The sequence below is a fragment of the Nyctibius grandis genome, chromosome 4, assembly GCF_013368605.1.
Source record: "Nyctibius grandis isolate bNycGra1 chromosome 4, bNycGra1.pri, whole genome shotgun sequence".
NCBI lineage: Eukaryota > Metazoa > Chordata > Aves > Nyctibiiformes > Nyctibiidae > Nyctibius > Nyctibius grandis.
Genome location: NC_090661.1, coordinates 25,218,043 through 25,362,221, shown reverse-complemented (window position 1 = coordinate 25,362,221; position 144,179 = coordinate 25,218,043). Strand labels below are relative to the sequence as shown.

General features: G+C 43.3%; 2 protein-coding genes across 2 annotated transcripts; both read right to left on the bottom strand.

Annotated features, from left to right (window-relative positions):
• Positions 1-48,016: 48,016 nt before the first annotated feature.
• Positions 48,017-112,406, bottom strand: TTC17 (tetratricopeptide repeat domain 17). The gene is given in 27 exon segments (XM_068398215.1): positions 48,017-49,045; positions 52,488-52,631; positions 54,808-54,927; positions 56,611-56,694; positions 57,178-57,337; positions 57,675-57,795; positions 59,831-59,996; positions 61,004-61,254; positions 61,923-62,093; positions 79,463-79,649; positions 81,879-81,904; positions 81,907-82,057; positions 82,059-82,100; positions 84,328-84,405; positions 84,963-85,137; positions 86,265-86,380; positions 86,818-86,958; positions 88,548-88,660; positions 88,959-89,119; positions 89,363-89,502; positions 89,891-90,035; positions 90,318-90,427; positions 91,113-91,244; positions 92,389-92,500; positions 93,513-93,682; positions 95,845-95,934; positions 112,188-112,406. Coding segments are annotated over 27 exon segments (3,654 nt in total). The 5' UTR covers positions 112,404-112,406; the 3' UTR covers positions 48,017-48,913.
• A 2,623-nt stretch (positions 112,407-115,029) lies between these two features.
• API5 (apoptosis inhibitor 5) lies at positions 115,030-130,614 on the bottom strand. Its single transcript, XM_068399563.1, has 14 exons — positions 130,438-130,614; positions 126,799-126,960; positions 125,766-125,859; positions 124,611-124,676; positions 124,089-124,240; positions 122,524-122,730; positions 121,875-121,979; positions 121,095-121,184; positions 120,345-120,526; positions 120,038-120,131; positions 119,470-119,526; positions 118,507-118,583; positions 118,017-118,153; positions 115,030-115,896 (listed from the first exon to the last, which is right to left on the bottom strand). The coding sequence occupies exons 1-14, from the start codon at positions 130,504-130,506 to the stop codon at positions 115,817-115,819; spliced, it is 1,572 nt and encodes a 523-aa protein (XP_068255664.1). The 5' UTR covers positions 130,507-130,614; the 3' UTR covers positions 115,030-115,816.
• Between the last annotated feature and the right edge of the window lie 13,565 nt (positions 130,615-144,179).

Here is a 144,179-nt window from a genome sequence, read left to right as displayed (position 1 = left end):
GGGACGGAGAACTTTTAGGAACTTTTTTTCTATTTTTATTTTTCCATTAATGAAATAAAAACCACCATACAGTTATCCGAATAAACGTGTGATCTGCTCCATTAGGCAAAAGTCGATTAAAAAGTTAGGCTAGTAAGCGACGGTAAATATTTGAACGTCTGGGGGACCCAGAGGAGTAGGGAAGGGGGAAACGGGTGTTTATTTCTCTCACTACATATATATCTAAAGAGACATATATACACTCACAGCATGGGGGGGGCCGGGGTAGGGGGGGGCTGGACGGGAGAAAGGGGAAGGTGCCAGGAATTAATAATAGAAGCCACAGAGTCTGGATAAGTCCAAGGCTCGGCGATCGCAGCTGCTGCTCCTTCGGCGAATGCGCCCTCCGCGAATGCTTTTTGGGGTAAGGGCTTCCCGGGTAGGTAGTTATGTACAGCAAGCCCAGACCGCAAAAAGATTCGCGAAGGACAAAGTCTCCCGCGGCTTCCTACATCCATCCATCCGGCTGCCACCACAACATCCACAGGACCCACGGGCGATGGGCTCCGCCATCCCCCGCCACGCCGGGTCCCCAACCCCCATCCCCACCAAGTCCCGCTCCGAAAACCCGGGACCCCGCCAGGGAGAGGCGTTGGTGAAAGCGGGGGGGGGAGGTCCTGCCGCCGCCCTCCCCCCCCCCCAGCGGTGCCGGGGCCGGCGGTGCGGGGCCGCGGGAGCGTGGCGAACCGCGGCGTGTCGGCGGCCCCGCGGAGGCTCCGGCGCTGGGCACGGGCGCTGCGTAAAGAGAAAACTCTCCCCCCTGAGCGCTAAATAAATAGAGGGCAGGCGGGCAGCTCATTGGTGCAGGCTAAAATCGTCACCCACCAATCAGGAGGCGCCTCACGCTGCCGAGTTCGGCCTTTTTTTTTTTTTTTTTTTTACCCCGAAAGGGGGAGAGGAGGGGCGAAGGGAGGGGAGGGGAGCGGGAGGGAAAGAGAGGAGAGGAGAGAAGGAGGGAAGGAACGAAGGAAGGAACGAAGGAAGGAACGAAGGAAGGAAGGAAGGAAGGAACGAAGGAAGGAAGGAAGGAAAAAGGAAAAAAAAAGAAAAAAAAAAAAAGCCCTGTCCATGTCTAATTAGTCACCAAATACGCGACAAGAGCACGTCCGAGAGCGCGGCCGGGCCAGCCCGGACCCCCCCTCCCCCCTCCCCAAGCCCCTTTCCGGGAAGCCGCTGCTAAAAGGGCCCGTTAGGCCAAGGATCAGCCCCACGGCCGGTGGGGCCCCGGGTGCGGAGCCGCTGCTCCCCCCGGCGGGGGCGCCCCGGGCCGCCCGCCACCTCCCGGCGGGCAGCTGAGGACATGGGGGACCCGCCGATGCCTCCCCCCGGCAGCGCAGGGAGCCGGCCAGCCCCGAGGGGTGACCCTCCCAGGGCGGCGGGGGACGCGGGACGCCCCCTCCCCTCCTCTCCTTAGCGCCGTGACACCGTCCTGGGTGCTGAGCCGCCCGGCCACCGCCGTCGGCGGGGACCCTGCTTGGTAAAAGTTTCCAGGACGTGTCACTGAACTCCAGAGGTCTTCCACGGAAAGCCCGCGGGGAACCAGCGGCCCCGCCAGCGCCCGGCGGCAGCAGGAGCAAGGCAAACACGCGTCCGCGTCCACATCGCGTCCCGCCCGCCGGGCCCCCGCACGAGCTGGGGCAGAGACCCACGGGGGACTGGGGGGCACTCGCACCTCGGCCCAAACTCCAGAACTTTCAAGTCCACCGGTGCGGTGCCCCGCGGCGGCACCCACGCGAGAAACCTCCGCGCGCGTCCCACCCCGCACCACCGCGACTCCCTCCCCTCGCTCGCACCGGCGCCCCTGTCCGCCGAGCGGCACGACACCCCGCGCCTCCCCGGCGAGTCCAGCGGCAGCGGCGGAGCGGAGCGCAGGCAGGGAGAGCAAGACGGGCAGGGCGGCCGGGGCAGTGCAGGCAGCAGAAGTTTGAAAACCCCCAGCACTTACCTGGCGGGGTGCGTCCCTGGCCGCTCTGGGGAGTCCCGCGCGGGGTGCAACCATCAGCAACAGTGTTGTGGATTTTTTTTTTTTTAAAAAGCCCAAAAGCAAAGCGTCCCTTCCTCCAGGTATGTATATAAGTTACTGTAACGTGTGGGAGGGTCACGATCTCACTAGGTGCAGAAGATTCCCCAGGATTAACCCCTCCTCTCCCTTCCCCTTCTGCAACTTGTTGAGGATTTTATACACACGCGCGCAGGCACACACACACGGGCGCGCGCACACACACACACACACACACACACACACACACACACGGACGGACGGACGGACGGGAGAGCAAGCAGAAAGCGAGATCCGCGGAGTCCGGCTGCCCCCCGACGCCGTTGTGATTGGATGGTCTTTTCATGGAGAGGGGACGTCTCAAGTCGAAGTCACGATTTCTCCTCAGTTTGGAACCATCTGTGACTGGAGCCATGACGCAGCCAGAGCACATTACTCACTTTTACAGTCACGACTTGGAAATCCGTGCAGTTTCCAACCAAAATTACACCGCCACCATTGAATTATTTAATAGGATCCAGTTAAGGGTATATCTTAGCATTGTGCCAAGAGAGGCAACGATCTAGGAGGGGAGGGCTGGAAGGCGAGGGAGGGGGAGAGGAAGGAGGGCATTCTTGTTCTAATGACTGTTTTATAGAGTATATTACGAGTTGCAATGATTGCTACACGTGTCGTAAGGGATTTTTTTTCTTTAAAAAAAACAACAAAACAAAACTAGGACATCGTGTCCGCTTGTAAATACGACCACACAAGCTCGGGGAAGGGGACGGTTTAGACATTAAGGGCAGCCGTGGGTGGAGTACCGTGCTGTGAATTCAGGCGCTGGTGTTTGATTAATTGCAAGAAATGATGTCTTTTATATGCCTAGATTAGAGCCATTGCATGCGGTCTTGGCCAGGAGGTGCTCTAACCCCCAACCCAATGTGCTGTGCTATACTGATGTTCATGGCTGCATCGTGCCATTGTCTGCAGGATCCGCAATTGTTGCTGGGCTTTGTGTGGTAGGTGCACCATTTTCTAAGCTTGCTTTGTGCGTGTGAGGTTATGGTTAAACGTGCTTAGGGGAAAGCTGCTTCCTTGCCTATTGTCTGCCTTGTGCATTTTCCACCCTTGCAGGTCTGAGTCTGCGGCTAAGCCCCCTCCACGGCAGTTTCGAGGGATACCGTTGTGCGGGGTAAACGGGGTGGTGCCATGTGAGTGCCGGACGGTGTTTCCGTTCTCTTAATGCAATCTGATGACATGTCTTTGCTAGCCGAATGCCTGTGAACCTGCATGCTCATAGCCTAGCGAGAACTTCCCCGGCTCCCAGAAGCGGTGAGGGGATGACGGGTGTTTTCAGCATCGAGGTAACCCTACATATCTACTCCGTACACACCACAACAATCCCCTACTACTTCGCCTCTAATTCAGTCATTCCACCAACTCATCTGTTGAGGATATGACTAAAGACGGGCAATAATAAAAACAGACACTCGCGCACACACGATCTGCAGAAGGTGTGAGCACTTCGAGGGGAAAAATGAGATGGGAGGAGAAGGGGTGAGTCCAAATAAAGCAACCTATAGCCTCTTATTTTGCGGAGCACCATCATCAGGTACAGGCTCTTTCAAACGCACGGGCGGGAAGGGCAGGCGGCGCCGGGGAAGCCTCCGCGGGAGAGGTGCTGCGCGGCCCCCGCCCGGGCGGGCAGCGGGGCCGGAGCCGGGGCCGACCCCCGCCCGCGGCGGCGGCAGCAGCGCGAGCGGCGGCGGGTTCAGCACCGGGGCGCGGACAGCTCCCGGCGGCCGCCCGGCGGGGAGCGCCCGGCCCTCGGCCCCCGGCCCCGCCGCCGCCCGGCCCTGACTCGCCCCCCCTCAGAAGGCGAAAATAGAGAGGGGGGCGGGTAAGGAGAGGGGCTCAATAGCGCCGACAGAGAGAGAGTGAGAGTTGCAGCTCGCTATTGATTCAGAGATTTACCGACAGGGTGATTCCCCTTTCTGCAAGAATTCCCTGTCTCTGGGCTCCGTGCATGCACCAAATCCGTCATGCGGACGAGTATACCCCTCTCGCTTTAGAAGAAAAGTAGAAAGGAAGGACAAAAATTAAGCCAGGCATGCATAAAATAAAGACAAGACTCACAGTCACTCTCTGCACCATGCACAGGAAAGATCACTACTTACCCAAACGGGAACTCCTCGGTTAGGGGAGGGAGGGGGGAGAGGGGGGGACGAGGAAAGGGGAGGTGGGGGAATCCAACAATTAATTTCCAGACAGGAGTTGGAAAAAAATACTGCGGTGATGTCCAGGTTTTCTTCCACCCGCGCTCGCTTTTTATACAAGTGCAACCCTCTGTCTATTTCTGGAACGCGATCAAAACCCTGATGCTATTTTTAGCAGGTACTGGGGAAAAAAATCCACACACAAAGGCATTTTGCTGGAACGCTAGGTCCAAAACATTAAATGTGCATTAAGTCTGCCCCCTACAACACAACCACCCCCAACCACGCACCCCCCTACCCCAGCTTCTTTCTGCACCACCATCCACAGTTGCTTTAGGTGCATCATTGCAGAGAATTTAAAAAAAAAAAACAACCAAAACCAACCCAAACTGACCGCCTTCCATGCTGTCCTATTGCACGAACCCCTAATCCACAGTTGTATTGAGTCTGTCTCTGTGCCTTTCTGCCTGTTGCCTTGCAAGCATTATTGTGTCTGTCTTCTTGCAGTGTCTTTATAAAGTGGGCTTTGGAAAAACACAACCACCACCATGCACCAGTTTGCCATCATGCACAAATGTGCATTTCAGGCAGGGATGCTTGCTTTGCTGAGAGACAGAGATGGTTTCATGTAGTGTATTGCACCCAGCACAAAGAAGGGTTGTTTTTTTTAAAAAATTCTCTCCTCCCCACCCAGTGCCTTTCCCCCCTTAAAAAATCTTTTGTTTGGAGAATAAAGGTTCTATAAATAGATATATGGGAAAAAAAAAAGGGGTGTGTGTGTTTGCGTTCTAGTAATTCACTACGAGGGGGGACTGGGGAAAAAATAGAATCATTAGGGCTTGCAGGCTGCAAGGAGCCAGCCTGAGACTCCTTTGCAAGGCTGCGTCAGTTATCAGCTATTGACGTCACGTTCAGATTCTCCTCTTCAGAGGCTCTAGTTCATCATAAAAGATGTCTGTGCTTGGAGCTTTGTGCTTGCAGTAAGGCACTTCAATTCGAGGAAAAGAGTTAATTAGCAAGCCCCATATATTGTGTTGTGCAGCTCTCTGTACAGTTGCACAAAAATCCTGAGGGGTGTGCATATGTGTGTTGGGGGGGGCGGGGGGGGGGGGGAGAATATGCACTGGGGATAGGGAGGTATTTCTTAAAAACCACACACATATCCTATGCAGAAACACAGACAGGGAGAGCAATCTGCATAGCCAGACCTTACAAGAACATCTCCTCCCTGCCCGCCCCCCCCCCCCATCTCCTTCTCGTGGTTAGCAATCTTAACCAAAAGCAATTTGGATAAAAATCTCAGGTTTTTGAATATTTGTAAGGCAAACAGCATGGGGGTAGCTGAATATATTTTAGCATCCTTTCTTTCTCTCTCCCCCTCTCACCCCCCCTGCTCCCCTCCCAATCCAACCAACAGCAGCAGCAGCAGCAGCTAGTCCCCCTACCACCTTACACTTGTATTTGGCTACTGTAGCAAAAGACAGATATTGATAAAACCAGGATTAATTCTGTATATTTGTCAGGCAAACAGCCCCGTCTCCTAGAATGACGCAAATAACATTCTATGGCTCTGGCTTTCTATATTCTGCACCCACGCACTCTGCTTGGTCTCCCACGGAATCAGCTACAGAGAGCAATGATCCAGATTATACAGAGAGAGGGGTGGGGGAAAGGGAGAGAATAACAAATGAAATTGCAATTAAAAATTATAATGCTGCTATAGTCTGTGCGCAAATAGCTAAACCTGAGCTTGCACAATGGCACACACAGACACACACCCGACCCCCCTGCCCCAAACCCAGGCATCAACAGCAACCAGACAAAAGAGAATTGTCTTGCTGACAAATGCGTGGTTTATCTGGCCAAGAGAGGTATTTCCCTTAGGCACCACACCTTTCCTAGCTCCCATTAAACAAAACACATCTCTGAAACAACCTCGCTTGCCACTAAGGCTGTGAAGAGGGGACAATTAACATATTCAGCCGGGGTGGGGAAGGGGGCCACCAGGAGCCCTTCCACCATCCCAGAGCAGCTAATGAGGACCTTGAAGAGCAGGTCGTCTTCCCCGCCTCCCAGACAAAGGGATGCAGCTCGCTCTTAAAATGCCTAAAAAAAAGGCAAGCGCAAAGGGCTGTTGCTATTTTTAAACACATCTCTCATTTGTTGGAAAATGGCTCTAAAAGCATTAAACAACCTCCCCGCCCCCGGGGACAGGCTCAGACACACATGCCAGCACCCGAGGGAAAGCCAAGATTTACAGGAACTGTCCCTTCTCCAGGTGAGTATCAAGAATCCCCTACTACACACTGCCTACCACCAGCCCACTTCACACCTTGTATGAAGAGGGAAGCAAAATGACGGGGCAATCAAGAAGCCTGTAAGTTATTTACTGTCTAATCTGTACACACACATTCCTTATTTATTAACTCACTTAATTATTACCAACTTCTTTTGCAGACAATGAATTTCCTAATGTCAATAAACCGCAATCAATGAGGTAAGGCTGTTTCTTCCCTCTCTCTCTTTTAGCCAGCCAATGCCATTGCCAGCTACTGCTACTGATACAGCAGGACCCGGGGAGGGGGGGATCACACAACTATATGAGATCACAGCATAGGCACTCTCAGGCTCAGGGAGACAGATTAGGCATTTAAAATGATTACATGCACGCTCTGGTAGAAGCGAGCAGACATGTTGCCATTCACACATCTCCGCACACGCCAGCCATGAGCCCATCTTCCCAGGACTGGGAGAGATGTTGCACTTCAGATCTGGAAGAAAAACCCAGCTTAAACCGTGTTTTCACCATATACACCTGTAAAGACGGCCTTTACAGCAGTAGTAGCCCAGAAGCCGGAAGGACATGAAGAAATACCACAGTAAGGAAAGACCCTATACCAAGGACAGGTATTGTCACCTCAAGACCCCAGACAAAGAGCCAGCCACAAAACATACCTTCTCCAAGGAGCTGCAAAGAAGCTCATCCTGGATGAATAAAAACGTTAGGCCACACAGGAGTTTAAGGATGGAGGTGTGGACACCTAAACAATCTTCTGCCCCTCAGACCCAAGAGCATTCAGACAACCCACGGCCTACCATAGAGGGAGGGGATGGTCATCTTCTCTCTTCCCTCCTGCACATACCCTAAGAGCTTTGCATTTCTCTGTAGTGTTCACCTCTGTTCATGTGAACAGAGGAAAGCTGCTTAGCGTTAGCTTTCCTCTATTGTAAAAAAAAAAAAAAAAAAGGTATCAACATGGATGTGTACAAAGGATGATCTCAGTGGCAGGTCAGGAGTGGGCACGCTGGCAAGCCCTGCAGCTCCTGGACCTCACGCCTTCCCCAGTAGGGCTTGGGAATTCCCTCCCTGCCTCCCATCCTGAGCAGCTCTTTGCAGTCACATGCATGGGTTTTTTTCCTAACCTCTCCAATCTTAGTGAAAGAATTAAATCTTTCTGCAAAAGGGTTTGACATGTTCTTCTGGAAGCTGTAGTACCATCTTTCAGCCTCAGTTTCACAAAAGCAGCCTGCCTTCTCCTTTGCTCTCCTCTGCTTCTCCACCCAAATGTGTCATCTCCATCTCAGCAGAACCATCTCCTGTCTTGCCTGTCTGCTGCTAAAGCCTTGGTCGAACCAAAGTCCAGTGCCCAGGGAATCTCTGGCTTAAAAAAAAGAAATGGAAACCATCCAAACTGGAAAAGAATGTTTGGCAGGCAATCGTGTACCAAACAGCAGTTCCTACTTCTCCTGATCATTAGAAGCACTAAAAGGAAAATTTATCTTCTATCTTGATATTTTAGTTATCAGCAACCTCCTTGTTTCCAAACAATTAAGCCTCCCTACCAATGAAGTCTTAATGAAAGTAATGGATTCTGTATTCTTTCATCCACTGAAAAGTAATATTGCTGATACTGGCTGAAGCAGAGGAGGCTGATCAGCTGCAGGTATGTGGCCTTTCACTTAGAGCTACTGGAGATGCCAAAGGGGGCAGCCCCGTCTCTAACACATATGATCTGCATATTGGACTGTCCTCACCCTTGGAACTTTCCCTTCCAAACTCTGCCCTAATGGACAACGGCACACAGTGGGAATCTACTATTATTACTAGCAGTAAAATATTAGCCTGCACAAAATTGCTGCTCAAAACAGATATGATCTGTCACTTACAAAGTAGTTTAATTTGCAAGTAAAGCTGTTTTAGTGGTATTCATTACACGTTTGGGTTTTTGATCTAGCAAGTTCGAGGCTCCACCTCTTTCTCATTTCGGCCTGGAAGATGGTTTTCACCTTCTCTGTTCAAGACAAGGATCAGCCAGAGGGAGCACTGCAAAATGAGGGGAAAATAGCCTAATGTTTTGCTGTAGTTTGAGAGTTACCCCCTCAGAGCCTTGGAGTCCTGCTGACCTGTGAGCCATTCATTAATATAATTGCTATAAAATATTCTCCTAACCCAGTCTTACTCCCACAAACAGTTAGAGTCTGCTATTGGCCTAGTTCACTTGGGCAGCTGAATGGCTCGTAATATGTTCCAAACATAAAGAGAGCAGAAGAAGACCAGAAACAGAGTGCAGTGCCACCAAGATACACCAGGAACTCGGAAAAAAACTCAGCTTTTTGAATGCAATTCACCTTGTATCAGGGCAATCAATAACTTATACTAGTTAACTTTTGTTACAGGAAAATATAGCACCCAGAGGAAAGAGCAATCACATTGAAATGAAAATAAATTAGAGTAACATCTATTCAATATTATAGGTGGCAAAATATAAGCTAGTGAAAGGACCTGAAGAAGAGTAATTGCTAGTTAAAGCAGGGGATTAGGATCTAGATATTCCTCTTCTAATCACAAATTTGCTGCAACAGGTGCTGATCTGAAATTTCTCATGGAAGGGCTTTTTCCTTGAGTATTTTTGAGGTTCTCAAATTTCAGATGAAGTGTCCATTGCTTTATGCTTGGTTTATCCACTCATGGAATTAAGTTAAGACAATACCTACTTACCTAACCAGGATTTTCTTGAAGATATCTATAGCACTGAGATAATCAATAAAAGTCATCAATAAGAAGACAGCAATATCATAAATAATCAGAGATATCAGAGCATACAAGGAAACACAGGGAGGAAAAGAGTGCTTTTCCTCCAACATCAGAATGAGAGGCTGTGCAGTATGTTACTAAAGAAAATCTCACCTGTGTCAGAAGATCAAGGACTTATTAAGACTTCAATTTAGGGAATTTTTGGATAATCTGGATGCATAGACGGGGAACCAACAAAACAGACAACTCACATGCTGATATCATTTCACACAGCTTGTGTTAATAAACACTGAACAGTTTTGGGTTGAAATGTCAATATACTTGGGTCACTTTGTCATCTTTAGCTTTTGCTTACATTATAGAGATATATCATGGCTATAACATGTAAAAGGATAGAAACTGGATCTTCCTCCAATGGCTGCAAAATCAGACCCTAGAGACATACTTCTGTGTAACAGGGATGAAAAGAAGAAAACCATTAGCATAATGAAGCTGGTGGAAAAGAGTACTAAGGTCTCGATATTGAGGATGATATCAAAAGAAAATCATACCACTTTTATTAAAAACTTGAACCTATGGAAGAAATACAGGGAATAGGCATCATACTTCAGATACAAGGAGCATAACCTTTGAGGAATCCTGCCATGAATTTGATGAGCCTTTACACTAAGATTTGGTTTTCATTAGCCTTTAAAATGGAACTTTTCATGAATAAGACCCATGACCTTTAACATAATGTGCACACATATCTGGCAACCACCTTAAAGAAAGAGTTATAAACAAGAACAAAAGGATAAGACAACACTTTGAGGTGCATTATACAGGATCTTGTACTGGTAGAAAAAAGAGAAGGCAGTGATGAAGAAATGCCAAGAATCTGTGGCAGTCTTTACCTCAAGTTAGCCAGTATCATAGCCAGTGGAAGAGAATGGGATATGGAGTGGGGTGATATTAAAGTGATTTAGGAAGAATTTATTTACTGAAATAATAGAACATGAAGCCAAAGGATCCAATCACAGAAAAAAAAATCAAGTTCTCTCAAGAAAGAAGACAGTGGGGTGGAAAAAGAAAATACATCCATTTAGCTGCTTTTCATAGATGGTGAGGTGGAAGACAAGGTGAGACGCCTAGGGTTATGAGGACACAGCCTTGTGAGCTCTTATCCTGACCTATGATGCTCCTGTAACACTGATCTTTCCCAATTTGTTACCTCTGATTTGTTATTCCTTATAATGTAGTTCAATCTGGCTATCAAAAATTACAACATAAAGTTGCTACTCAGCCACAAAATCCAATGCATATTCAAACCAGGACAGGATGGCAATTTTATCAACCGCTCATCTACTTACCTTTTGGGGTAAGAAAAATCTCAAATTCATACCATTCAGTGGTTCTGGCGTTCCTATCTAGCTAGAGCCCAAAATTCCAGAAATCCACATTCAGTAAGGCAGAAACATCTGGCAAAGTGTTTTCCAATAACATGAGGGAAAATTAAAACATGAATGGAGCATAAGAACTAGATCACATATGACTTTTTGTCTGAACATCTATTTTTATCACCAGTTAGCATTTATGCCCTGCGTGCTAATAGCAAGTTCAACCCTATGAACAGCACCAAGATCCAAGCTGTTTCTGCTTGGATCCAAGCTATCATTGCTATGCAGTTTACAAATTTAGCCACTGGTTCCTTGACTGTGACTGGCAAACCACCAGTGTGTACAGAACTTGTGGAAGTCCCAGGAGGACCAGCTAGCCAAGCAGCAATGGCTTCTATTTTCCCAGCTGCTGAATCTTCTCTATAGAAACTTACAATACTTCACGTCCTTTTACTTTGCCATATAAATTACTATGGCTATTGGTACATAGCATTACTTGATCATGAATCGGCGGGTGGTAATTCATGTGACTGTGCATGGGAGTGGAAACATCTACAAGTTTTTACTATTAAGACATGCTTCAGTTCCCCTAGGGAAAACTGTGACAGCTACAGGACTAACAGCTATCACTGCAAAGACAGGAGTTGCCATGAAATGAACAGGAAGAAGGACACACTTCAATACTCTGAAGAGTATAGGCCCTTAAGATAGTCTTCAGAAACACCACTGCATTGCTTGCACCAGGTCACACCACTACCATTTGCCAACAGATGGTCAAATGCGTGTAGTGGAACCATAGCGATTTTCTCCGTGTTGTCCCCTTGTCAGTGGACCCACTGAAGCAAAGGATGGGTAGCAGCAGTGTCTCTGTTCCTTGCTGCAGCTACATTTACATTCTTTTAACGTCAGAAGATGTGTATTAATACTTACCCAGCTCATCACGTGAACTGGATTGGGAAGTGAGTATCATACATAACTTACTGAGTATTAGTAGAATATCTGGAGATTCATGGATGAGCAACACAGAAGTGCAGGCTATTATCATATTGCTATAAATGCCTGCTGTAGAACCAGCTGATGAAACACATATACTTCTGTAAATCCCTCACAGATCATCATTTTGGTGCTGCTTTTGCAGTAATTGCAATTACTGTAGGACTATATGAACAGAGATACAAAGTCTGAATTATATTCCATGTAAAGATTTTCTGATTAGTTCAAGGTTTGCATGTAAAAGCTGTCCTGAGTTGTTGTTCAAGCCTGACAATGAATACTTAGCTAAATTTAGAAATGTGTTAATTTTTTTTACTTTAATATTGTATCAGTTGATTGCTCCTTACATTAGCAACACATGTCACTAGTTAAACTTTCGAACATGAGACTTATTGTACATTGGAAATCACAGATTAAGCTCCCATTGGATGCTGTGCAAACACAGAATTAAAAAGTAATCATGTGGGACATTCTAGCTGGGAGCCAACACCTGAAAACAGAGGTTGGGGCATTGAAATAAAACTGATACTTATTCAGGGGGGAGGAAAAGAAAAATAATGACAGATTATGTCATTGTTACTTAACCACCCACGGTGTGGTGGGTACTGTAAAAAAATAATGAACAAATCACAGTACCTGCCCCATGAGGTTACAATCCAAATGGAAGGGCACAGAACAAAGACAGAATCCCACAAAGAACAGAGGAAAATTACTTGTGTCCCAGCATGGTTTTGCATTTTGGAAGAGACACGGAAAAATTAAATCGGGTATTTGCAGAAAGATATTCCAGCTGTGCAGGTCGTTTTGGTAAGATCACAGTAAGAGACAGACACAAGTTGATAGGAAGGAGATCTTGGGTAGAACAAAGAGGAGTGGAAAGTCACAAGTGGCAAAAGCAAGATGAACGGCCTCACAGTTGATCTCACTGTGGAAGTCAATGGGGAGCCGGCGACTAAACTTGAGAAGTGGAAGAAACTGCATCTTCTATACACCAAGAATTTGCAAGAATGCATTGCAATAAAGCAAATATCAGGGGTGAGACAATCTTACAATCTCATCTGTGATCCTGGTGTTTCAAGGAGAAAAATGTTGTGGAGTATCGAAAATACTCCATGGAGTATGTGGATGAGTGGAGCCACTCATCTTGGCTTGATACTAGTTTTTCAAATGAGAAAGTAGAGGTGAACTAACCTGGCAGTGAGACTGCACATGGGTGTCAATGAAGTTTGGAGTATCTTTCAGAGAGGTCAGCAACAAAATTGGGAGAGGGCAATACTTCTGCCAGACAGTTTGTGGACTTGTGCCCTCTTCTTCATTTTTCTATAAACTAAAGGTGAGTCCAAGCGATAAACTGTTTTGTTCTTCCATTTATCCACTCATAAAGTATAATATTTAGCACAATTGAAGCCTGCTTGATCAATGGTCATAAAATAGCATAAGATGTCTGGTGAAAGAACAAAATATAGTTCTACTTCACCAGCACTGAGTTTTTGTCCAGTCCTTCTACTATATACATAGTTGAGTAGAAGAGAGAGTTTTGCTTCTTATTCTTAGAGTATATAAGGTAGGGTAGGGTTGCTTTTCTGAAGGTTTTTAACAAGAAAGTGCAAGTTTAGCTGCTCATTTACTATGAAGAAGATTGTATCTAGATCTCTAATAGTACTATGCAACTATTGTTAAGACAATCGGGAGAGATACTGTGAGAAGAAATGCAGGATTTTCACCTATATGGCTGTCCACCTGACACTCTTAATACGCTGCATGGTGGCATATGCTACCACCACCTTGAATGAAAACCTAATTTTCGAATTAGTTTATTCAGCCTCCTTGAGTTAAGTGGCATCACAGGACATAGTTTGACATGAGAAAATAAAGAGTAGCAGAACATACAAAGCAGGAGGAGCCTTAATAAGGCTCCTTCAGCACAAGCATATAAACCTAGACAAGCGCTTTCAGAGGAAGATCCTTTGTTGATGTAGTCCCATTCGTTGCTGGACTAGGAGGACATGGAAGTAGAGAGAAAGGACAGGGCAGAAAAAGAGGTGGTGGTTAGCTGTTTCAACACAGAGAATCCTCTAAACCTGACACGAAAAGACACAGCATCTGGAATGCTGCAGGAAGGTAGATGAGCTGTGTGCAAGCTGGAGAATTCCCTCTATTGCACAAGTTATGCAAATGTAATTGTAGGCTAGAAAGTGCAGTGACTCATAGCTGAAGTGGATGTGAGAATATCTGGGTTAAAGAGCGTTTGTACTGAGAAGACAATGTGTAGGACCTCAGAAGTTCCCAGAGAAGGGGAAGTGAAAGGAGTTAATGAAAACTCATTACAAAGAGTCATCCTGTCACAGACTGTTTCCTTGAAGCAGCAAGCAAGGAGCTCCTGAAGCTGTTTAAACCTGGTGGCATTTTGAAAAACTCAAGATATCCAGATCAGTCAGAGATTTGGGGGTGGGGGTGAGGAGCAGAGAAAAGAAAACAGATTATGAACCCTCAGAAAATGAGGGTTGGAAATAACTTGCTCTTTTGGCAGGAGATGATACAGGTCATTGAACCAGAAATCAGAGGCACTAATGCATATTATGAGGGCATAGGTTGGACCTAAAACAGCATCCCCAGGTGATGGACTCCAGCTGTTGTAAAGCTATGCAGAGGAAAGAAGAAGAGTGGCACTGCCCCATGGTGTTTGATCTCCTGCGGTTCTCACTAATCAGATGACCCCGATGACATACGCATCAAGATTCACAGCAATAAACCACAGGATTTCCACCTTTTCTCAGCTGGATAGGCAAATGACAGATGAGGGGTGAACAGATGGCAGTAGAGGTGATTCAAGGCCAAGCTAACTTAAGATCTTCATATTTCTGCAGGGGGGGTGGACCGATGGTGCAATAGGCAGGAGAATTAAGAGATGAGGCCTCTGTAACCCCTGGCCCATTTCTGACAGATCTGTACTTCATGATAATGGGTGAAAATAGCGCATGAGCAAGCAAGAAGGGAAAATGCTGCCTCCAAGCCACCTCACTTTTGACTTTCTGCACCACCTGCCATGGCTTTGACTTTCAGCACCAGCTCACACTTTTGAGGCATTTGGCCATCACCCTGCAGCTGCATGTTGGGTCCCCTCTGAGGTCAGGCTGCTTCATCGCTCCACTGAGTGCCCTTAAGTTCCTTAAAGAAAAAGCACTGCACGAGGTGTGGCACGTGACTCACATGGTGCCCTGTGTCAGTTATCACACGGTGTTAGTTATTACTCTTTTGGTTACATGAAGTTGAGCCAGGTACTCTGAGAGGAAAAGGCTTTCCATTGGTTAGAGCAGTTGGTCCTCACCTCAGCTACTTTGGAAACCTTCCCCTCAGACAGTGAAGACCATCCAACTTCTCCCGATTAGGAAGCCCGCTTGAAATTAGCAATAAATCAAACCCACTCTTCTCAGGCAAGACATCTGTTGACAACCACGTCGAGTGCAGCAGCATTAAAGAAAACCAGGGCATGCACCACAGATGGCTGCAGCCAAGGTGGAGACTAAGACTCAGTAGCTGCTAAACCCTAGTTTCTCCTGAGTTAACAGGCTCTGCAGTTTGCGAGTGCCCGAGAATTGACCAAGTGGCTTGGATCTTGGCTTGCACATTGCAGAGCAGCAAAGTTTGGAACATGTAATTTGCTTAGTTTCTCTATAGATCAGCTATCAGAAATTACTATGTATAAAGATTTCCCTCTACAGGTGGCTAGAGCTTTTAACAGCCTCTCACTTTCTTCCATCACTTTAATAAGTATTTTGTCCCATCATTTACTTTCTTATTATTTTGCCTAACACCCCCCCTCCTCCCCCCGGGCTTTCAGTCTGTTCTCAGTGGTAGCAAATTCTCTATGCAAGAAATGTCAACTCCCTTCCATCCTCCTTAAGCTTTAACGCTGCTGACTTTGATGCTTTTTGCAATTAAAATTTAATTTGCAAGCTCGTTACCCGAGTGAGTCGATGCCTTCCTTCTTCCCCCACCCCAAAACGTGACAAAGTGAAAGTTGCAACCTCTGCAAAAAGTGTGTGTGTGGGTCTTAAATACATAGTTCCCTGGCTGCAGTTTGAGCTCGCACGCTAGCATGCTTTCCTGCAGGAACATCAAATACACAGGACACGACAGCCTAGAGATGTCTTTGCAAGGAGGGAGAATGCAATGTTGTCCAGTCTTTTCAAAGGCAGGCAGCAGAACAAATCAGAAAAGTCTACTTCTTGTAAAAGCATCTAACAACTGAAATCAGAAAACTTTGCAAAAAGCAAAAGCAAAACAGCTGCACACACACACGCATACACACGCACACACACACACACACACACACACACAGAGAAACCTACCTTGCAAAATCTTCTTCACTTATTTTTGTATGCAAAGAAAAAAAACAAAACCAAAAAAAACCCAAACCAGAACAATCCCCAAACAAAACAAAAATAAATAATTCCCTCCCCTCCAAAACTGCTTTCTCCTCTTCCCCACGCCTTAGCTGGATTTCTAGGGAACTTGGGGACGGGTGGGAAGAGCCGAGGGTGGAGGGGCTATATAAATAAACTAGAGCGTTTCAAGCTGTGTATCGCGAAAGGCTGTGGGTTTCGCATAATGTGTGCCTTCACTCTTCCAGGAGAAAAGCAAAAAAAAAAAAAAAGGCAAAAAAAAAAAAAAAAGGAGGCAAAAAAAAAAAGCGCGCCAGTTCGTGTTCAGAGTCTGACTTGCAGACAGGGAGAAGCAGCCCCCTCCCCCCTCCCTCCCTCCCTCCCTCTCCTCCCCCGCCCCGCCGCCCACGCACCACCCCCGCACCGCCGAGCCCGGCACCTCCTGAGTGACTGCGCGGGGCGGAATCGCTCAGCCCCCCCCGCCGCTATTTATAGCCCAGCGGCTCCCGGCCTGGGCGGGCACACGCGTGTCCCTGCTTGCCTCCCTCCCTCCCTCCGTGTGCGTGTACCGCCACGCTAACGCTGCCTTTGATAGGTAGCGAGGGTTTTTTTTTTTCTTTCCACTGCACTGCGTCTTATCACAGAATTTTTTTAGGGTGGTTTTTTTTTTGGGGGGGGGGGGTGGTGCTTGCTAACAGCCCACGGAGGGGGGGCGGCGGGGGTGGGTGTGCGGAAGCCGAGGTGTTGGAGCAGGCTCCCAGCCCTTGGCTCCCGGTAGCACAGTCAGTTCCTCCAGTGTGTGCTATTGACCTGCATTGACGTCATTGCGTCATTAGGTCTCCCTTAGAAACACTGACTTTCAAAAATAGTATCAAATTAATTCAACTGGCAGAGAGAAGCCACTAGCTGGAATGAGCCATAAAACTCCAGAATTTTCAGCCCAGCTTTGCTGTGCCGGCCCCCCCCCGGCACCCTCACCCCCCCTCCTCCCCCCCTCCCCGGCCGAGCAGGCAGAAATCAGATTGTATGGAAAATACCACCGATGGAATAAAAAAAGAGAGAAAGGAGGGAAGTGGGGGGAGGCCGAGACCAAATTAGATTGCAAACCCTAGACCAGCCTCTCTCCCTCTCTCCTTTCTTCCCCCCCCCCTTCCCTTTTCTGATCTAAAAATATCCCCTGCTTGAGCTGACTGCGGTATCTTTTGTGTTGCATCTTTCTGTTTTTAGCCTTTGCATGAGCCATTGAAGGGTGGCCTGCAAGAGATCAGAAGCACAAGATATTGATCTATCGATACCCTCTGGGGCCAAGAATTAATTTTAAATGAAAGAGCTGCACCTTGATTTTGGCAGAGGGTGGGTGGGTGGGCACATGACAGGGGTTATTTTAGGATACCATTCACAGTCTATGAAGCCCCAGCTTCCACTTTCTCCCTCTAGATACATTTTAAAAATATCCTTCTTCCCTCACCCCACCTCTCTCACGTGGACCTGTGGGCAAGCACATGTCACCCCCATTCATACAAACACAACGCAATGGAGCAGCGGTAATTTGCAGAGATGTACATTCACAAACAGCAACCCAGTCCCTTTAACGCAGGTTGATTTCACAGAAAGGACACTGCAGCCCAGAGGAATTTGATTAGACTGGTGATTTAAATTTGCAAGCTGCTTATTTGGTTCCTTATTGTCTTCACCCTAACTTAGCAAAACTGATTTAATCTCTCTTTCTTTGAAAAGAAATAGGAGAAAAATTCCATTTATACTAGAGCTGGAAGACCTAAATCTTAGAACCAGTGGTAAAGGAGAGTAAAAAACATTGACAGTGATCAGGTTCCGAGTGCTTTGCATCAGAACCTTAAGCAGGCACACACCCATGGCAAGATATAGCTGTATCTATCCGTGACCTATGGTATGCAGAGCCATGCACATGTACTGTACAGCAGATCTAATCCTGCAACGTTCACAATTCAGGGGAGTGTTTGAGGCTTTTTTTTTTTTTCATTGGTGAAACTATTCAGGAACAGAGGCACTGTGCTAGACAGTAATAATTTGCAAGATCAGGCCATAAATAGGGCTCTTACCCTGCAAACATTTATTCACGTGCCAAGTGAAGACTGTGACTAATCTAATTTGAAATCAAGGGGATTACTCATAGTAGTAACATTAAACTCATGCATGTTTGCAGGATTAGGGCCTAAATGATTAATCGCCAATGCAGCTAGGCACTATTGGGTACACCATTTATTACTTACAATACTTCAGCACTGTATATGCTCTAATCCATCCCAGAGAGTGTGCATTGCTCTGCTGTAGTGAAGAATGAGCATCATATTTTGCTTAATGAGGAAGTATGCAACACACCTTGATAGTTGTATGCTCGATCTGATTTTTACAATGCTGACGAGGCTTCCAGAGGCCCTGTCTAATACCACTTGGGGCAAACTTGGAGTCATCTGAGCAAGAAGTTGCGGATGCACAGCCTGTCTCAGATGGGCATCTCATGTGTCACTTTTCTTCATGTAATGGCTACACAAGTACTACAGCTGCAACTGTATCTGCAGACTGCTGATTACTCGAAGTTTAACATCAGTGTGCACAGAGGCTCCACCCTTAGTTCTGAGGGGAAAATCGGGGAAGAATGAAAGCATGGACATTATATGAATCATTCATTCATTCATTCATTCATTCATTCATCTTTGTGTTACTGGTGATATTATTATTACTATTTTGCAAAAGATGGTTTGGTCCTGTTCGGACTGGTCTGTTCTTTGGTATTCATTTCTGCTGGTGCTCAGCACCCAGTGATGACACTCTACTGCAACATGACTGATCTTTGAGCTCGAGTCCCCATGTCAGCTTGTGCCAAACTATCAAGTCAAAGAAAGTGAGGTGCACATGGGCAGTAAGACATGTGCTGAAGCAAGAAGGTGGAATTTCCAGGCAGCTTGCTGGTAAAACAACTAGGTGATTCCAGGTGATACGGGGTGTTGGCTGAACCTGAGCTGCACCCGTGCATTGCACAGGTGACTTCTCTTGACAGCTTTTGAGAATGGAGTGATGTACATGATTCTCGCATTTTACAAGGTCCAAATCCCACTATCTCTGGCTTAAAAACAACATTTGTGAGTTCTCTAAAATAAACAGTCCAATGTTGTTTTAGAAACATAAGTAGTCAGGAAAAATCAGTAATGACTGAGGGAAGATAGGAGACAGTTAAAAAAAACAGGATAAGGTTACCTGGAGAAAGGAAAGTGAATGCAGTCAAAGAAAAACAAGCAACTTGGTCATCTGCCCCAATAAGTCACTGATAAAAAAGCCCTTTAACACAAACTGTTATTGAGTTTCTAAATTTTTTACATTTTGGGTGGTGGTAGTGGTAAACAGAGGGAAGGCTTTGGGGCATGTGCACTGCCTGAGTAGGGGCGGAATGGGTTGGTTGGATGCAGAAAGAAGGGTCTGGAGGAGAGGCTAGGGCTCTGGAGAGGCAAAAGGGATGAGAGCAAGGGGGTTAAAAGGTGGTGGGAAACAAAGGAAAGGGAGTAAAGCTGGGGCCCTGGCCCAGAAATGTCGTGGGAGGCCTGGTGGAGAATGAAGGACAGGTAGGCAGTGAAGAGAGTGAGTTAGAAACTCACTCCCTTCCCGCTGTGTAAGCAGAATATGTTAGTCAGGGGGGAATCTGCATCTGTCTCGCTGCCTTTATGCTGAGCACTGAGCCTGTCTCCGGCCAGAGCCACTTGGAGCTGTGCAGTGTTTTCCTTCATGTGCCATTTTCATTCAACCAAGAATGAATCTCTTGAATTTCCAGGGCTGCCAACCCCCTTCCCAATGCACCAGGAGCAGCCTGGGGCTGGACCTTGGCTCTCGTTCCCTGTCCTGCCACCCTGCACCTGGTACAATCATGCCTCGCAGTACTGCCATGCTCCTACTTGCCCACTGGTCTCTCAAATTACCTCCGAGTGTGGGGTGGGAAGGAGAGGGTAAAGTTGAGATGGACGCATGGGAGGAAAAGAGGGAGGAAGGCTGCAAACAGTGCATGCATGGAGAGGAAGACGAGGGCATTAAAAGACATGGGGGTACAAAGTATGGGTGTAATGGAGGGGATTTCAGAGGAGCTGGAGCACCATAGGGGAGCAAAAAGAGCCAGAAGGAATATGGTGGATGCAAGCAGTGAAGGGGCATGGGAGAAGCTGAGCAGCTGGGCTTCACAAGTTTCACAACCAATGTACAAACAGCACAGGGCTTTGGAGTGCTTTGTTTCAGGTCTCCTGCTCATCGCACATGCTCCCTTCGCATTTGTCCTCTCCACCTTTCAAGGTGTGCTCAGTGGCTCCAGGCTACTCCCCAGTCCTTCCCCAGCTCCTCTCCAGGGCTGCATGCTGGTACCTTCAAACATAGAAGGATAAAGTAGAGGGAAGCAGTGTGCAACACAGTGAACCAAATGCAGTGTGGGGAGCTGAGCTCTGGACATGGAAAGGTTGCTTTTTTTTGCAGGGGGTAGGTGGGGTGGGGGGGCGGGTTTGAACTGAAGAAGATTGGATTTTCCAAAACTTAGCTTAGAGGGAGTTAAATTTCCCTAATTTCCTTTCAGGAAGTAGAGAATCAGAGAATGGCTGAAAGCAAGCACGGAAACTCCAGAGATACAGAATTGTGTTGCACGTGCTGTGTACAATGTGACTTCAACTCTGCCCTCAGGGTGCTGTGCCACAGCAGGGCCCTCGCCCGCACACTGGCACCCTCTCTCACCCACCATTGCAAACACTGGAAACGAGCATGGAGGACTGCTGGACAAAGTCTAACATCTCCCTTGCTGTTGCAAAAGGCAAGGGAAGGTCACGCACAGCAAACAGGCACAAGCCAGGCTTGGCCTACGTTCAAGTGCTGAGTCTACACACATTACACTAAAAGTTATCTTGACTTTTCCCTTTCTAAACAGATTCTTTCTGTGAGATGGCCTTGCTCACCTCTCCCAACGACCAGGAGATGGCACTGCTGTACACCACCAGGCTGTGGACAATTCCTGCAGCAAGAGATTACTATGGGCACATGGGCCCAACCTCTGTTGGCAAACCAAATAACCTACACTACATCTCTCAACACAGACCTTGCACTGTATCATGATATCAGCTTTTCCAAGTTACTCCAACAGATAATCAATACAGCTACAGTTAACACAGTTAATACCCTCAGAATAGATGCGGATAAATGCTGGATTTCCAATTTGTTGTCTGTGATTCTAATAATAGCATACCCAAAGACAGTGTCTCAGGTCTATTTATTAGGCACCTTACTTTTTGCCATGCCATTCCCACGAGCTAATGCCAGCAGGACACAGTTAAGATTGTGTTGGGGAGGGATGTTTCTTTTAGCGTTTCGTTGCTGACTCTCAGACACTGCAGTCCTGTGAATACAGGAGTTTTCTAGAAAAGAGCATGGAGACACCACACTAACTGTGCAACAACAAATGTTCTGAGCACTAAATAATAGTGAAAGAAGGCAGTTCAGTGCACACAGTGCTTTATGTTCAAGTATAGGAGAGCATCCTGTACACAAGGAGATTAGAGTCTAAATGATGAGCTATACAAAGAAGAATGATTAGAAAAGGGGAGGGAGGATGGACCAGGTAAATTATCAGATTTAACTGTAGGTGGGACAGACACATCTTGCTGTTTTCAGCTTTTTAATCAAATTGGCATCTGGTGTTTAAAGACTACTAGGAATTACTGCAGAAGGTTCAATCCTGGAAGAAGAGCCAGATTTTCAGTCTGGATAGGCTGCGTGGCACATGGGTTTAGGGGTATTAGAGGCCATAGGCTACACAGGCATCAGAGCAAACGAGCAAGTGGCTGTGTCTAGCCCCAGGTCAAAGGAAGATGTCTTTTTTCCCACGTGAGGGAGGGCTAGCCTTGCGACTTGAAGTCCAAAGGGAAATTTCTGGTCTGCACAGAGTGCAAGGAGTTTGAGGGATGGGAGATTTATCTGGAATGTAACGAAAGCAAACTCATGATCAGCTATGGCATTACAGAATCACAGAATCACAGAATCACAGAATGTTAGGGATTGGAAGGGACCTCGAAAGATCATCTAGTCCAATCCCCCTGCTGGAGCAGGATTACCTAGACCATATCACACAGGAACGCGTCCAGGCGGGTTTTGAATGTCTCCAGAGAAGGAGACTCCACAACCTCTCTGGGCAGCCTGTTCCAGTGTTCGGTCACCCTCACCGTAAAGAAGTTTTTCCTCATATTTATGCGGAACCTCCTGTGTTCCAGCTTGCACTCATTGCCCCTTGTCCTGTCAAGGGATGTCACTGAGAAGAGCCTGGCTCCATCCTCATGACACTTGCCCTTTACAAAAGGGCAAAGCCCTGGCAAACTGGTGACACAGTGAAAGGCATTTGCCCTGCATCCTACCTAATCAAACATACCCCAAGGGTGAACTGGACTTCCCAAAGCTTTGCCCATGCCACGCATAAAATGCTGAAGGACATGGTGTTGCTATCAGCATCATGAAACAGTCACACAGTTTCTGATAGGAGACCCCTGTGCAGCAGCCTTGGACATGATGCCCCAGGCTGTAGCATACTTCAGGCTGGGTTTGTTTCTGCTGATCTCCCCAACAATTATCATACACGCACATCACTCTTGCGTCAGAGCGTCATTCAGGATAGAAAGCCTTTCGCAGGTTTATTTCTACCTCCACTGCGTTGTAGCTCAAAGTCTCAGAGAGGCCATTTTGGGCAAACTCATTCAAGAACTAAATCTGTTTCACACCACAGATAAATCCAGCCTGCTTCCCCTCTTTTTTTGTATAAACCCTTGCAGCACTGACGTCCTGCTCATACCTGTGCAGGGGGAGAGATGGAGACAGAGGGCAAAGTTACCTTCCGACCTGCATGACAGGGGCTTTCTGCCTTTTATAAGTGAGATGAAGGGGCTTGAAGGATGAATCGTTGAAGCTGAATAATGGTGGCTATAGGCCTGGTCCTCCCCTGTGTGGTTACTGGAGGAGGTGCTCCCTGTGACGCACCAGCTTGTCACTATGGAGCAATCCAGTATCTGCCTTCCATGTGCTGTAGGGACAGGACTGGTACTTTTTCTTTCTGCCTGGCTTTTTCCCTCTCCCTCACCATCAAAGAGAGGAAAGAGAGGCAGGAAATAGTTCGGAGAGCGGGGTCAGACTTGCCCTCCGCAACCCTGCCCCTTATTGCAGTGCAGTCTGTAACGACTGGAGGAAGGGCCCTTGACTGCGTACGCCGCCTGGTCCCAGCCCGCGGTGGGTGCTGACCGCATTGCCCTGACACTTGGAGGGGATGGGTTACGGCAAACGGACACAGGCTCGCAGGGCAGGCAGAAGTAAGGGTTGCCTACCTGATACCGCTTATGACGATCCTGACCACTCCTCTTTGCCAAATTCGTCCTTGGCTGAACTCCACTGCGGTCATTGGAATTACAGGCGGTGAGCTCCACATTTTGACTCGTATCTTGTGAAGTTATAAACTGAGTCCCAGCACATCTGGCTCCATTTTGGATTGAGAAGATAGGACTCTAAAAAGCCAATAAAACAACTATTTACTGTGAGACACCCAGCCAGAAAAGATTCTGCTCATCTCATATTTTCTTTTATCCATAGCATTGGGAAATCTGTTTGAAAGTAAGACTTTGCAGTGGTCATTAGCAGTTCTTAGTCCTTTAATTCATCAGAGCACTCGCAGACACCTGATGAGACCATAGCAGAGATGGGTTAAAGCATCACCAGGGGTCCAGCCTCCCTGTTCAGTGCTCAGCCCCCCTCTCTTCCCTCCACTCTGGTTGCCCTTTGGTACAACCCCCAAACCCTAACACAGTGCTGTAGGGCAGGAAGAAGCAGCAGAAGCTGGGGCACTTACCACAGTGAGGATGGGTTCAGTCACACCAGGCTAGGAGATGGAGGTGGACATCGAGTTTGCTTAGAAATAAATATTCTGTGTGTAAATATTCTCCTTAGCCATTAGTCTCCTCTCCCATCTTGCCTAGCGGAAGAATTAAAAACATTTGGCAGCTGAGCACATTTGCTACAAAACCTTAAAAAAAAACCAAAAAACCATCCCCAAAGCCAGCTAAGGCTCGAGCCTGTGACTAGCACCAACATCTTCCCGGCTTTGGCATTGCCACTGTCATTACTTACAGTGGAGTTTGGGAGCAGAATTAGGTTCTCTGCCTCTCTCCTCCCCAGAGCTCCCTGCTTCAGCAGGAGTGAGCTGCAGAGAGGCCACAAGTGCATTTTAGGCCCCCACTGCTCCCCACATCTCTCTGTTGCCCTGTAGACGAGCCCCATGGCCAAGCTCCCCCGTCAATCCCTGAGTGTTCTCCAGCAGCATTAACTTATGCACACACCATTCACCAATTGTTCAGCATTTTTGTCAATGAAGGCACATTTTATGAATTAGAAGAGCACATGCCCCCTTGTGGCTTCACTCCGCTCCCTGCTCCACGCTGCCAGCCCCCTCACACTCCGCACCCCGGTGGGGACACTCGGCCAAGGAGAGGCTTCGCTAAAACCTGCACATGGGTTAAAAATAGCCCACGGCACCCGAAGAGATGGCCGGAGTATATGAATGATGAGCTGAAAGGACAGCATGCAAGAAACAAAAAAAGCAGTTGCTTGCAGAGTAAAGGGATATTTATTTCTACAGGTTTTTAAGAAGGCTTTAGCTAGTTGAATTGAACTGAGAGGCAAGGCGGCTGACACACATGGAGTATGCAGCCCGTGTTTGTCCATGGAGCAGGTACAGCACAGCAAATGGCTTCTGCCTGAACCTATATGTCTCAGACACTCGCTAGAGAGCACAAGTGGAGCTGATTTTTCGCAGGCTTTTCTCTCCTCACCCCTTCCAGTCCCTAACATGGGATTTTCTGGAGTCGGCTACAGTAGCAGTTTAATTATGAGAACCGGTTTTTACTGAGAACCAATATGAACCCCATGACCTAATCCACAGAGGGACCCCCGAGAGGACCTGGGTACAACACTTTTTGATTGGGGAAATACACTACCAAAGCACATGCACCAGAGGAGAAGAGGCCAGACCGACAGTGCAGAACCCACCCACGGACCTCATTTGCAATTAGGGTCACATCCTGTGGCCATTATTCACGGCAAAACCCAAGGAGACAGAAGCCAGAACAAACCTCCCAAAGCCAGTGAGAGCCCCAGCATTGAAAGTTGTGGGAGTGCTGTCTCTGGGACTGTGGCTGGGGTTAGGAACTGGGAATGCTGGGCCTCCAATCCCAGCTACCGCATCACTCCTTTCTTAGGCAAGTCTCTGTAAAATGAGTAGCTAGTTCTCCACCTCCTGGGGGCTACGTGGCTGAATTATTGATGGTGGAAGGTGAAAAGCAATAAACAAGAAATCAGCCAAATTGCTAGCATGCGGGAAGAACAGATATTAATATAATTACAAAAAAATAAAATCTTTGTTCCTGCAGATGTGGGAAGGAGTGCAGCCTCATGGTTACCAGCGACAGGGAGAGGCAGGGCTCCTGGGCTGCAGTGCCAGCATGTGCGTGGCAGCTTGTTAGGCTCAGGCTAAATGCTCAGATCGTTTTGGTATTTACTTGCAGGTGCATGTTCTTTGGTCAGGGATTTCCTTGGTACTTTTGGGGGAGTGTCTAGCCCTGTGGGGCCCACAGGCAATATTGTGAAGAGATATGATACTAGACATAAAATACATACACACACTCATGGTTTTCTATATTTGCGACCCTTTCCTGCAAAACTGTTTGTGTACATCATTAAAAGTGTTTTGGGGTGGGCACCTTACCGGTATGTCTGTACACACAAGGACCTTGATCATGATTAGGGCCTCTGAGAACGGACATAGTAAGAGTTTAAAAATACATATGGTAGTGGGTATTGTGAGTGACCTTTGTTTCTTCTGCCTTAGACAGAAGGCCTTTTTTTTCAGTAATCCTTATACGGTCTTATATAGCTTGTGAGATTTTTTTACTTCATGTGGCTGTCAGTTTAAAATACTTGGGTAGAATATTTAACTTGAATGCTTTCCGCCTTCTCCTCTCGTTCTTTGCATGAACTGGCACAGGTTTCTTCTCCTGAGTGAGCAGAGTGTCTCTAATAAAAACGATGGCAGCTAAATCAGGGATTGCTGTGTATTCTCCTTCACAGGTCCTGGTTCAAAATATTCAGTCTTGCAGAGAAAGTCCCTTCACACACAGGGAGACCTAGAGCAGCCAGTAAACTAGATCATATCTCTTTCCTCCTCAGGAATGCAGCAGAAGAAAGCAGCTTGCTAAGATGTCTTTGTAGGGGCCAGGGTCCAACTCCCCTGGCCCCTAAAAGGAGAAGTGGAGTCAGCACTTGGAGAAAGAATTGTAACCGCCACCTGTTCACATGAGAAAATTACCAGGAGTGCAACCTAATTTTTTCCTCTATGCTTTTCAAAGGTACAACACACAAGATGCTGTCCAGGAGAAGGCAAAGGTGATTTTGCCCTGCTGGATTTGGAGCTCCTGTTAGAGATGTCTGGAGGGTTACTCTAGTTAGCAAAAGCATCCAAAGGATCCAATATAGGCCAAAATATCCTTGGTGCTCTGTGCAACAGGGAGATCAGCTCCGCTAACTCCCTTGTCTCATGCCCACTAAATTAATGAGGAAATTAACACAAAGATGTCTCTGCTGAGATACAATTCTTCCCTGATGTTGCTGGTATCTCTCCCTGCCTTGTTTGCCAACAGAAATGGGGGTGTAGGAGAGAGGTCTAGGGATTTTCCCCTCTGTTTTCCAGAGTGCAATAACCTGCCTCTTTGAAGGAAAGAGCATCTTTTCACCTGGATTTCCTACTGTCCAGGCCTGAGCCCCCATCAGATTGACCTGCTGCAATGGGAGCTGGGAGACCTCAAGGCTAACCCTGAAGGGCACTGGAAGCCCCCGTCAGCGCTGGTTGCTGCTCGGAGAGGTCTAGCCCTGCCACTGCTGGCCACCACCACTACCAAGTGCAGCTCAAAGGGTCGCTTGTTCTTGCTCACCACATTTGCTTTGGTGTGGACATTGCGCACCGGGGACCCAGTTCCCTCTTTGTGCCGTTCACCCAGGATGGCTGAGATGAGAGTCCTTGCCCACTCATGCTGGGGCAAAGGTGCTCCTGAAGAGGTACTCTGCTTTCCCCTGCCCATGTCCCTGGCACACCTGGTAGCTCCTGAGGGGTGATGCTCTCCAGATCTTGGCACTGATGCAGCCTTATCAAGGGGTGGGAGGAAGCTGGCTGATGATGGGCTGCAGAGCTCTTTGTAGTGACATTATTTCTGCATGATAGAAATGATGAATCCAGGTGGTTCATTCATTTTGGACCCAGCGTTAGAAGAGTGCATGCTAAGAAAGCACTGCATAAACTGGCCAAAAGTGCAAGGACAGAGGATAAAACTGTGCTATCCTTCACCCTGGTGTAAACCCTAGTGGGGTCGGAGCAGTCATATTGCCACAGCTACACCAGCCCACCGACAGCCAGAGCTGTATTTCGGATTTTTCCTCCCCTGCTTTTCAGCTCCTTGTCACAGTGGGGATGTGACTGTCACAGTCAGGTAAGGCAGGTGGCCTGTTGTGGCTTGGGAATGGAGGAAGACAGGGGCACCAAGCACTGGGGCTGGCGGTGGGGAGGTGGGCTGCAGTGAGGTGGGGCTGTAGCAGAGAGAATTCCCTACCTCGCTGCTGGATAACATTTACCTTGGGGATCTCTGGGGTTTGTAACGGGGTTGTTTGGAGCTTATTTGCCCCCCAGCACGTAGGGCTTATGTGCCTGTGTTTAAATATAGGCTCAAGCTCGCCGAGTCCCCAGTTTTAGCGATGCGGGAAGAGGCTGTGGCTGGGCAGAGCGCAGCTCTCTCCGCCCCAGCCTGCATGGTGCGGCAGGGACGTGGAGGGGAGCGAGCTGCTGATGTAACCCCATGTCCTGGGGAAGGGTGGGATGTACGCTGGCACCGTGCTGGTTTTGTGCGCGGGGGTCACGTGCAACCGCTCTGCAAGGTGGTGGTGTGGGGGTGTGAGGAGGCGGGGGGGCTGCTGGTGAGACCTCCCCCGGGCCACCCGGGCTCTGGCTGCCCGGAGGGAGCATGGCGTGGGGGTACAGCTAAGCTGCGCTGAATCCCCTTTAAAAATCTGCAGTTTGGAGTCTTACTGGGTTTTATTTCTCTCTCCTGTTCCTCTCTCGCCCTGGAGTTCTGTAGTAGCCCTGAATTAGCATGTCACGTGTATGTCATGTCGAAATGAATCAGGGGCATGTGAGGAGGAGGAGGACGACTGTGTCTGTGTTTGCATCCAAGGATCTCCTCTCACTCTGTGTTTGCGTAGGTGTCTAGCTCCCTTCTCCCCCCTCCCATCCCTGCCTCTCTCTCCCTGCCTCTCTCTCATCCCTCCATCTGGCCAGCCCAGCTCTCCCTGCCAGCTCAAGCAATACTTCAAGCAGAAACTGCAGCTTTTTCCCTGCACCCCATTAGGAAAATAGGGTGGCCCTAGACTTTGGACACGTACTCAGGGGAGAGCATGCACACGTGCTCCCAAATGCGGGCTCCCTTTCTTGCTCCCCCTCTTCCCTGGATTTTTGCTCCTTAGTCAGCACCTCAAGCCCTGCAGTCTGCACCAAGGGCAAGCTTATTAACACTAACAACAAAATACAGCTGCCAACTGAGCCCCAGAGCCTGCCTCTGTTATTGGGGTGAGTTGCCCTCACCCCCTTTTAGGGACCTGCCACCAGCACACCTCTGCACATAAAGCCAGGCATGAATCAAACCCGCCCATAGGCATGGAGGGGAAACGTCCCTGGTGGGGCGCGGGAAGCCGGCGAGACCCCCGGGGAGAGGGGCCAGGCACGGCGGGGGGAGCAAAGGCTCAGCTCAGCGAGAGCTGAGGGGTCTGGGGAGGAGGCGCCGAGACCCTCTTGGGGGGTTGCCGCACACGTGCCATGACTCTGCACCTCTGCTCCAGCCAAGGTCAGAGCCCAGCACCCCAAAATAGGGATGATGCTGGGGCCGGGGGTGGGAAGCACACCCTGCACCCAGTCCCCTGTGGCAACAGGCTGCACAAGCCCAGAGTCCCCCAGTCCCAGTTACGACTCTCACTGGACCAAGTTGCCCCCTCTCCATGGAACAAACTCCAGTACTGCTCTTATTTAAACTCTCCCTCTGTACTGGGCAAGATGGGATGTTTCTGCATCCCCCAAACCCACTTCCTAAGAGGCAAGTCTAATTCTGACCAGCTCCCAAGCACTCCCAGATCCCAGGCAAGGGTTGCCCCAAGACGGTTTCATTCAAAGTCCTCACCCTAACCAGAGAATAGCTGCCGCCCATCTCCCTCCTTGAATCTCTCCCCAAACAATTTTTGATGCTTCCAGCTTCTGTCCCCTGCCAAGCCTCTGAGACAACTCCCGTTGTCTGCCTGCCCTCTGCTCCTCTCCACCTTGCATGCCATGTCCCCCTGCTCCTCTCCCTGCCCCTCCCTGCCTTCCAGCTTTCCCCTGCCTTCCTCTTCTTGCCCGAGGGCCCTGTGCCCTGCCCTGCCCCATGGCCTGCCCTGTCCCATCCTCCCCGGGGGCGGCTGCTGCTGCTGCTGCTGGCAAGGTGCAGCCTAGTGTGGCGAGAGGCTATAAATAGCTCCATAAGCTCCGCTCTCATTGACACCATTTGGACAGAGGATGGAAAAATAAACAAAGGAAGCTCCGAGCAGGGCTCCAAGCGGCAGACACATTCCTCATGCTAAATAATAACAGATCTTTCCATCAAGGTGTGTGGTTAATATACAGATTGACATAGGAGGGAGGGAAAGAGAGAGAGAACAGGAATCAAAAAAATTATACACACCCAGTGCATGTCAATATTTTGGACCCTCTCATTCTGCCCTGTAGTAGTTAAGCACACACAGATTGCCTATATTTAGAGAAGGGTATATTTTTAAATACTCCAAGATGGAGATTGTTTCCATTAATAATGGTGGAGCACATTGGAGGAGGCAGACCTGGAGAGAAGCTGTCGAATGTTGCTTTAGTGACATACAGAGGCCTGAGACATAAAGGACAGGGCAGGAGCAGAACAAATATTTTGAAATCAAGCAGTGATTACCTTGAAGTTTGCAGTTGTGTTGCTATTTTTACACAGGGGGCTGTTTGCACTGGGAGATTATTCACAGCTCGCTGGTGCAGAGACTCAGGCAGTGGGAGAAGAATTATATTATCGGCGGTTTATTTTATTTTGTGTTTTTTCCTTTTTTTTAATTGAGGACAGAACATACACTGCAGCAGAAAGGTTTAGCTCAGAATGGCTGAAAGCAGGGATGGACACACAAAAAAGTAGCATTTATTACCCATTTCTGGGATGCTAACTCAGCCTGGCTTAAGAAGGGCAGTGACTGCATTTTCACAAAATCATTTTTTTCCCCCTCCATCCTGTCCTTCCCAAAATAAGCTCTCCCAATCTCAGTATTCCTACAGGGTTTTTAATAGTGAATTTTCATTTATGTTATGGGAGGAGGTAAACAACCAAGGAAGATCTGCACCATGGGAGCTATACATGCCCAGTATTAAGAGGCTGCCCAAGAAGCTTAATATGTGAAAAGAAGAGAAAGAGAAGAAAAAGAAAATAATAAAGACAAAAGGCAAAAATGTTTCACACTTATGTTACCGCTGGGTAGACGAAAGCTGGGTGATTCACCCAAGGCTATAGAGGGAGTCTGTGGCATCACCAGGACGCAAAGCCAGCTTTTCCATCTTAGCGCAACACCCTCCATGTGATCAAGAAAATGCTTCAATTTTTTTCTCCTAGATGTTTCTGCTTAGCTATTTCACAGGCAGGATGGTTTACAGAAGCAGAAATCCCAGTAATTTTCCTATTACTCTCTCATGGAGGAACACGTACCAGTCGGAGCCGCCCTCCCCAGCCAAGGCCGGGCATGGTGGGGGAGGACATCCCAAGCAGCCTTCAAGGCCCCTCCAAGTTACAGTCTCTCCTGTGCTCAGTCTGGCTGTGCGGCTCTAGCACGCCAACGAGTGGGCAGGGCACCCAGGACTGCAGGCAGCAGATGCCTGCGGTCATGTCGGTACCACCCGGCCCTGGTGCTGGTGGGGCTGCCTGGTGGGGTGTCCCCCCTCCCAGCCCCTGCCAAGCTGAGTCAACCCTAGCCCAAAGGTCTCTCATCCCTAGGGAGGTGAGGGCAGAGGAGGCTCCAGCCTCGCTGCTCAGACACCTAGTATGGAGGGCTTTAACTCTTCTCCCAGAGGGCTGTCCTAGTGACATGGGGGAAATTCACTCCTAAAGGACCACGGCCTGTCCCCCATGCCCACCTCCTGGTCAGGGCTCAGCTCTGTTCCCCAGCCACACCAGGCAGGGATGGTCATCTTCCTCTGTGACCTCCTAGGAGGGAGCTAGCCTTCATGAGCTATGGCAGTTACTGAATTACCATATCTGCACATGCAAATACACCCTTATCTCCTGGCAAAAATTCAGGCACCAAGTTTTCCCCACACTCGTGTGCAGAGAGAACAGACATGGCCTGACAGGTATGAAAGTGCTGGAAGCAGATGCTCCTCAGGCTTTCTCTTGCTTCTGCCATGGTCTGACCTGGGTAAGTTGTGCTACCTTACTCAGCAGGATAGAGCAGGAGTAGATGGGGAAGCCGTGGGGTGAGATTAATCAATGCCTTGTGAACTAGTGAGTAAATGAAAGTTAGGTGACGGAAGATGCTGAAAAGTTTGGGAACATGGAGAAGCTCCCAACTAGAGTCTTTCTTAACCTGTCTTGCACACACACGCGCCACATCACCAGGAAAGGACAAAGCCGTTCCCCTTCCTCAACTGGTCTCCACCAACATCAGGGTGAACCTCAAGCTGTCAGCTCACTTGTGAGGATCTTGGTAGTTTTCTTGGGTTTGTTATTTTTTATCTTGGAGTGCTGAGCCCACATATTTGAGCTTTTCCCTCACACCTTTCTTACAAACAGATATAATGAGAGGCAACAGAACTGAGCTGCATCCTTTCCCCAGAGGGAGAGGGGTGGATAGAGGTGGGCATTTCAGGCTAAGCCTGCTACACTTGCTGAAAAAAATTCCCTTTAAATATGCGTGTGGAGTTCAAATCTATCTTCAGCTAAACCTTTGAATGAAAAATAAGTTGACAGCCTCATTCCACCCGTCTGATGCACAGGCGGCACACCCCACATGCACGAGCTAGGGATTTGGGGGAGAAGCAGAGGAGGGATTCCCATTAAGGAAACCCAACTCACTGTCTGCTTGGGTAAGACGCGGGGGAGGGCTCCTCTCCTTCCCAGTGCTACAAACATGAGATCAGTTGCCTCACGGTTCCATAATTCCCTCACTCATTTAGGAATTCATGCGTTATTCCCATTTAGAGCCATTAAGAAGAGACCCCATCTTTTGGGGATTAGGGGATGAGGAGTATGGCTCGAGTGATGTAATTAGGCTTGTGTTCCCATTGTCCATCTGGCACCTCACGCAAACTTTCCTTCCCAAGGGAAACAGCTACTTCACTGGGGGCTGGAGGTGGAGGTAAGTTAGCATGTGTGCTGTGTGAGCCCCTCTGGAACTGGAGCCACAAAACGGGAACTGAATGGATTTGACCTTTTAGCACAACACGGCTGTGATATCAGCGTGCTGGTAAAGAATGGCATGGAGTAGAAGACCAGCTATTTCTGGAAAACTAACCTTGCCGTTGCAACCTCCCTCTAGTCTGCTCCTTGGCAACAGAGGGTGGGATGAGATGGACCCTGGTCTCAATTATGGCAGGGTACCAACTTTTGCATTTGTGCTATATCTGTATCTACACAATCAGAGGTTTGGAAGTACACTAATTTACTACAAGCTCTCTTCCCAAACTGAAAAAGGCTCTTGTCTCCTCTCTACATTTTGGTTGTGATGGCTCATCAAGCTAATGGTGGTGGAAACTGCTCTAAGGGGGTTGTCACAGAGCAGCAGAATTGGAGGACACCTGTATTGCTTATCTAATCTATCCCACTGGCTGGAGCAGAGTCAACCGTAACCAACATAATTCCTGACAGATGTCAGTTCAACCTTTTTAAAGACTTCACCAATATCCATTACGCCACAATCTCCATTTCACAGAGGATCTCTCTGTGCTGCAGAGAGCAAGTGCAATGGTTCAGCATTGGCCACATTCATGTCCCCAAATGGAAAACCGGGGTGGGCCTGGCCAAGGTCTGTGGTCACATCATGTAAAAGGGACTTCATGGCCATGCATTGGATTGTTAATCGTGAGTGGCAGCAACCAGCTTCCATGTTAGCCCAGAAACATTAAGGCAAGTGTAGGTTGAACCTGCACTGCAGAGCAGTTAGAGTTGTGGGCAATATAACTACGAGAGGAAGAGACCCAGGTACCTACTATTACTTCTTTTGAAAACTCTCTTGGGATCATGAAAATCAAATGGGGGTGTAAAGGCAATGAAGGCAAATAGAGCTATGGAAGACAGCTCTGAGGAAGACTTGCAATAGAAGGCTGAGGTGTAGGATGACTCTTACCCAGGCACCAGGACTAAGATTTCTATTGGCCTTGATGACAACAAGCTTCTAGCTGACAATGCTGGCTGCTGTTATGCTCTGATATATCTACAGGGACAGTGGCACCATGCCAGCTGGGTGTTTTATTCATACTTTGCTACTCTTATAAAGATAGGCTCAAGTGACTCATATGTCACTGGCCACCATACATTTAAACTCATTGTCATGGATTTCATTTCTGGGGGTTATGTTGTCGTCGTTTTCTTTCTTATTTAAAAAAAATATTAATTCCTTTCCCTCTGCTCTCCTCAATTTAATTATGGCTGTGTAATCTGGAGATCTGTAAGGCTCTAGCATGAGGTCTCTGGCTATCAAGTTTCCATGTTCACAATTAGCAAATGGAGACAAGAAGAGCAGCACTGGAAGAAAAGGGTTTTAACTTAAGACCCTTAAGAGGATCTGTGATGCTGTGGTCTTATCACTAACAGGAGGGCCATGGATGAGGAAGGTTTTTAGGTTTCAAGCCCAAGTTTTGGGACACTTAGACCAATATGAAAACCAGTCTTTGTTGGACTTTCTAGAGGTAGATAAATGTTAAGCATTAGGAGCACTAAAGGGTTTTTAAGCCTTCCTCTGTAGTGTTCAAGAAACACTGAACCGCACCCCACTGATGTCTGCTTGATCTTAGCTGAGAAGTTCTCATTTCTTGTCAAATGCCACTGAATGGTAGCTTTTGAGCAACACAAGCCTGAAATGAATGTTTTTTTAACATTCTGATTGTCAGCTGCTGCTTTCTCCCTCGCTTCTCCCCCATATCATGTCACAATACCACCAGAGACTTCTCTCTCAAACTTTGCATTTGCTCCTAGACAGATCCTCATGGAGAGCAAGGGCCTTAGGCACAGACAAGAGGAAGGCAAGAGTCTCAGAAAAGTCCAGGATGTCACCTATGGCGCTTCCCCCAACACTTCTACACTGCACTGATGTGTGGAGAGCACAAACACATGAAACACAAGGCACGCTGAGTAGCAAGATCAGCCAGAAACTTGCTGTCATGCTTTTGAATTCAATATTGGTCCACCATGCTTTTCATACCATGTAACACCTGAATGTCTCATACTACCTACATTCCTGCAATGCTAACTAGGCATCTTCAATCTGGTGTTATCTCATTTTAGGATGGACTCAAAGTATAGATTCAGAATGGTACCATCCCAGAATTAAGAAAAGTAGAGGTGGTGTTTTGGGAAAAGATTTCAATTAATTGATGGGATACAGGTTGTGAACATTTTCCATTTCTAGAACAGATGTGCAGACAAGAGGAATTCCCTACCATAAATCCCTTCTTCCCAATAAGCCATTTTCCCCCTTTCTTTTGAGGGAGAAATTTCAATTTCTTCTTTGCAATTTTCTTTAAGTGCAGTAGAGTGAAAACTAGTAAATATTTTACACTTGGCTTTCTCAGGGAAAACATTGTACTTGTTAAGACCTACCTGTCTCCAAGGATCTTCCCTCTGTCACAGGAGTTTCACTGCCGTCTCAGATGCTATGGAGCCTCTTCCTCAGGTGCTTTGCTGTACTGTGGTAACTGGTTATCAGGGAAAGAGAGAGCTGATGTCTGCACACCTCCCATGCAGTTACCAGTCAGGTACCCCAAGACGCTAGTCGTGTCCAGTCAAACCTGAAAGTAAAAAAAAGAGAGAACTCAGAATTTGCTGATTATGGTGACGACAAGCTCATTTAGGCAATTTAGGCCTTAATTCTCATGGCAATGGAAAAATTCTACGCTGTTCCCAGTTTTTCTTGCTGCAGCCACAGCTGAGACCTGCTACGGGCTGTATCCCTGAACATGTGGTCCCGTGGTGAGAATTTGAATTGCCCACAGATGCAGGGGAAAAAAAAATGAAATAGGAGTATGTAGTAGATCGGGAAAAACATCAGACCTTCTCACTGTGCTTAAACATGGGGCAGATGCAGTGACACAGTACCTGAAGCAAGTAATTTCTGTGTAATTCCCTTCTCAGCGATGATGCTCCATTATAGAAATGAAGGATAATGCAGATAGCCAAAAGCGTGAATCCCTTAGTTCAGCTTTCTAAATGGCAGTCTTCTAGAAAGGCAGGTGAGGGTCTGGAGGCTTGCAGGCTACACATCCCTCCACCTCAACGTGGTACCAAAGATGGGAAGAAGATGGAGGATGCTGTTGCATGTTTGACACTGCAGTGGTCTGGCACTGCAGGTTTGGGAAAAGGAGGAAAACCTGACTTGAAGGTTAAAGTCAAAACTGAAAATCCCATCTCCTAATTTCTTTTCCAGGTACTGCCTGTAAGGTGGCTTTACACAAGTCCCCCTGTGGCTCACTGCCTCTCTTTGCATAAGGGGGTTAGTAACATCAGCTGTCTCCTACATGGGGGTACCTGAGACTGAAAGAAGCAGTAGCTGCAAAGAGCTTTAGGAACCTCAGTTAAGGGGTGAGGGTAGCAAAATATTAACTGGTTAGTAGTAGACATGCAATAACCTCCCTTCTGCATGTTTACTATAGGAAAGCAAAGGGGGAAATGACTCCAAGAGCTTCTCCTTTTCGTTTTGCTTTAGACTTCTGCTGCCTATGTCTTGTCTCTGCTTCACAAGGGAAATTTCTTTGGATCTGTCATATAGGCAGATTCTGGACCAGGGTTGTGGGCTTTTTTTTGGGTGGAGGCAACTGCAGATAGATACTAAGCCTGTACCTTTTAACCTCCCTACCTGGCTAAATTAAACACATTTATAGCCCACAAAATGTGCTGCAAAGTAGAAACTAGAAGGCTGGCTTTGCTGGGCAGGAGAGAGTTAATCCCTATGGGGTGCTCATGTACGTCAGAGCAGGTTCCTGCCTGTGCAGTGCTCAGCGAGGATTGAGAGCCTTTGTTCCTTGTTGTTTTTCATGATTTCTTTGCATTTAATAGTGTTTGGATTTAAAAAAAAAAACCACCACGTTTTACAGAGCATTTCAAGCTGGCAAATGGGGGGCAGACTGAGAACCCTGTAGACTGCAGTCCCGTATGTATCCTAAGATATTAAAGAACATCATAGACACAGGCAGGACAAGTCCCCACCATGGCCATGGCTTGTGTACCAGCCTTTAGTGCCTGTGCCACACCCTGCAGGGGCAAAATCCCGGTTCATCTCCCATCATCTTCCAGTGGCCTGAGCAGGGACTAATAAATGGTGGTGGGATTTGAGGTGGGGATGCTTGCACCATCTCTCTGTCTCTGCCCCTCTAGGTCTCCAAACAGGCAGCTGTTGCCTGTCTCAGCGGGACTGGTGACCAACAGATGGGAAGCCCCAATGTTTCACCCCCAGGTCCTGAGCCAAGCCCAGCCCTGAGCGTGACTCTTCTGTTTAATTTTTGACTGAATTTAAATCAGTTTGGAAGAAAGTGATGTCATTGTTCTCCGAATATGAATCCAGCCCAAAAGGTTTGAAGCTGACAGAGCCTGAGGTGGCTTCTGGCTGGAATTACAGACATTTCAGGACAGATGCAGTGCTGGATAATGCCTCTGCCTCCTCCAGAGGCAGGAAAGGTGAGCAGGGAACTCCCTGCAAATAGTCTATCCCCTGAGAGCTGGGGAGGGAGGGAGGCTGGTGTGAGAAGCTGGAGGGCACGCAGAGGTGAGGGACTGATCTGGTAAAGGAGCTGAGGAGGGTCAACTTCAAAGAAAAGATCGTGAAATTCGTGAAATATCTATAGATTAGCCCAGCTGTGACTAAGGTTTGGGCCAAAATAACAGCCCACAGTGAAAGGCGAGGGAATTGCACAACGCATCTCGAAGGGCGGATCGGCGTGAGGCTGCACAAAGGAGCATTTCAGTGGGCTGTGAGGATCGCCAGGACCAATCTCCTGACGAGCAGACCTTTCCCTTGCAGAATCTAGAGCTGAAGTGGGTAAACCCCTCAGAAATACAGTGCTGGACACCACCTGTCCCCCCCCGGATCCCCGTAACACCGCACCGCCTCCGTGTTTCCACCCCGGGTCCCGCATTCCCCGCCTTTAAAGAGCCCCGGTTTTCAGACGGTGTGGGCGGGAGGGAAGGTCCCCCTCAGCCCCCCGGGACCCTGCGGTGCCCGCGGGGGAGCCACGACCGCCCCCGGGGCCGCCACGACCGCCCCCGGGGCCGTTCGCCGGGCGGGGAGGCGGGAGCGAGGCAGGAGGTTTCCCCGCAGCCAGAGCTGGCACCGGAGCCGGGGGTTTCCAGCCTGGCTGCCGGGCCGCCGCCCGCCCCTCCGCGCTCCTCGCCTGTCCCGTCCCGGCGGCGGGGAGCGCCGGCAGCCCCCTGCGCTGCCCGAGGGGAGCGGCGCGCCCCAGCCAGGGAGGCCGCGGGAGTTTGCACCCCGAGTAGCTCACAGGGGAAGCCCGGGTCTGAGGGAGCAGCTAATGCTGCTCAGCCTGACACACAGCTACTCGTGGAGGGGGGCGAAATGCAGGAGGTGTGCAGCCCCACGCAGGGCGGGTCTCAGAAACACCACAGCAAAGCCTGGTTTTCCCACAGCGGTGGCACGGGGTGTTCCGTCGCCAAAAGAGCCGACAACGCACCGGACCCCCCCAACCCCGAAATGCAAGGGGGCGAACCTGGGCAGAGGTGGGCACCCGACGGACGGCCGCACCTCTGTCGCGGAGGGGAGCGGGGGGCCGCCCCCCGCGGCCGCCCGGCGCTGGTCTCCGAGGGCAGCCCTCTCTCGGCTCCGTTTTGGGCCGGGGGGCAGCCGGCTGGCCGCAGCGGTGAGCAGCGGCGGGCCGGTGGGGCGAGGTGATGGCGGGGCCCGTACTCCCGTCTCCCACGCGTGGCGCGGATCGTGCTGTGGTGACCCAGCCTGCCACCGACCGCGCAGGCTGCTGAGACTTCGGACCCTGTATGGACCCATGAGCCAGATTTCGGGGAAGCGCTCCGTGCAGGGGGCCGAGCACGGCAGAAGGGCACACCGACGGGAGCTGGGGGCCGGCAGCGGCGGCAGCGCGGAGGCGGGCACCTCTCCGCTGGCAGCCCGGAGGGATGGAGGTCCCGCCGCCCGGGGGGCGCAGCCGGGCCCGGCAGCGGGGCCGCGACGGGGCGCCAGGGCCGTGCCGTGCCGTGCCGCCCTGCCCAGCTGCGAGGCGCTGCCCCGCCCGGCCCGGCGTCCCCGCCGCCGCCGCAAGCTGGGCTCCGGGTGCCACCTGCAGGCCGCGCCGGGGAAGGCGCCTCCCCGCCGCCCCCACCTTGCCCCGGGCTGCCCCCGCCGCCGGGCTGCGGCGGGAGCGGCTTTTGCCTCTGCCGGCGGGAGGTGCCGGTGACTCCCCCCGCCCAGGCTGGGGGAAGACTGGGGCATTAGCCATACGACACCCCCCTTCTTCCCCCAGCATGAAAGGCTCCTGCCCAGGATGTGAGTTTACCCCGAAGCTGGCTGGGGGTACTGGGGAGTCATCGTGACCGTCATCCTGTTGCCCCGGTGGCCATTGCCATCATTGGCCCAGTGGCCATCACCAACATTGCCCCAGTGGCAAACGTCCCACGGGCAAAGCCCGGCCAAGACAGAAATACAGAGGAAAGACAGCTGCCATGAGTCAGCAGCTAGGGGCTCAGCTCGGGGACACCCTGGATGGGCAGGGAGGGGGTTGTGTGGGTATCTAGGAGGCTCCAGTGCTGCAGGTGTGTAGGCACCAAACTGCACTACCGGGGAGTCAGAGGGCAAAAGCTGGCATGCAAAGACAGGCAGGGCAGAAACTGGGACCTGAGAAACAGAAGTCAGTGGAGACCAAGACTGGGGGGGGGACAGGGAGCAGGACTGCAACTCAGGAAACCTGATGCTCCCAGACCAGCACAGAGCTGCGAGGCCCTCGCATCACATGGATTCCCCCGGATGATACCGGGACAGTCTGTGGGATAGTCAGGTGCACTGGGATGAGACAATTCTTACCTGCTCCTAGTAGGATGGACCATCAATGCAAGTCCAAATGTGTCCAGAGAGGAGGCAATAATAATTTTGTCCTTAGCCACTTCTCATCCTTGCTTCTGCTGCCCATTCATTAACTTAGAAGTACAGGGAATAAAGCAATGACAGTGCTGGAGTGGTTCAGTATCAGTAATGGCTCTTTTCCTGGCATGGAGAAAGGCAGAAACACCATAAGGGTGAGGGAGGTGGGGGGATTGCCCCACAAGCCGCTGCTCACACCGCTACCTGCTTCTCAGGTAGGTGTGAGCAAGGTGGGTGACAAGAGCATGGCTGGAGGGGGCTGCGAAAGGGACCAGATCTCGAGACTGGCTCTCAGCCCCCAGGTGCTCTTCCCTCTTCTTCCTCCCACCTTCTTCCAGCTGCTGGTGCTGCTCTTTCCTCCCACACAGCAACTCTACCCACACAGCAACTCTAAGAGGCTGGAGGAGACAGTAAGGAACAGGGGAAGCACTTAGAGGCTGACAGTTGCCGCTGCCTGGTTTCTTTCCAGAGCCCCATCTTCCTTCGACCTTCACTGTCTCCCGCATTTGCTCAGAGCTGGCAGCAGTGCTCGCAGAGGTGGCCAGGGCTGCGCAATGGGGAGGAAGTGGGGCGCAGAGAAATGTGGGTGCCTGGGAGCTAAAGCTGGTCACCACAGCCCTGAGAAGCCACTTCGCTGTGAGTAAGGGAGGATGCTAGGAAGATTAAAAAAAAAAAAAAAAAAAGAGTAAAACTCATTGCTAGTCCCCTCAAAATCAAGCTGTGCCAGCCAGGATCCATTTTGATGGAGACCTCGAGAGTGGTGTGCAAGCAAGGGTATGAGATGGGTTGCTGGTGGCACTTTGAAGCGAAAGAGTCACAGGGGTGAATTAATTTCCATCTTATCTGCTGTGCCCTTGTTGTTCATTCTACTAAATACCAACTTTTAAACTAATATTATGAATTCATCCACACTTCTCATTCCTCTCTCAAACTTCCTAGTGCCACACTGACAATATTAGAAAGTCTTGTTCTCCTTTTTCACTAACTTGAAGGGTTGCATGTTGAACAGACAAATCACAGCAACCTGATATGCTAGGACATGCTATCCAGACTGAAAGAACTACAACTGCCACTCAGTCACTCAAAAAAAAAAAAAAGGAAAAAAAAAAAAAAGCAGCTCAAGACGAAGCCAATAAATAAAAAGACGGAAATAAAATAAAAGCCCTGTCCCTGGATTCACATAGCCAACAGGCAGGCTCTACTCCTCCAACACTGAGGAAGGTTGAAACTACAGTCAGCACAGAAGGGGTTTTTCCTGGCTTCTCTTCTGAAGAGCTTCTAAGGAAACTCCCACCCAGGTTTTGTTTTTTTTTTTTCCTTTTTGTTCCTCTCTTGCAGGTCGTCCAGTTGAAGGAAAAAAGCCTTGCCTACACTAAAATATGCACAATTGTTTGTTCCTCTGGTCAAAATGTCTTTGAAACCTTTTAGGGGAAAGTGGTTCATAAGAAACATTCTGGATTTCTAAAAGCACAAAATATGCTATTTATGAAAGAGGACACAAGGCTCTTTGTCAGGATACGAGCAGTGGTGCTACACTGATCTGATCTGCTCCTGAAGAAATGCTATCCTTCCTGCCTCAGCTGGAGAGGACTTCAGTCAGGTTGTAGCCACCCAATTGTTTAAGAGCTTTTAGCAATGCTCCTGCTAAGGGTGGCTATTGTATATGGGTGCAAGGGGGGTGTCACTATAGAAATGTAACGGAAGGCTCACGTAAACCTACAGTGATGAGAATAAGAACCCTTGCAGAGCTCTTGCAACCTGATGTGCTGATCAAGCTGCTCCAAATAAGATTGCCCTATGGTGACAGTCAGGAATTAATTAATTAGGGCTTGGAAGATCATTCAATTCACCTCTCTCAGTTCACTGAAGAAGACCGTAAGGCACTACTGTAATCACCAGACAATGCACAGATTACAAAGGTTTGAATTCCAATTTTTGTTGTGGCAGTCTAATAGTTAATAGAACCAGCTCAGTGAATGAGTCAGTGATTTCTTTTATACCTCATGGTCACAATTAACCACAGGGTTGTTTATTGTAGTGGTACGCATTCGTATGCTGGTATGCAAAGACATTGGTGTGGTAGGGCAGACAATGCCATCTAGTACAAAGTCTTTCAAAAAGCATTTGTTGTGACCCCACTGAGCTTGTATGGCAGACGCACGATCAGCAAACAGGCGTCCTATTTCTGTAACCTGATAAGCTAAGGGCATGTGTCATGCACTTTTTGTTAGGCGAATGTGTGCATCCATCCATGCTTAGGGACATACACACGTGCCATCATGCCATCCGCTTGTGTAGAAAACTTCCTCAGATGACCCTACATGCAGGCGTGTCCCTGTGCCACACGGCAAGACATAGACCTCACTGCACCTGCAGGGCCCCAAGAAAGAGGGCGAGAGCGAGTGGGTCAGAAGATGCATCTGGTGTGTGAGCTGTAGATTGGCCACCTTGGTGTTAACACCTCAGCTACCTGAATCATGTCCTGGCCTTTCTTTTCCAGCAGTATTTGCAATCCAGGTGGAGAAGTAGGAAAAAAAGCAGATTGCAGATTCTGTACAATCTCATTATAAAAAAAAATTACTTGCGGGTGAGTGTTTTACCTTCCCAAACAAGTCAGTAGACTAAAAGCCAAGACAAGTCTAGTCAGGCCTTAGTTTACTCAAAAACACATGTCTTAGATAAGCATGCAATGGACCAGGTCAGGAAGAACAACCGTTCATGGTCTTTTCTAATACAAAATGTAGGAAGCATCACATGAAACTAGCAGGTTCAAAACAAACTCAAACTTCTTGATCGGAAACTAAACTGAACTCTGGAACTCCCAGCCATAGGTGATGATGGACGCTAAAATGTCTGTAATTTAGAAAATGGACTGACAAAGTCATGGGACAAAACTCTGCAGCGTTACACAACCGTGTTCAACGGGAGGAATGTCAGCGTACCAAGGGGCTGGTGTGGTAGGGCAGAGCAGATCACTCTCAGGCACATCGTCCCACGCTCAGGAACCTCCCTCAGCACTGGGAGGGTGCTCTGGGAGCTATCATCCCATTGTCAGGGGATGTTTCAGTGCTTATGCTCGTCCCCCGCCACCAGTACTTGCGCTGGCTGGGAAGGCTGAGCAGCTCTTGTCCTCCAAACACTATGAGGACCTACGGCCCATCTGAACATGCAGAGGACTACATGTCAATGACAGGTACACCCCCACCATCTGCAATGGTTTTGCAGCATTGACTCATGGCTTCTCAGATATCCTTCTCCTTCTTTGACTTCTCCAGACAACTAGAAGAAACCATCCACTCAGGCCACCTCTTTGACTTTTTTACCTTGTCTGGTCCTGCAGTCAGAAACAGTGTCTGATGGTACAAAAGCAGGACCCTTGGCTTTCTCGCTCCTACCTGGAGCTCTCTCTCCCTCCTCTGAGAGTCTCACCACTAAGGCCTAGTTTCTTTTCCCCATTCCTGGAGAACATGGTTTCCTACCTGAGCTCCTAGAATGGCAGATGGATAAAACTGGCTTCGTCTGGGCTTCCTCCATCCATTTATTTTGTTTGGATTTCATCTGCCCACAAGTCAGTGTCTCTTAATGACTTCTAAATATTACTTCTTTGCTCCTCAGCACATGGGTCACAAGACAGGGTACAGCAAGAGGCACTTATAAGACATACTGGTAACTCATGCTATCATACTGTAATCTCTAACACCTGCAGCTCAGGGAAATAATTTATTTAAAAAAAAACCAACAGTAGAATTAGACAATTATAGAGAGAAGACAAGATTTGATTTCGATCAAAAAGCAAAACAGTCAAAAATTCACCTTGACAGTTTTCCATGAAATTGTAGTAGAACAATGACCGCTTGATCCTCACTACAAGACAGGCCTTGAAGTGCTGGAGTGAATCCAAAGAAGGGCAACAAAGCTGGTGAAGGCTCTAGAGCACAAATCTTATGAGGAGCGGCTGAGGGCACTGGGGTTGTTTAGTCTGGAGAAAAGGAGGCTGAAGGGAGACCTTATCACTCTCTACAACTACCTGAAAGGAGGCTGTAGCAAGGTGGGTGTTGGTCTCTTCTCTGAAGTAACAAGTGATAGGACAAGAGGAAATGCCTCAAGTTGCACCAGAGGGGGTTTAGATTGGATATTAGGAAAAATTTCTTTACTGAAAGGGTTGTCAAGCATTGGAACAGGCTGCCCAGGGAAGGGGTATTTAAAAGGAGGTATTTAAAAGACGTGTAGATGGGGCACTTAGGGACATGTTTTAGTGGTGGTCTTGGCAGTGTTAAGTTGATGGTTGGACTTGAATGATCTTAAAGGTCCTTTCTAACCAAAATGATTCTATGATTTGGCAGAGTACTTTCTTCTCAGAGAAATGGGGATTGCTTGGATTTAAAACCAGCAGTGGTGTTACTGTGCAAGGACTGCAGCCAGAAGGTTTAACTGAACAGCTGTCTGAACCCTGGCGACAGAATGAGCTCCACAGTCTGTAACCATTGAAAGTCTACTGTGGGCCAATGTTTGGATCTGTACATCCTTCAGAGCAAAGACTGGCTCTTCTATGAAACACTTGGCATGCCATGGGGACAAATAAATATAAATAGCAAAATTCTGTTAAGACTAGTAATAACCCCATTCTGACGGGCTGAACATGGAAGGAGCAGCCTGAAACTAGATTAAAGAAAAAAACTCAACAAATCGAAACATCTGCTTTAAGACAATCCCCCTAGATTATAAATATCACAAAAGTAACTCACACTCACCTGTATTTGAAACTGTTCCTTCTGTGGCACTGTCATTGCACCTCCCTGGGACTACTGAACTCAGTTGTTATTATTTTTCCTCTAGAACCCAGAAGCAGATCATTAGTTTTAAAAGGTTAAAAAAAATAAACTCATTGCTAAAGTTCAAGGGGCTGCTTTTTAAGCAGTCAGCCTTATCAAAACACTGTTCCTTATCAATCCTGAGCTTTTCAATACTTAAAAATGAGAAAAGCTTAAAATACGAGAACTTTCTCACTTAATTCAGACTTTCACTTTCTTAACATTATATGTATGGAATATAGGTTATATCACTCGTGCAGATTCCCTGAAAATAACAATAAAAATAGATAAATAGATTCCCTTAAGCTCACTGCCTGTCCTTTCCCGGTAGTCATTTGCAGGACAGCCTTCTGTTGGCTCTCACAGACGACCAGCCATCAGACTCCAGCAAGATGACCACAAATTGATAGGAAATCTTCATAAGCCCCAGTGTTCATAGACCCATTTGCTTTGTTTGAATCAGTACTGGCACACTTGAGTACATTCAGCAAATCAAGAGAAAAAAAAATCAACAAAAGCAACGCCACAAGTGACAAACCTTACTCTTTGTGGACTTTTCTTTCAAGAGAGTCTTGTTGACCCAGACATGGCCAGCTGGTCCTCTAAGAAATCAAGGCAACCTGCAGCACTCCAGAAGGACACCTCTAAGTGATGCTTGAGATGGGAGGACCACCCTGAACCTGCCACGCAACATCCAGTAGCTCTGGAGAAGAGAAGCAGCTTGCATTTTTCTAAATGCCAAGGAAAGTTCTTCTAAAACATTTTTTCTCTTTCAGTGATGATACAGAGACTATTAAACTCTTCCTATTCCCTGCTTCATAGGTCTCCACACAGTTGTTTTTGTGTTGCTACTATTTGTATTCTCTGGCACTACAACTGTTTCTCATACAAAGATGTAAACAGCAATGATTCCAGCTCCAAAACCCCCATAGGTTCTAAAAAGACATCAGACAACACGTGGAAGAGAGGTACAGCGAGGAGGGGATATGCCTTGCTTAAAGTCATACAGGAGGACAGCGACAAGTGTAGGAATATTACTATTCATGAAGCGGGTCTAAACCCAGGAGGTCCTAAATTGCTAGCCAGACAAGTTCATGGCAGCTACTGAAAATTAGAGGAAGCAAAAGCATCACAATACTGCAATAGAGCTAATATAGCATCTTTGGCTATATCATACAATTGTTAGGAAGAGGTTATGGGTTTTTTGTTTGTTTTTAATCTTTTTCCTGTAAGAGAGAAGGAGGGAGGGTTAGAGAGTGAGGAAAGAGGGTTGTAAGGCCCATCAGAAAACTCTTCTGATTAATATTTTCAGTCTGTTACAAAAAATGGCCATCATAGGTGATGCCAGGTGTCCACAAGTGATGGAAATTAAGATCCCACCCTCCATTGCATTGTAAAATCTGTTGTTTGAATGTGATGCTATGGTCACATTAGGTGCCAACATGGTATTTTGGGGTTTTCTTTTTTGTATGGCAACAGTGCAGACCTGACCAGTACAACTGTGCCACCAACGGTGAATCAAAACCACCACTCCATAGGTAGAAGTATCTGATTCTCTTCCTGTTAGGTTTTGCCCTCAAAAGCCCCTGGATGTCAGGAGCATGATGCTATCTGCAAACAAATTGAGACTTTTTTTCCCCATCTATACTTTTTCCCCATCTATACGTTTCTGGGTATCCTCTGAAAACAACTGAGAAAAAAAAAATTTGGAGAAGAGAGGATTTTGCCATTTACCTTTGGTTATGTCATCCCTAAATTAGACTACATTGGTGATACATATAGCAGAGCCAGTCAATATGAAATGAGTTACTAAGTCTCATTATTAGAAATCATATTGAAGGTCAGTTGGTCAAAGGTACCTCAACAGTCAAGTAAAAGGAACAGGCAACTTGTCACATTCTACAAGACGAAGGGTGGATCACCCTCTCAAGATAATAATATTTTCCATTTACTGTAGAGCCTAAACAACTACCTTAGCTTATTTTAAAATAGCTTAAATGGAAAGACATGAATGTCATTCTTAAACAGCTAGCTCGCCCTGCAGAGAGTGGCACTTTTGGTCTAAAATTCACTGGCTCCCTTTCAACATGCTGCCCAATGTGTCATCTGTTCATAAGATCAGTATAGTAAGTTTTTCTTTAACTAACATTTGAACACAGCCAAACCACTCAAAACGACTATTCTTTGCATTTATACAGGAGGGTTGAAGACATGGAGATGAAAGTCTTCCATTCGCCTTCTCCAGCAGATTCATCAATGGGCGAAATCTTTAAGACACACCCCCTATTGCTGGCGTTAGGTCAAGTTTATGCTCTCAGGTAGATCTTTTTGCTTCCCTGCTTCAGTTTTATGTACTGCTTATGCAATACACTTAGAGGAATTGCCTAAATTTCTGAAAATACAGTTAAGAGGGAAGCATGGCCTATTTTAAAACTAGTTGTATGGCAGATACAGCATACAGTAGCTGAGTAGCAAACAAACAGCTGTACATACAAATTTTATCAGAGTAAGGCAGTACACATTCCCTTAAAGTACTTAACCAAGATTCAGAAAAAATTACATGAAGACAAGACTACTGCAGTTTTCAAGAACCATTTATAAGGTGCAAGTTCTCTGGAAATGCAAACAGAGCAAGAAGAGCAAAAGCCTGCTATCTCCTTGGTGGTATTATCAATTTATAGTATGGTCATGCACACAGAACTTAGTGTTCCTGCCTTTTGGATTATGTCGGTATACAGTGCACCTTGCTGCATTTCTTAATAAAAAATAAATACTGCAGTAAGCAAGATGTAAACAGAAGTGAGTACTAATGGCTAGTTTTAAGTGCCCATCAGTGCTGTCTATGAGCATAATCCTCAGTGATCCAGAAAAGGTCTATTTTAATTCCATCTTTTGTCAAAGCCAAGGATGACCATCTGTGCTCCACATATTGCTGCTTTACGTTCTTATGGACCAGCCTTGCTCTTTACTTAAATCCTGGCATGTCTCATCATCAGTGAGACAGATGCAGTAGAAAAGAGTCCAGCATGTGGCAATCACTTGATTTGACCATATGACACATTAGGAAACCAAGTAGTAAGGTGGATCCTCTCTACCAAAAGAAGTTTTTGCATACTACATTTTAAAACTGCCACATGAAATGAAAGATTTACCAAATATATTTAAGTGACTCCCAAGTATTTATCAACCACTATAAAAGTAAAGCAGATCAGTTAACAAAACTGAATAGAAGACGACTCTCAGCACATTGTCTTAGTTCAAGGAACAGCCTTTGCTTCAACTTTTTCTAGCTCAAATGGAAATTCTTTCTGTTTACTTGCACCTGCCTTACTCATTTCCACTCCCACACCTCTATGTGAGAAATCTCTGTAATTCATTATCCCAGTCCATGATTCTAAAAGCTGGAGGGTAGGTTACATGACAGACAGCTGATTTAGTTAACTTCCCTTATTCCCTTCTGCAATGGAAAAGTCATCAGGCACAGAGGCTCAGGAAATTTTCCATGGATATGCAGAAAATCATTTTCTAATCAGGAGTGTTAAGGGCTTTCCTGTCTCCCACTTCTGTCTGCTCCTGAGGAAAGGCTGTGGCTCCCCAAGCCTAGACTCTTGCAAATGGCGTGTGACACAAAGATTAGAGGAGAAGCTGTGTTTTGTTCATAAACAATTTATTTTATTTCAAATATGTGCTCTTGTTGATTCAACAATGATGTCTGGAGAATCATGTCCTCCACCAACCAAAGAGAGAACTGATTTGGAAATCTTCCACCTGACTTATTTGCTAATGATACCTTGACACTGCCTCCCGCCTCCTCCTCGGCAGCTGAAAGTATGGCTCAGAGCGAGCATAAACTTGCACCGTGTTCTGAAATGGCTAAAAATACAGTGAACAAAGAATTAGCAGATCAACCATTCAGGGAGGCAGAGGGCTATAGATAAATAGACAAATACAAAACATCCTTTTGGGATTTTTAGTGAATTTTTTTTTCTGCAAGTAACATTAAAAACCACTTTGACTTTAGTGTCCTGCTGCTCCCTCCTCATTCCCCAACATAAATAAACAAATCAAAAAATGCTTGACGTCCCTAATGTTTTTTATAAGCATTTAAAATCTTATCCCTCTCCTTCCAAATAAGCAGGTAATGTGGTATGGAGTGAACAAGACTGGACAAAGCACAAGTTTCACATGGATGAATTGCTGATGATCTCTTCTTCCTATTTGGTATGGGTGTGTGCTTTGCATTTCCATTGACTTAGATCACAAGATATGAAGCAAGTTATTTTGGATACTGATGCCAATCTGAGCATTAGAAAAACTAACAGTGCCTGGGTCCTGGTACAAGTGGTCACGGACTCATGGAAGTTTCTTGGTTTATTTACATGGATGTTTTAAAATTATGGTCTGTGAAATATATTTTCCAAAGATGCTCCTATATTTGAGGGGAAAAAAAAAAAGAACCCTTGATCCAAAACCCATCTCTTTTAAAAAAGTCTTGTTAAAAATTTTGATTCATCAATTTATCTTAGCACACTTAGAAGCAGAATAGAGAATAATGACATTTTTTAAAAAAGAGAAAAATGCTGATCTCTAAGGAAACCGCTGTTCTTTTTTCATAAGTAAATGACACTGAATGGTGCGGATTCGATTCTTTGCTGGGGCAAACTCCGGCTGAAGTTTTAGTGTTGATTCATACCATTTCATCGCCTTTTCAAACTCTTCCTGTAAAGAAAGAAAGAACATTGCAAAGAGTCCGATTCTAAAAAACAGTAAACTCTTTCATTTTCTATGCCTTTCCTGTCCTGCATAGTTGAGTGGCATGGTACGCACAAAAGTAACTGCACCAATCCTCGTGGTTTAGGATTTCCACCCCCCTCTCCCCCCCCCCACCAAATAACTCTGATATTTTCTTGGGCTAATGACCCAATTCTGCACACTCCACAGAAGGGAGTCAAATCACTGCTGAGTATTATTGACCAATGTTCTCACCTTTTCCTTCTAATAGTAGATCTTAGCATTCTTGCTCTAAAAGTAACTTTTAAAAACAGATTTCACACAGGATTTACATAGATCAAAGCTATAAAATCTTGGACAACGCAAGAACGTCAAATTTGCTGAAAAGCCAACATTTTTAGAAGAACTTGAAATTATTTTTACAAGATTACTCAAAGTAAAAAAACAGCAACTAAACAAAACTTTAAGAGCATACAGTAGCCAGACAATTTCAATTGATAAGCTAGACTCCAGAATGGTAGTAAGAAGCATTCATGCTGAAATAACATCTATTTTTATACAGCTGAAACCTAATTACCTGTGTCACTCTGCTTTTTTATTAACTAGGAATTCATGCCAACATCCAACAGTGTATTAGAAGAAAAACGAGAGCAGAAAAGACCGAAAACATTGTGTTTTTCAGTCACTTTCAACACTGTTTTTGTTGATTAAGTTCCTTTTCGCAGTAACTTTATTGGTCCAGTAGAGATAATATTAATTTCTAGCCACATTATAAACACTAACTAGATCAATGTGAATTGTAAAGTCTTGACTTTTTAAAAAAAGTGTATTTTAATACAGTTTCAACAGGAATTACATAGAAAATCCTGTATTAGTTTGTGGGAGCACTGACAAACAGCAATGAAAAAAGAATCAGATTTTTCCATTTTTAGATGTAATAATTTACATTTGATGTCATTTTGATGTTCCTTTAGATTCCCACATCAGTAGTTTCTATAGCATCCATCCAAAGTTCTCAGTCCTTAACAGGGCCAACGTTTTCCCCTTTGTAACGTAACTTACTGAAAAGTTTTGCAAATAAAGGAACCTTGGCCTCTATAATGCTATACTATTAATGAGCATGATATCTTCTACCACTTGTTGGTCAGAGTCAGCTCTCAAATACAGCAGGTTAAGTATGATGTAAATAAACTAAATTGTCTTTATGTTAGTATAATTTGATCCAGAAGATAAATTTTGTCCTGTTGCTGCAGTCTTCAAAAAGGGCAAGAAGGAGGACCTGGGTAACTATAGACCAGTCAGCCTCACCTCCATCCCTGGAAAGGTAATGGAACAACTTGTCCTTGGTGCTGTCTCTAGGCATATCAAGGATAAGAGGATCATTAGGGGCAGTCAACATGGCTTCACCAAGGGGAAGTCATGCTTAACCAACTTGATAGCCTTTTATGAGGACATAACCCAGTGGATAGATGATGGTAAAGCAGTGGATGTGGTCTATCTTGATTTCAGTAAAGCGTTTGACACAGTCTCTCACAGCATCCTCACAGCTAAACTGAGGAGGTGTGGTCTGGATGATCGGGTAGTGAGGTGGATTGTGAACTGGCTGAAGGAAAGAAGCCAGAGAGTGGTGGTCAATGGGACAGAGTCTAGTTGGAGGCCTGTATCTAGTGGAGTCCCTCAAGGGTCGGTACTGGGACCAGTACTATTCAATATATTCATTAATGACTTGGATGAGGGAATAGAGTGCACTGTCAGCAAGTTCGCTGATGACACAAAACTGGGAGGAGTGGCTGACACACCGGAAGGCTGTTCTGCCATTCAGAGAGACCTAGACAGGCTGAAGAGGTGGGCGGGGAGAAATTTAATGAAATATAACAAGGGCAAGTGTAGAGTCCTGCACCTGGGCAAGAACAACCCCATGTACCAGTACAAGTTGGGGACAGACCTGTTGGAGACCAGCGTAGGGGAAAGGGACCCGGGGGTCCTAGTGGACAGCAGGATGACCATGAGCCAGCAATGTGCCCTTGTGGCCAAGAAGGCCAGTGGCATCCTGGGGTGTATTAGAAGGGGTGTGGTTAGTAGGTCAAAGAGAGGTTCTCCTCCCCCTCTACTCTGCCCTGGTGAGGCCGCATCTGGAATATTGTGTCCAGTTCTGGGCCCCTCAGTTCAAGAAGGACAGGGAACTGCTAGAGAGAGTCCAGCGCAGAGCCACGAAGATGATTAAGGGAGTGGAACATCTCCCTTATGAGGAGAGGCTGAGGGAGCTGGGTCTCTTTAGCTTGGAGAAGAGGAGACTGAGGGGTGACCTCATTAATGTTTATAAATATGTAAAGGGCAAGTGTCATGAGGATGGAGCCAGGCTCTTCTCAGTGACATCCCTTGACAGGACAAGGGGCAATGAGTGCAAGCTGGAACACAGGAGGTTCCGCATAAATATGAGGAAAAACTTCTTCACAGTGAGGGTGACCGAACACTGGAACAGGCTGCCCAGAGAGGTTGTGGAGTCTCCTCTGGAGACATTCAAAACCCGCCTGGACGCGTTCCTGTGTGATATGGTCTAGGCAATCCTGCTCCGGCAGGGGGATTGGACTAGATGATCTTTCGAGGTCCCTTCCAATCCCTAACATTCTGTGATTCTGTGATTCTGTAATTGAAAATACTTTTGACACAGACACATATATCAACTACGTCTCAGTTTAATGGTGCCTCTTTTATCCTTCAATTATACTGGCCATGTTAAAGATAAGGATGAAACACACAAGAACCAGTACAGCATCAGTAAGATAAAAAGAACAAACATTCTGTGTTCAGAATAAGCACTGAAAACTAAACTGCAGATTAGAATATATAGACAGTATGAAGAAATTTGAGTTCAATCTGTGAATTATTTTGGGTGTTCATAATCCAGATACTGAAATTAAACGTGCCTTGTGTTTGTTCATTGCCAACTGTGAACTGGGTTTGACTTACTATGCTAAGCTCAGCTCTTCAGGATAGAGACTCAATTCATCATTAATTTTCTAGTATTATAAAAATATTCTGTGTTTAGATGGGCAGCCAACCAGAATTATCAATTGTTTGCTACTGTCTTAACAAAGCTTTGCAGACAGCATTATGAAGCCAGCTTATAAAAATGTTGGCCTTCAAGTACTACATGAGTAATGAGTAAAATGAGTAATAAGAGTTTTGGCATTCAAAAAAAAAAAAAAAATACTCTTTCTTGTTGATCCTACACCGTAATCTTGTTGATCCTACCCCCATTTCTTGAATGCTGCTCTTCCAAAATTAATTCCGAGAACAAGACTTTTTTATATATATAAAATACATATGGGGGTCGGAACTAGATGTTCTTTAAGGTCCCTTCCAACCCAAACCATTCTATGATATAGAGTACCAAAGACAAGACTTAACTGGGTGACAGCACACTCACCATTGCTACGTAGATATTTGCCAGTGTGAAATGATTAACCACAAAGTGTGGTGCTATTTCCACTGCCATGGTAGCCACAATGATGGCATCATTCCAGAGTTTTGCATTGTGGAAGATGTTTGCTAGGCTTATTAGTGGTACATCCTGGAAGAGAAAAGCAAGTGACAGTGAGACTCTTTCCATTGAAACTGTCTCAGGATCAGCAAGACAAACAGAAGACTCCACCACCTGGCCACTCTCACCTGGTTACTGCCCACTCCACTATCTGGTGACTTTGAAAGTGATAAGTCAGATATATTTTACTATAAAAGGGCGTTTGGACCTGAGTTATGAACAAAAAACCTCACATACACACATCTGCTCATAATAGTAACAAACACTACTGTTGCATAGACAAACAACTAAAAAATTAACTCACTTAAGCGTCCTAGTATGTACCTTTGTTTTTTCAGATGCTCTTACATTAGTTTTCTGCCCAAAAAATGAGATGCATTCTCACAGACAACAAAAGCCGTTTGTTTGACCAGCCTACTTCAGCTCTTGCTTAAAAGGGGAATGAACATGAATAAAAGGGGATGGCAGGGAAGTGAAAAAAGGATCTAAACATTAGTGCAACTGACACACTGTTTTTTATCCTGCCTCTGACACAGAATTCCTATATGATGCTGGATAACAGCTATAAATTAAATGTTCTCAGCTAGTCACTGATGGTATGTTTTTTATTTCCTGGATTTCCAGACTGTGACCTTGTCTGACTGACAAAACTGTTGAGCCCCGACAGTCATAACAGACTCTCTGGGAGCTGGGCTTCACACCTTCAAAGGACAAAATACTGCTTAGTAGCAAGTCTTAGATGCCCTCAACAGGACAATAAAAAATGTTGGATGTATTTGATCCCTGCCTCCTTGACCTCTACAAAGCAAGGAGTACCTTCGGTGTCAGTCATGTTTGCAAAACAGATATGGAAGTCAGAATCACAGAAGCAGCCCACAGGAAAATTGATTACCTTTTATTTACATGAGAAAAGGCAAGAGAAGGTGAGAGTGCATAAAACCAAAGAGAAGGATAAACCAAAATATTAAACAGCTGTTCATTCAGTGCTAACTCTCACTGAGTTCAAGTTGCAGCTCTACCTTTACAAACAAGACCCACAGTTTTCTCTGGAGGCAGCCTCAGTATGGAGGATAAAAACAAGGCACAAATTCAGAGAGACAGCCAGTCCCAAGCAACATTATATCACATATCTAGAAAACAGCACTACTACACCATAATCTTGCCAAATTGTAGTTTTCAATCCATACTCTGGCCCTTACAAGTCACACAGTTAAGGGCGCCATTTCTGAGGAACCATTCCCAGTTACATACAAAGACAGGAAAACAAGCAAGGGCTTGCTGCGTTAGATCTTGGTTACAACCTTGTTTTAAAAGGACAAGAGCAAAGAGACAGAATTATAGGGAACACAGCTACATAGGTTGTGCATTTCTGAGTTGAGGCATTTCTATTGCTAATGGCTAAACCCTCCTAATAATATCCCGAGAGTATAAGCTACTTGGTTTTAAATCCTTCTCTGAAAATCGAGAGACAAAGATTCAAAAAGGAGTACACATTTTGCAGTGCTGCACAATTTGTTGCTCAGATCCCAAAATGAAATCTGCAATGTTGAGTGAGGAGCCTATATTGCATTTATTAGTTTGCAAGGGGGATCTTGGTGTATAAGAATAGATATTGTAATGCTCAGCATACCATGTGACAAGCAGAAGGGTACAAAGCACTTTGGTCAACTGAAACACTAAACAGAAGATTATGTCCAAAGTACTGCCTTTTTTGGAGTAAAGCACAGAACTGCTGCACAAAGTCAGGCACTAGCGTCCAGCTGAGATTCACAGCCCAAACACTTAAGATTCAAGCATTTAAGTTCTTCATTTAGATATCAACTCCTCTCCTCTTTAAAAGCACAACCAGAAAATATACTTCCCACATCTCAGGTTAGAAGACTCGTCCATGCAAAGGCTGATGAAGATTCAAAGTCCTACATAACGGGGAAGTTCAAGCCCACATTGTCCAGAGAGGTGTCAAACCCACTGAACTGCAGGAAATTCCACTGAACCTCTTTTGCAGTTGCCTTTTTTTAAATTATTTTTTTAAAAGAGTCCACACTAAACAGGTGGTGAAAGTCTTGAGGTTTCACCACAACTAGCTAATATCTAATACATTATAGACACTTGATACACAGTGTTGGCCTTAACAATAGTCTGTGAAAGCTCTATTGTGACAAGCAAAACATTATTTCATCTGAGTAGTGGGCACATGTGTACACACCTTCATGTGATGAGGTGCATAGTGCAATGCTTGCCGTAAGCAATCAATTGCCTTCTTTCCTTGGCCTTTTACCCTCCAGTAAAGAGCTGCCATGCTAGAGAGGACCCATGAAGTCTGATTCTGGCAAAAGAAGGACAAAAAAAACCAGTCATATAAACATCTGTAGTGAACAGTCTTCCTGTCTTTCACTCTTCCAATTTATTTGGTTTATTGAGTTAGAGGGTGTTACACTTAAAAATAGCATTAAACTATTTCAAAGCAGCAAAAAGTTCTTATCTAACAACATATATGCAATAGCCAGGTAAATGAGATTGCCAAGTGAAACACAAATTCCAAATGCAACATCATTTTCTTAAGAAAGGAACAGCAGCTAAATAGCTTTAAACAGCAACAACAGTTTTGGCAGCCACAACAGCTTCTCACCACCTGTCTGATGCTGAGCATCTAGATGTGTATACATATTACCCAAGACAAAGGAAAAAATTTAACTAAGTTAGCTGATTGGACTCATAGGCTCTCTGTAGTCACTGGAAAGAGAAAGGACGCTCTGGGATGCAGCTCAGAGCAGAAGCCTGACAAGCCTAGCTGATTAAGTTCGATGCCTCTAGCTGGCTGACTCCCATGTCACATGTTAGAAAGGGAAATACTACGTGCTTGAATTCTGTGGTCTCAGATACAGTAAATGAAAGTTTATGCTCACATAAGCAATTAGATAAGTAGCCATCTTGATTTGTTTGAGTAGCTCTTGTGAATACTGAATAAGACTGGTAGACAGAAGAACTGCATTTTATTTCCAACACAGCTAGCCTTACTGAGAATTCTGTTTCTGGTCTCAGCACTAAATTTTCAGCTTATTTGGATAAAGCTTGCTGTCTGTAGGAAGAACTATAGCATGTAAGAGAAGAAGTTAGTATACATCCAAAGTGAAAAGAAACTGTCTTGTAACGTGAGCATAAGAGTAACATCTTTACTTTCTGGGAATGACAAAGCTATATTGGCTTTAGTTTCAAAGTACAGTAAATTCCTCAGATGGCTTTTGGTAGAATAGGCTAGGGGTACCAAACTGTTTTGGCTCAGCCTGCTTTTCTATAGTAGTTTGGGATATTTCCCCCATTAGCTGTAAACAACAATCCCTGCAACCTTATCTACCTCGTAGATCCTAGGAAAATTATGTTCCTAATCATCTCCTCCCCAAGTAACTTGGCTGAGGACCTTAGCAGCCTTAATCTAGCTAGGAAGCTTAGCTTTCTCTGGGGAGAACAAGTGCAGCCTTGCACATGGTGCCATACCTCTGCCTGAACACATCTGACACTTCAGCCCAACACTGCATAAAGTAAAAGGAAGTAGGCAGAGAAGAGAGGAAGTCTCTGCCTGTCAGTTGTCTGACCGCTGCATGCCAGGAGCGTGACTGGAAAGTTGAGCTGTGGCTTAACTCAGCTTTCCATAAGCTCCAAGTCAGTGTAGCACAAAAAGAAAGAGAAGGGTTGAGAAGTATTGAAATAGTTTAATATATATCAACAACCAGCAACACTGCTCACTACAGGGTTGGAAACATTGGGAAATTTTACACGCTTAGGTTTTAGTAGAGAGATATGCAAGACACTTGACAGTGTAAGCACAGGATACAGCTCAACAAAATACCTGTGAAGGCATTACAGATGCTGAATAGACATAAATCCCCAGTCCAAGTACTAATATGTTCCTTGACTGGGATTTCCAACAAATGGTTCGAGACTGGATTAACCACTATGTCAGTCATGAGCAGTAAAAGCCAGACTTCTCATTTTCCTCATTTACACATACCTTTTCCAAAGCTTTGGCTATTCGAGTACCAACTTGTTCTAACGACTGTGGTGAGTACTGGTCTTTGCCAAGATTCTGTAGCACCTGTGGACGAGGAAGAACAAGAGCTTAGATACTGGAACCTGGTAAGAGACATCCCTCACTTGTTGGTTGCTTTCTTCCCCAGCCTTTTACAAATGCTGTAACCTGTTCCAACCTAAACATTCCTGTATCTTGAGTTAATGCTATCTATATCATCACACAGTGTTATAACTCCATAGCACTGAATACTAAGAATGGTACAAGTTTATATATGCTCAGTTGGACTTTTCTTTCACTAATTAATCCATCAAAAAGCTATAAATACAGAGACACTAATGGTGTTCTAGGATTTCCCTCAGGCCAGATCGTAGATGGCTTGGAAAACATTCTGGTGAAATATCGCTTTCAGCCTGCATTGTTGTTACAGTTTTATCCAGGCATTCATTCACTGAAGGTCACTTCTGGAGACAGGGCACTGAGCTAAATGTGCCTTGACTCTGCCATGGTACAGCCATTTTTGTGTGACAGCCTTCAACTCTGGCATACCTCTTTCAGTTGACTTTCTCCAGTGTAATGCAAGCTGACCCGACTAGAGACACCTTGCAGGTGGTCCAAAGTATGCATACTGGCTGGTAGATTTGGGTTACAAAGGGGCTCCATGGCTGGCTCTTGCAGCTGAGTGGCAAAATCAATGTGCTCTGTAATGCTACAAAGGTCATAGAACAAGTTGCATCAGTCAGGAGAAGAAAACAGAAGAGTCATTACAAAGTTCTCTAGTGAGTGTAAACTGCCCAGAACCTGGCAGAATCTCATTTAAGTAGCTCAAGAAGCAAGAGAAACTGGATCTTCCGTCTGCACTTGCACTTTTCTTTGCAAGTCTTTTGATGAAATACCACATAATGTTTTCAAACTTCTTTGAAATCCTGGCAGTTCTTTCTTACTTTAAAGAACACTAAAATCATCAGTTTATGCACACTAAAAGCCATATAACCGTCTTGCTTTGTATGAGTAATTTATTTAAGGTTCATATACAAGATACTTACTCAATGTTTTTAGCAGAAACAGCAAGCCATGTGCTGGCTACAGTTGTAAGCTCTACCCTACGGATTTTCAGGCATTCATCAGGACTTGGCCAGCCAAGGCTACGATAGTCATGCCTTTTTCCTTGAGGAGAAAAAAAAACAAAACTGTCTGGAAGCAGACAGACATTCCCCTTCAGTAGAATGATTTACAAAATATTTTATACCAGTGGATACATTCCCTACATTATAAAAGCCACGGTCCTGCCATCAGATTTCTTTAAGAACATTCCTGAACCTAAATGGACGGAATGGAACTTGTGGGATCCAAAGAACGAACTGGATCCTATGCAAGACAGATTAGGAGGTGGAGTTCTAAAACCTGCCTTCATTACACATTTTCATTAGCCACACAATAAGAACAATTGCCACTCTTGTTTACAGGTAACACCTCCACTTAAACATCCTAGAAGAAAAGTTCATAAGTGAGTCATCATTTATGCTCTACAGCTACAGTAAAAACTAATAAAAGTTGATTGCTCCATCTTCTGATAGTTCCAGGTGAAAAATACTGCCCTTTCTTTTCAATGACTATCGTTTCGGAGAGACAGTGGCTTTTACCGCATTCTTACACTCAAGACAGCAACATTCCTGAAACTATTAAGCGATTATACTTCAGCCCTCCCATTTTGCAGAGAAGTTACCTGAGGCAGGGAAAGGTTAAATAACTTGCTTTATGTTAACAAATAGATCACTGGGAGAAACAAGAACCTGATCTTCACATTCGAACCAAAGCCTACTGAAATCTTTCCCTTACATTTGGGGGACACTGTACGAAGTCCTAGGAATCCAGCTTGTGTTAAATGTTAGGAAACGTTTTCCTCTCATATCAGAAACATCTGAACTGTTTGGAACATAAGAAAAATTAATTGCAGCCATAAATCTGCACAGTGGGAAGCCAAGTTTAACAATGTGCCAGTCTATTGCACCAGCTATGAGGGCAGTATTTCACTATTTATTCCTAGTTACCTGAAATTTTGCCCATGTGGATGCAAATCCTATTTCCCATCCAAGTTATAGTAAAATGCTTCACCATGATTTTGCAAAATAATGATGAAGTCTGTAATACCATGTCTTTGGTAAAGTATTCTGATTAAAGGAAAATTAACTTTGAGTAACACTGGGAAACTTCAGAAGAGAATGATCAGTTCTCATCACCACCACTGTGAACTATCTGATTGTGAGTTCATATTTGCACGAATGGCAAAAGATAGCAAGAGGTATGGAAATACTAAACAGAGACAGTTCAGTAGTCTGAGTAGTAGTCAAACACAGGACAGTTAGCGTCATTTCCCTGTCCTACCAGGAACTTAACAGATGACCTCCAGTACGTTACTTAAACTTTTGATGAATTAGTTCTTGTAAAGAGGACGTCAGCGGACCCTGCCTCACAGGAGTGTTAGGATGATAACTACTTTACAGTCAAGGGATGCTATGTAATAAAGCCACAGAAGTAGCTCAGGGGAGAGAAGATACATCAAGGAAAGGACAGGTGTGTGCTCATAAATGACAGTCTGTTTTCACGTAATCCGTCTCCCCTATTTAAATATTTAATTCAGTAACTTACATTTGTCAGTTGCTAGAAAAAGGAGCTTTAAAGATTTAATGTAAAAGCCTTGAAAATGTGAAATCACTTTCTAGGTCATCAACCTGTCAAGGACTACAATGTATTGGAGAACCCATCTTTGCTTACCCATCAGCCCTACAACATAAAGATTTTACCTCTATTGAAATCAAGGTAAGATGAAAAGTATGGAGGCCAATTACTTTGGTTCTCTTCTTTGGCATCATTAGGTTCCAGCAGCTCTAAACTTCATTCCAAGCAATCATGTGCTCATGATTTCTGTCTACCTGAACACAACAGTGGAAGTAGCTTGCACCATAATAACAGACCACTCTCCAAATCCTGTTACTCAACTAGCAAAAAATCCACCACTCTCCCCAGAACACATCTATGTTGGTGCAAAACTCTACTCTAACTCCAGTCTTCTGGAAGACAGTCTCTAAGTTTTCTCTTATTATATAATATCACCAAACCAATTACAGCAGAACACTTATTTTTTTTTTTAATTTTATTTTTATTAGACCAAGTGTCAAGGTTTAAAGAAGCAACAGCTTACCTGTTGGTCCAGGAGAAGGTATCTTTGGTCCACTGATCTCCAGGGCAGTTTGGTAAAAGTTTTCATTTTCTCCATTAGTCCCTTCTTCCCCGTTTCTCCCAACTGGCTCCTGGAGATCCAGGCTTTCAGCTTTTGGTTTCTTTAAACGTTTGACCTGAAAAGTAATCTACCAAAAGAACAGCATTGGCAAGGTTAACACTAAGAAACACCATGAACATTATCAGCTCCAATACACTACTTGTTTTAGCCCAAAGACTCAATTTCAAAGATGTTACAGATGAGATCTTTCTCTCTCTCCCCCTCCCTTCCCATCTCAACTCATTCTCTAAGCCTGCTCACTTTCACTGCATCACACCATGCAAACAAAGTACACAACTTCAATCTCCAACATAAGAGAAAACCAATTTAACTGCCAGAGAACTGAAAGGCATTTTTAATTATATATTTTGTTTGTAACGTGATGACAACAGATATTTCATTGTTTTCATGCTAACCAGAAATTTTGGTTAGAAACTTTTCTCCTTTGTAACTGAGCAAGAAGTTTGAAGGCATCCAGCATCATTCAACACCTAAGCTCTTCCTGCTGATAATCAAGACTTATGATCATAGAATCATTTAGGTGGGAAAAGACTTTTAAGATCATTTGAGTCCAACCAGAAACCTAACACTGCGAAGTCCACCACTAAACCATGTCCTTAAGTGCCACAACTACCTGCAGGGATGGTGACTCAACCACTTCCCTGGGCAGCCTGTTCCAGTGCTTGACAACCCTTTCGGTGAAGAAATTTTTCCTGATACCCAATCTAAATCTCCTCTGGTGCAACTTGAGGTCATTTCCTCTCATCCAATCACTTGCTACTTGGGAGAAGAGACCAATACCCACCTTGCTACAACCTCCTTTCAAGGTAGTTGCAGAGAGCAATAAGGTCTCCCCTCAGCTTCCTTTCCTCCAGACTAAACGATGTCAGTTTTAGTGATGCGGAGGCCTTTCCTTTAGAAGATGGATTGAAACTACTTGTTCATTTCACACAAGCCAAGAAACAGCTCTTTTAGGCCCATAGAGGAAGTTCCTATATATATTCCAGTGTTAAACCTCCTGAACCGTCCTCGTCTTTCCCTCCTCCACAATAGTAGGTTGGTACAAGACTTAAGCAAACTCATAGAAAAACTTACCCATTCAGCTTCATCATCATCACCACAGTCCCCAAAACAGGAGCTAGCCAGTCCATCCTGAGATCTCTTCTTTAGGACTCGGATTCCCTGCAAGTCCATCCGACGACCTTTTACTTCTAGTGCCCCTTCAAAAGCTTCCTGAGGCCAAGAGTTTTCAAACTCATTCACCAAAGCCAGCATCTCTTCAGACATCTGATCATCTTCTAACCCCTCCACTCCTTCTGAACCATTGCTTTCTGCAGTGACTGCATCTAAGAGGGAATACCACAAAAATTTCAAAAATTCTCTTCCTGCTGCTTCCACAAATTGTATAAATAGGATCTTTTTTCTGTCACTTGACTTTTCCACTTCCACAAACCAAATATCACTGACTACTCAACTGCACGCTCCAAATGGAGAGGGGGACTGGAGAATGCAGACTTCCCCACTGCAAAGCAGCATCAACTGTTGCTTCAAAAATCAACACCTCTAGACCACTTTCATCAGTTTCCTTTCCAAACCAGAATTCTGCTTGTTTGAGGGAGTAAACAGTGGTGTCTTTTCTCTGCATACGTGCATTAAACACTGAATAAAGTGCTCTGTACGTTAACCATAGACACTATTTTTCTTCCCTTCTGTCTGGCACAGCTGATACTGAATTCACTGAGGGATAACCATGTGTTTGTAGAGTCTTGCAAGGAACGACATCCTTTAGCTTGGAAAGCATCTAAACCTTGATCTCATTTTTTGATTTAATGCATTTTGACATTAGACTTGGAGAAGAACAACAGTGAACAGAATGAAACCCATTTTAAGGTTACTTGTCACCTTACCGACAGATGAGGGGAAAACGTAGCTTCCTGGAGGAAGGAAGACAGTTATTCTGAAAAATCTAGAAACTGATTCATTTGCCAGCACTGATTTTGTAAGGCTGACTTACTTTCCAGTCTCAAGAAGGAAGAATCCCTTGCTGAACTCTGAGTAAGGACTTCTGGATCTTCTGTACCTCCCTCAGAGTGTCCTTCTGCCACTGCTGTAACTGACTCATGGTGGTCACCAAAATATTTCTCCTTGTCATGACTGCCATCTGGATTTTTCTCATGACAGTGGCCTGAAAGAGAGCAAGTTTAGTGATACACCACGTAAGACTGCTCCTCCTGGATATAAGCACAGAAGCTGTACTGTGGAAGCTACAGCCTTCTAGTTTTCTACATCCGATTTAATAAAATAATTCCACAAGGTATCAAAGACTTAATTCAGTGATTAAAAAGCTGATCTGCCTCTTGACAATGCAGATTACCTAAAACAGTAACAGGAAACAATGTTATTAGGCACACTGTGAACTACTAATGAAAGAAAAATCACATATCTTTTGAGGGAAAGTTGCACAATACGTAGAAAATTACTGTGTGCTGGTAGCCACTCCAATGAGCATTCCCAAGACATATTTTTAGTGACACTGCACCATATGTGGGAGTTGCCTGCCATATGAACTTCACTTAGACACCATAACGCTCACTGTGCTTAAGTGCAAGAGAAAAAGGGCCAAAGCAGACTGATACGGGATTGCCAGGCTCTAACCTTCTGTGCCAGCAGTAGACAGTATGTAGGTAAGACTAGCTCATTAAATAGACAGACAAAAGCTACGGGTGTTAACCTGTGCCAAAACCAAGAAGTTTATTCAGCTGAAAAATTAACATCTATAATTCTGTGGTCAGGTTACAGGCTCAGATTCCACCAAATACAAAGACGTAGGAATAACATTGGAAAAATCCAAATGTGGAGTCAGTAAGGAGCAGATAGTGTTGCAGGTTTGCACTTTACTAGCCTTCCAGCATCCTTCAGTGAGACACTTAAGCTTTCAGAGTTTAAAGGGTAGCCACCTGCAACTTTGTAGCAATATTTTTGTTCTCAAATACATTTTAACTAAAGAGCTCAGATTTTCTGGCAGTAATTACTTGCCAGTCTTCCGCAAGAAGCATTTGGACAGCTGCTCCCCTGGCTGACCCTCAGGGCCGCACAGGCAGAGACAGGATTCTCCACGCATGCGAGGCTGGGAGCTGCCCCGAACCCCACTGCGCAGCTACGGGACCGAGTTGCGGACACCTGCCTATTGTCACACGGGACGCCTAAGACATATTCCATGTACAAAATTGCTGCTCTCAAATCCCTCCTTCATTTCAATCACTTGTGAGTGCAAATAGCACACATATACAAATGAATTAAGAAGCAGATAGGGAATCAAAGAAAGCTTAAATCAAATGCAAGATTCTCAAGTATGTTCCCCATTCTACCTTCATGAATGCAAATTGTATTGCTCCATGCATATGGAAAGCATTATTTTTTTCAACCAGCAGCATAAAACATGAAGAATGTGAATAAAGTAGATCAGTGACTCCTTTCTTCTCCACGCAATGATCCCATGTTATGAAATAATATTTTTAGGTCTCACTTTTTTAATCAGGCCAGCAGGACAAGAGGACAGTTGTAACTCTTGTGTAAGGGTAACCTGTTCCACCACTTCTCAGCAAAGTGAAATGATAGCTTTTTGCTGTACGCTCTCTACTTTTGCGTCTGTGAACACTCAGGTGGCATCTTTGGAGGAGAAACAGACCAGTATCTTCCTGGAGGGGGATGTGTGTGTGTGGTGGTGTGTGTGTCACCAAAATCAAACAAATAAAACTATATTCATAAACCCTCTGTGAAAACTATTTCTTGCTCTACATTTTCTGCTGTATATAAAAGAAGTCAAATGACATTATTTTATGAGTAAATATATACAACAGAAGCAGTTAAGTTCGTAAACTCTTCTAGTATCTGCCATACAGTTATACTCTGCCTTTCCTACTTTATCACCCATTGACTCTTTAATCCCCTCCCCACCTCCCCCATGCTGTCAATAAAAAATTCATTGGTTTCATAAAAAAAACCAAAATAATCACTTCAATATATGGAGGTCCTCATGTTTAATTTATGAGAAATGTTGTGCACAGAACCCTAAAGCTGAAACTAGTTTCCCTGCCTGACAGCAAACCAGCCTGATTTTGATGCAAGTCAGGTTCTTCTCAGTAACGTGATGACCACAATTCCCTTTGCTGAAGGTCAACTCATTAGTATAAAGAAAAAAGCAAAGGGGCTTAAAAACAGACAACTATTTTTAATCAAAATAAAAACATCAAAAAGAGAAAAAAAGCTGGAAATAGCAAGCAGAAGGAAAAAAAATGATGGCACTTGGACTTCTACGTAAGACCAACTGTTAATATTAATTTACAAACACTGACAGCTAAAAACAGACTAGATGAGAGCACTGGCTTTCTTGGGATCTGAGAACTGCTATATATAGAAACTTGAGTGGCCTAATTTTTTTAAAATTGCTGCTTTCGTTTGTCTGACATCGCAGGAGAAAAAAACAACGCTGGTGGAAAAACCAATGGAAGTTCAAGATCTCTGATGAGCGTACCATGAAGCTGGTGGTACTGAAACCCTGCAAGTGAGAAGTTTACAGGTGCTATCAGCCAGATGCCTGAAGACCAACAGGGAAGACCAATAAGTAAGAGACCAGCCAGAGAACAACATAGCCCCAAAACTCCAGACACATTCACTGGCGGTAGAACATTAGCTGTATCATTGCAATACTTACAGCACCTTAGCTGTGTGAAGGACAAAGTGACTGCCACCCTACAAATGCTCAACTATGTATTATTTATTAACATTTCACACATATTCTGGTTGTCTAAATATGCACATGTGAATTTTGGGTGTAAAGTCCTGACACAGTGATATTGCAGCTACAAAACTTGTAAGTCTGAAACTACATCATAGTATTTAATCAATTCAGCTTACTGCATTCTGAAAACTTACTAGAGAAAGATGACTTGCTCACTTTCTTGCCACTTTTCAGATTGATTCTGCAGAGCTAAGAAAGCTCAGAGGAAAGTGGATCAGTCTGTCCTACCTTGTGTATTATGAGATCTGGTTACTATGTTCCATGCAGTGAAACAAAGATGCTATAGAGACGACACAAAATAAGTGTACCTTTATTTTAGTGATGGAAATAACACAAATAGTCTGATTGTGCCAGGTCAATGTAGAAATTGGAAGAGAAAAAAAGAGAATAGTTCCTAAACTATAAAGCAAATCCATTAGATAGAAAAAGCAAATACAAATTCTAAACTGAAGCACTGAGACCTTGGAGATTAAAAGCAGAACACAGTATTTATATATTAAAGGTCTCTATTTCTCATTTTGTCCTAGTTTGTAATTTTTTGGGGACAATGTGAATGCACTTGTACAGCATTAGCACAACACACAACTTACATATAGAAAAGATCTGCTAGATCATCCATCCCATCTAATATTAACCACCTTCTTGATTTTCAGGACCCCCCTCAAATGTCCACCGAGGCCGTGGTACCTACTGCAGTTAGTAGGGCTGAAAAATCCCAAACAAAAAGTCAGACTTCAGTTCTTGTTTAGGAATTGGATCATTCCAAACTCTGAAGTTGAAAGCCACTTAGTGTAAGGAAAGAAACACCCACTTGACATCTGTAGCAAGGAAAGAGAAATAGCAGGAAGGAGAAGTGATGCAGTAACTGATGTTGAAGACTTGTTTCACCTATAAAGGGCTAACAAATATTTACTCTGAACCATACTTCGTATTGCCACATTTCTCAGAAAAGTCACACTTGGAAACAATTATGAACTTCCCTTATTACATATAAACTGTTTTGGTACTACGTGGAATTTTTTTGTTTGTTTGTTTAAGAGCAAACTTCTGTCAATTTAGGTGACTCCAGACACTCAGACTGAATGCCACTTACATAAGCAAGGAAAGAAATGTGAAAAGTATGGAAAAGAGGAAAGATGAACAAACACCACCCCCAGTGTATCACATTGAAGTGCTGTACCTTGAGGAAGGTCTTGAAAGTAATCAAACTTCACCACTAAAGAGGGCATTGATTGTTTTAAACATCTAAATTAACTGCCACTGCAGCTGTGTGCGTCTTGTGGTGCATCTGGCAGAGAGAACGAGGCCTCACTAAATATTTTCACTGTTCAATTCCTACATACCAACTTAAGATAGATGATTTGGTGTCATCAACAGCACTGGAAATAAAAAGTAAAGTTATCTCCAAGTGTCTTTGGTCAGCACAGAGTTTTTACTGACTTTTTATTCTTTGTTTGTCAGTGTAGAGCTTGTGAAATATGGCGTTCCTAACTCCACCATCTATGTTCCAACATACTAGGTTTAAGAACATTATTGGCTTCTAATTTCTTACAATGAGACAAACTAATTTCCTTAAAGTTTTTGGTACATATTTAGAAATTATTGGCGGCAGAATAATGCTTCAAAACTAAAGTCAAGTCATTTAAAATTTAGGTACTGATTCTTTTCTCTACCACTTGGAATAAGCAGAGATGGATTATCTCTGAATGATTACAAGAATCAAGTGACTACTGCCGCTAGTCAGTGACTTGCATTAGGTTATGCAAAATGCAAGTTATCTGGAGATCAGTGTCACTTAAACGATGCGCCTCTTTATGGTTGAACAATGCAAAGAGAGAACTCTACTTAACACAGATGTAAGTCAGCCTAACACCTGAGTTGTCAGAGTACAGAACAAACTGAAACCATGCTGCTAACAGGAGTTATTCACTCCATACTTGTTTTTTTGATGCATGCTCAAAACTAGCATTCCCCACAGTGAAATTCAGTGAAGGTAGTTTTCTTTTTTGTAGCAGTAATGACATATCACTGAGCTTAATGGAAACAGGTTTTAATCCCTGTACACAGATGAATAGTTTCATTACAGACATTTCAGGAGCAGCGCATCAATAAGCAGTCGTCTGTACTTTTGCTAGTCACTGCTTACATGGATGCAGAGAGACACTAGTCAAAGGGGGTGGTATATTACCACTTTACACATGAAAACGTGTAAGCATTAATGCTGCTCTTAGGTCATGTGAAACTTTAGGGGTGCTCTCTGCTTGTGTAACACTGCATATTAGAATTAGGCTAAAATATATCAATTATAGAAATTAAACTGAAAACCAGCATATTGCCACCCATCACTTTTTATAGAAAAGTCTTGTTCAGTGCTTCATGTAACAGGCAATATAATTTATGACGGTTTACAAAAATAATCTGGAATTAATGAACTCACCTACCAGAACCCTTTTGTGCATCTAAAACTACTGGGATCTCAGTCATCAAAATTGGGCCAAAACTAGCACCATGAACTGTCTTACTTTCTGCACCATGATGACTTCACCGCAATATGACATTAACCAAGCCAGGGTAGTGTTATGGGAAAGTGCTGTTTGAGAGACCATCCTTCAGACAACATATAAAACATGAGCTTTGACTTTCACGGCAATGTTAAAACTGGTGATTAACACACTGCTTACCCACATTACCTTGATGTTTCAAGATGAACACGATAATTTCCTAAAGCTCTATGAGTCATTAACAGCAACCATGAACAGATATTTGATTGTAAAACATTTGTTAAGGGAAAAAAAATCCATGCCAGTTATTTTGAGATGAGTTTTAAAAGCAATACGATGAGCAGTAACTAGAGAAGAGACCTATCTTTAGCAGCTGTTGCTGCTCTGCTTCACCTTAATTATAATTAACACAGTTCTATTAAGATTTGCTCTAAAATTCAATGCTTTCCTTTTTCTACCGTTTTCTTGAAAAAAAACATATTCGCAATTCAAATAAATCCCATGATCAAGCTTGGAAAGCAGAAACTGCAAACCACTTATGACTGAACAGGATTGTCATCAAAAAACATGACAGAAAGGTCACAAGCCATGACTGCTGAACTGCAACACAGCACCGTGCTCCAGAAGCAATACCAAAGAAAATTTGGTGCTTTCCAAACACACAAGTGTAGAAAAAATATAACCAAAGAGTTCTCTGTTTAGTTTTAGTGAAAAATGATCAACAAAGTGACAAACAGAGCAGGGAAGCAAAGGGAGAAGAAAAGTAGAAGTTCTTAATTACAATTACCTGGCTATGCAATACTGACCTCTGAATGTTTGATAGGTCTACATTTAACTGAAGAGAAATACACAAGTCCTACTACGTATTTATTGTACACTATAGGACCTAGGAAAGATACAAAGGAGACAGGCAACCTACATCTGCAGAAGCATGAAATTGTTAAAAGCCTTGTTGTAGACTCAAAAAGCTGAACAGCCCACCCAGCAGTCAGTCTTGCTCTCTCTGAACCCAACAGTATCACTGCTAGTTTCAACAAGGCACAACCAGGCTCCATAACAGTAACACAAGTGTACCTCCAGTACCTTTTACAGTTGTAACATACTGGATAAATCATTTAAAAAAAAAAAAAAAAAAAAAGGATCTACTACTCATATATCATCATAGCTACTATTCTGGAATAACTAAGGAGAGATTGTAATAAGTTCCCTCTTTGGTCAAGTATTTCAAGTTAAGTATCAATATGGGTACAGGCAGAGAATGATGAGTGTAGTGCCCAAAATTTAGACTAAGCTTTTGGTGTATTTTCTCCCCACACAGAAACACTGTTCATTTTTAGCTTTTTCCTCTAATATAAACCCTCCTTTGCAAAACTGGAAGTTACAGGACAAAAATAAACATTTTCAATGGACAGGACATACTGCTAACTGAAAAATAAAAGTAAGTATAGAGAACAAATAATGAAAAGCAATATGAAGTATTTTAAAAGTTGATTTTCATAAATTCCTCCCTTTTCTCTAAATCCCTCCCTTAGATGAGTGGCCAGTGGCCCTTCTTCAAAAATGATGAGAGGCATGCTCAAAATCAAGTAGTCAGAAGAGTGCGCTACTTAACAAGCTTTGGTTTGATGCATAGCAAACAACAGGATGATTATTTATGTGGTCAAAATTTAGACTAAAGCACACAAAATGAAGCATAAAAAAGTTATTTCTTTTTTATTATTTATTCCAACAACAGGTTTTCAATTAAGGGGATGATATAGTAAAACAACTATTCTCACTCGTAGGGAAACAGTTTTAAAATCTGATTTGTAGCCAAAAGATGACTCTAAATTGGCTTAGCTATAGATTTAAAGATTATCTGTTTGTCTAATTACAGCAGTTCTGATTAAACCTTTCAAAACACACAAATGCCAACAATACATAACCAGATTTCTTGTTCATATTAAGTGAGACAAATACCTCACCATTGCGTAACAGACCAGTCCCTGATGAACAGACACACAAATTCTCCTTACGAAATATAAAGAAGGGATAAATAAAACATGGAAAAAATTTAAAGATGAAGACAAACCTATTTAAATTAGAACACAATGCAGTTTAATAAGGGACATGCATCCAAAACTTCTCGAAGAATTCAGTAGGCTACTTTGCAACGCAGCAGAAAATGTCAACCCTCCTCCTCAACACCTCTTCCACAGTTAAAAACGGGGAGGGGAATATCAAAGGGGCTGACTACCTAAAGCCTTCACTCTCCTCCTTCCTCACCACCCACTAAAATAGGAGCTTGTTTTTTTTATGACGCACATCCAGAAACAATAACTTGCTCCATGATGCTGGAAAAAGGGTTCAAAACATAGAAACATCTAAACATCTAAATTTAAACTCTCCAATCCTGTCAGTGGATAAGAGACTAGAAAATGTCTCTTTCAGGGGACCCTGGTCCTACATATAGAGTAGGAAGGTAAGGAGCACTCCAGTCTGAATTTCACCTTGTGCCTCAAGAATAGCTTGATTTTTTTTTTGTTTTGGGGAAAGAGGGAAAGAAAGCAAGACAAACAAGCACATGTAAGTTCTGAAGACAAAGGCTTGTCCTCAATGACTTCTCCTATGTGTCAGATTTTTTTTTACTGTCAGATAAGAAAATCGTTACTTATTAATTCCTTAACAATAAACACTCACAGTAGATCACAGTATAACATATGCTATGAATATTGAATGACTAATATTTAGTTGCCTGCACACACAATTCTGAAATCTGTTTCTGATTAAGCCATGGAAATTCTTAATTTAAGGATCACTAGCATAGGCAAAGGCAACAGTGGCCTGCATTTGTTTTGCTCTCTTTTTTATTTTTCCTCCATCATAAGCCACATACCTCTTCTTATGCTAAACATTAAATATTTTGCTAGATCCTACTCTACCTATGAATTCAAGTTTAAAAGGGACTTGACGTATTAGAGTAACCCACTGATGAGAAATGGCATCATGTAGTTGAACTCCACAACAGTTAACTAACCCCATTACGAGTTACTGTTAGCTTTCTACTTCTCTCAACATACGGGGTTGACACTATAAAGCCAAGCATTGGCCTTATGTGTGTCTTTTGACTACCACTTTGTCACTAAGGTTTGCACCATATATTGGAGTTTAAACAGTATTCCACAGGAACCTGATTTCATATTTTTCATTTTAAGAAAATATTTTTGATAGGCTGTGTTTATGTTTATCTGTTTATCTCTTCACTAGGTTATACTGCTCAACAAGAGCAGATTTAGAGTCAGACTTGATCCGTGACAATTTATAGATTTGTTTGGGACAGATATCCATGCCATCTTCCTCCTAATGGGAGATCAAAGCAGAGACACTGACACACTCAAATAGTAAAACAATGTGTTAACTGGTCAGGTAGGTATGCCCCTTATTAATCTAAGATAGCTTTTAAGTGCTTAGCAGTTTGTCTGACAGGCCACTTTCTACACAACTCCATGAAGAAGCCAAGTTATTGCTGTAAATAAGATGATTAAAAAAAAAAAAAAAAAAAAAAATCAATCCTAGTTTTGAGAGAGTGATGAACAAAAACAAGAATCGGATTATCTTTTTCTTGAGTCCAGGTAAGGAATACCTGCAGAAGGTTAAGGTTTACAAGAATACTGCCAACCACCCTAGTTTAGGATTCATCAGGAAAATACTCTACTCACACTGCCAGAATAGTACAAAGCTATAGAACAGTGCCTGCAGAAAGACTAGGAATTTTTGGAAGAATGCCCCTTCTCCCCAAAACTGCTGCATTCAAGAAGCACCAATCCCTCTAGGGAAACTTTCAATTGTCCTACTTTCAGCCACTAGTAGCCAGAATAGATGATAGATTTAAAGCTTTGAGGACAGTCAGAGCACAACACAAACTTACATGAACCAGGCAACCAACCTTAAAATCAAAAAACAAATCAATAAAGTAGACAGATCAGGGGTAGTTAAGTGCTTGGCACTCCATGGCTCAACATGCAGTGCTCATTTTAATCTGAGCACATGGCATTGCATGCTGCTTTGAGACAATCTCAACACGACTCATTACAGGCTGAGGCTACACATCACTACTTTACAAGTTCTCAGATTTAAGCCAAGTGAATACAGCCTTCAAGGTCTTCGCAAGTTGTTAATGACACTAAACTACACATTGTCGGTTCTCCCATACGTGGGGACCACAAGTTCTTTCTCTTCCAAACGTGCTTTAACCAACTCGCTAATTCAGTCTGTACAGCTTTACTATGAAGTTGTTTGTGCAACTACATCTTCCTGGAGATGTAGCTGGGGAATACTATTCCCCTAAAAAGGCTGTTGAACATATGCACTTGTTGGGACCTTTCTAAAAAGGTTCAGCTTTAGGCAGTGCTAGGCAGTGCACACTATTCAGATTCAGTACGAATTTTTAGCACGTATGTGCAAGAAACTGCCATTGGCAAAAGCAGCCTCCTATAAAGAGATGAAGACACAGCCAGTAGCAAATATGTCTTAATTTTCTTTACATTCGTTATTACAAAAAAAGCACCAAAAACATTGCAGAGAAATGTTCATACGTCTGACAACTGAAGGTATCAGGTTTTGAAAAATTTAGTTGGAAAGAGAACCTTTTCCCTTCCACTCTAACCTCTGACGATCATCCTCCTGCTACATGAGCATGTAGTTGTGCTCAAGTAACTGAAGGATCCAGATAACATATCATGAAGAATCATTTGTACTATAAAGGCAAATAAAAATGGGAAATGTCATAGTATATTTAGTTTAATATTGTACTGCTTTTCCTTCATATATTCATAGTTTTGCATCAGTAAACTCACTGAACTCTCCTACAATTCTAAATTCCCTTCCACTGTGCTATCCCCATTTCCTCACTTACTCCTACAGCTAAGGCCATGACTTTCTTCTCCCTCCTCTGCTAGCCTGTGGCCTTCCGATCCAGATGAATACAGAACACTAAATATTGCAGGCATACCACTCTTAACAGAGTATGATGCAAAGTGAGATTGATGACTGTTTTGGAAGTTGCTAGGTATACTGTCATGCTGTAAATAAGCAAAGTATGTAAGCTAGCAAGACAGATTTGCATGATAAGAAATCTCTTAACGTTAGCATAAAGAGAAGCTGCAGATCAGATTTACCCATTAGCATGTTTAACAAATGCAAAAGAGAATGACATTTGAGCAACAGAGATCTACTTAAGACAGCACACTTTGTTTGCTAGTTATAGAAACCTTTAAGATGTGTAACGGCTTTCCAGCAAGCAGTAGCTTGGAAGCAATGCACATGAACCATAGGTATACAGCCTTTGGATACTGGTGTAGCTAAAAATGCCATGTTTAACGTAGTACCTCATTCTTTGATTTTTAAATTTAAGAATCTCAGTCTATACATCTCTATATAGTTTTGAGAAGAAAAATACATGCAGCTTGGAAAGGAAAGACAGGTTTCAAAGTGAGCTTGGCATAGCACTATTCTTCACTTTCACCTTCCTTCAGCCACTCAAGAGATAATAGACAAAGACTTTTCAGGGAAAGATCTGATTTATACAGCAGGTACCAGGTCAAATAGTAGAAAGCATCAAAAAGCCTGCATCTGGTCAACTATCTTCCAGATTACAGCACTAAAATTCTAGGAATGCCATGACTATTGCAGCAAAGGTGGACGGTAGGAACTGCTTCTTCCCTCACTGGGCTAGTGCACTTTGTGCACAGAAATGGTAGCACAAAACTGAAAGAATAATTAGGTCACGTTATTCCCACAGAGCACATTCTCACATAAGATTTCTCCAGGATCTCCCAGTCAGAGGCACATCTGATATTTCCTGGCACTCCCAGTCCCTAGGGATGTCTACCTCCAACAGGACAAAAAGCAGTCCTCATTCTCCATATCTCCCACCTGCCCACATTCAGTAAGATGTTTTCATTCTATACAAATACAATTTAACCTCCTCTTACTCCTTTAGCACTGCAGAGCCCAAATATGGTGACCTAGATTCCATTTGTGCAGCACCAACAGATCTTTCAGATGGACAGACACTGTTGCCAGAGATGCTTGAGGGAGAAAGAATCCAGCTTGATTGTCAGATCCCAGTGGAACCTGCAGTGTGCATGCATGTGCGTGTAGGGGGTAGAAAAAAAAACTGAGTATTTAACTTCAAATGGTAACACTGATTTTAGAACTGCTACTGTTTAAGATAGAATCCACTTTCTCTATGCTACTATTAAATGACAATGCAAACATTTACCATGATGTGCTTCTGAGAGCTCTGACAAGCTGTTCGCGTGCTTCATAGAATTCTGCTTGTTTAAAAACCTTGTCGGGGTTGACTATTCTGTTTATACAAATGAACTTTCCCATAAGGCAATGGAGAGAGAGTAAAAGCAACAGAGAAATGAATGGCCACAGATCCCATCCCTTTTATTAATATCATCAGATAAATAAGAGTACTAACATTTGTGATAGTCTAAATAAGGCTTGGGAGCACTCAAGAATTCTGCCTTTACACGATATACAAGTCAAAGAAAGAAAAAGCTGAATTTTAAACACACAGTGGTGTTCACTTCAGAATCCCATACAATTGGTATACATTCTGGCCTTTTGCTTCAACTAAACCGAGATTAAATACTGAGCTAAGCTCAACACCCTTTGCCCCAAGAGTAAACATCCCCTCTTTCCACCTATTAACACTGTAAGTGATAAGCATTCCTCCAAGATACAGCATCTTGAGAAGAAGGAAACTAAAATGCTATTATGATAAAAATGTCTAAAAGGACCTCATGCTATAGCAAATGGAAAAAAAATTTAGCAGCCCCTTGCTGGGACTATCAAGTCAGTCGCAGCTTGTAGGGGATCAATGAGTAAGTGAAAGGTGCATTTAAAAATGCAAAGTATTTCACATCTCTAGGTTTTAACATACTATTGTAAAGGAAGTGTATGTGATGCTTTTTCTTAGTATTTGTGTATCTGAAATCACTACAGGGAACTCAAAGTGACTGCAGCTGTCAAGTTAAGAGTCAGAGACTTAAACTGTGATGTTGGTTTAAGCAACTTACTTAATCTGTCCATAAGCTTACTATTAGAGTTTTAAGCAGAGATTCTCCTTTCAGGTCAACCTCTCCTCTTCAGGTCAACTTGCTTAAAGGTCTAAGCTTATTAACTTTGTAAGAACCGAAGTGCTGGGGGACAGAGGAAAACCCATACACTTAAAAGATCAAATACATTCTCTCCATGTTTTATTTCAAGAGGAAGTAGATGAAATAAACCAAGACTTTTGATTTCATGTGGTATAGAGTATTTGTACCACAAGAGGGCACTAAAACCATACTTAGCAGATCATTAAGCTATCGCTGTATACATTACAGAACTAAGCCATAAAGTAAGGGAGCATGCACTGCTTTCACAGACATACACACTCACTACATAAAAGCATTCAGGTATCTTGATGGCATGCACATACATTCGTAATGTACTCACACTGCCTCTACTTCCAACAGAGGAACACAAAGCTTTTTGTAAAAGCACTATCCTGCCAAGTAATGAAAGACAGTGAGAGTAAAGACACCTGAAGCTTGAAACAAGTAGTGCTTCATGTTTTGAATACCATCAGTCTATTAATAAAGTTTAAGATTCAGAATTTTGATCTTGTCTAGAAGAATGTGAAGTGCATGAGCTCATAATGAATTAGAACTGTCAGTCAGAGATAGATGCTTACAGTCAGATAAAAATATTTTGAGTACAAATGACTTCTGTTTGTCCAAGCAGCAATTCTGTTCACACACATAAGGAAAAGTCCTATGCAATAGCAATTAACAAATCAACATGTTTCAACGGCCAGCTAATCATCACACTATAAATATGCTTCTAGTATACTGTAACCTTTTTAATAAGGCGTGATATCTGAATGTTCACATCAGCCAATGAAGTGCCACAGGAACAATCCCTTAGGCGTTAGTTGAATATTCCTCCACAGATCTTATCACATAAAAGCTACTTGCAATTTTTTAAGCCATAAAGGTGTGCAAAACAAATCCTGCAAATGCACCATTTCAGTATCTGACAAAAATAATGCTGGCTTTCTCTACTAGCTTAATGAGCAGCAAAAAGCCAAAGTATCTCATTTCTGCAGCTCTGAGACCATGTTCTTCACATTAAGTTTTTTTACACTTGTTACACAAGTCCTGTTATTTGTGTGTCAGATATGGCTGCTTAGGTATCTGTCAAGCAACGTAGTTTCTGCTACTTAACACGCTTCAGGAACTGACTTGTCAGTAACATAACAGTTGATCATTCAGCAGCAACACCCTTAACACTGCCAAGGCACCTCTAGAAGGACCACCACAGGATAACCCCATAACAATGAAGTCTTTCGGTCATTTTCCCAGTTATTTGGGAAAAAGGCAGTATGTGGGCCGTTGATCCAAGTAATGGAGGCATATGTAGCACTGCAGCATTGTTGCTGTATAGTATCCATATTAGTTGCAACTGACTGAACTCCTGAAGTTGTCTAAAATAAATGTCACAGGTGATATAGTTGTACTAACTTTTGGACACTTCACACACCTCCTCCGTAAGAAAAAAAAACACCACCAAAAACCTTTGCAGATTTAGAAAACCTTTTACAACAAAACCAAACATTTATATAAACTTGAATGTAGGAGGCAGAAGTTAAACAGAAAAGCGTTGGTCTGAGGTTTTTAATTCCTCTTCTCACATACATGAAGCAACTTCGGTTTGAAATACAAATTTCTATCTAGAACAGAGGTAAGTTAGAAAAAAAGAAGTACCAGGCAGCAGTACATACAGGAGCATATAAGCAAGCATCCAACAAGTCAGCATTAGCATATCACACTTCCAAAGTTCTGTGCTAACAGAAAATATCCCAACATGCTTGAGAAAATTCCTATTTCACCTATTTGAAATGCACACCAGGCACATACTGTAATCAAAAATCAGACTATAAATTCAGATTTTTGATCCCATATTCCATCCCATGCTAGCATGTAACTCCCACTGACCATTTGTTGGATTCTGCCGATGGCTCACGGCAGCAGAGCAAGGAACTCCGTGTCTCACTAGTTAGTTCAGTTCTTGTGAACAGAGGCTTTTGACAGGCGAAGCAAGACCACAGCTATCACATGGGCCTACAACCCAAAGCACAGGCAGCCCTACTGCTGTTACTTTCAGAAATACTGAATGAATGCTTATCAAAACAAGATATTAAACCAGAGACAACATTTGACATTCCAATTTCTTCGTAAATTTTTCAGCACGACATATCCATCTCAAAGGATATAGTTATGACATGCCACCAAGTGCATAATAACAAGAGGACAAAGTAAATTCAGTATCAGATGTCCTCAAGCAGCAACACATGATCTGAAAGGCTGTGAAAATCTCCTAAAGTAACAATCCAGTGATACTGAGATTGTCAAGCATACATTTGATCCATGTATTTACAAATGTGCTGCATTAGTTCTATACCTAAAGTCTCATTCAGAAAGGTATGTGAAAGTAGTGCTCAGTTTGCATCTTGTCATCAAAATGTGCCTTCCAGTCTGTCACAGAACTGAACAAGAGAAGATTATGTTGCTTTACGAATCTTGTAAGTCTACATGATATTAACAGTTTAACAAATGGTGTAAGTGCAACAGGTAATGTTAAATATTAACGTCTAAATACAGTTTTGCTTTTTTCAGGTTCTATGTAGTGGTTGAATAATTGTATATACTATAGCATTATGTATTAAGGTCAAAATCAAACCTACAATCTTTTCAACTGTTTTCTTTGGACTGAAGGATGAACAGAAGACTCCCAAAATTTCAGGATACTTTTAAGTGCGAAGTGTGATTCTGGGTATGCATTCTTGAAATAATTCTGGTTTTGGAGACTTAACCTCACTTTCATACAGCCTGTCATGGTTCCTCTTGAGTCAGTTGAAGTTTACAGTGAGGAAAAAAATATTTTCCCAAACCTTATGAAAATAAGATAGGCAAATCTACCTTTCCATTCTTTAATTCTGAGTTTTGACTTAAACCACAAATCATCATCAAAGTTGAACTGACCAGTATGTTTATTTTACACTCTGCACAAGAATGTACAAAAAACATTTACACTATTTGTCAGGTTCATACTTTCAGGTTTCTTGCACTCAGACAAAAGATGACCTAAAGGATATTATAAATAGAAATGAAAAAGAAATAAATATTAAGACAGGAAGAGTCCAAGAAAAACACAAAAAATATATTTAAATACTGGAATACTGAAATTTAATGAGCAAATTAACATGCTAAAGCATATTCAGCTCTCTCTTGGTTTAGTAGCTTCACATATTCCTTAACAAACAAAAACAACCCCAATGTATCAGATGAATATACTCACACTCACTTTGTTAACCTGTGGCCAAGCTAGCAAAAAAGGAAAGACAACACTTCTCTCATAAGCACTTTTGATATGGGTTTCTCCTCACATTCAAGAAATACAAACTTCCTAAACAGCATATGCAGTAACAGTTGACCTCAAAATGAACATCCTGGATCAGGAATCAATGGAAACAGCAGCCAAGAATCAGCCAAACTAGAGAAGTATATTTTTAAGTATTAAGACAAGGTTAAGGAAGAAAAGCATACAAAAGAAAAGAAAGATGTAAAAGATCACTTTGGGGTTCAAATATAGCCATTGCTCTTTACCATCTCATTTCTGTGAATATACTTTTAAACTACTTTCTGCTTAACTTCAAAATAGAGTGGCTATCATTAAGGTTTGACTGGAACAGCTTTAACCTTGTGAGTTACAGCCACTTTTAAAGAAGATCTTAATAAAAAGTAAACAAACATTGAATTTTTTGTCCAGAACAGTGAAGGTGTCTCTTGTGATGAAATGCGCAAGTTCCACTACTGCTTATGGTATTTGTTAGGATTTTTAAAAGAAGGGCACTCTGATGTTAAGAGGTTCAATGAGAGGTACCAGTGTAACAGTTGACATTATGGAAGTCAGTAAGAGACCCATCAGCTGGGCCATAATACCACTTACTACACTACATTTAGCCAAACAGCATTCATTTCTCTGCACAACTGATGCGCTGTCAGAGCAAAAATGCCTAAGGCCACAGAAGACCATATTATTCTCATGACAATACTGGAATTTCACCTACAATGGCATCACCCATATTGTACCAGAAGATATGATGGCCTCTAGATATGATGGCCTCTATGATGTTTAGACAGTATAATTCTAGATGCTAAATTAGAGGAGGTTTCTCCATGTCTTTCCACTGGAGAGGGAATTTAAAAAAAATAATTCAGAGGGACTCCTGGCAATACTAAAAATCAAAAGCATTTCTCTCCTGTGAGGTTTTGATTTAAAAACAAAGGAAAGATTAGATGGAAAAATACCTTAGTAACAATTAGAGAGAGAGAAGGTATTACAAAATATATTCATAGATGTTCAAGATTGCTCATAAGCAGCATATTAGCCATATGCAAGAACAGACAAAATACTTGAAATATTCAGTGGAATTCACTGAAATGAAAGAATTAATATCCAAAAGCTATTACTGTTTTTTTTTTTAATACAAGTAGCCACTAAGGACAATAAAGCATTCTATCTCAAATATTTTAAAATATTTTTTGGGAAGAGATTGGGTTCAAAGTCATTCTTCTTACAGATTTTTGGAGGGTTAAGAGCAGTTACCACAGACTCCACATAAACAAAATAATGTTGTCTATTCTGTAAAGACTGAACACTAGAAAATGACATCCAAAGTACTGAACACACTGAAAGGATATGAATTAAAACTAAACTGCTCTTCACCAAATTCTTCAGCTTTAAGAAAATATATCTATCTGACTGTAAAATTTGAAGGGATGTACAAAGGGGCTGTTGAGTAGCCTAGCAGTTGTAGCTGTGCACTTCCATAAATACTGAATCCAGCATTCCTCATTTACCAGTAAGAGATATCGGTGAAGTTGTTAAGGTATTACTGACACACTCAGGAAGTAATTTGCACTCAATGGCAGCCCTCTAGATATTTAAGAAGTCATCCTCAAGCACTTCTTAATGGACTGTAACTGTTCCATTAAAATTAGTACCTCGACCTTGGTCCTTACAGGGAGAAAGGACTACAAAGCAAAAGGGAGCATCCTTGGAAACAAGTAGAATAATAATGAATTTCAGGTGCAACACCCAAGGCAAACAGACACTATTTCACTTGTAGTCCACCTTTCATCAGCTGCTTACCACTGCACACAGAAGAGGTGATGTTGTACAGAAAAGGATAAAACTGCAAACAGCGGATCATCTTCAGGCTGCTTTCACACTCCAAGCACTTGGTCGTCAAATCCAGTGCATGTCTGAAGGCCTGCAGGGCTCCGCTAATGTTGTTCAGAGACAGATATGCATTTCCTAGGCTCAAAAAAGTCAAGGGCTGCAAAGAGAAAAGAAACATACCCCAGCATAAGTATGGTCACTGTTTAAAATTGAAGCCAACTAGGAGAAACCCCTGTCAATCCACACCCTTCCAAATTTGGCTGGAAAGAATTTAGAAAACTTCTTAAATACGGACTGCCTATTCTTAGAATGAAGAACTAACAGCTTGATGCATTGGTGCTGAACGAAAGCTGTTTTGACATAAAGGTTGTGTTCAGGATTCCATCTTCCTACGATGATAAACAGCTGTTAAATACATACAAGCTGAAATGAAGCATTAAATACTTACTTATAACCCATCATAAACATAATGCTTACTGCAAGGAGTAGCAAAGAACTAAACTGAAACGCCTGAAGACATTTTAGAATGATTAAAAGTCAGCAAAAATGTAAAATTATTACTAGTGTTTTAGCAGGACAGAAGCACTTCATTCGTCAAAAGCATTCAGGATTTACTTGAGCAGAACTAGGTTACTGAAAACACCAATATCACACTAGCTTAGGGGTATATATTTATGTTTACTTTCAGTTCTTTATAAAACTTACTATTTTTGTCCACTGCTTTTGGTTAGTCTCCTTAAAATATGTATTTTTTTTAAAAGTACAAATTATAAACACATTTTTCACTGAGTAGAATTTAATTAGCACTTTAACACAAGCACACAGTAAAGCATTACATTTTTTTTGTTGACTGAAAAGTCTTTCACTTACACAAAGTAATTTGTTGCAATTCACTTACACAAATTAATTTTGTTGTAATTAAACAGTAATATGCTAGCTAGAATAATGACTATAATATTGCAATTTAGTAGTCATTTTTTCCACTGAAATAATTTTACATTCATTATCTGAAAATGTGGAGCCTAACCAGTAGCTTAAGATTTTCCAAACTCATCTGAGCGTGTATTATTAAACACCACTCAGAAAAAGGTGCAAGCTGAGGATTTTTTTTTTTAAAGCTTTTGCTAATATAGCACATTCTTCACTCCCTGTAGCTGTAATGAATTTTAATTTGTATTTACTTTCAATTATATTCCAGTAATACTATCAAGTACAAATTCTCACTGCTAGAGTTTTTTTGACACATGTATTACAGGACTGAGAATGCCATGAAAAAAAATAGGAGCAGGCATTATGTAACAAGGTAGGGACTTACCAATATTTTTGACAAAAAGCCCCACTCACACAGCATGGTACTAAGGATCCCTAGCGCTCCTACCCTCCAAGGCGGCGCTGTCAAGGTGTTCTTCTTAAGGCACATCATTTACACATAGTTCTTTCTGTAGTTCCTTTTTACAGTCTTACCTGCCACCCAAAAGTGGGCTACGACTCCTTTCCACAATTAAAAAATTGTTCCTGAATGCTATACTGAAAAAGCTTATTCTGTTTTAGCTTTTTTTATGGCACTAGGTGACTAGTGGCCTGGCAGGTTTAAGCTCTCTGTTATCTAACTACAGAAGTAGAAGCACATGAAAAAGTCACTTGAACTTCTTACGTGAAGCATCTCACATGTAAGACCAAAATTACTTGCTACAGAAAAGGTGGCCCCCACCAAGCCCCCTGCTTCCTTTCTACAATTGTTTCTGGCCAGTTCTAGTAGTTTAAACAGGTTATAAACTTTCTGCGTTTCATAGATGACAACATTCAAAATGTTTATGATGTTATCATTCAGAAATACAAAAACCTGTTTGAAAATCTATGGTTGGAAGTAAAGCTCCCAAACAACTAGAACACAGCTTTTCCTCTAGGTGTATAGATGACATCTAGGGACAAATAAACAGTACAGATAAGAAGTCAAGTGGCAAGAAAAGATGTCTATACAGCCAAAGATCTTAGCAACATAGGTGCTACTTAAGGTTTTAAAAAAATCAAGATAAAATAGCTGACAGCATTAGAGAGTCTCTGTTTTTGACAAAATATTGCCAAACACCAGTATTAGATTTTCTATGAAGCCACTGCTGATAATTACAGGTTTATGAGAGGCAAAAGTCTGTCATCTATTTTAGAAGAAACTTCGGCTCTAGATGTTTATATTCTCAGCAACCAGCATCACCCCCCAGTGCGATCAAGAATTTAAATGAAAATTAACATCTGTTGCAAACACAAGCTGGAAGATTGAACTGCAATGCACAGGGTAAAGTAGCATAAGTAAGTAACGTATTTAGAAAATACTGAAGAAAATACTGACATTCACCTCTGAATGACACACAAAAAACCATCGTCTTACCTCGGAGGCATTGATGGCCAAAGCGTCAGCAGGAGCCTGCTGGCATCAATGAAGACCATAATGATCAAGAGATTAGCAAGATTGACAAGAGGGATGTCCTGATACTCATTGGAGCCAAATTAATGCTTTTTGGCAAAACAGGTGATAGCAAAGGTGCTATTTCCAACTGCACGCCAGTACCAATCCAGCTTCATTAAGCACAAGCCATAGAGAATCTTCTGGCTATAGGAGAGTCCAGGGGAAAGGATGAAAACACACACAATGAGGTGTTTCAGGGAGACAGAACTGCCTGCCCCTCTTTGGTAACAAAACAAAATTCACCCTTGCAACTACCTTATTAACTAGATACAAATTACACTTTGCTGTGACTGCTAGTAGACCATTCAATCTGCTCTACTCAAATTGACACAATTTACAGTCTGAACTGTAAATCAGTAGCAGCTGTTGTTCACTCTCTACTCATATGACTGCCTTATATCATGACCTACAAATCCCTTAAAATATACCAGTGATAATGGTTAGCTTGCTGAAGGAAGCGACATTTGTGAGCCACTTCAGAGTCTTAAATTACATTAATACAGACCTATGTAGAAATGTTACAATTTGGAAGGTCAGGCAGCTTTAAATTGTAGTTTGATGTGCTTCCAGGTCCTATATCCAACATCAAGATTCCTGTCAATCTTTATGGTTTCAGAGTTGTTCTTTCTTTAGATTTAGTTATCCGTCTTATGCAAGTTGATAAGTGACATGTATTAGGTACTGTTTAAAGATTATAAAATAGAAAGCAACAAGTGAAGGCAGGTGGAAGAATGGGGGAAGTGTTAAATACACCTTGAACGCTCCTTCCTCCTCTTTCACCCCATAACAGAAACACACTCTTCCTAGAGGAGAAACAGCAAAACTTTAAAATACTAACAGGTGGACAGAGCTATGTAAAACATCCACTTTCAGATGTTAGCAGTTGAAATGGTTTAGAAAACACTATACATTCTAGCTTTAATATTTTCAGCAATTCCACACTACCCAATTCTACAAAGAGTTTTAAGTATAAAAGCAACAACTGAAATTAATGTCCAATCCAACCTACACATCTGAAGCCCAAATGCATGCATGAGTAGGAAACATGCAGCTAGGATTAAAGAAGCGAAACAGGTAAGGATATTTACAGTAGCATTGTATTAATGCAATATAGCTGGCATTACAGCCATATTGTGTTGAAAAAGTTAATCAATACAAATATTTTCTTTCAGATTTTAAAAATAACCTCACACGGGAGGGTTCTACCTATGGTTCAAGATGAACTGGAAGACATCAATAGGATATATTACCTCTTTGTCCGGACTACTTTCTATAATCTATAATTGTGAGAGTATTTATCACCCCTATTTTGCAATGCACATACATAACATTACTTGCATGTTACTCCTCACTGAATTACACTCCAATGTAATGGTCTTAATGATCTCTCTCTAACTAAATCCTCAGCAAGTTACTAGCACTTTGGTCTTTTCCCAGTAAAAAGCTATTAGCTGTGGCGCTCCTGCTCTATAAAGTTTATCATTAACAAAACAGGCATGACGCAACAGTGTTCTTACATCAGCATCTAAATGACCAAGAAGTTCAGACTTTTAGCATGAAGGCAACAGAATACTACAGTTAAAAACAAAGTACCTATGCCCTGCAACAGTAAGACATTAGACACATATAGGACTGTTCTGAACAGCATTATAACAGGAATCAACTCCTACTGTTAATTTTTCTTCTTCTGAGTAAGACAGATGCACATAGTAAGTGGTACTGATTTTACACTAAAAACAGTACATACATACACTGCCTTGATACAACTCATACAAGAGAGTTAATTTAAGAAATATAAGCTTGACATGTCAAAAAAAGTCAACCTCTATCTCGGTGCTTCCTGCAATTTGACTTGTGATGACTCTCAGAGGCCCCACGCAAGATGGAGGTGGCACTCCACAGGGTGTTATACAGATGTACATTCTTTGCCCCAGAGTGCTAGTTATCCTGACAGAAGATTGACAAGGGATTGGTTTCTTTGGAGGGGAAGGCAGGGTAGTGGGGAGGAGGAGGAAGAGCAAAAGGCAGGTATGTAGGGAGGGGTGAAAGATGGAGGAGTAGTTCCAAGCTATTTCTCTCATTTAAGCAAATGGCTGCTGGGATTAGCTAACATATTGCTGCTCCATGTCCTGCAGTCACAAAAACAAGTAAGTACAGGGCTGCCTGGTCCACACTAAGCTAAATTAATGGATACTTTTCTATATGGTTGTGCTTTACTTGTAAACATGAATTTTTTAACTTTGTTTCATCTCAGTTGCAGGCAGCAAATAAGCTTATTTCTTACACATGACTGACTGACTTCTTTAGAAGTACAGAAACAAGCCTCAAATAAGAATTCTGAATTTATGTCATGCTACAGTTTTTGACATACCTTTTTCATGGCATGATCTAGAAATGCTCCTATCTTCGCCTGTGTGATAGTTTGATTGTTGATACGAGAATGCAAGACCTGGACAGCAAAGATTTTAATTTTTTTTTTTAAACAATTGAAGAAATATTACCATATATATCTACACAGGTCATTCAAGTCTCACTTCCCTAAGTCTTCCCTTTAGCAAAAGGGGGGGAAAAAAAAAAGAAGAAAAACTATTCTAAATAGATGACGTGAACATGTAATAATTAAAGCAGCCAATCTCCAGAAAGCAATATGAAGGACTAATTTCAGCCTAAAGTTACCAACTTGGTAGAATACAGTAGTTATTGGAAATCTCACGAAGATGAATCATGTCAAGTGCCTGTTAGAAGTTTTAAAAGAAAGCAGTAATTTTAAATAGTAAATAAAATTTCCTATTCTGTGTGCTTTTGGTCAGCATTTGAAAGAAGTCAAGACAACAAGTCTTACGCTGTTAGAAAGCACTTGCTCTCCCTTTTTTGGAAGTACTGATCAGCTTGTGATATCAAGTCATCTGTCAAATATCAGACATGTCATGTTCTGAGTGAGATTTTTAAGGCAATAAAGAGGAGAACTTTAAACCAGAAGAGAACCAATGAGAAAATATCTCTTACTTGTCTTGCTTGATCATCCGGCATATTGAATTTCAAATCTAGACTACTGTCTAGTTCCTTGACCAGTATGTTTAGAGATTTGTTGTTACGAGAATCAGTAATGGAAGAACAGTCTGGTGCCTGGGTTTCTCCGTGCCCGACAGTATCTCTTGGGATACTGAGGATTGGCTGGACTCTAGCAATAAGGAGAACCAAGACAAATTAATAGCATGTGCTGCATGTCACTGATATATAAACATAAGAATTAGCTACATATCAACTGACAAGTCTCATACTGTAGACTGCCACGAGATATGAGCTGCAAACTAGGAGAGTTCAAGGATCAACCTTCCCTTGAGAAGTCATTAATAAATAAAGTCTTTACCTCCCATTTTTAAGCATAGAATACCTGTAAATAACGGACAATGCAGTAGAGATAAGACACAGAAGGTTCTCATATTATGCTACTAAGGATTGTATGAATTTTAGGACTAAATAGACAAGAGACAAAGAAAATGCTGAAATTTTTTGAACTAAAGTTTGATTTCAAAAACATCAAGAGGCAGCCAAATTATTTGGGAAGAACATTCTAAGTTGAACACTTTTTTTTTCCTCAAAGGAAGATTCAGGACATTTGTGGATGGGAACCTTTGCTTTAACACATGCTCAATACTAGAATTACACCAACTAGAGGAAAGCTTTCTTACTATCAGTAATACAATGTTAAGTGAGTAGGATATTATGAAATTGCATTGATCTATGTAAGGCAGCTATTGCAGCATAGACACATTTATTTTATCCTACATAAAAACAAACATTACTGACTATTCCACAACTAAGTTGTTTTTCTACCTTTCTCCCACAGGAACGAGCCAGGGTTTTCCACTCCTAATCCTTTTTTAGTATTTTCTGGTTTTCACAATTTGCTGTTATCACGACTAAAGCTAAGAGGATGTATGCAATGTACAACAGTTAATTCTAGTTATTAAATAGATACCTCATTCTCTCTCTCAGGGTCTTTTTTTTTAAAAACTATACTCTAATGCTTAAATCCTCATTCTTTTAGAAATACTGTAGATATTTCATGTATTCACCTTGTACTAACAGTCAGGGAAAAATCACCATGAAATTGGATCTGTTACAGTTACAGCAAAGACAACAATAAAGGAAAACACCCTCCTTCTGTGGAATGGCCAGAGAAAGAGGTCCGAACACATCTGTGCTGTTGATTACTAACTGCATTCATCCTCCCCAGAAAGAAAATGCTCATTAAGACATTAATGTTAAAAATTACAAATACATTTTTTAAAAATCAACACTTGCCTGAATCCCCTATTTTCTGGGGGCAGGAAATAAGTCGGCAGTTCTTCTGGATCAGGAATTTTGGGGAAAGATTTCATGCACTCTGATCGCTGAGGCCAAAGAATATGCTGTTTGTCCTAAGGGGGAAAGGAATTATTTTTGATTAATTTCTCAACATTTTAAATATTCTAATTAACAAGCTATTAAGAACATAAGGAATAGTCTGGAGGGGAAAAAAGAGCAGAGATCTTTATTACTTTTCCATCTTTTCTCGAATAACAGTGGTTCAGTTTTCTGTCTTTACTCAGCTGTACTCCTTTATTTGCAGCAGGTGTTTGCCAAGATAGCTAAGAATAATCCCCTCTGTGCTGTAGTAGAGTTTCAAATGATGGGAAACTGGTAGAGAAACTACAGAGATTATTATATGTTGAAGAAATTCAGAATGCTACATTCTCCAGTGCTGCCACACATCAAAACTGTAGCCCAAATGCTAAAAAGTTTCATGTAAACAAGGACAAGATTGACTCTTTCACAACTCCTCTTTGAAAGGGCAAAGCTTATCCTCTTCACTCACTCTATTGGATTCTACACTCCACACTGAAATGACAGAACGAGCAACAGGGGAAGACTGCAAGGACTGGCTGTGGTCACTTTGGTTTGCATGAAGATCCAAATTCACCGATGTCATACCAGAAGTTGAAGAGTCTTCACCGAACTAGAAACAACAGAAAAACAATATTTAATAAGGAAAAGAGATGGCATATTACTGGTTGAATTTCTGCACATTACTTTTTTCCCCACCATTTATGTAGTTAAGCCTCACTGATGAACTGAAATTTGGGTAGCAGGAAAAAAAAATGGAAATTTAAGCCTCTTGATCCACTCACACAATGGAAAAATAATATTCACGTTGTAAATAAGTCAACAATGAAAACACAAGTGCAAATCATCAAAAAAATGCTAAAAGGTACCAAGCAAACGTTTCTAATAGACCACAAACAAAATCTACCTGATAGATCTAATAGATCTACAAAATCTGGACCGCATAGCTCTAGTTCAAGTCAGAATTACTATAACACATGGCTTGCAAAATTATCTTGATAATCTGAATTTTTAATTACTATAATAGGAAGAACATCCAAGAAGAAAACATAGCATAACTAAAAATAATTATTCCTGTTTCTTAAACTAGTTAAGGGGAAACTCCAGGACATGTTACACATTGCAAAATAAATGAATCCATTATCTTTATCTGTAGTTCTAACACAGCAGCGGCGTTGCTTGGGGTGGCTTTCGTTCTGGATTTTCAGTATTAGTATGCATCCTGCTTCCAAAACTTCTCAATATTGCTGTATCAGATTTCCTTGGTGCACTGACTAATTCAAGACAGACAATCAGCAAATACTCACAAAAGTGGGCTAACACCTTATTTTTGGGCTGCAAAAGCAATCAGTAGATTCAACACTTTTGAGCTCTGCTTTTCCATTTGTTAATTGCTCATGGCAGTTTTGTGCTCCTTCTGGTAGGAAAAAATATTAAATTGGAAGGAGCATGAAAAAATTGTGTAGCTTGAGTCACACGACAGTGTAATAAACAAAAGAAATTATGATCCATTTTAAGGCTGTAGAGATAAATGATTGATTATTATTCTTTTAAACACACTTTTAAGCTGTTATACTGGAATATTCTTTCCACTGAAGAATAATTCCTGTTCCATACACCACACATACATTAGAAAACTAACTCCTTAGAAAATTCTCTTCATCAACATTAGCTGCCTAATGCTTTTTCTTGTCCTCTCTGGAAGAAACTAAAATGGAAAATTAAACATGTTATGCTCCTGCTACCATGCCTGAAATGCAGTATATTCATGTAAGAGAAAGCTGTAATTCCTCAGGTGAGGATTCTTGTACTTCCTAGAATGAAATACTTGGCTGTTCTATGCAGGTTGAAAAAGCAAAGGAGTCAATATAGAAGTGGCTGCTATCTCATAGGAAACTCAGACTTTGGAATAAAATAAAGTTTTTCAATTAAAATAATTCAAATAGTTCTCTTTTCTAAATAAAACAGTCTTATACAATAAACCCTCTAAATTTCTATAATCCACAGTCGATCTCAGCTTATATTACTAGCAAAACAAACTAGCATTAAATACTTTACATGCTGGAAAATAGACTAAATGATTTCTCACTATAATTACCACACCCAAAATGTACCCTCTTTGTCAGGCCTCAAAAAAATTGAACTATTTTGCTAATAATGCAAATGGGATGCAACTTAAAGCAGGGGTATCAATTCACAAACCTGAACATATTCCACATTTTCAAAAATGTCTCCACGGTGATAACGAACAGGTTGGTCCCACTGGCAGTGCAAGCTATGCTGCTGGTTGCCCAGTCTACAAATCTGATGGTTCCCTGCAAAGCATATAAGTGAGGTTTCCGACGAGACAAAGACAGCTTACAGTCAATCCCTCCACCCCCAGTTTGGTCAATCCTTTCTATTTATTTAATCAGTGCAGGGGAAACCCCATCTTCAAAAGATGATCTGAAAAAACCCTGTTCAGAAACCATACTGCAATCCCTTCTTTTAATAAGCAGAACATAACAGCCACTCAGGGCTATCTTAATACATAAAGAAGTTATGTCCTGACATTAATCTGAATATGTGCAATTCTTCATTGCTATAATGAGCATGAATGCTAAGAAGTTGTACCTAATTGAGCTTCTTTTGCCATCTGTGTCTCGTGAATGATGTTCCTCAAGATTTGTTCCTCCTGAATGAGTTTGTATTTGTCTAAAACATCTTGTTGCCTAAGGTAATGGTCATGCTGCTTCTGATATTCCTTCAGTTCATTTAATGTTCGCTGAAGTGATCTTGAAAATTCAACAGCAGAAAAGATTTACTTTGAAAGCTTTTTAAAATATGAGCTTTTCCTACAGCATTGCACATTTTCAACTTTGGGTTTCTTAAAGTATTCTTATCAATAATTTTATTGCAGAGTCAAAGAAATATGGAAAGTTGAAAATCATTATTCTATTTGAAATGTAAATAATTGCTGCAATAGAACAATAAAAGTGAGATTGTATGAATTGCCACTAGGATGATTTTTTAGTTACCTATGCTGGGCTTCCAATTTTTGCTCAAGTTTTTGCTGACATAGAACAGCATGCTTCCTTTTTACAGCTTGCTCAAACCCTGGTTTGGCCTGTAGAGCATGATCATAACACAGGACTGAGTGGTTGTACTCTCCAAGCATCTGAAGAATGATTGAGAGAATTAGCCATTATTTGGTAATATTTAATAAAAATTTAATAAAAAATAGTCCGTTTTTAAAGAAGTCATTAACTCAAATTTTAATTTGTGGTAACAAGCAGCCTGTTGTTTCTGAAACTCAAGCCACAGTATCTGCTAAAGAGAGGCTGCAGGTGAATCTCTCTGGGATTTATTTCCAAGTGCTGATAAAAATCTTTGCTGAAAGACAGACTTTTGGATGAAAATATCTTGACAGAATCTTAAACATTAAGTGTGAAATGCATGTGGAACACAAGATACATTGTAAAAGAGTAAAGCATCACAAGTCAAGCCAAAAAGGTTAAATAATACTCAGTTTTCTAAAAGTCTCAGAAAATCAAGACAGTATTTACTGCATATATGTTTCCCAAAGTGTAATAGCTGGTAAAGAAGTCACTGTAATCCAGAGCTGCATGGACCACAATAGCTGCATCTGCGGAGAAGTGAGCCCGGTGCAGAATATTTGCCAAATTTACCAGTGCAATATCTTTATTTTGCCTAAAAGAAAAGAAAATGAAAAGAAAAAAAAGAAAAAACAGACACTAAAAGAAGGTCAGACTGCGTAAGAATCATGCATAAGGATACATTAATTCTTCAGTTACATATTATATATGCAATTTGATAAGAAAATGCCTAAATTATATGTGCTATACTAGGCATATATAAAGACTAAGTAACATGGATTATTCCTTAGGACACAGTCTTAGAAACTAAAACCTGTTTACTAATTAGGATAACTAGAAAAGCAATCTGAAAAAAATCTTTATTAGCAATTCTTACCTTGAAGAAAAATGAAGGGCACGCATGGCACATTCTACTACTTGGTATGGCTCATTCTTTATTCGCCAGTAAAAAGAAGCCATATTATAGAGTACCCAGGAAGAAGAGTTCTGCAGTAAGGAGAAAAACATGAACTGTACTAACTACTAAGACATGAACTGAAAGGTTAATCAGGGCTTTAATTACTATGGGAGGGAAAGCTGAGCACCAAACCTGCTCTAAGTTATCCTCTTCCTCTGTAAAACTGCCCTTTGGCAATAGTTGTGAATGTTCAGGAAGAATGAACTAGCATATAAATGTATTAAAGAAACAGAACTTCTGCCTTTCAGACAGGTAATAATTCAAAATGAGATGAAATGAGAAGTGACAGTAGTTTAAGCACCAGCAGCTTAGCTGGAGTTCAATGAGAGTTCCTATATTTTGCAGGAAGGTATTCAATAAAAAATATGCATTTCAGTACTATTGTTTCTTCTTTGTTCTTTAAGTACCTGCATTTTTGTTTAAAAGCTCTTATGATCTTGACAGAGCAATGAATGTGGCTTGCCAGACCACACAAATACACGAGTCATTAAAGATGACAGTAAGTATCTATTTACTGGCTTTGCTGATGCCTTCTCCTACCTTTGCTCAACTAGCAGAAAATGTTTTTGGTCTGCCTTTTGTAACTGAAATGTAAACCAAAAAATAAATGTGAAAAACTAGTACTGGATCTGACTGCACGTACCAGACATATCTAATCTTGTGAGACCTTTCTAGCACTCTTTTTGCGCATATAGTAAGATTGCAGTTTCATACCTTCATTAGCCCGTCGTAAATACGATGACCTATTTCCTCTATACTTCTTCCCAGCCTCCGTGATAAGTATGTGAAGATTGGATCTTCTTTAGGTAACAAGGGTGCGGAAAGATTAACTCTTTCTTGGACACCCTAAAATAAAAATTGAATATAGGTATTTGCTGACACTTTAACTAAAAGTAGAGAAATATACACAAGAGCACGACTCCCAGGAAAATTTACAGCTTTGTTATTTTACATTCCTATCATCCTCTTGTATCAAGATCTTAGGGACCTGACAGGTTAATGTCACCTTTGACAGGTGAATAATAGATATTATTGTAGATAGGCAAACACTAGAAGCAGCCAAAAGCAGTCTCTGCTTGTGAATGCTATAGGAGAAACATTCATTTCGAGTAGCACTTTATATCTGGCAACTCTTGATTTCACTAATGACCACTGAAGCACTTAACTCATGTTTGTCAGGTTACATGCTGCACACTATGAAAAGTATCCCCACATCTTTTCTTCTCTTTCTTCCTTCCCCAACAACAAACGTACTTGTTTCAAAAGTACATCCAGACCCACGAACAGAGCTAGAAAACTTCAGTTCCTGTTTTGTTTGTAAGAAAATCCTTATTTGTAGATGAAAAGTTATTTTAAAGTCTTGTAATAAAATAAATATCAAGATATAAGCACTGAAGGTGCATCTGCATTAAAAAACTTGCTCATATAATACTGTTGACAAAAACAATTTTTGCATCACACTTCCAACTGTAACCTTTCTAAAGCAGATAAACTTTGTACTAGTAAAGAACAATTATCTCATCCTCTAGGTTAGGGCTTGGCATTCAGATACTAAAGAGACAGTCAAGTATGTTAGGAGCTACCGACAAGCTTGCAAAGTTTTCTGACCCTGCATCTTCATACAGTTTAATGACTCTGTTCAGCACTCTCCAATTTTCAACTGATACAATTCACAAGTTAGAAGCATTTCCAGTGAAAGCTACCATTTTACTAATGAAATGTGTGTTATGAAAACAAAATACTCCATTTTCCTAAAGCCACTCTCTAAAATAAGGCAAACAGTAGCAAAAGAGAAACAAGATCTGTGTAACTGATGGAACTATCCTCCTATAAGCAGGTACTTTAATCGGGGCACATTTCTGGTTTAAAAAAGTCTGAAACAGTCTTGAATGATTACAATACCTTTCAACCTTGACTGAGAACTGCCAATAAAAGTTTTCTATTCCTCTTCCTGATGGGGAAAAAAACATAGTTGCATTTGCTTGCTTACCCGTAAGTGCTGAAAAGCATGAATGCTGTATGGAAGATCTAGAACTTTTGTACAGTCTGGCTGCTGCAGGTCTGGAGGCACTGGTGACTTTGTGTCTATATAGTCTTCAAGTCTGAGGACATAACAACATAACACAGCAGACTCCAGATTAAAATACTGCTAAAGTTCATAAGAGACAGTATTGTAGTTGACAGACACAGTATTCCGATTTGATTGTTACAAAAATCCTGTGTTTGAGCACATTAGACCATTTCTGATGTCTTCCCAGATTTCAGTTGTATCAGGATGTCACCACTGTAGGATAAAGTAAATAAATTTCTGCCTGCTTTAGAGAAAACATCAACATTTGGATAGCCTCCAAAATGTATCAGCATCAACCTAGTGTATCACTACTATGATTAATGATCTGTCTGCCAGGCAAATGGCAATGCATGCAGATTAGAAGACTCTTCAACTGAAACAAACAAATCCCAAGTATTAGTGAGAAGCCCAAATGAAGGTATCTGAAGATAAAATTAATCTTTTCCCACTTCAAGTACTCATCTGATTATGTTAAAAAATAAAACTAGAAAAACAAACCAGCCCTGAAGATGAATTACCAATGACGCTGAATGTCAAGCAGACTGTCCACACATCCTTTGTTTGCTAAACACAGCAATATGTGTATGACCAGAAGGTTCAACAGCTTGGTTATCAAGAGAATTTAATTCAAATTTAAGTCAAGACAGTTGCCACTACAACAAGTGTATCTAGCTCAAAACACCCAAAGCACACTCAAGCAAATTCAACCCCCTTCTACATGATGCACTTCAGTTTAATTCACTTGTCTGGTAATATCAGTACAGAGTTACAGTGGTAGAATTGACTGGGAGACTGGGAACAGAATGGAGAAGTTTCAGGGCAGGGCTAACATGGACAATTTGGGGGATACAGCATTTCTGTGTTGTACCCTTTTGTAATTAGTGACAGAGGCTGTTTCAAGTTTCTTCCACACTAACACAAAACAAAACAACTGTCAAAGAAAGAACCAGTCAGTGACAGTATTTTTCTTTTAAATTGCATTTAGAGGTTTTGTTGATTTTTTTCATTCAGTAAAAATCTTAAAATATGAAGCATCTTATTACCGGATATCTTTGCTCTCTAAGGTGATGTACGTGCCATCGTATAGATCTAGGTCCCCCAAAGGCACCTTTGCTTTAATGCAGTCCGGATCCTCTTTATTATGCCTTTGTTCCAGTCCTGTGTCTCTGTCCTCATTTTCCTCTATATGAATCTTTTGAGCAACTAACTGTTTCTGTAGGAATAAAAAAAAGGAAACAGAAAAACGTATACTGATGAAAGCCAACTATAGTTGCTAGGAGTTGAACAGCTTTTTCCTTAAAGTCCATTTGAAAAAAAAAAAATCTAAAACACTCTCTTCAAATTTTAGGAATATTTCCCTATATTTTATAACAACCGTAGGACATTTTTTTTATTTAGATGGAATATAAATACATTAATTAGAGATAATATGACTTGAACAGGCCCTTATTTCTCCTGCTGTACCTAAAAAGAGGGCTAATAGCATTCCAAATTAATGGTAGGCCATTCAGAAAAAGAAGAAATAGTTGTTAACAGCACATCAACTTTTGCATATACGGACCCTTTTCCTCCACTTTTAAGACCTCATGGAATAATATCAGAGATTGCAAACAAAATGATCTTCTTAACCATTCAGCATGCTAAGTACAACAGAGGTGGCAGGCTAATGCAAGAATCGAGACAGAGAATCATTTCTATAAATTGGCTTACGACATGCCTTAGAAGCTACATTTCACCCTATAAAGCTCATAGGTATTGACTACTATGAGCAGTCAATGGACTAATGATCTGTCCCAGCACAGTAATCTGTATTTAATTCTCACCTAGATCTGCAAATTGAAAACCCATTAAATATCATAAGGATCTGTACATGTGAAATGAGAAGAAAATTTGCATTTTTAATTAGTCGTACGCATTTCATAACACACTACTATGCAACACTAGAGATATATACAGTAGTAGCAACTTGTACAGGATTTTACAATAGATAACTTCTGAAAGTCATTTGTATGCCACAAACTGTACATTAGTCATTTCCAAACCCACAGCCTGTGTCCTGAAAAGCTTACAACTGTTGTTCTATCCATTGCTAAAATGCCAAGTACCACAAAAATGAGTATGCCTCGAGAAAGAATGGCTGAATATACATATGAATTACATCAGGGGCAGTCCTGCTTTTTTAAATCCCTTCCACTTCTCCCATTCACCCAAAGCTACCTCTGGTGTTCATCTACTTTACCATTTAGCTAGTTATGCTAATCTGAGAAAACCAAGGCTGGCACAAGAGAAAGAAGTGCATGACCAGAAGAAAGGCTGTGAGCTGTTAGCTTGCCCAGCCCATATCATATTTAAGTTATCAGTTTGAAGTTCATTAAAGCCCTTTTCAGAAGAGTGTTTTCAGATCCTTTTTCAATAATCACAGAATCACAGAATCAATCAGGTTGGAAGAGACCTCTGGGATCATCGAGTCCAACCGTTGCCCTGACACCACCCTGTCGACTAGATCATGGCACTAAGTGCCACGTCCAGTCTTTTCTTAAACACATCCAGAGATGGTGACTCCACCACCTCCCTGGGCAGCCCATTCCAATGTCTAATAACCCTTTCTGAAAACAAATTCTTCCTAATGTCCAACCTGAACCTCCCCTGGTGAAGCTTGAGGCTATGTCCTCTTGTCTTATCGCTAGTTGCCCGGGAGAAGAGGCTGACTCCCACTTCACTACAACCTCCCTTCAGGTAGTTGTAGACTACACTAAGGTCACCTCTGAGCCTCCTCTTCTCCAGACTAAACAACCCCAGCTCCCTCAGCCGTTCCTCGTAGGTCAGACCCTCCAGACCCTTCACCAGCTTGGTCGCCCTCCTCTGGACTCGCTCCAACACCTCAACATCTTTCTTGAAGTGCGGGGCCCAGATAATAAATGGGTCTGAAGAAAAACAGAGCTGACCTGCTCTCTGATGTGTCCTAGAAAGAGCAACAGAAAGAACGGCCCAACAAAACCAGAGAGGAACACAGGGAAATTCATGGCCTACAGGCTGTACTCTAAATAGCAGCGATAATAAATGGAAGATAACACTTCTACAAATAGTTCTGTAATATAGTAGTCAGCTACAGAATCCAGTACCTAAATGACTTTACTTAAAAATGTTATGATTTATGGATAACAACAGGGAATGATGCAGCTGGGGACAATGATAACCAGTTGAGCAAATGTGAGGCACAAAATTCTTGAGATCTGAAGAATTCTTCATCCTTTCACTGAAGCACAATTATGCCAATAATGACTTCTGTTCCCCATCTAAATCTATCACTAAAAAGCTTATGAAAAAAAATTCTGTATTTTCAGAAATTAGTTAGTACTTAACATCATGCTTTACCTCCAGTTCTTTGAGGTAGTTAACTGTTGTTTCTTGTCTCATCAGTATTACCAAATCATGTGGGTTCCTCAAGTTCATTGGTGAATCCACCTGCAAGACATTTCAACATCCCATAAGGTAAGACATTCTCCTAATTAGAGCAATTTTAATAAGAAGTTATGTTCATTCAACTACAGTTTGTCTGTTCAGAGGCTTTCTGTCCACTCAGCATTCATAATACATCCATATTTTAAATCTGTACTTCAAACTACATTGTGATTTGAGAATCCAATTCAAACCATGCTTTAATATTAAACCTATTTTAGTTTATTCAGGCACACAAATTCTAAGCATAAAAGGCAAGTAAGTTTCTCACAAGAAAAATTACTAAGAGTACCTACTACTGAAATACCTTAAATTGCAATCGCAAAAACCCGTTTTCTTTTATAGCTTTAAAATTCCTCCATCATGTCCCTCAATATGCATAAAGTACTTCAGCTTCAAGTCAACTCCTCCATGCAACCAATCTAACACACTGGCCTAGCATTAAGATCTACTGCCTTCAGGATTAAGTAAATGAACAAAATCAAGAGGTAAGCAGACGAAGACTGAAAATTCTGTTACAGAACACTGTGCTACAGCTTCCATAGCTATGCACAGGAGTTGGCAGCTCAATGAAGAGTGACATTATGGATAAGTCACAGACAAGAGTGGTTACATACCAGTCCTTTACTGGTCCCTAATTGGGCCCAGTAAGCTATGGCACTTCCCTCCACAGCTGAAATACCCCAGTCTTGTCCTCATGCCAAATCAATTCTGCTCCCTGACTGGGTGGGGGAAAGTCACTACAGTCGAGAAGGTGGTGTATGAGCACATGAAGTTATATCAATCCACTAGAAAATCATCTCAAGTTATGCAGCATGCATGATATTTTTCTTTAGTCTTCAGATTTTCACTTCCAGATCTGACCTCAGTTTGTCACCAGCAAACAAGCACTTCCTAATAACAGCAAAACCCTTCAACCTAGGAAAAACTTAATATTTATTAAATAACCTTAGCAGTCATTATCTCTTTAAGACCAATGCAGTGTGTAAACAAAAAAATCTAAAACCAACACTTTAGTAGTAAATCCAACCTTACATTTATTTACATTTGATCATTTAGAATCATAGAATCGTTTTGGTTGGAAAGGATGTTTAAGATCAAGTCCAACATTAACCTAACACTATCAAGTTCACCACTAAACCATATCCCTATGCAGGACATCTACTTGTCTTTTAAATACCTCCAGGGATGGTGACTCAACCACTTCCCTGGGCAGCCTGTTCCACTGCTTGATAACCCTTTCAGTGAAGAAATTTTTCATAATATCCAATCTAAACATCCCCTGGTGCAACTTGAGGCATTTCCTCTCGTCCTATCCCTTGTTACCTGGGAGAAGAGAGTAACACCTGCCTCACTGCAACCTCCTTTCAGGTAGCTGTAGAGAGCAATAAGGTCTCCCCTGAGCCTCCTTTTCTCCAGGCTAAACCCCAGTTCCCTCAGCCGCTCCTCATACAACTTGTTCTCCAGACCCTTCACCAGCTTCGTTGCCCTTCTCTGGACTCGCTCCAGCACCTCAATGTCTTTCTTGTAGTGAGGGGACCAAACCTGAACACAGTATTCGAGGTGAGGCCTCACTAGTGCCGAGTACAGGGGGACGATCACTTCCCTAGTCCTGCTGGCCACGCTATTTCTGACACAAGCCAGGATGCTGTTGGCCTTCTTGGCCACCTGGGCACACTGCTGGCTCATGTCCAGCCAGCTGTTCACCAACACCCCCAAGTCCTTTTTCACCAGGCAGCTTTCCAGCCACTCTTCCCCAAGCCTGTAGCGTTGCATGGGGTTGTTGTGACCCAAGTGCAGGACCTGACACTCAGCCTTGTTGAACCTCATACAATTGGCCTCTGCCCGTTGATCCAACCTGTCCAGATCCCTCTGCAGAGCCTTCCTACTCTCAAGCAGATCAACAATCCTGCCCAACTTGGTGTCGTCTGCAAACTTACTGAGGGTGCACTCGATTCCCTCGTTGAGATTATCAATAAAGATATTGAACAGAAGTGGCCCAAATACTGAGCCCTCAGGACTCTGAAAGTTCAAGACTTCCAATGGAAGAAATTATCAGAGTAAGGACTATTATTAGCTCCTAAAAATAAAAATCCAATTTAGGTGCAATAATTTTCGAGAAAGAATTTGAATGGAAAAATTAAGTAGCTACACTGGACAACCATGCAAGATTTGCAGAGGAACTTCAGTCAGCACATCCAATGCGTTCAGAGCACTTCTGGCAGCTTGTAAAAGCGAGCTGAATATACTGTATCAGTTCTTATACTCTTCAGTTTATACATTTACAGTATGAAGGCATTACAAAACAATAACTGAGGAAATAAAAAGCATTCAGATCTACAAAAAAAATGCTATATGACACAAAGGAAAATAGATTCTTATTTGAAAACCACCGGAGATCTTACGATAACATTCCTGCAAATGAGGAAAATAATGCCAACTTGGCCTTCAACATACATGAGTTTGGAGGATGATGGTGCTCAAACTTAAGAATTTCATAGAATTTAAAGTGCAATTTCCTGATCTGCTTAGATTGATTCAAAAAAATCACCCTCCTGCCAAGTAGGGGAATTCTCTCTTTTCTTACTACCTGCAATCTTATAGCTTCACTGAGAAATAGGCCAGCCAATTCAGCTGAAAAATAACTTAAATGATTAAACAATTAGTCTTCAGCCAGATCAGCAGGCTAGTCTGAATTGGCCTCAGGTGAGCACTCCATCTTCCTCCTCTCTGTAGCAACAGCCATGTGGCTCTCAAACTGCAACCTGTTCCTCTCAGATCCAGCCAGCAATACTGTGAAGACTTCTGATTTGTTATCCACCTTTTTACAACATCCCTCCCCAGATCAAACAAGTTTTCTTTTACAGTGCCAGTGGTTTTGACAGCTGGAAAAAGACAAAGCTGACCTCCTCAGCTGTGAAGAGCACCAATACTGCATTTGCCATCAAGGGCAGTAATGCCACCTCATGAAGAATTTAGCACAGTGAGTAGGTAGCAAAGAAAGATGTAATATCTGCATAATCTACACAGCAGAGTTAACAGTAGCAACAGCGGTAAAGATAAGCGGGCAGCAGTAAGTGCTGAAATCGAGAATGCACGCTCGGAGCCCTGCAGGGCTCGCCGTCTGGCACTCACCATCCTCACTGCTGGTGCTGGCCGTGCTTGAGTGCCACCTAGCATCTTCCTGCTTTCTGGTGCAGTGATACCCCAAAACCCAGAAAATTATACCCTGAATAAAAACATAAGACATGCCAGAACTTTCCTGTGGGCTGCAGCTTAGGAAAATTCAAAGAGATGACAACACACCCCAAAGATTTGGAAAAGCCCTCAGAGCTTCACTCAACTGTCAAATAATTCTTTAGTCATAAATACAATACTTCAAATAAAACATATTTAATGGATACCTGGAGACTGTTCTGGATTACACCCCTTCCTTGCCACAAGAAAAATACTCTAAAGACTCTAGATAGATTTTAGAAGATACTGGTTGCATTCAGTCTCACGTCATGCTTGTGCTCTTACAGACACTTGCTGCCTCTCTTTAACAGTCACCCAGAGACTGACCTGGTTGTGGAAATGCCTCTGGTTTCAAGAAAGTATCTAAAACAAACAAAAATAGGCTCGTTCCACCAAAGAAGTTCTGCATAAAATATCAGCTTATTTTTCTTTTCTTTATGTCTGTTGCCTTTGCACAGTTGAACTACATCTTCACAGCATCCATTAGAGAAAATATTTCTTTAGACAGAAAACAGTAAGCAACATCACAGAATCAATCAGGTTGGAAGAGACCTCTGGGATCATCGAGTCCAACCATTGCCCTGACACCACCATGTCAACTAGACCATGGCACTAAGTGCCATGTCCAGTCTTTTCTTAAACACATCCAGAGATGGCGTGACTCCACCACCTTCCTGGGCAGCCAATTCCAATGTCTAATAACCCTTTCTGAAAACAAATTCTTCCTAATGCTCAACCTGAACCTCCCCTGGCAAAGCTTGAGGCTGTGTCCTCTTGTCCTATCGCTAGTTGCCCAGGAGAAGAGGCCGACTCCCACTTCACTACAACCTCCCTTCAGGTAGTTGTAGACTGCGCTAAGGTCACCTCTGAGCCTCCTCTTCTCCAGGCTAAACAACCCCAGCTCCCTCAGCCGTTCCTCATAGGTCAGACCCTCCAGACCCTTCACCAGCTTGGTCGCCCTCCTCTGGACTCGCTCCAACACCTCAACATCTTTCTTGAAGTGCAGGGCCCAGAACTGGACACAGTATTCAAGTGTGGCCTCACCAGTGCCGAGTACAGAGGGACGATCACTTCCCTAGACTGGCTGTCTACACTATTCCTAATAGAGGCCAGGATGCCATTGGCCTTCTTGGACACCTGGGCACACTGCTGGCTCATGTTTAGCCGGCTGTCAATCAGCACCCCCAGGTCTCTTTCTGCCGGGCCGCTCTCTAACCACTCTTCCCCCAGCCTGTAGCACTGCATGGGGTTGTTGTGGCCGAAGTGTAAGACCCGGCACTTGTTCTTGTTGAACCTCATGCCGTTGGTCTCGGCCCATCTATCTAATCTGTCCAGATCCCTCTGTAGGGCCTTCCTACCCTCCAGCAGATCGACACTCCCACCCAGCTTGGTGTCATCTGCAAATTTACTGACGGTGCATTCAATCCCTACGTCTAGATCATCTATAAAGATATTGAACAGCACCGGCCCCAGAACGGAGCCCTGGGGGACACCGCTAGTGACCAGCCGCCAGTTGGACTTTGCCCCATTCACCACCACTCTCTGGGCTCGGCCATCCAGCCAGTTTTTAACCCATCGTAGAGGCCACCCATCCATGCCCCGGGCAGCCAGTTTGTCTAGGAGGATGCTGTGGGAGACAGTGTCAAATGCCTTACTGAAGTCTAGATAGACTACATCCACAGCCCTGCCCTCATCTACTAAGCAGGTCACTTGGTCATAGAAGGAGATCAAGTTGGTCAAACATGAATGGTACTGGATCATTTTGAGGAAAGAGCACAATTGCATATCCACAATTGCATATGACAGACTTGCTGACAATACAGTCCTGGGACCACTGGAATGAATAAAAGTTCGTGTTTGTTCTGAGCACTGCTGAAGATGTGTGTGGTACAGTGTTTGCATTTAATGTCAATTTTTAAACAATTAACTAGTAAGGAAAACAGCACAAAACTTTGCTCTAGAAACCAGCATAGGTCTGACTTCAACAGTTAAAACCTTATTAGATGGCAGGTGTTATTTCAAAAGATGTTATGTTTTATTTCAACACTGTAACAGCTGCAATCAAATACCCAGCTGTTCTCAGACGCTTTTTGTTTTTACCTCAGGACTGGATCTACTGCCAGGCAGGACTTGGTCTCACTTTAGTGTGTTACACTCTCTCCCCTACCACACAAAAAAAGTTGCAGATATCGCCCTCCACTCAAGTCTTAAAAACCACTTCACATTTGATGCTTCCTGTCACATTTAATACAGGAGCTGAGGATGTTACCATAAATTCAAATTACATTAGAAATGGTAGCTTCGCTTTTATGCAATATAGGACAGTGGCCTGCTAATACTACATATCCTTCTCCCCTTCATACGAAGTCTGTTGTGCCTCATCATCTGATAAGGGAAGTCAGAAGAGCAAAAAACAGATGGATATTGTGATTTAGCTCATCTTATGCAAAATGTAAGCAACTCCCCGCAAGACTGTCGTGATGAAACAGAGCAGACATCAACCTGCAGAGCACCTACAGCCTCATAGTGAGGAGAGCGGAGACTCCTGCACCAGAACAGATGCTTGTTCCAACTTATTCATTTTTAACTCAAAGCACTGGGCTGATGACAGAGCACCACGCTCATTTACTGTTTCTCTAAAGTGCTGAAACTGTGACATTCAAGGTGAAGTGCTTGAAATGTAAGAATCTGACTTCAATTCAAACAGAGTAAACAGGAAAAAAGTAGTGCTGAAAAGCTTTCCTTGAAACTCTGATGGCTACTATAGCTACACTGCAGAAAGCCTGCCAGTAAACCACTTTTAGAATAAGTGTTCTCTGTTCAACATTGCCCAAAGGTGAAAGTTTCTTTATAAAGTACAGTTCAAATTTATTCACTATCACAAAGTACACCAAGAACCTGATTCAGCAAGAAACACACAGAATCTGTATAACAAAAAAAAGACATTGGAGTTGAATCAAACCCTGAAGTTTTAGAGAGTCTCCTGTGTTACCTGCATATAGCAAAGTCTCTGCATAATTAGACTTGTAAGTTTTGCCAAACATTCCGGTATATTTTTTTCCCCATGATCCAGTTATATTGCACCAGGAAGTAATTTTTTAAGATGAGGGTCAATGAATAGTCAACTAATTTTAGGTAAGGCTTTTTTTAAAGTAATGTGGAAATCCCACTGTTAACTGAGGCCCAGTAACACCAAAATCAGAACAGCTGTTAGTGCCTCTGCATGTCCTAAAAGCTTTCTAACACATGCAGAAGACAGTTATGACAGAAAGAAAATGGAAAAGATACTACATCTATCAATGGCATACAGCTAAATGGGCTCCTTGTACTTGTTTTATAGGTTTGTTTTACGGATAGTGGATCTTTTGTCACTGTACTTCCGAAATGAAGGCAATTCCCGCTCAAATAGGCTGGAATTCCTTGCAGTCTCAAGTGGGAGGCAAGGATCTAAAAACTGATGCTTGCCTTTTTGGTATATTCTTGCTATCTTGACATACTCTACACTCCAATATGATGCTGCCACGGCATTTCTGAAAAAGCTGCAAAAAATTCAGTACAGGTTTCAGTGAAAGACAAGCTACAAAACTGGAAAATATATGTTTGGCTTATCCAAATTATGAGCAGGAAGTGTCAGAAGATAGTTGTTCCAAGGGATGTCACTGAAAAATTCACACAGAAAAATGAGGTTGAATTGAATTTTTATAGTAAGTATTGTGCCATTTAAAAGCTTACAGCTGCACAATCTGTTAACAAACAGCATTAGGTATTTGAATATTACTAAGAGTAGCTGTGCTACAGGAAAAACAGAGATTATTTAAACACTTGTAGCACTTCAAACATAAAACCTACCAAAGTTTCAGTATTACTGAATAGGTCTGCTCAACTGAGATCACTTCCAGAGAGCACACCAGCTATGAATATTTTAGCTAACAGATCTAAAGACATCAAAGGAAAATAAGACTTCATTTGTACCACCACTTGTCTGCAATGTGTTGTTGGTCATACTTAAGGGTAAAAACCAAATTTCCAACGTGTATATTCTAGCTAAGGCTTACTTTCTACAGTAGAAAACACATGCCAGCCATACACTCAGCTGAATCAAAACAAGAGATGGAGAGATCACTCATATACATCTGTAATGAAGAAGTACTTGTTCACTGAGCTGCCTGCTCACTTCCAAATCCTAAAAATACTAAGCATTCCAATGTTGAAACTACATAAAAGTAAAAATACTAATTAGACTCACAAGATAGCTAAAAAAAGTTAACCCTGACCAGTAATTTCTTCAGCAAATGAACAGCAGACAACCCATTTTTTCTGGTTAAACTTTAAGGAAAATTACTTTATCCAGCAATGTATTTTTAGCGCAGGCACTTTATACCATGGTTCTCATTTCCTAACTGGTTAGTAACAGGTATGGATTCAGCTTTAAATGTAAAGAGTTCAGCTACATGAAATAACAGTGGATTTCACAGTCTCACTGACTGCTGTTTTGGGCTTTGATGGGGCCTTCATGCAAACATGTGCTTGGGCCACTTCCAGGCTATCCTTTTGCTGTGAAGCTCACAATATGGGGAAGGCACGCCAGGCATCAAGCACAGCTTTCACCACAGAATTATCAGTTCTGAACAGTTGATTTATATAACCTTGTCAGTTTGTCCTACCCTTATTTTAAAAGTGGCAGAAAACAGGATGAGAAGCCAGGAAATCGAAGTGTGAGGATGCTAAGAGAAACGGGACCTGGGAGCCACTCTGTGCCTGCAGGACAAAGGCTGTATGGAAACACCAGGAGTGGAGGAGTGAGCAGGACACGGTGCCTACACATGGTCAGAGCCACTGCTGGGGCCTTCTGGACTTACAAACTGAACCACCTTGGTGGATATTACTATGCTGGGCTAAATCCAGACATTTTTGTATTAAAGCTTTGCTGTCAGCAGTCAAAACCTGGCATAAGGTTACCTGCTAGACTGTGGCAGGTGTGAGGGGCATGGGCACTGACGGCCATGCCCAGTAGCCCTTTGGCTCTGCCTCTTAGCTCTTCTACTTCAGATGCAAATCTTTCACTGCTGAGTTGAGAACAGTGAAAGCTACTTCTCCACTACCACTGCCCTAAAGAACAAAAAATTTGCATTTCTGACTGCACTCCACATACAGGCTACCACAAGGCCTATTTTTAAGAAATTTGGATCTAGCTGTGACCTCCACAGCGAAACAGAAAGGCAAGGCTGCACTCCCCTGCGAGCAGGCAGCGCTGGTGAAGTGCAGTTCTAGGTTAGCAGCACCGCATCGGGGACAAGGACATTAAGCATCTCAGCCATTCACTACACAAAAGTGTTCAGGTTTAAACTTTTCGAATATACTTAGGAAAAGGCAGAAAATTTAAAGTGAAGGTTTTTTTTTTAAAATTACTATTTTTCACACTAGAGGAAGGCCTAAATGCCACAGTCTTTGGGTAATCAAGAGAGAAGTTTTAAAACAGAAGTTTCCCTTTTCCTGAGGATAAGCTGACCTATGTTTCGAAACCATCAGTTCGTCACCCTGGGGTTGGAGGACATCTAATGAACTGCAGTAGACTCACACCAACCTCCAGCCTAGGTCTCTTCGCACATACTCATAGAGAGGCACATTTACTGGCAATGGTTTTGGGGAAGGCACGCTTGGTCACACACTTCAGTAAGAATGAACAAATTTTTTTTGTTTGTTTAGCACGCAACAGACTTGGAAGGATAAGAAGTTCAGTCAAAAAAGAGGTCATACAGCCAAGCAAACCAACCTTTAGAGAAAGAGCAGAGTAAACATCCACCTGTCATTTTCAAGATAGAACTGAGTGACTGCTTAATATATTGCAGAAGATGCTTTTGTAAACAGCAAATAGCTTTTTACTTGGCTGCACTAGATTTTAAGCCTTCCTTGGTTTTGGATGGCTACTTTTCCTCTAGTCTTGAGTGCATGTACCACTATTCTCATCTCAACCTTTTAGCATACATGTGCAGTCAGATGATAAGACATCAGTAATGCATTAACCAACTCTAAAGACATCCACAAATCATCTTGCCTTGCTGCAACTTGAGGCACACTCGCATTCAAATCTGCAACCAACCAAGTAACCGTTAGGTAATGTCTCCCCTCTTTACTTGTAATAAGTCAGAATTAAGCACACTACTGCACTGCATGAAATTCGGATGTCACTTTTATTGAGCAGCTAGTTGTCTTAGTCCCAAACAAGCTAACCAGCATTGCTCATTCATTCTCTTCTCCAGATCATCTCTAACAAGCTTCAATACACATGACAGTGCATTAAAAACAAAACAACATTTTGCCAACTCAGATTCCTTGCCAGAGGCTCTCTGCTCCTGGCAACACTTCCGCAGTCCTGCTTTGGACCATCTGCCTGTGAGGTTTCTTTGCTTCTTTTAGTTTAGTTACTCAGAACTAACTTTTTCAGCATTTGTAGTAGTCCACATAAAGGCAGTCCTTTGAGTCCTCGCCAGCTTGCTTGGCTTTAATTGCCTCCATCAAGGGATCTTTAGAAAGACCCTACCTCAGCTCTTATATGTCAGGTCTCTGAGAGATGATAGCAGCTGGTCCCCACGAGGCAAGCCATGAATGACTACTGAAACTGCTTCCTGCATTGCATTTAATCTGTCACTTGTGTGTCCTCTCTTTACACCAAGTTTCTCTCTTCTTTTGAAGTACGCTACTATTTCTGTAGAGTGGCTAGTTTCCCTACTGGCAGACAAGCACTGTCTAAAATCAGTTATGTATTAGCCTGAACTTTATACCGCAAGTTGTGAAATGAGAAGGCTTATAAACATGTGCATTGATCAGATATAATCTCATTAAAGAGAGACGATTACTCAGTCCCTGGCTTTGCAGGAACACACATATGAAGGTGGACTCAGACCAAAAGAAAAATATGGACTGATCCAGAGAACTATGTATTTGACCTGAGAACAGGCTACTAGAGCAACAGATACAGCTTCTTGGCTTTTCTCTTGATGGCTTACTGAGACAACAAAATGTTACATGCACTGCTGGGAATTAATTTGTTTCATCATTCAGAAATGCTCACTAGAAACTGGAACAGCAGGGCCTACTTAGCAAGCACTCCCATTTACTAGATGGGATCTTGCTGATACACAGAAAATTGTTCGGTTTCCCTTAATTTCGCCACCCCTGCCAGGTTGTTATACAACCAAGCTTAAGTCTCAGTCAGGGTACTGGTAGCTGTCTTATGCCACAGGGAAATCCATCTCACTTGAATGCAGTCTCATATTAAAGGCTTATTATAGGCCTTGCTGCAATATGATGAGAAAGAGCTAGCGGAGATTTTGGAGCAATACTACAAAATATTCTCACCCTTCTTCCCTCAAACAGATTATGGCTATTATATTTTGTGTATGGTCCAGGATCTGTAACCTCTGCTTTCAGCTCCTCATCCATAGTGCACTGTGGTAACAAGGAAGACAACGTTCACAGCAGCAAACTAAAAGCTGCAGGGAAGTGACTTGTCACTGGTGCTTAGCCGGACATCCACAGCTAGTGGCTCATTCATCAAGGTAAATATCTGGGTCTTACTACCACTTAAGTTTTGCCCACATCTTAATCAATTATATGGGCTTCATTCAGATAAATTGCAGTGGTCCAAGTGAAGATTAAGCCTGTCCCTCTGTAAAAAGGTGACAGTCTTTAAAAATGTGTTTCAGATTGAGAATCCTAATATTTCTAAAATTAAATGGACTTGACAGATGGACCACTCGGTGGATAAGGAATTGGATGGTTGGTCGCACTCAAAGAGTTACAGTCAATGGCTCGATGTCCAAGTGGACACCAGTGACGAGTGGCATTCCTCAGGGGTTGGTATTGGGACCGGTCCTGTTTAACATCTTTGTCGGCAACATGGACAGTGGGATTGAGTGTGCCCTCAGCAAGTTTGCCGACGACACCAAGCTGCATGGTGCGGTCAACACGCTGGAGGGAAGGGATGCAATCCAGAGGGACCTTGACAGGCTTGAGACCTGGGCCTGTGCGAACCGCATGAAATTCAACAAGGCCAAGTGCAAGGTCCTGCATGTGGGTCAGGGCAATCCCAAGCACAAATACAGGCTGGGCGGAGAATGGATTGAGAGCAGCCCTGAGGAGGAGGACTTGGGGGTGATGGTTGATGAGAAGCTCAACATGAGCCGGCAGTGCGTGCCTGCAGCCCAGAAGGCCAACCATATCCTGGGCTGCATCAAAAGCACCGTGGCCAGCAGGTCGAGGGAGGTTATTCTGCCCCTCTACTCTGCTCTCGTGAGACCCCACCTGGAGTACTGTGTCTAGCTCTGGGGGCCCAAACATATGAAGGACATGGAGCTGTTGGAACGAGTCCAGAGTGCCACAAAGACGATCAGAGGGCTGGAGCACCTCTCCTATGAAGGCAGGCTGAGAGAGTTGTGGCTCTTCAGCCTGAAGAAGAGAAGGCTCCCGGGAGACCTTATAGCAGCCTTCCAGTACCCGAAGGGGGCCTACAGGAAAGCGGGAGAGGGAGTTTTTACAAGGGTGTGTAGTGATAGGATGAGGAGGAACAGTTTTAAACTGCAAGAGGGTAGATTTAGATTAGATATTAGGAAGAAATTCTTTCCTGTGAGGGCAGTGAGACATTGGAACAGGTTGCCCAGAGAAGCTGTGGATGCCCCCTCCCTGGCAGTGTTTAAGGCCAGATTGGATGGGGCTTTGAGCAACCTGGTCTAGTGGAAGGTGTCCCTGCCTATGGCAGGGGGGTTGGAACTAGATGATCTTTAAGGTCCCCTCCAAGCCAAATCATTCTATGATTCTATGAAATAATATAAATGCTAATTAATACCACCAATTTTAGCCACCAGACAGTATTAGCCACCACCAGTTAGAGGCTGCTGTGCTGGAAGGGTTGAAATCAGCAGTGCAAAGTCCAACAGTGGCTGGTCACCAGCAGCATCCCTCAGGGACCAATACCAGGGCCAACACTGTTTAATGTCTTTACTAATGACAGGGGAAAAAAGAACCTCAGCAAGCTTGGTGTCCTCTGCAAACGTGGGCTGGGGGTGGCCACGGTGGAGGGTAGGGCTGCAGTTAGAGAGAGCGCTGGAGAAATGGGATGACAGGGACCTCATGAAGTCAACAATGGCAAGTGCAAACCCAGCACCTGGGATGCAATAATCCCATGCAGCAGGAAAGGCAGGTGCTGAACAGAAAACAGCTTTGCAGAAAAGGATGTTTTGGCTCTGGTGGGAAAAAAGCTGGCGATGAGCTAGCAGTGTGCCCTTGCAGATGACGCGACTATCTGCATCCCAGGCTGCAGCATCAAGGCTGAAGCCAGCAAGGCAAGGGGAGTGATCACCCCTTCCCCAGGCACCCCTGAGAAAGCACCTGCTGCAGCTTTCTGTCCCCAGTTTAAAGGCCAGCAACTTCCATTTGAAGTGGTGAGGGGCCTGGAGCACACAACGTGCAGAGCGGCTGAGAGAAGCAGGCTGGCTCAGCTGCAGGATGATATTGCTGCTCTTTTCAGCTTCCTAAATGCGGGGTACAGAGAAGACGGAGACAGACTCTTCTTGAGGTGTGACACTGAGAGGCATCATACATTCGTTGCTACATGGGAAATGCAGATTAGAAAAGTTGCAAAAAGTTTCACACTGAAGGCAGTCAACCACAGGACCAGGTGCACAGCAAGGTTATCAAATCCCCACCCCTGGATGCAAAACTTAGCCAGGCAGGGCCCTCAGGGACTGGATCTAGTTGGTCCTGCTTTGAGCTGTAGGGCAGGTGGCATTATTCTGTGACCGTATTTAGGTTATCGCAGCTGAACCAGCAGCAGCTGAAGCTTATTCCAAAGGTGGGTCTTGACTTACACAGCTGCTTTCTAGTAGGTAAAGTGCTTCAAAATTCAAACTTGGGCTGCTGTGCAAGCAGCAAGAACTAGCACAATGGATTGATACTTGGACATTCAAAGGAGGAGTCTAGAGTGCTATGGAAAAACCTGATGCGACAATATTTTTTCTACAAAACAAGAGCAGATTAATCAGAACTAGTAGAGAAGCCGATGACAGGCAATGCTCTACATACACTGAGAAGCTGAAACACCACACTGCAGAAAAACACAGGAAGCTGCACAGCCAAAGAATTTACGAGACGAATGTAGACAAAAGCCCCACTGAAAGTGCACAAAGCAAAAATAGCTGGAGAGGACTGAACGGCTAAGTGTACTGGTAAAAATACAAGTTCTCGTGATAAATATCAACAAAGAATATTCTGAAAAATTAAAGCGAAGGGATGCCCTGCAGGGAAATTTTAGGCTTATGTGCTGTTAATAAGTACTTAGGTCTTGTTATTAGGAGAAGGATAGCTCAAATATTATGGAATATGGTAGTTCTACCAATGAATTGATAAATCAATTACAAAGCATCCCATTGCCAATGAATCACAGAATATCTCAAGTTCGAAGGGACCCATAAGGATCATCGAGTCCAACTCCCTGCTCCTTGCAGAACTACCTAAAACTAAACCAGATGACTAACAGTGTTGTCCAGACACTCCTTGAACTCTGACAGGCTTGGTGCCATGACCACTTCCCTGGGGAGCCTGTTCCAGCAACCGACCATGCTCTCAGTGAAGAACCTTTTTCTAATGTCCAATCTGAACTTCCCCTGACACGCTTCATTCCATTTCCTCGTGTCCTGTTGTTGGTCACCAGAGAGGAGATCAGCACCTCCCCCTCTGCTGTCCCCCTTGAGGAAGGTGTAGACCACCATGAGGTCACCCCTCACCTTCTCTTCTCCAAGCTGAACAAGCCAAGTGACCTCAGCCACTTCTCATAAGCCTTACCCTCAGGACATTTCACCATCTTGGTCGCCCTCCTCTGGACACACTCTTAACAGTTTGATGTCCTTCTTATATTGAGGCCCTCAAAACTGCACACAGTACTGGAGGTGGGACTGCACCAGTGCAATGTAGAGCAGAACAATGACAATTCCTTCCTATTGCTGGACAACGGAGATTATCTGTTGGTTTTGCTGCTAACATTTTGGCATCTAAAACAACATTCAAATTCACTCTAGAAAATGTTTACTCATTCCCCAAAATACAAATAAGTGGAAAAAAATGAAATTCAGAGGTGCTCTGCAGGGATGGCAATGACAATAACCACAAATTTAAGTACCATTTTCACAAGAGTTAGGGAGATGACAGTAATGGATGCTGAAATACATCTTATTACAAAAAACTCACTGGACAATTAGCAGCACTACATCCCAGCTACTGAAGAATCCAGCTCCTCATGTTCCAAGTAATATCATACTCATAACTTGAGTCTCCTTGCTGGAAATGGATAGATTAATTCTGACCATGCAGGTAAGAGAAGTTATTCCACAGATATTATTTTCTCACCTCAGCTATAGACCTTGAGAACTTTACACATGGAACATGTGAATGCCCCTGCTTAGAAAGCATTGGTAACTGTAATAGAATAGCTCACTGCACAGCAATGGCACAGTGTAAGCTTCTACCTGTACCATCAGTTAACTGACATCACAAAAAGCCATTTCTTAAAATCAGGGCTGAACTCAGCTAATCAGATTTTCAAGTCATTTAGCTAATTAGATTTTTTCAAGTCACAGCTGCTTTTCATGCAATAATGAAAATCAACACTTGACCCAAATTTCATGACAATTAATATACACACACAGATGCTTCCAGGCCATTATCTCTCAGCACTTCCCCACTACATAAAGTGGGAAAAGGAGGCGAGATAGCACTGGAAGTGTTGTCATTCATTAATTTATGATTAACTAGGGTGACAGAGCACCTGGATCCACACAGACAGCTGAAGTGCCTCAGACCCATAAAGACAGCAGGGGCTTCCTGCAGGGAAAGCCAGTTCCACCTGTCTGAGGACCCTAATGCTTTCTGACAGGAGACCCGACCAAAAATTCTCACAAAAGGTGATATTAATGGACACTCATCTCTACACACTCTTCTTTTTTTTTATGGGGGGACGGCCACACTGCTTGCTACAGCGAGTAACTCTTCCATTCCAGAGGGAAACCGACCTGGCAGTTCTCCTTAAGAGCAAAGCAGATCTGACATGAAAGTGGATTTCTGGTGCTGTTGCCCTTGCAACAAAGGGGGAGCAAAACAAGTAAGAAAAAGCCCAAACATGAAATACATATCGACTCTTTAATCTGCTTACTGAACGTGAGGCACAACGCAGTGTTAAAATAAGATGCTTTGACTAAACCCATGAAATTACTGCAGAACAGGGCAGCCGTGTGCTGCTGCACCAAGCAGACACCCCGCCGTTTCTCTTCCTTGCTTCCAGAAGGAACAAAAAGCGGTCGGGGCGGGGGCGGCAGGGATGTGAAAATCGCACACCCATTCACAACCCGGGCTGCGCCAGCCACGGCGAAGGAGTCGGCGGGGCGCTCCGGGGACAGCCCCGGCTGCACGGCGACAAGCAGCGGAGCCACCGCCGGTGCTGGGGGGCTCCGCACTCCACGGGAAGGTCACGGTGCGCGTCGGGGGCGAAGGTCGAGGTTCTGCTGCTTTCGCGACCGAAGCAGGACCCCGGCTTCGCGCTTACTCAGCAGCTGACGGCTCTCAGGGAGGCTGCCGGTAAGCACGAACCGCCACTGCTCGAAACACGGTTCCAGTTAAAACCTATCCTCGGCTCGCTTAGACCCACCGAGCGCGCCTCCCCGCCGCCTCACCCCGGGGCTGCGGCGACTTCAAGCCACGTTTCGCGAGCGACACCAGCTCGCCGCGGGAGACCCCCTTGCCGGGGCCGCCGGGAGCACCCGCCACCGCCGCCCGGCGGGCTGCAGCGGCTTGCGGACAGGCAGGGCTCCGCACCGGGCCAACAGGCCCCATCCCCCCGCCGCACAGCTAGGGGCAGGCCAGGGCTGCAGGTGAACGGCGCCGCGGGCAGCGGCTCTCCCTGCCGCCGCAGCAGGCCGCTACTGCCGGGGCAGGCGGCGGTGGGCAGCTCCCCGCGCCCCTTCCGGACCCCTCACCTGCTGCTGGATCTTCCCATCCTCGGTGACCACCCAGTGGGTGGTGGCAGCGGCGGGCCGCGTCCCCGAGGCCAGCAGCGAGCACAGGCCCAGGGCCCAGCCAGAGAAGACCCACGCCCGACCCAGCCCGTCCCGCCCGGCCGCTCCAGCCGCCGCCATCTTCGCCAATCCCGGCCTGCCCGCACCACCCGGAACCGGAATCGCCACCGCCGCCATTTTGGGAGGTCCGAGTGGGCGGTGTGTCTCGCTGCGGGGCGGTGCCGCCTCTCTGGAGAGACGGGGCAGGGACAGGGTCCGGGGCGGCCCCGATTTCCCCGCTAGCAGGTGGCCCCGGGTCGCTACCTCAGAGGGCGTCGGCAGCCTGCCGGTTGGACCTGCGCGCCCGCCCCGCCCTGCGGCAGCAGCCGGGGCAGCCACAAGGCGAAGGAGGGTGGATCGCAGCAGGAGGGAGCTCCGTGGTGCATCACTGCGTATCGACTGCTGTACGCACATCCAACCCAGCCGGGGAAGCTGAGTCCGGTTAACTGAGCCTTTTTGCACTTCAGGCAGCCACCAGTAAGGCTGTCCGGAGCTCAAGGCCGACTTCAAATGCCAACAAGCAGCGTGTGGCGGCGCGCTGAACGCTTTCGTTTAAAAAATGTCTGTCTAGTGCACGCTGAAACGTTTGCCACGACAGCTCGAGGAACCAGCGTTTGCCCAAATCAAACCAAACTATCTGCAGCTATCGACAGTTAATGCCAGTTCACTGAAGAGCCGTTTGAAAGTAGCTCTGAAAAACACATCACTCCTTTTTCCTTCTAATGCTTTTCAGTTACACAGAAAAATCTGAACTTTCCTTTCCTATTCCAGTTAACGGTAAATACCAACTCAGCAGCAGCTGCCTGTTTCCCCAGTCCTGAGCGAGATCTAAAAGCTGCCAAATTCAAACATAGGTCTGTTCGACCTTTCTAAGTTTATAAGCAAGCTGCTGACAGTTCTGCTTCTTGGGGACACCAGACTTCCCAGAGCCTGTGAAAGTTTGCCTGTAACTCAAAACCATTAAGTAGAAACAAGACGAAAATTTACAAATGGTGCCATAGTGGTTAAAATAATGCAAGGGATTCAGTTTCTCTCAGGGTAGACAACATATTGCCACAAGTATGATAGCGCCTTACTGCTCTGAGAATTTTCACATCAGGCATATTACAGATTTCACAAAAAAACCTAGGCTGCTACTCTTGCTCTACTGTAAGATACTAACAAATTTTACTGCACTGTCAACATCAAGGAGGTTGAATAAGACAACGAATGACTCCTTTTCCCATGATAATTCCCAAATAAGATGTATGACATGCAGCTTTTGCTGAATATTTGAATTCCTATCCAAAATTTTGCATTTAAAAGTTGTATTTTGAAACACCTAATGCAATCTTGCCAAGATCTATTGCTGAGTGGCAAACAACTCAATACATCCATAGCAATCTAAGGAGTCAAGTCACTAAAACAAAAAGGTACCACAGTACCTTTTTACTAAGCCAACAGAAAAGGTTGCAGAGTAACTGTGAAACAATGAGCCCAACAAAATTACAAAATGAATTTATTCCAAAAGTGTAAAGGAACATTTACAATTCAACAAGATGGTAAACAGGTGTCTCCACACGAACTCACTGCATTAAAATTAAATATGAAACTGAAGAAAAAACCCTAACTACTTCTGAGGCCACAAGAACTTTGCACATCACCTCTGAGAAACAAGTCCCGTAGAGGAAACTCACCCAAAATTCAGTGAGAAAATAAGCTACTAGTACCTAGTTATTAGTCTAAATACAAGCTATGCTTAGGCTTTGAGATTACATTTTTAAATCCCCTCAAAACACAAATTATAGCCACATGTGCAAAATGTCTTATTTTTTTTTTCCCCAATGGAAGCTTATTACCCATCTAGTGCGTATTTTCAGAGTAACATTTTAATATCACAAATTTGTCCGTGAAAGCTCTTTGCCAAGTTTGTTGGTTTTAGTGACAAATCTGAGTTTAGCTGCTGGCATGTAATCAGAAATATAAAGTCAGCTCACATGTCCTGGACTGTCCAAAGTTTGCTGCCTACTACTCCAGAGTTAAGCAAAAATAGACTTCTAATTTAGCATTGACAATGTCTCTAACTTTGACATAGTTTTGGTATTCTGGCCTTCTGAGTGTAGTGATAAGTATCAAAGAGAGTTAATGAAGACACCAGAGGCAGACTCACAAGCAAATACAAATGGAACTAGGTGGGGAAACATCACTTTCAGGCATTTGTCTGTGTCTGTAGATATCAAATGGCTGGACACAAAAAAAGGAGGATAAGAAATAATCTTCGTTCTAAAGCCGAAGCTATTTTACATCAACACGCCCTGGAACGCTTATTAAAATTATTTCCTCTGTCCCAACTTCTTTTTACTCTCTGCTAATTCCTTTACAATGTTGAATGACCTGAGAAGTAAAAATTTTGAGTGGTGAGAATAAAAAAAAAAAGCATTGTGCTCTTACATTTTATTTTCTGGGTGTACACTAGTAAATAAGAATCCCAAGTTGCTATGGAAAAAAATAGCATGGAATTGTTAACTTTTCTACCTGAACTACATAGCTGGAATTTTTCAATGTTACCTAAAATACAATTTTATTTGAACATTTTTAAATGCAACTGTATTGGTGAAAAAAACCCCCAAACCAACCTCACCACCCCCCCCCCCCCCCCAAAAAAAAAAAGCCAACCCTCAAGTGCCAACTAATCCTGCAATCTGCAAAACATAGAAAAGAGACAGGTGCTGCTATGGTCCAGCTCCAGCCTATGAAACTTAATCACTGCATCAGTCTTAACCCATTCATGGAATAATTCTAGTCATTTATTGTTTTTCCTGTTCATTTACTGAAATTTCACAGCATAAGTATATGCATATATTCATACTAAACATTAAAAATTCATTTACAAAACATCACTTTTGCATTACAATGTACGGAGAAGAGCAAGATGTGCAAACCAAAAAACACATTCTCTAAATCTCTAAGTAAAAGGACTGCTTCATGCTACAAACAAAGTAATTTTCCATCCATGTTGCAAACTTTAAAAAACCAGCATGTATCTCATTCAATTCTATTTAAAAACATAAATCAAAGCAAATCTAACAATGGTACTCTTCTCCACATATTGCAAAATATGGTTACAGATGAGGAAAGGATTACTTCAGCTGCTAAGCTTATCTGACATGTATCTCTGTTGTCATGCCTTTCCTGTCCATTACTTAATACATAAACTCAATTATATAGTTTCAGTTATGCAGTAGCTGATTTTTAGGTTAATATACAAACTGTCAAGATGTAGCTTTTGATAAAACATCTATGTTCTTTTCCAATTTTGAATAAATCCTGAAGACACTTCAAAAATAAGAACCCAAAACTGCTGATTGTAAGCATCCAAAAATACAGTTGTAGTTTCACTATGGACAAGTTGTAGTCCGTTAGAAAAGTAGATCATACATACAAAGGTATAAAGAACATTTAAGTCAGTCTTGGTGGAAGGCAGTCCTTGAAGGAAACAATACTCCAAGCAAACTTGCTGAGTAGCACTTTCACTTTAGCCCTTCAGGGCCATGGAAGATTTAGGGGTCTACTCAGTAGATTCTTCCTCGGCTACGATTGCCACGTCCTCCCCAGCCTCTTCCTCGTCCACCCCGGAAACCACCTCTTTGCTCTGAAATAAAAGTCAAAACATTTCATACAGGTTTTATGCTGTATACAGATTAAAATTAAATAGCAAAAACTGGAGATACTGAAGGCTGACTTAAGTCTCTGAGGCTAACCCTGCTCATATACCATGAGATCTCAGAGTTATGCTTTGATGGACAACGGACCCCACCAATTGTAAAAGGAGGTCAGGAGAACTAGCCTCTCTAAACTAGTAAGTCTTTCTGCATACTAATACTATGATACATAACTGTCCCATTATTTTAGAACTGTATTTGGGCCAATCCATTACCATAGAATTGAAAACTGGTCTGTAAAGAACTTCATTAGGCTACCTAGCTCATCCTTCTGTCCAGTAACACCATGTCCATCTTCAGGTGTTTGTCTGACTAGCTCCTAGTGATTTCATAAAATCATGGAAAACCACAACTTTGTCAGTCTATCTATCCTTTTCTATCCTCAACATTAAGTTATCACCAGCACACTTAAGTTTTTTTGCTGGGCTGGTATCTTAACTATATACAATTAATCTTAGACATAGATGGATACCACACAAACTATTTGTATAATGTAGGAAGTTTTTCCTTTCCCTTTGTTAAGGACAAATCTGATCACAGCAAAAAGCCCCACAAAATATTTTGTTAAAGTTTCTTTGGATTTGTTTTAAAATATATCAAACTCTCATTCCCCTTCCATGCTTTCTCTTCATGTATAGTCTTAAAATACAGGTCATATTAATCTACAAAGAGAACTGTGTGCTTACTTTTTAAAGAGTACAGAAATCAAAAGCTGATCAGAGGCCTAAGCATCTCACTAACAAGAAACAGTAGCAAGCAATAAAACATTTTGTTTGAAAACTTCCTAACTTTTAAAACCGTAGAACTACAAGCTTATCTTAAAAGACACAGGTGCATCACCTGAAGTCTGCAGTAAGAAATTTGCAGAAGATTTTATCTTTTCTCTTATTTTATATATAAGACAGTGCTTTATATCAGTTTTCAACCTATGGGCATGGGCGATCATTTGTCATAGGAGGCTTGTTTACTTGATGAGAGGTAGGACCAACGGGCCTACAGGGAAGACAAGAAGAATGGGTCGCTGCCATTATTGGGCCTATCCCTCCAGTCTGCAACTGCTCTCACATTTTGCCCAGAAATATGACACGCAGAGAGAGAGAGAGAGAGAGAGAATCACTCTGACTGGGAGCATGAGGACATAACTCTGTGTATGCACAGTGAACCTGGCAATTCACAGAATCAATCAGGTTGGAAGAGACCTCCGGGACCATCAATCATCCCTGGCACCACCATGTCAATTAGACCATGGCACTAAGTGCCATGTCCAGTCTTTTCTTAAACACATCCAGAGATGGTGACTCCACCACCTCCCTGGGCAGCCCATTCCAATGTCTAATTACCCTTTCTGAGAAGAAATTCTTCCTAATGTCTAACCTGAACCTCCCCTGGCGAAGCTTGAGGCTACGTCCTCTTGTCTTATCGCTAATTCCCTGGGAGAAGAGGCTGACTCCCACTCCGCTACAACCTCCCTTCAGGTAGTTGTAGACTGCGCTAAGGTCACCTCTGAGCCTCCTCTTCTCCAGGCTAAACAACCCCAGCTCCCTCAGCCGTTCCTCATAGGTCAGACCCTCCAGACCCTTCACCAGCTGGTCGCCCTCCTCTGGACTCGCTCCAACACCTCAACATCTTTCTTGAAGTGCAGGGCCCAGAACTGGACACAGAAGTTCTGGATTAGTGGCTGCCATAGGAATTCAGCACAGGTCCAGTCGTATGACAGGAGGTGGCCCAGCTCTGCCTCTTGCAGAAACTGGTCTGTCCAATGGGAAATTTGGACTGCGAGTGCTGTGTGTCGTAATAGAGAACACAATAGTTCATCACTAACTTTATATATCAAAACATTACTAAAACTAACTTGCAAATGACATATTGTTTATAGGCTGGTAACACTCAAACACTGTAATAGATCAACAGCTGGAAAGAGACTGTTACACACAAAAATTGGTGACAGTACAATGTGATCTTCTGAGAATGTGATACCTTAATTTGTTTGCTCCCCCAGTCCAAGGCACAACTGTCACTAGACAAACTTTTCCCAAGCTGCCTAACTTACCGTAAGAAAAACTACTCAGGTTACTGCTGTATTTTCCACTGGGAGGATTATATATTTGCCTGGCATCCCTTTTTGGTCCTGCTGAAGCCTTCTTTGGGGGTGAACTTGAGGTTGTATCTTCACTTGCTCTTTTTTGACTGACAAAAGAAAACAAAATCAGATCATTACACCCCTGTGGTGACAAGTACAGGACTAGCAGTTCAACCTCAGATTAACCACTGGAAGCTAGCAGCAGCTAATGAAGATGCCCTGAATAACACTTCAAAAGAGAAGTAAGCTAGTCTCCAGCTGATCTGGTCTATTGTATCCCTAAAGCAAGACTAAAATCATCACTCCACAGCCTTAATTCCTTCCAGGATGGGTGTTATTTTTGACTGTGAAACTTTTAGCTCATGTGCTGTGTACATTATGCATACATAGCTTGGGATCTTTATTTGGTAAACAGCAAAAATTAACATCAGTGTTTTCTTTTTTTATGAAAAACTCTTACCTTGCATCTGCTTTCTGTACTGGTTTCCAGGACAGTGTAACTGTACTTTTATAAGAAGGAGGAATGTGGAAGAGATCCTATGGAGGCAAAATCAGACAATTTATTCTACAGTTAAATTCATGTTGATTGCTCTTCAAAATTTTAGCTACCTACTGGACTCCAGAACAACAGTTACTTTCCAACAATTTTAAATCCTTTTTGAAGTCCCATGGTAGAGTGAGAAGGCAGCAGCAGCTAACTGCCTTAGTCCCTATACTTTACTAGGAAATTCAAATGAGATTTATATTAACAGAATAGTGTCTTGTACTGACATAATATGTTTTCTCTCTCTCACTATGCATGTCAAGCATCTTACAATGAACTACAATGGCTCCTGCAGGGAGACATCTGATATCCATGCTATGATGGTAAAAGATAGAAAAATGTTTGGTTTATTATGGTGATTGAGGGTGAGAGATGGGAAGTGAAGGAAGAGAGGACAAGGTGGTGCAAGAAATCAGAATGGTTTCAAGGGCTCTGGATGGAAGTCTCTTTCTGCAGCCCATCTCTCCTAGACTCTTTGGAGAAAAAGGTTCTGTATAGAAGCTTGCTTTGCCTCCTCCCTCCATCTCCTTGCACCTCTTCAAACTATTCCTTACTCCTCCCTGCCACTGCAGGAAAGGGAAATGACAAGGAAAAAAGCTCATCCAGAATCCAGAGACCCCCAAAGCAAGGTATTCTGATCCTGTGGGCAACTAGTGCTGCAAGAAAAGGGCCTCAACACCCTATCCCAACAGCAGCAGCAAACGCTAAGCAGCTTGCATGAACAGCAGATCCATGTCTCTTCAGAAACAGTAAAGTGGGCAGCAACCCTGAGCTGGCTAACACTGGCTAACACAATACAACTTAGTTCAAATCTATTCCTTTTTTCTGCATAGGTTACTCTGCTGTCTGAATTTATTCCTTCATAATGTGAGGACTTACCTTGATTAAAACATTAATATTATTAGTTATTTTCAAGGCAACCACTTTAATCTTGTTCTGTAAAAAAAGAAACACCACTGAACACCTATTCCAGTAGCTTTAAATTATGCCAATTGCACTTGATGAAGTTAACATTAAACTGACTGCTCTTCCTAGTGAATTGCTATAGCAATAGTAATACAGAAAAGTGTGTACACTTCTGAGTTTTCATTAACTATTTTTAGGCTCCTTGCAGTTTTACACTAACTAGTTGCTTTTAATGTTCCAGTGTACTTCCCACTGAAGCTTTTTCCCCTCAATATACGAAAATTTCCCCTTCACAACAAAACATAGAGCGCAGTTAAGCCAAATAACATGTGGATGCCGAGAGTAGTTAACAGTAGAAACTAAAAGATCATCTTAGCTTGCAAAATGCAGCATCAGGTAAGATGCAGTTGCAATCAATGTTAGCAGTATTGTTCCCTTAATCTATCTGCATGCTTACAACAGACTACAGCCCATTAACATGTGCCAGTGGTTATTCTGGTAGGCTCAATTAGAAAAATCACAATTCCTGAACAATATTTACCTCCTCTGTTTTCAAGGCTTCTCCTGTTTTTCCTTGAAGTGCTAGACGAAGCTGTCGAATATACACCTGCAACCCTCGAGCAAAATACTGTAGCCTAAAAAATTTAAAAGCAATCTGTTAATAACTTTTACATATTCCCATAAAATAAAAGCATAGCAAAGGGAAGCTGTAATCTCATTTTTTCCCTCTTTAGGAAAAGTGCTCAAAAAAAGTCTTCTATCAATCTGATTTGTTACCTCTTTAGTGTCCAGACAATAATAATTCACACTTTCAAACAGAATTCTAACACTGGCCTCTAAATGATTACCTGATTTTAAAGTCTTTCAATTTCTCTGCATTCAGCTTGGCTGTGAGGAAGTCTGGAAGTTTACGACCCAGCTGATGGAAGCTATACAATAAACACTCCACATAACTGAATTGCAACTTGGGCTCTTCATTGCCAGCGTTTTCCCCATTCTCTGCTTCCTCTGGTGGAAGGGGCATATACTCCTATGAACAGAAAGGAAAAACAAATGCATGAGACATATTTACGCAGACTGACGTTCTTTTGCAGTGTTTGAACTGGAGGGTTTATTTATGCTGACAATTTAAGAAGTATCCTCCATCCCTATACTAACGTGATGAACTGCTACATGAAGTCCTGGTGCAGGTGGTTTGCCTTATGTGACTTGACACCTCTGACTCAGAGGAAATATTACAGTAGCACTGCTACCACAGGAAGCAACAACGTACTCCACCAATGCTTCTGAAACAGCGCTGAATTTGCTTAAAATTGTCAGTGCAGATTTAGCCTTTAGTGAGATCAACATGAGTTTCTCATGACTATAAAATTTTAAAAGAATAAACCCACGAGTTTACTGGATTAAAAACATTAGGCAGGTAACAGCTCTCTATATCTACAAAGGCTTTGAATTGCAAAATGATGACCTTATATCATGGACAGAGCTACCTTTGAAATAGCCACTTCAGAAAAAGAATAAATAGATTAATAGATAAAAAAAACTTGTTTTGATGAAAACTTTTTTTTCTACATGAGCAGAAATTGAATTAGTCTTACCAGCAGTTTATCAAACAGCTTCTTCAAATTTGATTCAAGCTTTTCCATATCGCCACAAAACGAACTCATTTCAGCAAGAAGCTTCAAAACCTACACATAAGAATAGCCAGGTTTTTGTGTGTTAACTGAAAAGTACGAAGTACAATCAACCTAAAAGTGATTATCACATCACTACAGCTGGCACAGTAGAGGTCAGCTATTACAATTAAACCCCTCCCAAACATCAGGAAAGAATACAAGGAGGAAGGTGTCTAGTCTTTTTTTCATGTCCTCAAACAGAAACACAGGTTTGTTTGTCTAATCCCAACAAGCATCATTAGTCAACAAGTAAACAGAACTTCATGTCCCACATCTGCAGCACAGCTCACTTTCAAAGTGAGATTCACAGAGATTTAACTGAAGCTGGAGCACTGATTAACGTTAAGCAAAATTACAGACACTAAACCACTCCCTTAGTAGGCTAAATTAGCACAAGCCATGCAACAATCATTTCAGTAAATGCTATATGCTTAAAAAAATTGACAGTAATATAAAAATGATTACACTGATCTACTTATTCTAGCCTTGCCTCAAAAGTTTGGTACAAATCACATATGCTTTAAAAGGCAATGCTCCGTCATGCCTCAATACAGCAAACATTTTTTTTCTAGTGTAGCTAGTTTTCCTCCAAGCCAAGAACTGAAAACCACTTAAGAAAAGAGTTCACAATTTTAAAAATAGCTATCTTTGTCCAAGATGTTTATTTTTTATGATTTGGAAGACATTTTAGCTTTGGCTTACCTCTAACTGGATATCAAGACCCTCCACTGGAGTAGTCAAAGAACTGAGGTTTGGCAGAACATGCTCACAGAAGTAAGTAACAAATTTTGTGGAATGAACATTTTTCTGCAAAAAACACCACACATTATTCAGTCTATTCTTTGAGTTTGAAAGAGTTAAATGTTTTTCCCCCATCACTCCACCACCCTTATAAATACCTACCACACAGCTATACCTTAAGGATTTATTAAACCTCCCTCTAACACCTAACACACAGAGACCATTCCAGGTAGCTTAAACTCAAAGGCTGGCTGCAACAGGGGCTGAAAAGATTGCCTGTAACCCAAGAACAGGCCTTTAAGTGCTGCAATTGCCTGGCACTAGACTTAAAATCAAACTCATACACGTATGAGCCTAATGTCAGAATCTTGTCATAATTCACTGTAACATCTTAAATTTGAAAGAAAACATCAAAGAGCAGAGAATAACACAAGAACTCCTTGTATTTGGAGACTTTAAGGATGTTTTCCAATATTTTAATACATTAGAAGCTGAAAGTGGAGAAGTACTGATACGCTGTCATTCTAACATAACCATCGAGAACACCTAAGAGAAGCTACAGCCATTAACTTTACACAATATTCCTCATGCAAAGCAAATAAATACATACTGAGAAAAGTGGCACTGCCTGCCGAGTACACTGCAGAAGTCTGTCCACACAATCCGGATCAGATGGATTGAATGTTTGTTCCAGGTCAGCTTGTTCGGCTACTAGCTCCACTAGTTGTTGCCTCCCACTTACTGTCTGTAAGCTTTTTAATCCAGACAATATTTTCATGAACAGAACAAATTCCTCGCCCGTCACATCTTCCAGCACCTTAATAGGACACCAGAAAACATATTTCTATGGTGGTAATTTGCAAACCTCCAAGTCAAACCTACTTGACTTGAAAAGGTAAAGTATGCAAATGTTTAGCATTTAAATTCAGCTTTTAGCTATTTTAAAACACAAGTTTAAAGGAACACATGAAAACATGCAGTATAATCGTATTCACCTCCAAATTAAAGTAACTGCCATCAAGTTGTGCATAGGAAACATTATTTTTCTTGAACTCTAACCGTAAGAACAAATTTCCTAACTAACAAAATCGTATACTTCAGTCAGGATAAATGTTAAATGATTATCTACTCATTATTGATCATTTTAATACTTTTTATATGTTACTCAGCTTGGAGAATGCAAGGGAATCTCATGAAATTCAACGAAGAGAAATGCAAAGTCCTGCACCTGGGATGAACTAACTTTCCTGCATCAGCACATGTTGGGGACTGACTGGCTGGGGAACTGCTCTGCTGAAAAGACCCTGAGGGTTCTGGGAGACAGCAGGCTAAACCCAAGAATCAGCAGCATTCCTTGGGTGATGAACAGTGTCCTGGGCTGTGACAAGAGCATAGCCAGTAGGCTGAAGGAAGCAAAGAGATTGAGGATTCTCCTTTGGAATATCTGAAATCTGGAATACTGCACCTAGTGTCCTGCTCTCCTGTACGAGGTAGTTACTGATAAGCTTTAGAACGCCCAGCCAACAAGGTCATCAGTGTCTAGAGCACATGACCTGTGAGGAGAACCTATGGAGTCTGGGCTTTTTCAGTCTAAAGGAAAAAAGTCATAAGGGGGTGAAGTGACCTAACGCTAATCTTCCAATACTTAAGAGCAAGTCACCAAGAGTAGCAGCCAGGTTCTTTACTGAAGTAGACAGGGTGAGACTGAGACAATGATATAAAACTGAAATGGGAGGTTTCAACAGGATAAAGAAAAAAAAATATCATGTTGAGGACAATTAAACATTGGAGCTGGTTGCCCAGACAGTATAGGAAATCTCCATCCTTAGAGGTTTTCAAAACCCAACTAGACAAAGCACTGAGAAATCTGATCTGAATTCAGCTGAGCATGATTCACTGAGGTGATCAATCTCCTAGAGTCCCTTTCCAAGATGAATGATTTTATGATTCTAATAGAAGTCGCTCTTTGAAAATGAGAAGAGCCTATCATTAGTTTAACATTCCCACCAAAGGATGCTGCGAAGTTTGGATTGTAGCAGAACAGGATAACTAGAAGACTGCATTTGCCCAATGCTTAACTCTACGTGTGGTTTAAACAACCAGACCTCCAAAGCAATGCCAGTGATAAGGGATGGTTTAATAATACTTAGGTTTGTACTGAAATAAGACACTCACCTTCTTCGATTCAGTCAATATGAACTCTTCTACCTCCTTTGTCATCACCTCCTCAGGCAGGGTTTTCAGTTTTGTGGAGAGGAACTTGATGGCTCGCTCTCTCACAATATCCTCTCCCTGAAGAATTTGACTGAATAAGCCTCCCAAAGTCCCTGAATGGAGAATAATTCAGGTAATGCAAATTATTTTAGAAGTTAAGAGCTGAACCTTCTGTGCAGAAGAAAGAAGATTCCTCCTGTAAGACTCCATGACACATTCTAAAATAACTGCTATACTAACTTTTAAGAAAAACTCACAATTTTCATGTAGCTTGACATACGAATACACATTCATTTACTGGTCTGTGTAATTCAGATCCACAATTATTGAAAAGTTCAGTATCATTTGTAAAACCAAACAATGATGTGTGTGTCTCTAACTTTTGCATTGTATTAAGAAGGTGCAAAATAGAGTCCTGTTCTAATCCCATTAGAGACTGGCAAGTATTAATAAAAGACATTTATAGAAAAATGTGTCCTTTACCTTTAGCATCCATCTTAAATATACTAAGCAAAGCATTGTTCACCAAATTGAATTCTGCAGAATCATCTGAAAAGAGAAAAAAACCTGATATGCATATCCTTGAAATGCAAACATAAGAGCAGAAAAACAAAGAAAGACTTCTGATATCACACAAGAAGTAGTCTATTACATAAGAATATAACATAAGAAGCATTTAATTATAGTATATAGTACATATAAGTATTCTATCACACAAGGTATCACAAAAGAAGCATTTAATTATAAACAACGTAACTTGTATTTTTAATGACTACTAGACTAGGGAAGTAGAAAGCCATGATTACAAAAGCTGGAAGCAAAACAAAAAGCTATTTGCCACTTCAGCCTCCCTGCCAAAACTTTAACATTACAAACTTGACAGGACTGGAAACTTGAAGGGAAGTTATTAATAAATATATTTAGTCATTTTAAGGAACAGCTGAACAAACAAGATGACCTTTACTAAATTAAGGTAAAAGAAATGGTTATTTCTTTTTTAAACTTCTAAGTAATCTACTTAGGTGGGAGAAACAATTTTCCTCTTGAACTAAATGTAGAAATGTGTAAGTCTCAAAAAAAAATCTCTTCTGAGAAGCCTAGAGACTTAATCGTGCATTTTTAATACAAATTTGAACATCTAATATTTAGCACTCTACAAGTTACTGAGATTAAAAAAATACATATTGTATACTAAATTCTGAGTTACATATTTTGTACCAAAAATGCACTGTATGGAAGAAAATGCCTTCAGGATTTTTAAAGTTCCTGAAAACCTGAATTTATAACTTTTTGGGAAGGCTGCAGACCATAACTGAAGGGGTTTTTGTTTTGACCCCGCCCCCCTTTTCCTCACAGATGCTTTCAGAGCACTTGATGAAAAAAACCTGTTATATTTAGAAGAAAGATTTTCAGTTTAGATTAGGATAATTAGCGACCTTTTAGCAGAAGTACCAGCATAACTGTACAGCAAATATAAAAGTGGGGGAAAAAAGAGCAGAAGCAGGACATGAAAGGCACTGGGACAGACTGCTTTGTAACAAATTATGAATCAACAGAAAACGTTTTACAGAACAAAACTGTATACATTTTTAAGTGTGCCACAAGGAGATCAGCCAGGAAACTACCAGTGTCTCCTACCTGACTGTAGAAGCTGGGTCAGTATGTCTGCTACCCGAGGAAGATTGTCTCCAGTGGCAAACTGAGGCAATTCCTTGATTGCTTGCCGCCGGATCTGTCAAAATTGTCAGTATCACAGAAATAAAAAATTTAAAAAAATAAAGTAATTACAAAAAAAAAAATCAGGCAATTCAACTACCAAAGTCTGGCAGAAAAATCAGCCAAATTTGAGAAAATTACTACATATGTTAACATGAGTATCATATTCAGAAAGCAGTGCTCAATTTTCAGACTTTAATGGCAGTCCAAACTTCCTATTTGCTATAAAACTATTATGAGGCATTTATGAAGAAAACAATGTATTTTTCTTAGATCTAAGCAGTACTGGAGAAAAAGCAAATTCAAACCACCCCTGTTCACAAAATCATTCATTTGATCAGTGAAGTAAAGGGCTGGAATCTGTGTTATTACGGAATCTTATTTGCTAAAAGGAAGGATAGTTTTACAGTTGTGCATATGGCACAGATAACCTCTAGGTTTTGTTTCCAGCACTGACAAAAATCCTTGAATGATTTGCCCAAATCATTTAAGATCTGATAACCAAAGACGCTTCAACGGTACTGCTTCTATCAACACCACAGAAGCAGCATGAAGCATTTCAAGACTTCTGCAAGAATAATACATTCGGAATCACATCCCCATGGTTCTCAGGTGTGAACAAATCTTGCCTCCCAGCAGGATTTATTAGAATCAAGTACCACAAAGTGCTTTTTGAAAGGAAAAAATGTAAAAGATATTCAAATGAACTGTATCTAAGTTTCTTTCTAGAGAGCTATTCCTTTGATCAATGATGGAAGTGAAAAAGACAAATGAAAACTGATGTACCTTCCCATACCATTACACAATAGATTCCTCTATTGCAGGAATATAGCGAAGTATTCTTACATTTTCTAAAGACCAACCCTCCCAAAAAACATAGCCTATTGAAAAAAAAAAAAACCAGTAACAAAATATAAATTCAACATATCAATTTGCTACAGGTTCTTATTCTTACAGAAACATCTTCATCCTCACAGAGGTCCAACTGGGCATTGATAGCAGAGTCAGCGAGCTCAGGAAAATGCCTGAAGAACTTAGGAATAAACTGGGCTGCAAGTCTCTTCTCCTTGGCACCTCCTTTCACACCATCCAAGATCACCTGGTATGCATCCTTATGCTGAAAGAGAAAAAAGTGAATACATGAACAGAAAAATATTGGGGTATTCTCAAGACAAGGAAAGGATTTTTTCTATCCCATTCACTTCAGCTATTTAAGTGAACTACATACAAATAAATTTAGCTCTTAGATTAATATAACTGCACCAATTTAGTAAAATTTGCCTCTATTGACTGTTTTTTACTGCTATTCTGGTTCCTCTGTCTGTTCAAGTGCTTACTGTTCAAACTGCCAGCCCTAACGCTAACAGCTCTTGCACACCACTTGTGATTAGATTAGTGCAGATTCAAGGAATGACATGATCACTTTCACTGAACTTGGGCAGTTTTTCAAGGAGTTTCTGCCTTCTCCTTGCTTGTTTATTGTCTCTCAAGTAGAGGTTACCTCTCCCAACAACTGTGCCACTGGAATGGATCACGAATGATTTTTAACCTATATTGCTAAAGCATCTTTGGCATCTATTCAAGCGGTTAACTTAATCTGCGACAAAACATAATTCTTAAAAGATGTGTTAACAGAGACTAGATCAACAAAAAAAAAAAGTGGCCAGTTGAAATACAGAAATAAACACTTCAGCAACAAAGTAGAATATTCTCTAGCTGCTCCAACTAGGATCACACAGGCATTTCTGATTTTGTGCCCGCAGGACTGAAACTTTAGAATAAATGGAAGTCTTTGTTGTGGTTAGCTATGTATTTGCAAAATAAAAGTCAGCATTATTAGGATGCTAGCAGACATCAGAACCTTCTATCATTAATTTTCCTGATGGTTGTGAAAATAATGCTTTAGACAACTTACCCTACTTTGAACAGCAACATCAACAGCACAGGACACTTCGCTTTATTTACATTAAATTTCCCAGAGCCATATATATCACCACCCCTACTCCACTTAAAAGTTCATCCATAGCTAACAGAGATACTAATTTACAAAGCAGTACGCTGCATTAATTCCCTCTAAAGTAAGCTGTATTTTAACATTCAGTACCAATGCTCCTTAAACACTCCCTACACCTTGTTGACAGGTCTCTGTGTTGCCAGATTCTGAACTGGATTGGGATACTGATCTGGAAGAAGAATAACCAAGGAAAAAAATGGTTACTTTTCAGCTGATCCACATCCCCACCTGGTCTGCTCTGTAGCTGTGCCAACACAGTGCACTCAACAGCAAAGGCAGGAATGAGCCAGCACAAACTAACAATGAAATACTCGTTATTATAGTCACAGGTTCTCAGACTGCACATTAAGAACAACTTTTTTGTGGAACAAATTACTTAAATTTAATACATATTAAAAAAGCATTCATACAGCAATGAAATAGAGTAGCTTGTGTTCCACGAATTCATATTACTGCATGCTAACTACTCCTATCATTTAGGCAAAATACAGTTCAGGCAGGAGTTTGTTTTACCCTGTACCTGGCAGCATTGAATGCTCAAGAAAAAAGTATGCAACTGCAGAAGCAGCGTGATCCTTCAGTTTTGCACATTTCCTCCCAATCTGTAACACAGGAATGTCCTACGCCAGAGACAGTGTCCAGACCTTTATGTTTAACAACTGTCAATTGACCAATCATCCATTTTCTCTAGGTTAGGTCTTGAACCAATTCATACTCTATAATGTCCTGTGACAAGTTTCACAGTGTGTTATGGAGAATAGTTCGTCTTTCTCTTTATTTTAAGCCTTCTTCCTACTAGTTTTTTTTCAAGTTCTCACCTTCATTCCACCCATAATGTAGACTCATCAGACTTAAGCCCCTTTCTCAATTGAAACACTCTTTCACAAGCTGAATACTTCTGGTCCTTTAAACTACTCCTCTTAACGTGATACTTCTGGTTGTTCCCTTGCTCTTCTTCTCATGTTGAAAGTTTCTTTTTTGAGACAGGGTGACTATGACTTTTTGTAGTGAGAGATCGCATTCATAAGGTTGTTACGAGATAATAAAGTAATAAGTGGGATAAAATGGATGAATAAGGAACAATTACTCATGGCTTCTCAGAATGCAAAATTGGAGACATCAAATAAGATTATGAAGTGACAAGTTCAAAGGAGGTAACTCCTTCACAAAGGTTAATGAAGTAATATAACATCTTGCCACAGAACATTTGTATGCCAGAAATATAATCAGTTAAAAAAAAGCATCAGAAAAGTTCGCTGAACAACAGTCTAGCAAGATATACTAATTACGAAGACACTATCTCTGGCTCTGGAAGCCCATAAGCCATAGAGAGGCAAAGCTGGGAGACTACACCAGGAATCATCATTCTATACTTACCCTCGGAGGCTCTTACACATCTGCTATTGATCCCTGTCACAGGCTGCCTTTCTTAACTGTGCTGGAGTTTGTTCTACCTAAGATGGGCATACCTGTCTTACAAGAGCTACCCACAATAGTCAAAATGATGATGGACTACATATTTGTAAAACGGCATAGTAATAGCATCTGTTTTATTTTGCATCTCCTCCCATAGTTCCCAACATTTTCACTGCATTTTTTTGCTTGGCTCTGAGATGATGTTTTTGCTGGACTGTCTGCACTGATGCTTGGTTTCGCAAGGGCATAATTACATAACCAGAGCAAATGGACTTGAATTGAAAAGAAAAAACCTTTTTCTTTAAAAACCTAAACCACCATGTATCATTTGCTCTCTTAAAGAACTTTCCAAATGACCTTGCACAGTAGTATCTAGTTAAAGTCCACTGCTAGGTAGGTATGTGCAAAGCTACTTTCCTACTTAATTGCTAATGCAATTCAAAAATTAGTTTTAACTAACCATAATATTTTGTACTGGTAATATACTAATACATCCTCTTTTTTTGAATAATTCAGTAATGGTATAAACAGCAGATCTTGCCAGGATTTTACAGGTAAAGATCTCCTTTAGCCGTGAGGATCCACCTTCCATTCTTGCATTAAGGAAAAAAAAAAAAAGGCTATAGGCAAACCTATAGACTTCATCTTCCTCCAACAACCTTTTACCAAAAGAGCCTGCCAGCAGCTCTCCAGAACTGCAAGTATCCTGTATCAGACCCGGATGACTACCAGTGTCTTCTTTAAGGCCTGAATTCACCAGGCGAAACTCCCCGCCCCCATTCAAAAAGCAATCTGAATCTAGCTAATAACTAATTAATAAAGGCGATGCCGCATTTAAAAGGAGAGCTGTCGACAGGCCGTGATGAGGAGCCTACTGCAAAAGCCATGAGAGCTGCTACCGTCCTTGCACAACAGCAGGCGCAAGCTCATCTCCACCCGTCCGCCCCCACCTCACGTCGTGAGGAAACCTACACCGACAACAGCCCCGGGGGCTAGCCGGTGGTCCGGCGGGGCGAGCAGCATCTCCGGCGACATCCCGTCCCGCTCGCCCACCGCCCGCCCCGTCTCAGCCCGCCCAGCCCAGAACTCCCCGCGGCCACGGCGCCGCCGCGCTACTCGAGCCCGAGGCCTAGTGAGGCCTTGCAGGCCGCAACCACGCTGCACCTGGCCCGCCGTCTCGGTGGCGTCCGCCAGAATCCCGTAGTTGCGGTAGAGCTCCTCCACGGTGGGCATGATGCGGCGGGGAAGGGGCAGAAGCCGCCGTTGTAACCGAGGCCGCTACTGACGCCGCCGCCACCACCGCTCAGGCCGCCGCCACCGCTCAGGCCACCGCCGTCAGCACCAACGAGGCGGAAGTTCTAGAACGGCCGTTTACTTGTTGCTGCGCAGCACCCCCAGCCGGTTGGCGGTGGAGCTGCCGGCGTAGGTTCAATCTAAACAGGAGTTAGCCCTTTTTGTCTACCATATACAAATGCTATGAAAGACGTATGGGAAGTGCCTGTCGTACACTGAGCTCCCGGTGCAAGGAGGAGATGTTTTCCTATGATTTCGTGACTTTCAGTCTCTTCCTGCAGAGGAAAACGCCCCCTAATTCCAGCATATAGAAACCGAAGTATCTGCAACTGATGTCAATGGAGACAGCAGGCACACAGTAGGCTCAAATGACCTGAATATAAATTGTGACAAAAGTTAAAAGACTGCAGCAGCATCTTCCCCTCATCTCAACGTGCTTTAGCATCCTGCTGATTTCAGGATGCTAAATGTAATCCCTTCACGTCAACCTGAGGCCCAGCTAAGTGAAACACTGGACCTTTCTTTTGCATCCTTTCCAGCAGGATGAAGGGCGCTTCTGGAGGCATGTGGGGCCCTGATCTCTCTCCAGAGCCCGTGCAGGCAGGCCGCACGCAGCAGGGATCTACGGCACCATCAATCATTTGCCTTCCTTTCGTTGTTCCTCTGCTCTTGAAGTGTTTCAGCAAGTGGCAGCAGTGACTGCATCAGTCACCTTTCTCCCTCCCTTTGAATGGAGGCCTGGTGCCTTTACCTGTCCACAGATGGATTCATATCATTCTTGCAATGCTCTGATGGGGCCGGAGGGTGCAGAGGCTTGTGGCTGCGGTCAGATCCAGGAGAGCACTAACCATGACCTGACCCTTGGTATGCTTGTGACCATCACATATACCCAGAATCATAGAATCAGAATGGTTTGGATTGGAAGGGACCTTAAAGATCATCTAGTTCCAACCCCCCTGCCACAGGCAGGGACTACTTTCCACTAGACCAGGTTGCTCAAAGCCCCATCCAATCTGGCCTTAAACACTGCCAGGGAGGGGGCATCCACTTCTCTGGGCAACCTGTTCCAGTGTCTCACTACCCTCACAGGAAAAAATTTCTTCCTAATATCTAATCTAAATCTACCCTCTTGCAGTTTAAAACTGTTCCCCATCATCCTGTCGCTACATGCCCTTGTAAAAAGTCCCTCTCCCGCTTTCCTGTAGGCCCCCTTCGGGTACTGGAAGGCTGCTATAAGGTCTCCCGGGAGCCTTCTCTTCTCCAGGCTGAAGACCCCCAACTCTCTCAGCCTCTCCTCATAGGAGAGGTGCTCCAGCCCTCTGATCATCTTCATGGCCCTCCTCTGGACTCGTTCCAACAGCTCCATGTCCTTCTTTTGTTGGGGGCCCCAGAGCTAGACACAGTACTCCAGGTGGGGTCTCACGAGAGTGGAGTAAAGGGGCAGAATCACCTCCCTCGACCTGCTGGCCACGGTGCTTTTGATGCAGCCCAGGATACGGTTGGCCTTCTGGGCTGCAAGCGCACACTGCCGGCTCATGTTGAGCTTCTCATCAACCATCACCCCCAAGTCCTTCTCCTCAGGGCTGCTCTCAATCCATTCTCTGCCCAGCCTGTATTTGTGCTTGGGATTGCCCTGACCCACATGCAGGACCTTGCACTTGGCCTTGTTGAATTTCATGCGGTTCGCACAGGCCCAGGTCTCAAGCCTGTCAAGGTCCCTCTGGATTGCATCCCTTCCCTCCAGCGTGTTGACCGCACCATGCAGCTTGGTGTCGTCGGCAAACTTACTGAGGGCGCACTCAATCCCACTGTCCATGTTGCCGACAAAGATGTTAAACAGGACCGGTCCCAATACCGACCCCTGAGGAATGCCACTCGTCACTGGTGTCCACTTGGACATCAAGCCATTGACTGTAACTCTTTGAGTGCGACCATCCATCCAATTCCTTATCCACCGAGTGGTCCATCCATCAAGTCCATGTCTCTCCAATTTAGAGACAAGGATGTCATGCGGGACAGTGTCAAATGCTTTGCACAAGTTCAGGTCATGACATCAATTGCTCTTCCCCTATCCACCAGCGCTGTAACCCCATCATACAAGGCCATCAAATTTGTCAGGCATGATTTGCCCTTAGTGAAGCCATGTTGGTTGTCACCAATCACCTCCTTGATTTCCGCGTGCCTCAGTATAGTTTCCAGGAGGATCTGCTCCATGATCTTGCCAGGCACAGAGGTGGATTGACTGGCCTGTAGTTCCCCGGGTCTTCCTTTTTTCCCTTCTTGAAGATGAGGGTTATGTTTCCCCTTTTCCAGTCAGTGGGAACTTCACCAGACTGCCACAACTTCTCAAAAATGATGGCTAGCGTCTTAGCAACTTCAGTCATCAGTTCCCTCAGGACCCATGGATGCACCTCATCAGGTCCCATGGACTTGTGCACCTTCAGGTTCCTTAGATGGTCTTGAACCTGATCTTCTCCTACAGTAGGTGGTTTTTCATCCTTCCAGTCCCTGCCTCTGCCTTTTGCGACTTGGGTAGTGAGGCTAGAGCACTTGCTGGTGAAGACTGAGGCAAAAATTCACTGAGTACCTCAGTCTTCTCCATATCTTCTCCATATCTTCTCCATATCCCGGGTAACCAGGTCTCCTGTTTCATTCCGGAGAGGGCCCACATTTTCCCTAGTCTTCCTTTGACATACCTTTAGAAGCATTTCTTGTTGTCCCTGACATCCCTGGCCAGATCTAATTCTATCAGGGCTTTAGCTTTCCTAACCTGGTCCCTGGCTACTCAGACAATTTCCCTGTATTCCTCCCAGGCTACCTGTCCTTACTTCCACCCTCTGTAGGCTTCCTTCTTGTGCCTGAGTTTATCCAGGAGCTCCTTGTTCATCCACACAGGCCTCCTGGTGTTTTTGCCTGCCTTCCTCTTTGTCGGGATGCATTGCTCCTGAGCCTGGAGGAGGTCGTCCTTGAATACTAACCAGCTTTCTTGGGCCCCTCTTCCCTCCAGGGCTTTATCCCAAGGGACTCTCCCAAGCAGGTCCCTGAAGAGGCCAAAGTCTGCTCTCCTGAAGTCCAGGGTGGTGAGCTGGCTATGCACCTTCCTTGCTGCCCTATGGATCTTGAACTCCACCATTTCTTGGTCACTGCAGCCAAGGCTTCCCTTGAGCTTCACATACCCCACCAGCCCCTCCTTGTTGGTGAGAACAAGGTCCAGCATGGCACCTCTCCTTGTCAGCTCCTCTATCACTTGGAGAAGGAAGTTGTCATCCACACATTCCAAGAACCTCCTGGATTGCTTGTGCCCAGCTGTGTTGACCTTCCAACAGATATTGGTGTGGTTGAAGTCCCCCATGACGGCCAGGGCCTGTGAACGTGAGGCTACACCTATCTGTCTGTAGAAGGCCTCATCCGCTCAGTCTTCCTGGTCAGGTGGCCTGTAGCAGACACCCACTATAATGTCTCCCGTCCCTGCCCGCCCTTTAATCCTGACCCATAAGCTCTCCATTGTCTCCTCCTGCATCCCCAGGCACAGCTCCATGCACTCAAACTGGTCATTGACATAGAGCGCAACACCCCCTCTTCGTCTCCCCTGCCTGTCCTTCCTAAAAAGCCTGTATCCCTCCATTCCAACGCTCCAGTCATCAGAGCTGTCCCACCATGTCTCTGTGATGCCAATAAGGTCGTAGCCTTGCAGGTATGCGCATGTCTCTAGCTCCTCTTACTTGTTCCCCATGCTCCATGTGTTTGCATAGAGGCATTTCAGTTGGGCCCCAGATGAAGCTGCCTTGCTTCCTGAAATTCCTTTCCGTGGATCTTCCGGCGCTCTCCTGCTGACCTGCCATCCTTCTCCAGTCTCTGGGCACCTATTGCTGGCCCTGGTATTGGACTGGCTGAATTGGGATGGACTGAGGTCCCCCTCCCCCGGCAACTCTAGTTTAAAGCCCTCTTTACCAGCTTGGCAAGCCTATGACCCAAGATGGTCTTCCCCTTCTCTGACAGATGGACCCCGTTGGCTGCCAGAAGACCAGGTTTCTCGAAATGAGTCCCGTGGTCTAAGCAGCCAAACCCCTGCCTGTGGCACCAGTCCTGTAGCCCTGTGTTGATTTGCCTAATTCAACTGTCCCTTTTAGTCCCCTTCCCTTTGACTGGAAGGATTGATGAGAAAACTACCTGGGCCCCAGAGTCCTTTACCACTGCTCCCAGGGCTCTGAAGTCCTCCTTGATATGCCTCTGACTGTTCTTAGCTGTATCACTGGTGCCCATGTGAAACAGCAGCAACGGGTAATAGTCCATGGGCTGTACTAGGCTTGGTAGTCTCTCCGTGACGTCCCTGATGTGAGCCCCTGGTAAGCAGCACACCTCTCTAGAGAGTGCATCAGGTCAGCAGATGGGTGCCTCTGTGCCTCTCAGTAGAGCCACCTACCACTATCACCGGTCGCTTTTTCTTCGTAGCACTGGTCATTATATGGGGAGCACACTGGGCTGCTTTACTGGGCTCCAGCATCTCTCCTGATGCGGCAGGTCTTTCCTCCTCAGACTGCAGAGGACTGAAGCGGTTCTGCAAGGGCACCTCAGGCTTCAGGGGAAGTCTCTTCCTCATTCTAGTCCTTGCCTTTGCATCCTTCCATTCCTCTGCAGTTTTATCCCCCCTTCCTTCTGTGTGTGCCACTGGGGGATTCTGCAGGGGCACCTGAGGCTTTCGGGGAAGTGTCTTCCTCCTGCTAGTTCTTGCCTTTACGACCCTTCATTCTTCTGCAGTTTTATCCCCCCTTCCTTCTGAGTGTGGTGCTGGAGGGGGGGGGTTTGATTGTTTGGCCATGGACTCTGGGGCCACTGCAGACTGCACTTGAACCCCATTTTCCAACTCCTTCTCAGCCTCCTTGATGTTACACAGCCTCCTCACTGCCTCCTGCAGCTCAGTCACCTGCTGCAGGAGGTCCTCCACCTGGGCACACATGATGCAGGCAGGTCTGCTGCTGCCCATCCCTGTCCCAGGCAAAAGATCAAGGCACTTAACTGCATCTTGAGGTCTGCACTCCAGCCTCTCCCTTCAGCAGCTCCGTCTGGGTGGAGGCATCAGTCACGGCTGGGGTCGATGGTGCAGATCCCCGAGCCGGAGCTGCAGCCCTTGGTCTCAGGTGAGTGCTCACCATTCTGCCTTGAGGTAGGGTGTCTGTGCCTTTCCTGCGTCGCCCTTCCACGCAAACTGCCGCATCACGCTCTGGTCGCTGGCGCTCCCAAGGCCGCCTTTTGTAGGAGAGGCCGCGGTTGCTCTGGCAACACCGCCGCCTGGTCAGCAACTCTCCGTGAGAGCTGCCGGCTCCGAGCAGCTCTCGCCGCTGCCCCGGCGTTTCCTCACCTCAGGAAAAGCCGCTGTGCGCCAAGATCTGCCGCTCCATTGCAGGACAGGCTGGCTCTGGAGCAGCTCCCCTCAGCGATCTTCTTAAAAGAATATGCTGGTTAATCTTAGCAGTGGGAACAAAATTTAACAGGAGAGAAAAAATACTTTTAATGCATTGAAAGAGCTACGTGCATGACTAGCTGACCTGAACCTTTCATTTTCTAGGAAGGGACAGCTTCCTCAGGCAGCCTGGCGGATATGAGGAGATGTCAAGCTCTTGTTTGAAATGATATGTTCAGCTGTGCTCGTCATCTTTCTAGCAGAGAACATGAAAAATGAAGCGGGGTACTCAGAGCCACATTAAGAAAATGTTTTCTCTGAGGTTTGTTCTATTTCTGTCCTTTGACCTCCCACACATCGTCTTTGTTTTTTTTCTCACCTACTTCCTTGTTGCTTTACATCATTCTTCTCTTTGTTTTTTCTCTCCTTACAAAAATTTCCATTTTCTAGTCTCTAGTTTTCACTTACATATAAAATATATATGAAAATATATGAAATATTTTTTTCTAATGAACTGGTTCAAATCACCATTAGTCTTTAGCATTAATATGGAAGGAACATGAATGCAGAGCTGATGATGTTACAAGTTTAGGAGACATTATTTGAAATTATTTTTCAAAGTTAGTCAAGCATCTCTTGGTTTGTTAAAGTTGGGATATTTTTCAAAATGGTATCTTTAGAAACTCAAAAGCTTGAAATGCACATTTGAGAATGACATACAACTTTTTCAAACTCTGCAGAACAAGCCTCCCAGTTTCATGAAATATGATTAATCTGGCCATCATTCAGGATTTTACTCTCTTCTTTCTTCTCAATCTCCTCATGTCAATTCATGTGGAGATAACACTATGGTAAGCTACAGACTCATTTGATAACAAAGTGTTATCATTATACATTTGACTTCCATTCCCGCACACTGCCCACTAACCCTTGTACACTGGAATCATTGCAGATGTCCACACAATTTTCAGCAGTTTCTCCAGAGGAAAAATATTTTGCTTGTGAAATCAATGAAATCTGTTTTTTTCCTCAGAGGAAAAAAATTACTGTTCTTGTCCCACAATTGTCCTGGTCTTTGGTGGAGGACAGACTTCAGGCAAAGCCATGGACAGGGGCAATAATAGACTTCTGTTATGACCATGACAGATGGAGAAGACACGCTTAATGAAAATTTCACAATGGAACAGTGGTTTAATCCATGAATCCTCAGGTACCAAACTTGGAAGGTTTCTGTGGGCCAGATAGTGAGTGGATAATAAAGTGTCTGAAATCCGAGTCCATTTGTTGGTTTACGCTGGATAAGCAACTGATCCTGAATTCTTGTAATTTTCTGTTTCTCACACTGTAGAATTGGGCTTGAGTCATTAATAGAGTTTATGTCAGGTTCCGGATTAAGATCTGCCTTATTAGTAAATCTAGAAATTAAAAGCAGTCAGTCCCGAGAGGGACCCGCCCATTCAATGCAGTCAGTCCCGAGAGGGACCCGCCTTATTGGTAAATCTAGAAATTAAATGCAGTCGGTCCTGAGAGGGACCCGCCTTATTAGTAACTTCAATTGCAGTCAGTCCCAAGAGGGACCCGCTGTGGGGATCTGTTCCTTGTCCCCCTTTTTTTTTTTTTCGGCATTGTCTCAGAAACCATCCTATCCCACGTGCTCAGACGCCATCTTCTGGGGTACAGGACTACCTGACCTTGACAACATTTTGTGAGGCAAGAAGTTAGTCGCCGACTAGGGGTGAGGGACGGCTCCACCCTCCAGCCCTCCACCCCCTCTAGAGAGAGCCATAACACAGAATCACAGAATCACAGAATCACAGAATGTTAGGGATTGGAAGGGACCTCGAAAGATCATCTAGTCCAATCCCCCTGCCGGAGCAGGATTGCCTAGACCATATCACACAGGAACGCGTCCAGGGGGTTTTGAATGTCTCCAGAGAAGGAGACTCCACAACCTCTCTGGGCAGCCTGTTCCAGTGTTCGGTCACCCTCACCGTAAAGAAGTTTTTCCTCATATTTATGTGGAACCTCCTGTGTTCCAGCTTGCACCCATTGCCCCTTGTCCTGTCAAGGGATGTCACTGAGAAGAGCCTGGCTCCATCCTCATGACACTTGCCCTTTACATATTTATAAACATTAATGAGGTCACCCCTCAGTCTCCTCTTCTCCAAGCTAAAGAGACCCAGCTCCCTCAGCCTCTCCTCATAAGGGAGATGTTCCACTCCCTTAATCATCTTCGTGGCTCTGCGCTGGACTCTCTCTAGCAGTTCCCTGTTCTTCTTGAACTGAGGGGCCCAGAACTGGACACAATACTCCAGATGCGGCCTCACCAGGGCAGAGTAGAGAGGGAGGAGAACCTCTCTCGACCTGCTGACCACACCCCTTCTAATACACCCCAGGATGCCATTGGCCTTCTTGGCCACAAGGGCACACTGCTGGCTCATGGTCATCCTGCTGTCCACTAGGACCCCCAGGTCCCTTTCCCCTACGCTGCTCTCCAACAGGTCTGCCTCCAACTTGTACTGGTACATGGGGTTGTTCTTGCCCAGGTGCAGGACTCTACACTTGCCCTTGTTATATTTCATTAAATTTCTCCCCGCCCACCTCTTCAGCCTGTCTAGGTCTCTCTGAATGGCAGAACAGCCTTCCGGTGTGTCAGCCACTCCTCCCAGTTTTGTGTCATCAGCGAACTTGCTGACAGCGCACTCTAATCCCTCATCCAAGTCATTAATGAATATATTGAATAGAACTGGTCCCAGTACCGACCCTTGCGGGACTCCGCTAGACACAGACCTCCAACTGGACTCAGTCCCATTGACCACCACTCTCTGGCTTCTTTCCTTCAGCCAGTTCACAATCCACCTCACTACCCGATCATCCAGACCACACTTCCTCAGTTTAGCTGCGAGGATGCTGTGGGAGACCGTGTCAAACACTTTACTGAAATCAAGATAGACCACATCCACAGCTTTACCATCATCTATCCACCGGGTAACATCCTCATAAAAGGCTATCAAGTTGGTTAAGCATGACTTCCCCTTGGTGAAGCCATGCTGAGTGCCCCTAATGATCCCCCTATCCTTGATGTGCCTAGAGACAGCACCAAGGACAAGTTGTTCCATCACCTTTCCAGGGATGGAGGTGAGGCTGACTGGTCTATAGTTACCCGGGTCCTCCTTCTTGCCCTTTTTGAAGACTGGAGTGACATTCGCTTTCCTCCAGTCCTCAGGCACCTCTCCCGTTCCCCACGACTTAGCAAAGAGGGACATCCGGGACATCGGGCGACAGCCTGGCAATGGGCCAATCCTATGGCGCGGGAACCGGACCTGTCCCGCCCTCGGGCCTGTGAGTGATGCGAACTGTGACTGGCGGCTCCATGTCACATGACTCTGCAAAAATTCTCTATAAAAGAGGCCGTTTTGCCTGACCATGCACGCACCCCCGACTGCTGAGAATCAACAAAGGACCCACGGGACGCCGCGGGATCCAGGGTGGTGACTATCTTTTCCCTCTCAACTGTTCTCTTTTCCTCTCTTCCTTTTTAGTTACTTCTCTCTCTCTCTCTCTCCCCCTTCCTTGCTCACTAAGTTGCCTCATTGTTGGACTTAATAAAGTCAAAGTTAAGTTTATTGATACCGTGCCTCGGTTGTGCTTTGTCCGAACTCAAGGATCACTAATTTATTTTATTTCTGGTAAGGATTTTGGGGGTGCTTTACCTGCAGGCAGGTAAAGCATACTGGGTGATTTATACTGGGTGATTAATCAGGCGGGTCCCACGTGGACTGACTGCATTGGAGTTACTAATCAGGCGGGTCCTTCTCAGGACTGACTGCATTTAATTTCTAGATTTACTTTTACTAATCAGGCGGGTCCTTCTCAGGACTGACTGCATTTAATTTCTAGATTTACTTTTACTAATCAGGCGGGTCCTTCTCAGGACTGACTGCATTTAATTTCTAGATTTACTAATAAGGCAGATCTTAATCCGGAACCTGACATTTTAAATTGGCGTCATGGACAGGATCCTTGAGTTTTGGAAGATATCAATAGCTTAGAGAGAATGGGCGCAAGTCTGAGTACATCTGTTGAAACCCAAAATCAGGAATTAGAAGACCCGGCACAGACGCCGCAGGCACTAAAGCTTTTGTTGCAGTTGTTGCAAGAGCGGGTGGCAGATTTAGAGAAAAAAACCTGTGAATTGGAGGAACAGGTTAAAACTCTGCAAGATGAAGTAGGGAATGAACAAGAGAATGTAAGGTGTTTGCAGGAGGCTTTTGTAGAAAAGTTACTTGCTTGTGACTGCAGGGGGCGACGGAATCGTCAACAGGGAACTGATGCAGCCCTGTCCTATGGTGATTATCACAAAGGGGATGGTTTGTACCCCAGTGGAGAACCAGAGGAAGCGAGGACGCGGTATGATTTACCGCAGGGTCCTCTGCAACCGCTTCGACCGCTGGTCAAGGTAGAATATGCTTATGAGGATAGTGAGGACAATAATCCTAAAATGGTTACTAAGGAGGTGCCGTATACAGCAACTGAATTGGCTAAGCTGAAAAAAGAATATTCGCACAGTCCAAAGGAGTCTGAGACAGAGTATGTGTGGAGAGTGTCGTTAACTGGCAGAGATCAGATTATGTTGAGTGAAAGAGAAGCTGAGGGATATTGGGGACCTGGAGTGTTTTTGACTACTGGTGATCATAGGACCCCTTGGTCTCTCACCCAGCGAGCAGCTTATTGGGCTGGAGGTTTAAATCCCTTGGAAAGGGGAGATCCTCTTGCGCTTACAGGCTCAGTGGATCAGCTTGAGAATGTGCACAAGGCGTCTTGTTTGCAGATGATGTATGATCGGGAATTGAAGTTTAGGCAGGAATCCCCAATGATGATACCGGTAGATCCTGAGCGGATGACTCCCCTGGTTAGAGGTTTGCCTGATTCATTGAAACCCTTAGGAATTCAATTACAAGGCACTATCAGAAATACCCCTCAGAGTGCACGGGTGACAGCTGCTTTAACCGGAGCTTTAACCCCAGATCGCCATATCCCAGGACAAAAAGTGTGGACGTGTGGGGAAGTAGCTCAAGAATTGATTAACTATGGGTGGAAATATGGTCCAGTGAAATCAGAACCTTAAAATGTATGTGAGGTGTACGGAGGCGAAGTTTCCTCTGGCGAGGCCCTCTCCCCCAAACCTGGTGAATTTAAAGAGAGATCGTACATCTCAAAGGAAAGTGTTGTGGATAATAGGATTGTTTGTGGTAAGCTTAGCACTACGAGAGGCCGAGCGCACCATTCGTCAGCAACCAGTCATTCTCAGAGGCCCCTTTAAGGTAATAAAACCAATTCTAGCAGGGGCCTCTCCCCCTGACGGGGTGGCAAAACGAGCATCCGTGCGGAAATGGTATGCACAAATTGAACATTATTGTGGCATCTTTAATGTATCAGAAGGCACACCTAAAAAACTAGCTATACAGGAGGAATTCTCTCCAGATCATGAGAATAACTTCCCACCTCCTGTCATACAAGTAGTGCCTCCATTTTCCAAGCAATTACCAAATGTCTGGTTCACTGATGCCTCAGCCAAACGTGAGGGAAAAGTGTGGAAGTATCGAGCTGCTGCCTTACAAGCCCAGACTGATGAGAAAATCATAACAGAAGGTGAAGGTAGTGCACAAGTGGGTGAATTAATTGCTGTTTGGAGTGTTTTCCAACATGAGGCTCAATCTTCTTCTCCTGTCTACATCTACACTGACTCTTTCACTGTCTTCAAGGGGTGCACTGAGTGGCTTCCTTTCTGGGAGAAAAATGGGTGGGAAGTAAACCGGGTACTGGTATGGCAAAAGGAAAAGTGGCAAGATATTCTAAGGATTGTCAGACAAGGGAATTTTGCCATAGCCTGGGTAGCCTCTCATCAAAGCAGTGATGATCCAGCTAGTCGGTAGAAAGGTGGGGGAGACAAATTGTCTCGTTTGGCTCGCCTGCAAAAAGAACCAATAACAGAAAATTGGGAGAGACTATTGGAGTGGTTACATATCAGACGAGGACACACGGGAGCCAAAGATCTTTACTGTGAGGCACAAGCTCGAGGCTGGCCTATCACTGGGGAAAACATAATCCAAGCCTTAAAAGAATGGTTTAGCTCATTCCCAAGACCCCAATCAATTCCACCAGACAATGGTTAACCAAAACCTCACCTGGTCCTTTCACTAATAGGACCAAGAAGTTTCTTTTTTTCTGTTCTTTACAGGTTGTAAGATAGAAGTTCAGAGAAGAAGAAGAAGAAAGTAACATTTAATGGAAGTTTTGATTGTGTGTATAGCTGTAAAATGTATAGCTTTAATAATCTTTGCAGTATGCCTTTATCACCATTGGCAAAATTGTTTTGGGCAGTTGTATGTTGTCTCGTCTGTACTGTTCAAAGCATGCCTGGCGAGAACCTTGCTTCCTTGTTTTCAGGTTTAACATGGGAAAATGAGTTCTTGTTGTTGGGAAAATTGATCGCTTAAGCTTTTAATCTTATTAATTGCTGGGTGTGTGGCAGACCATTTGGTCTGGAAAGTTGGCTGTGGATCTCCATTCCTCTTGCTCCTGAGTGGATTGTGAGAAGAAGCACCCTCATCTTGGCCCATACAATACCCTGCTCCTGGTCACTATTGTATTAGTTACACCCAAAAGGGAGGGTGCTACAATCAGTCCCTGGTAGGAGAAAGTTTTCTGGTCCCCCACTAATTACACTCACTTTGGGGAAATATTAGGTACAAATTGTTTTTGGAAACAATGGGCAGGAGCATGGTGATGCAAATGGTGACAGAATTAAATGAATCGCATTAACTGTGGTGTGACAGAGGACCCCTTTGGCCTGGGAGCCATCTGAGTCAAAGGACTACCGCCCTGCAAGACCATGGCCAAGTCCTTTGCAAATGGGATGCGAACCCTGAAAGGTCATTATTGGATTTGCAGGCACCATGCATACAAAATGCTACCAAAAAATTGGACTGGGGTATGTTATATTGGGATGATATGACCACCATTCTTCTTACTTCTGAAAATTAACAGCTAAGAAGTGGGAATCAAATTATATGATCCCCAACAAATTATTGAGTATTATGGACCCGCAACCTGGAACACCAATGAACCAATCAGCGGTGCTCGAGAACCAATCAACATTGGCTGGTTTCTCGATTACCTGCTAGCAGAAGGAGGAGTTTGTGCAAAATTAAATGACTCTAATTTTTTCTTGAAAATTAATGATAATGGAAATGTGGTTACATTATATAACTCTTTCCTCATTTTGTTTACGACATGTTATAATTGCACTATAATTTTATCAAAAGTTGTTTGTCGTTATTGATGATATTGTCATTGTTAGACTTCTTTAAGGAAGAGGAGGTGTCTCGTTCTGTTTATTAGAATGATACCAATCGCAAGTCATTGGACTTATCTTTATTTCCTTCTATGCTTTTCTCTTCCCTTTTCCTTCTTTTAACCTCTTATCTTTTTCTGTCCTTACCTTTCTACACCCCCTGGAATCGAACCACTGACATTGACGATTTCTGAGCCATGGGGTGGTGTGGGGATCTGTTCCTTGTCCCCCTTTTTTATTTTTCGGCATTGTCTCAGAAACCATCCTATCCCACATGCTCAGACGCCATCTTCTGGGGTACAGGACTACCTGACCTTGACGACATTTTGTGAGGCAAGAAGTGAGTCGCCGACTAGGGGTGAGGGACGGCTCCACCCTCCAGCACTCCACCCCCTCCGGAGAGAGCCATCCGGGACATCGGGCGACAGCCTGGCAATGGGCCAATCCTACGGCGTGGGAACCGGACCTGTCCCGCCCTCGGGCCTGTGAGTGATGCGAACTGTGACTGGCGGCTCCATGTCACATGATTCTGCAAAAATTCTCTATAAAAGAGGCCGTTTTGCCAGACCACGCGCGCACCCCCGACTGCCGAGAATCAACAAAGGACCCACGGTTTATTGATACCGTGCCTCAGTTGTGCTTTGGGTAGCTAAACAAGCCCGGAGCCCCATTGTTGTTGGGGCTGTGAAAGGGCTGATATGGGAAGATTGCAGCCAGGAATAGCCTACAGGGCTGGCATCTTTGTTGTGGGAGCAATCTGAGGACGTTTCCATTTTGGAGCCTGGCTCTCGGCTATTTTTCTTGGACATAGTGTGAAACGTTTAGACTTTTGGGTAGCTAAACATGCCCGGAGCC

Coding starts and splice junctions, on each gene's coding strand:
- API5 (XM_068399563.1), bottom strand. CDS start 130,506: ATGCCCACCGTGGAGGAGCTCTACCGCAACTACGGGATTCTGGCGGAC. Junction 125,860..126,798: donor GTGAGGATGAAGATGTTTCT/GTAAGAATAAGA, acceptor CAATTTTGACAG/ATCCGGCGGCAAGCAATCAA. Junction 119,527..120,037: donor AAGCCTTGAAAACAGAGGAG/GTAAATATTGTT, acceptor CTTTTTTTACAG/AACAAGATTAAAGTGGTTGC.